Here is a 144,179-nt window from a genome sequence, read left to right as displayed (position 1 = left end):
CATAAACTATGGAGATAATGGCCTGAGGCTGACAGCTATTCTTTCCTATCATGTGGAAAAGCTTAAATAAGAATAAATTTGTCTTGTAGAGGGAGGCAGAGCCCAGAGACAGAGAAACTGAGTCAGATAGCTTTGTTAGAGACCCTGGATTGAAGTGCACTCAAAGTCTACCTCATGCTTTCACTTCCCAGGTGTATGAATCAATGTTTATTTACTTATTTGCTTATTTAAGGGATCTTGAATTTTCTTTTGGTTGCTATTAGAAAGAGGCTTTTACTAATGGATAGACATTTTTACAAGAAGGAGGCAGGAAATGGATGAGGTCACTGGCAGAAGTTTTCACCAGGATCTTGGGGAGCATGGCTTTAGGGATTCAGGAAGAGATATTTGATGTTTAGGTGAGCCACAGACTTGAAGAATTGCTTAGGACTTCCAGCAAAGTTAGCAGTGATGTTTTATGTCCAGCTTCACCATTAGGAAGGACAGCCTTCAGTCACTGGTGATGTCACATGGGCCATGCTCAACTAATGAAAGAAAGGGGTTTGGAAATGAAGTTTGACCTCTAGGAACCTGACCTGAAGTAATGCTTCCTTGGAGTCTGAAGGGTAAGTCCAGAGACAAATACTTGATAATTCGTCACAAACAAATGTTAGAAATTCCTAAAAAAATGGAAGTCCTTACAAATACTGGAATTTCTGTAATCAAGATTGGTGGAGGCTTGTAGCAATTATGATTTAAGATACAGTTTTAAGTATAATTTCAGACTACTTATATAGAGAAAGAAATTAGGAGAGGTCATTCTAAAGAGAAGGAAATACTGACAGTGAAATCTTGACATATTCATAAGACTATGAGAACATCAGACTGACAAGACAAGGTGAAAAAATTTGGAGGAGGTTGTGAGAAATAAGGCTGGCTAATTATAAGAAGGATGTGTTATGGTGCAGCTTGTCAGAGAAGTTTAAGTCACATTTAGTATAAAATAGGGGATAAGAGAAGGGTTCTTATATCACCAAGTGGTATAAATTCAGCAACACCAGTTTAACTTGCTTGCAATATAAATACAATCACACTTTTTCTGTACTAGTTAATTGTTTGAGTTTTCAAGCTTCATTCTAGAAGTTCCTTTATTTCCTTTTTTAAGATGTCCTGCTGCACTCCCACCCCAACCCCACACTGAATTGTCGAAGAATTAAAGGGCTTACTCAGTGCAAAGGAGATTAGTTCTGCTTCAAACACCACACAGGGAGAGATGACTGTAAGGTCAGACTGGCCCACATCCACCATCGGTTGGGTCACAGGGATCTCACACAGTTGGATGATGCTCCTGTCCTTCAGAAATGCCCTTGCTGGTCCAGATACCTGCACAGGATGGACTGGTGACCAGTTTTCAGCTTCGAAGGTATAGAACTTAGGTAAATATTTATCTTCCCAGATGTTATTTCCAAAAACAGGACACCATATACTGCAAGGGCTGGGTCTCAACTCACGCTGCCTCACAAGGATGCTAGAGCAGAGGAATGTTCTTTGAGGGTAAACTCAAAATTCCACAAGCTCTGCCTCCCAGCCCTGATCATGGAGTACATTTTTGCTGCCCTGCTGCAAATTGGCTACAACTTGAACAATACCAAGTGTTCTTGGGATTGTGAATAAACTGCAAGTTTTACACAATGCTGGTAGGAGTACAAATTGCTACACTCATCTTGAAAAACAATTTCACATTTAGCAAAGTTCAAGCTGTGACTATGCTTGTGCTCCATAATTCTGCTTCCTAAATATAAGCTCAAGGTGAGCATGTTCATGGCAGTATTGATGAAAGAAGGGGACATCAAAATGTTCAACAACGAAGAATGACTACATAAATTATGATATGGTTTTACAATGGATTAGAGTTCAGTGACAATAACAAGAATTACACATGTCAACATGGATAAATCTCACAATGTTGAGCAACAACAAAAGAAGCAATTTGTAACAGAGCACATGGAATTTGAGGCCGTATATCATATATCATTTCAAAAAATATGAAAAACTAAGCAATATTTGGTTAAAAACTATGTACATGTGTGATAAATCAATAAAGTAACACAAGGATTCATAAAGACAAACGTCAGGATCCAGATTAGTTCCGGAGAGGATGGAGAGAGCTATGCTCAGGGTTAGGCATGTGGGGGGCTCCAAAGATAATAACTTCATATAATACAACACAATGTCTGTTTTATTCTTTTTTTTTAATTTTTTTTTAATGTTTATTTATTTTTGAGACAGAGAGAGACAGAGCATGAACAGGGGAGGGTCTGAGAGAGAGGGAGACACAGAATCCGAAGCAGGCTCCAGGCTCTGAGCTGTCAACACAGAGCCTGATGTGGGGCTTGAACTCATGGACCATGAGATCATGACCTGAGCCGCAGTCAGACGCTCAACCAACTGAGCCACCCAGGTGCCCCAACACAGTGTCTGTTTTATTCTTTAAACCATGCAGCTACACTATATGTTTTGCACACACCTATCTACATAAAAACACATATAGGATTTCATAATTAAAATAAACAATTCTTGATCATTTAAGTGAGCTCTGTAGCTCTCTAAGTACAAGTCCAGTCCAAAAATCTTCTTGGCTCTGTCTTGACTCCCTGGTTTGCAAAACTCTATGGAGGTGAAGAATCATTAGCATGAGAGTCTCAGGGACTTTCTGAGAGTGGAAGGGCCAAAATAGCAACTCCTCCCTAGCACTTCTCTGCAAGCAACCACAGATACTTGTGACCAGACCATGAGACACTGGGAGAACCTCCTTATACAAAAGCCTTCCTGTGGACAATGACCACTCGCATCTTCTTCCAGAAGTTTTACCTCCAGGTCTCTCCCTTTCAGGTGCCCATGGCTCAAGAGTGTCCACCTGTGTACCCATCTACTCTACATTTGTTCAACATTTGTTCACTTCTTGCTTCTTTTCTCTCTTAAGGCACATGGTAATAGAGAAGAAATGGGGTGAGAAAAAGACAAAGAGAAAAGGAAATACTTCAAAAATACTGTTCTAAATATACTCATGGTGTCCCTGTAGGTGTTTGAGAGGGATAGAGCCTCCCTTACTCAATAAGTATAGCAAATGTAAAAAAATGTTTTGTTTTGCATCAGGGCTTACCAGAATCTTTAAAACTCTAAGAGGAGGATCCAGTACACTATTTATTTTCAAATTCAAAAAAGTCCTTTTCCACATATCTTTCTTTAATAATACTATGTTCTGTGGAGAAATTATGGGAAATCCTGAGTTTGAATTATGACCAATAATGTTTTCATAATAAAAGGAAAATAAGTTATCTATTACACTTTTTCTACACGAAATATTAGTACTAAAATATTTTAATTGAATTCTCCTACTTTCTACAATGGATTCTTTGTTGATATGTGTGCAGCCAATTCTCTATGGTAAATTCTGCAGTTTAGTGAATATTTTCTCGACATAATCACCTTAAAAAAAAATTACCTCATGCTTTCTCCTCCAATACTGAATGAGTGTCTGCCCTGTATTAGGTACTATGTTAGTGCTGGGGACACAGTAGTGAAAAGTATAGACATAATTACTGTTCTAATGGAGCTTATATGTAAGAAAAATAAATTATTAGAAATTAATCCCCTCTCTATCAAGTATACCTAATAGTAAAATAAGGAATAAAATTTTAAGGCCAATTTAAGGTGATTTTTAGCCCCAAATATTTTTTCAACTTACTATAACTCTATTCAAGTAATAGCCTGAATTAGTTACTGCATTTCATTATTTGAAAAAAATTAAAAGTAAAAAATATTGGGGCGCCTGGGTGGCTCAGTTGGTCAAGCATCTGACTTCCACTCAGGTTATGATCTAGTGGTTTGTGAGTTCAAGCCCTGCATACGGCTCTGTGCTGACAGCTCAGAGCCTGGAGCCTGCTTCAGATTCTGTGTCTCCCTTTCTCTCTCTGCCCCTCCCCTGCTCACAATCTGTCAATCTCTCTCAAAAATAAATAAACATTTAAAAAATTAAAAAAATATAAAAGTAAAAAATACTGCTCAGGGAAGAAAAAGTCATCATATGAAAAAAACATTTATTTAGAGTTTTGGATTTAGTTAGTTCCTGCTCAAACATCCCTCTTCTGTTAATAGCAGTACATTTCATCCCAGGACAGAAACACCTTTATCCCTCTAGGCTTTTAATTACTGTATTTGCCTTTTATTGCCTGAAGTTTTATGTAAATATAAGTCAAATCAATTGAGGAGTCAAATTATCAATGCCATTGAGAATATAAGATTTAACATAATTGATGAAAATAATGATGGAAAAATACTGTAATTAAATCTGAGATAGAAATAATGACCTGGCAGAATAAGTCATGATAAAAAAAATAAAGAAAAATACTTATAAGAATGATAACAACATGAATTACTCAGGGATGAATTATTAAGAGAGATGCTTGAGAAATTTGGTAAGCCCTGTAGTGTATCTTCAAAATACCTCTCTAAGATCATTCTGTAAAAACAAAATGTGAAGGCAGTCATACTCTATCACATTTATTTATTTATTTACTTATTTATTTATTTATTTTTTATTTATTTATTATTTGGAAAATACTATACCAAAAGTATATATTGCTTTACTCTGTGTTCACCAAATTAGAGCACAATTAAAATGTAATCTAAATGCTATTTAATATAAGTTATGTGTATTTTTCAGAATCTTACATTTCATCTGTCAGGAAAATACCCAGGCAACTTTATCATTATATATTATACACTTTTCTCTCTGTTTTAAAAGGATTCACTTTAAAAGGCTTTTCCATTGTCAGTTATTCTCATGTAAGGAAGATTTCCTACACTGGGTATTCTCCTAGTTTAAACATATACTTGAAAGTCACACTAAAGTATAGAGCCCTATTTTCTCAGTAAATGACTTCCTAATTCCACTTTTGGAAATTGCAGTTAGCTGACTTAGCCATGTGTCTGAGGTGGCTAAAATATTGAACCTTTCATTTTTAATAGGATGGTATTTAGCTCCAAGGACTATGTTCTTGACACCAAAGCAATGAATACAATAAGTCTCTGTGGTAGACAGAATAATGGCTCCCCAAAGATGTCTATGATCTAATCCCTGGAACCAGTGGATACATTATATAGCATAGAGAAATTGAGCATGGGAGAGAATAGCCTGGCTTATCCAGGTGGGCCCAATGTAATCACAAGAGTCCCTATCAGAGGGAAGCAGGAGGGTCGAAATATTTATGGAAAATATAAGGATGGAAGCTGAGGTCAGAGAAGAGAGGTTAGGCTGTAGGAAGAAAGGGGCCTGTGAGGCAAGAAATGCAGGCAACCTCCAGAGGCTTGAAAAAGCAAGGAAATAGATTCCCCCCTAGAGCGTCCAGGTGACATGCAGTCCCATGGACCCATTTTAGACTTCTGACTCCAAAATTGTAGAATGTTTTTATTGCTTTAAGCCACTAATTTGGTGGTAATTTGCTGCAGCAAGAGGAAACCAATACAGTCTTGTTTCAATTTTTTTCTGTTTTCTGCTCTGCTGAAAATGCAAAGAAAACTTAGCTTTCCCCTATTCAGGTCCCTTTTAGGAGGAGCTTGGCAAGGAACAAAGAAATGGTTTTTCTTTTCTAACTGTTCCTTTTATGGATCAGTTCAAATGTCTTTCCTCCATGAGGTCTTACATCCATCCCCTGGCCTCTTACATCCGTGTGCTTTTATTTGCAGAGGCCATAGGACAGTTATGAAGGTGCAGTAAGTGACATTAATAGCCCTGCTGGGAAAACAGGGGTAAACTAGAACTCTCCTGGGACAGATGGTCACCCTACTTATATTTCCACCACAGTGCTCATCAGTTTTCTTTGAATTACAACTAAACACTTACTTGTCTGTCCCTCCCATCTCCTTTCTCCTTCTGCCAAAGATAAGGGAAGACTTCCTCTTCATCTCTATTCTCCGTAATATATTTAGCATCATCATTGCCATTAGCATCATCACTACCATCAGTATCATGATCCTTATAATCACTAAAACTCCCATCATACTTACTATGTGTCGGGCAGATTGTCCACATCTCGTGTAATAAGTCAATCCTTACAACAACTGTAGAGGATGGCATTAATGTTATCCTCAGTTGATAGAGAGGTTATCGAGGCTAAGTTATATGCTCAAGATCACACAATGGAAGGTGGTAGAACCAGGATTCCATTTCAGAGAGTCTGGCTTCTTAATCACTATTGCCTTCCCAAGTAGAACTTTTCACTGACACGGTGTGTGTAGTCATTTGAAAAGTAAAGGCTGCACATGTACAGCCCTAATTGTACATGTTAATGGAAAAAGGCATTTAGGAAACAAAAAATTTCAATGTAATACTTTGTGTGGTGGGGCACCTGGGTGGTTCAGTTGGTTCAGTGCCTGTCTCTTGGTTTCAGCTCGGGTCATGATCTCACAGCTTATGGGACCAGGCACCATGTCGAGCTCTGTGCTGACAGTGCAGAGCCTGCTTAGGATTCTCTCTCTCCCTCCCCTGCTTGCGCTGTCTCTGTCTCTCTTAAAATCAATAAATAAACATTTAAAAAAAATTATTTGAAGCAAAACAGCTATCCACACAAAATGCTGTCCCTGATGTTTTAAGAAGTAAATTAAAATTATTAGAATTAACTTCGGGAAATAAGAGTTACTGGGAGGATCAAATGCATCTTTATTTTATTTTCCAGTTTCGTTAAGATCTACATATGACATACAGCACTGTGTAAGTGTACAGCATAATGATTCGACTTAAATATATTGTGAATTGATTAACACAGTAAGTTTAGTTAACATCCATCATTTCATGTTTCTTTAATTAAAAAGTTGTTTTCTTTGTGTGAGAAGTCTTGTGATGAGTAGAATCCACTCCCTTAACAACTGTCAAATATACCAGACAGCAGTGTTAACTATGTTCATTATGTTGCACATCATATCCCTGGTATTTATTTATAACCGGAAGTTTATACCTTTTGACCACTTACATCCAATTCCCCTTCCCCACACCACTCATGTCTAGTAACCACAAGTCTGATCTCTTTTTCAAACAGTTTGGTTGGTTGTTTTTATTTCTCTCTTCTTTTTTTTTTTTTTTTTTTTTTTTTTAGATTCTCCATCTAAGTGAGATCATGTAGTATTTGCCTTTCTCTAACCTGTTTCACTAATCATAACCTGAAGGTTCTATCACAAATGGCAGGATTTCTTTTTTATGGGTGAATAATAGGCCATCGTGTGTGTGTGTGTGTGTGTGTGTGTGTGTGTGTGTGTCTGCACACGTGCACCACATTGTCTTTGTCCATTCATCCACCAGTGGTTAAGCTTGCTTCCATGTCTTGATTATTGTAAATAATACTGCTAGTAACATGGGGCACAGACATTTCTTTCACAGTGTTTTACTTTCCTTTATATAAACTTCCAGAAATGGAATTGTGGGATCATATGGTAGTTCAATATTTAATTGTTGAGGAAATTCCATACTGTTTTCCATAGTGTTTGTAAAAATGTACAGTCCCACCAACAGTGCACAAAGGTTACCTTTCTGCAACATCCTTGCCAGCACTTATCTCTTCTTCTTGATGACAGATTTCTCATCGTGGTTTTAATTTGCCTTTCCCTTGTGATTAGTAATGTTGAACACTTTTCCATGTTCATGTGGGTCATTCATATCTTCTCTGGAAAAATGTCTCTTCAGGTCCTTTGCCCATTAATTGGGTTATTGGGGTTTTTTTATTGTTGTTATTGAGTTGTCTGAGTTCTTGATATATTTTGGATATCATGCCTTTATAAGTTACCTGGCTTGCAAATATGTTTCCCATTATGTAGTGTGTACTTTCATTTTGTTGATGCAACTTTTTGCTTTCCATCAACTTTTTAGTTTGTTTGTAGTCCCACTTGTTATTTTTTTTTATTTTGTTATTTGTGTTTTAGGTGTCCTATTAAAAAAAATCATTGCTAACGCTGATGTCAAGGAGCTTACTGCCTATGATTTTTTCTAAAAGTTTTATGGTTTCAGGTCTTATATTTAAATCTTCAATCCATTTTAGTTAATTTTTGTGAGTAGTGTAAGATGGGCTGTCTAGTTTCACTCTTTTACACATGAATACTAATATTCCTAGCACCATTTATTGACAGGACTGTCTTTTCTTTATGGAGTATTCTTGGCTCCTTTTCAAATATTAGTTGTCTTTATATGAATGTGTTTATTTCTAGGCTCCCCATTCTGTTCCTCAGATCCGTATGTCTGTTTTTATGCCAGTACATATAATTTTGATTACTGTAGCTTTACAATATAGCTTGAAATCAGGAAGTGTGATGCCTCCTCCTTCTTCTTACCAGGATTGCTTTGGCTATTTGGGGTCCTTGGGATTCCAGAAAAATTTTAGGGTTGCTTTTTCTACTTCTGTAACAAATGTCATTGGAATCTTAAGACAGATTGATTTAAATCTATAGATGGCTTTGGGCAATATGGACATTTTAACAATATTAATTCTTTTGATCCATGAACAAAGGATCCTTTCCATTTATTTGTGTCTTCTTTGATTTCTTTCATCAATGCCTTGTAGTTTTCAATATAGTGAACTTTTATCCCTGCAGTTAAATTTATTCCTAGGCATTTTATTGTTTCTCATGCTAACATAAATGGGATGATTATTTAATTTTCAAATAATTTGTTAGTATATAAAAATGCTTGTTTTGCTTGTCAATTTGTATCCTAAAACTTTATAGAACTTGTTGATTAAATCTAACAGCTTTTTGGTGCTGTCTTCTAGGATTTCCTATATATAAAATCATGTCATGTGCAAATAAAGACAATTTTACTTCTACCTTTCCATTTCTGATGCCTCTTATGTATTTGTCTTGCCTAGTTGCCCTGGCTAGGATTTTCAGTACTGTGTTACATGGGTTGTGGAGAGTGGGCATTCTTGCCTTATTCCTAATCTTAGAGAAAAGCTTTCAGCCTTTCACCATTATGTTAGCTGTGGGCTTGTCATGTCTGGTTTTTATTATATTGAGGCACATTTCTTTTACGCCTAATTTGTTAAAAGTTTTTATCATGAATGGATGTTGAATTTTATCAAAAGCCTTTTCTGCATCTGAAATGATCACATGATTCTTTTATTCTATTAATGGGATGTACCACACTGACTGATGTGTGTATTTTGAACAATCCTTACATCCCAAGGATAAATTTCACCGATCATGGTGAATAATTCTTTAAATGTACTACTGAATAAGATTTGCTAGTATTTCACTGATAATTTTTATATCTGTATTCATCAGGGATACTGGACTGTAGTGTATGTTTTTCTTCCTAGTGGTGTCATTTTCTGGCGTTAGTATCAGGATAGGGCTAGCATCATAAAATGCATTTGAGAATATTCCCTTCTCTTTGATTTTCTGGAAGAGTTTGAGAAGGATTATTGTTGATTCTTCCTTAAATGTTTGGTGAAATTCACTAAGGAAGCCATCTGCTCCTTGGTTCTTCTTAGTTGGCAGATTTTCTTATTGCTGATTCAATATCCTTACTAGTAATTGGTCTGTAGAGATTTTCTGTTTCTTTCTGGTTCAGTCTTGGTACATGGTATGCTTCTAGGAATTTTTCCATTTTTTTCTAGGTTGTCCAGTTTGTTGACATATCGTTGTTCATCAAAGCCTCTTATGACTCTTTGTATTCTTATGATATCATTAGAGTGTCCTCATCATCTTTTATATTTTGTTGATTTGAGCGTTTTCTTTTCTCTTTGGTTAGTTTAGCTAAAGTTTGCCAATTTTATCTTTTTAAAAGAAATAACTCCAAGTGTTGTTAATATTTTCTTTGGTTTTCTTCCTTTCTATTATATTTATTTTTCTTACAATCTTTATTTCCTTCATTCTGCTAACTTTTATGCTCCATTTGTTCTACTTTTACTAGTTCCTTGAGGCATAGATTTAGGGTGTCAATTTGAAATCTTTCTTATTTCTTAATGTAGCCATTTATTGCTATGAACTTCCCTCTTAGAATTATATTCACTGCATTCCATAAATTTTGGTATGATGTTTTTCTATTTTCATTGTTATCAATAAGGTTTCGTATTTTCCCTTTAATCTCTTCTTTTATCAATTGGTCATTTAGGAGAGTATTGTTTAATTACCGTGTGTTCTTGAGTTTTTCTGTTTTCCTCCTGTTATTGATTTCTAGTTTCATACCATTAGAGCAAGAGAAGATACTTGGTATAATTTTTGTCTTCTTGAATTTACTAAGACTTGTTGTGTGACCTAAAAAATGGTCTGTCATAGAAAACATTTCTTCTGCTCTTCAAAAGAATGTTTTCTCCTATTCCCATGTAGAATGTTCTGTATATGTCTGGAAGGTCCGTTTGGCCTACAGTGTTGTTAATGTTCACTGTTTTCTTGTTGATTCTCTGGATGATCTGCCCATTGTTAAGAATCGGGTTTTAATGTTTCCAACTGTCATATTGTTGTTTATTTTTCCTTTATACCTCTGTTAGTTTTTGCTTTATATCCATGGGTACTTCAATGTTGGGCACATAAATATAATTGTTATATCTTCTAGACGTTTTGACTCCTTTATCATTATATAATGACCTTTATTTATTTTTACCATTTTTAGTTTAAAGTCTATTTTGTGTGATATAAATATAGCCACTTGTCTTTTGGTTTACCATTTGCTTGAAATGTCTTTTTCTATCCTTCACTCTAAGTCCCTGTGTCTTTTAAAGCTAAAGTGGTTTCTTGTAGACAGCATATCATTGGATCTTTTGTCTTAGATCAGACATTCTGTGTCTTTTGATTAGAGAATTTTATCCATTCAGGTATTAAGTAAATGTTGATGGTTAAGGACTTGCTGTTGCCATTTTATTAATAGTTTTCCAGCTTTTCTAGATCTGTTGTAGAGTTTTTTTTTCTTATTTCTTGTCCTGCCTTTTTTTGTGTGTGTTTTCATGTCTCTTGGGTTTCAATATGCTTTAACTACTTTATCATATTCTTTTGTGTATTTATTATAGGTTTTTGCCTTGTGGTTTTCATGAGCCTTATATAAAATACCTTAAAATTATAATACTCTATTTTAAACGGATAATTTAATTTGGTAGAATTCTTAAAGTTTACACTTGACTTCTCCTCCCCCTTTTATTTTAATTTATTGATATTACTGCATTCATATTTGATATTGTGAATCTAATAACAGATTATTGTAGCTGTGATCATTTTTCCATTTTTTTTAAACTTTTAAAAAAGTTGTAAGTAAACTATGCACCACCATTTACCATATTGCAGAATCGAACTCTATATACTTATTAATGCCAATGAATTTACACTCCCTTCTTATATTTTTATGATGTTAATTAGTATGGTTTTACTTCAACTCAAAGAACTCCCTTTAGCATTTCTTGTAAGGCAAGAATGGTGATGAATTCCTTTAGCTTTTGTTTATTCTGGCAAGTCTTTCTCTCTCCATTTCTGAAGAACAGCTTTGCCAGGGATAGAATTCTTGGCTGACAGTTTCTTTCCCTTCAGTATTTTAAATATATCATCTCATTCTCTCCTGACCTAATAGTTTCTGTTGAGAAAGCTATCAGTACATTTATGGGAGTTCCCTTATATGTAACTTTTCTCTTCTTGCTTTTTTCAAAATTCTTTCTTTGTCTTTGACTTTTGACAATTGAGTTACACTGTGTCTTGGTGTAGCCATATTAAGGTTCAACCTATTAGGGGTTCTTAGGGCCTCATGAATCTGGATGTCCATTTCTTTCCCAGGTTCTTTCCCAGGTTACTTTAAATATACTTTCTGTCTCTTTGTCTTGATCTTTTTTCTGGAATTCCCATAATGCAGATATTGTTTCTTTTGACTGTGTATTGTAAGTCCTGTAGGCTCTCTTTGCTTTGTTTCACTCTGTTTCCTTTTTGCCCTTCTAACTGGAGATTTTCAAATGTTCTGCTTTTGAGGTCACTGATTCTTTCTTCTTCACAATCAAGTCTCTTTTTGAAGTTCTCTATTCTGTTCTTCAGTTAAGTCATTGTATTTTTTTAGCTCTAGGATTTCTGTTTGCCTTCTTTTATCTCTTTTGATAGTTTCTATTTTGTTGAACTTGTCATACACAATTTTCCTAATTTCATTTAGTTGTCTCTGTGTTCTTATAGTTCACTAAACTTCTTTAAGATTATTTTGTATTCCTTATCTAACAGTGCATAGATCTCTACTACTTTAGGGTTGGAGCAATTAAAGCTTTATTAGTTTCTTTTGTGTTTTCATGTTTAAGTGATTTTTCATGATCCTGATTCCTTCTTTTGGTATCAGTGCATTTGAGTAAGCCGTCTCCTCTTCCAGACTTTTTTTTTTTTAAATTTTTTTTAACGTTTATTTATTTTTGAGACAGAGACAGAGCATGAATGGGGGAGGGTCAGAGAGAAAGGGAGACACAGAATCGGAAGCAGGCTCCAGGCTCTGGGCCATCATCAGCCCAGAGCCCGACGCGGGGCTCGAACTCACGGACCGTGAGATCGTGACCTGAGCTGAAGTCGGACGCTTAACCGACTGAGCCACCCAGGGGCCCCTCCTCTTCCAGACTTTAAAGATTCACTATGGCAGAAACAGTTCTTTACCAGTCAGGTCAGTTTGGGCTTCTGGATGTGTCCACTTATAATGTGCTTAGTGAGATGGAGCTTGCTTTATCAGGGTCTATTTATAAGTGAGGCCACTGCCCAAGCTCTGAGGAGAAGTGGGGATGGTATTGGTGGCTGAGAATAGTTGGATAAAAGTCCTGGCTTTGTTTTCTGCCCAAGCAGAGGCTGTAGGGTGGGGTCTACAATTTCCTGGGTTCTGTAGTTGAGCCTACTAGATGGTCAGGATTAGGAACTATACTGCATAATAAGTAGGAATATGAATTAGCTTTCCTGCCCTGGTGGGGCAGCCGAAAAGACCCCAGGGTCTGAATGGTTCATTGTTTGGGAACCTGAATCAGGTAAGACTATCACTAAATTCCTTGGTATTGGGGCCATCAGTTTTGTTCTGCACATGGGGAAAAAGCCCCAGTCTATGCTTTTTGTTCCAGTACCAGTGTAAGCATGGATGTTGGATGAACTATGCAGCTTCTGTGTGCAATATTGACATTCAGTGGTTAAGTGGGATGAGGCTGTATTTGGCTATGGGTGGGGCTACAAGTTAATTTTCCTGCCTGGGCAGGGTGGGAAAACTGGCTCGAAGGCCAGAAGGGCACTTTGTGGTCTTGACTCAAGTTGACCCACACCCTAAATTCTCTGGTTGAACAGGGCCAATGCATCTGTTCTGTGGATAATTGGGTCCGCCTGCTGGACTCTGCTCAATGATTGCTGGGCTACACAACCTTCCAGATGTTTTTGGCCAGGCATTCTGGTAAAACAGGTTCAGGAGCTACACTTAGCATAGGGCTGGGCTATGACTCAGTGCTAGGGCCAGCAAGGTCTTTATTTGAAGACCCAAATCAGGCAGACCTCTCCCTGATCAGGTTGCACCACTGTCTTGGCTCTGCAGATTAGTACAGCTGATGGTTGGGACTGCAACTTGGTCTTGCAAGTATAAACTCAGTCATTCAAGATCTAAATGCTGGTTCTTGCAAGCTCCTCCCTCCCTTCTCCAGCCCAACCAGATTCCCAGTGGTCAAACCCCAAAGATCCCACCACAGTCTCTGTGGGATGAGACTGGAGTGGGAGTTCTCAATGACCCCCAAGGCTGGGGGAGCTGGATGTCTACCCTGGGTTCTCTTTCGCCACTGGAAGGATGATAGGCTCAAGGGTGACCTCTGTGCATGGTCTCTATTGGTCTCTGTTGGTCTCTGTTGTAGAGTGGGTGCTTTAGTCTCAGCTCTGTGTTCTAGGATTCTCTCAACATTGTCTTGTACATGAATAGATATTAGTTCTTCTTGTGAGGAGGAGCAAAGAGAGGAATGACCTATGTTGTCATTTTGGTGACATCACTTCTGTATTTTTAAGTTGGTTTTTGATTAGAGATTAACCACAGTATCTGTAAGTGGAACTGGCAGCTATATTTTCCTTAACAGGTAAAATGCTTTCCAATTGCCCTTAACAATAACTAAACAAAAGGCCTTTTTGCCAAAGCTTCAGGAAAAAGGATAGCATTTATTTAGAAAATATGGAACATTTATATGGCTTATTAGATAAACTCTTGCCACATTTGAAAAAATCATGTTGAGAAAGAGTCCTGGGCTGAGACTACCAGCCAAGCGTGTGAAGTCTTCTGCTTAGTAAACAGTATAACCATGATATTGATTATCCACATACTTATTCAAAAAAAAAAGGACCAGTAATAACAACAACAGAGGCCTAAAAGATGAAGTTCGATTCTGAGAAATTACATTGCAGAACTGATAGCTCTTCTCTATGGAAAAGTATTGTTTCCAATGTGAACTGTGGTGTGTTTAAGTAAAGGTGAGCTCATCTTATTGATTTAGCGATACAAAGGGTAGAAACACTTGGAATTACCAGAATGCAGAGGAGCATGGTGATTTGATTATTTAAAGACGTATTCTTTTTTTTTTAATTTTGTAAATGTTTATTTATTCTTTGAGAGAGAGAGAGAGAGAGAGAGAGAGTATGAGCAAGGGAGGGGCAGAGAGAGAGGGAGACACAGAATCTGAAGCCGGCTCCAGGCTCTAAGCTGTCAGCACAGAGCCCAACGTGGCACTCAAACTCACAGACCATGAGATCATGACCTGAGCCGAAGTCGGATGCTCAATCAACTGAGCCACCCAGGCGCCCCTTAAAAATGTATTCTTGGGGATCATGGGAAGATGGTGGCATAGGAGGACGCTGGGCTCACCACGCGTCCTGCTGATCACTTAGATTCCATCTACACCTGCCTAAATAACCCAGAAAACCGCCAGAAGAGTAGCAGAACAGAGTCTCCGGAGCCAAGCGCAGATGAGAGGTCCACGGAAGAGGGTAGGGAGGGTAGGAAGGGCAGAGAGGCGGTGCACACTCCACGGCAGGAGGGAACCGGGCAGAGGGGCGGCCCGACGGGCAAGCAAAGCCCCTGAGTCTGGCGGGCAAAAGCGGGAGGGGCCTTACGGAGTGTGTTCCGACAGCAAGCGGGACTTGACATCTGGAAGGTTATAAGCTAACAGCTCTGCTCGGAGAGCAGAAGTCTGGAGGACAACGGGAGGGAGGGGAGGGAGAGTTGTTGAGCCCCGGACGACAGAGCTCAGCTTGGCGGGAAACAAAGGTACTCACCAGTGCCATCTCCTTCGCCCATCCCCCAGCCAAAATCCCAAAGGGACTGGTTCCTGCCAGGGAACTTGCTTGCACCACACAAACACCCAAAGCTGTGCTTCTGTGGATCCATCCCTCCGGCGGGTCTGACTCCCTCCTGGTGTCGCAGGGCCCCTCCCGAAGCAGATCACCAAAGGAGAAGTGAGCTGAGACTGCCCCTCCCACCCCCGTGCACCTTGCCAATCCACCCAAGCTAATACGCCAGATCCCCAGCACCACAAGCCTGGCAGTGTGCAAATAGCCCAGATGGGCCACGCCACCCCACAGTGAATCCCTAGGAGATGGGGAAGAGAAGGAAGGAATCCCTAGGAGATGGGGAAGAGGGGAAGAGAAGGCACACACCAGTCTGACTGTGGCCCCAGCGGTGGGCTGGGGGCAGACATCAGTTCTGACTGTGGCCCTGCCCACCAAAGCAAGTTATTCAAGACAGCACAGGGGAAGGGCCCTGCAGTCCCGCACCACTCCAGGGACTATCCAAAATGAGGAAACGGAAGAATTCCCCTCAGAAAAAGCGTCCAGGAAATAACAACAGCTAACGAACTGATCAAAAATGATTTAAACAATATAACAGTGAATTTAGAATAATAGTCATAAAATTAATCGCTGGGCTTGAAAACAGTATAAAGGACAGCAGAGAATCTCTTGCTACAGAGATCAAGGGACTAAGGAACAGACAGGAGGAGCTAAAAAATGCTATCAACAAGTTGCAAAATAAAATGGAGACAACTACGGCTCGGATTGAAGAGGCAGAGGAGAGACTAGGTGAACTAGAAGATAAAGTTATGGAAAAAGAAGAAGCTGAGAAAAAGAGATAAAAAAATTCAGGAGTATGTGGGGAAAATTAGAGAACTAAGTGATGCACTAAAGAGAAATAATATATGCATAATTGGTATTCCAGAGGAGGAAGAGAGAGGGAAAGGTGCTGAAGGTGTACTTGAAGAAATTATAGCTGAGAACTTCCCAGATCTGGGGAAGGAAAAAGGCATTGAAATGCAAGAGGCACAGAGAACTCCCTTCAGACATAACTTGATTCGATCTTCTGCACGACATATCATAGTGAAACTGGCAAAATACAAGGATAAAGAGAAAATTCTGAAAGCAGCTAGAGATAAACGTGCTCTAACATATAAAGGGAGACCTGTAAGACTCGTGACCAATCTCTCTACTGAAACTTGGCAGGCCAGAAAGGAATGGTAGGAGATCTTCAATGTGATGAACAGAAAAAATATGCAGTCGAGAATCCTTTATCCAGCAAGTCTGTCATTTAGAATAGAAGGAGAGATAAAGGTCTTCCCAAACAAACAAAAACTGAAGGAATTTGTCACCACTAAACCAGCCCTACAAGAGATCCTAAGGGGGACCCTGTGAGACAAAGTACCAGAGACATCACTACAAGCATGAAACCTATGGACATCACAATGACTCTAAACCCATATCTTTCTATAATAACACTGAATGTAAATGGACTAAATGTGCCAACCAAAAGACACAGGGTATCAGAATGGATAAAAAAAAAAAAGACCCATCTATTTGGTGTCTACAAGAGACTCATTTTAGACCTGAGGACACCTTCAGATTGAGAGTGAGGGGATGAAGAACTATTTATCATGCTACTGGGAGTCAAAAGAAAGCTGGAGTAGCCATACTTATATCAGAGAAACTAGACTTTAAATTAAAGGCTGTAACAAGAGATGAAGAAGGACATTTATATAATCACAGGGTCTATCCATCAGGAAGAGCTAACAATTATAAATGTCTATGTGCCGAATATGGGAGCCCCCAAATATATAAAACAATTACTCACAAACATAAGCAACCTTATTGATAAGAATGTGGTGACTGCAGGGGACTTTAACACTCCACTTACAGAAATGGATAGGTCATCTAGACACACGGTCAAGAAAGAAACAAGGGCCCTGAATGATACAATGGATCAGATGGACTTGACAGATATATTTAGAACTCTGCATCCCAAAGCAACCGAATATACTTTCTTCTCGAGTGCACATGGAACATTCTCCAAGATAGATCACATACTGGGTAACAAAACAGCCCTTCATAAGTATACAAGAATTGAAATCATACCATGCATACTTTCAGACCACAATGCTATGAAGCTTGAAGTCAACCACAGGAAAAAGTCTGGAAAACCTCCAAAAGCATGGAGGTTAAAGAACACCCTACTAAAGAATGAATGGGTCAGCCAGGCAATTAGAGAAGAAATTAAAAAATATATGGAAACAAATGAAAATGAAATTACAACAATCCAAACGCTTTGGGATGCAGCGAAGGCAGTCCGGAGAGGAAAATACATTGCAATCCAGGCCTATCTCAAGAAACACGAAAAATCCCAAATACAAAATCTAACAGCACACCTAAAGGAAATAGAAGCAGAATAGCAAAGACAGCCTAAATCCAGCAGAAGAAGAGAAATAATAAAGATCAGAGCAGAAATAAACAATATAGAATCTAAAAAAACTGTAGAGCAGATCAATGAAACCAAGAGTTGGTTTCTTGAAAAAATAAACAAAATTGATAAACCTCTAGCCAGGCTTCTCAAAAAGAAAAGGGAGATGACCCAAATAATTAAAATCATGAATGAAAATGGAATTATTACAACCAATCCCTCAGAGATACAAGCAATTATCAGGGAATACTATGAAAAATTATATGCCAACAAACTGGACAACCTGGAAGAAATGGACAAATTCCTAAACACCCAACACGCTTCCCAAACTCAATCAGGAGGAAATAGAGAGCTTGAACAGACCCATAACCAGCGAAGAAATTGAATCAGTTATCAAAAATCTCCCAACAAATAAGAGTCCAGGACCAGATGGCTTCCCAGGGGAGTTCTACCAGAGGTTTAAAGCAGAGATAATACCTATCCTTCTCAAGCTATTCCAAGAAATAGAAAGGGAAGGAAAACTTCCAGACTCATTCTATGAAGCCAGCATTACTTTGATTCCTAAACCAGAGACCCAGTAAAAAAAGAGAACTACAGGCCAATATCCCTGATGAATATGGATGCAATAATTCTCAATAAGATACTAGCAAATTGAATTCAACAGCATATAAAAAGAATTATTCACCATGATCAAGTGGGATTCATTCCTGGGATGCAGGGCTGGTTCAACATTTGCAAATCAATCAATGTGATACATCACATTGATAAAAGAAAAGATAAGAACCATATGATCCTGTCAATCGATGCAGAAAAGGCCTTTGACAAAATTCAGCAATCTTAATAAAAACCCTCGAGAAAGTCGGGATAGAAGGAACATACTTAAAGATCATAAAAGCCATTTATGACAAGCCCACAGCTAACATCATCCTCAATGGGGAAAACCTGAGAGCTTTTTCCTGAGATCAGGAACACGACAGGGATGTCCGCTCTCACCGCTGTTGTTTAACATAGTGTTGGAAGTGCTAGCATCGGCAATCAGACAACAAAAGGAAATCAAGGCATCAAAATTGGCAAAGATGAAGTTAAGCTTTCACTTTTTGCAGATGACATGATATTATACATGGAAAATCCAGTAGACTCCACCAGAAGTCTGCTAGAACTGATACATGAATTTAGCAAAGTTGCAGTATACAAAATCAATGTACAGAAATCAGTTGCATTCTTATACACTAATAATGAAGCAACAGAAAGACCAATAAACTGATCCCATTCACAATTGCACCAAGAAGCATAAAATACCTAGGAATAAATCTAACCAAAGATGTAAAAGATCTGTATGCTGAAAACTATAGAAAGCTTATGAAGGAAATTGAAGAAGATATAAAGAAATGGAAAAACATTCCGTGCTCATGGATTGGAAGAATAAATATTGTCAAAATGTCAATACTACCCAAAGCTATCTACACATTCAATGCAATCCCAATCAAAATGGCACCAGCATTCTTCTCGAAACTAGAACAACCAATCCTAAAATTCATATGGAACCACAAAAGACCCCGAATAGCCAAAGTAATTTTGAAGAAGATGACCAAAGCAGGAGGCATCACAATCCCAGACTTTAGCCTCTACTACAAAGCTCTAATCATCAAGACAGCATGGTATTGGCACAAAAACAGACACATAGACCAATGGAATAGAATAGAAACCCCAGAACTAGACCCGCAAACGTATGGCCAACTAATCTTTCACAAAGCAGGAAAAAATATCCAATGGAAAAAAAGACAGTCTCTTTAACAAATGGTGCTGGGAGAACTGGACAGCAACATGCAGAAGATTGAAACTAGACCACTTTCTTACACCATTCACAAAAATAAATTCAAAATGGATAAGGGACCTGAATGTGAGACAGGAAACCATCAAAACCCTAGAGGAGAAAGCAGGAAAAGACCTCTCTGACCTCAGCCGTAGCAATCTCTTACTCGACACATCCCCAAAGGCAAGGGAATTAAAAGCAAAAGTGAATTACTGGGACCTTATGAAGATAAAAAGCTTCTGCACAGCAAAGGAAACAACCAACAAAACTAAAAGGCAACCAACGGAATGGGAAAAGATATTCGCAAATGACATATCGGACAAAGGGCTAGTATCCAAAATCTATAAAGAGCTCACCAAACTCCACACCCAAAAAACAAATAACCCAGTGAAGAAATGGGCAGAAAACATGAATAGACACTTCTCTAAAGAAGACATCCGGATGGCCAACAGGCACATGAAAAGATGTTCAGCGTCGCTCCTCATCAGGGAAATACAAACCAAAACCACACTCAGATATCACCTCACGCCAGAGTGGCCAAAATGAATAAATCAGGAGACTATAGATGCTGGAGAGGATGTGGAGAAACGGAAACCCTCTTGCACTGTTGGTGGGAATGCAAATTGGTGCAGCCGCTCTGGAAAGCAGTGTGGAGGTTCCTCAGAAAATTAAAAATAGACCTACCCTATGACCCAGCAATAGCACTGCTAGGAATTTACCCAAGGGATACAGGAGTACTGATGCATAGGGGCACTTGTACCCCAATGTTTATAGCAGCACTTTCAACAATAGCCAAATTATGGAAAGAGCCTAAATGTCCATCAACTGATGAATGGATAAAGAAATTGTGGTTTATATACACAATGAAGTACTACATGGCAATGAGAAAGAATGAAATATGGCCTTTTGTAGCAACATGGATGGAACTGGAGAGTGTTGTGCTAAGTGAAATAAGCCATACAGAGAAAGACAGATACCATATGTTTTCACTCTTAGGTGGATCCTGAGAAACTTAACAGAAACCCATGGGGGAGGGGAAGGAAAAAAAAAAGAGGTTAGAGTGGGAGAGAGCCAAAGCATAAGAGACTTAAAAACTGAGAACAAACTGAAGGTTGATGGGGGGTGGGAGGGAGGGGAAGGTGGGTGATGGGTATTGAGGAGGGCACCTTTTGGGATGAGCACTGGGTGTTGTATGGAAACCAATTTGACAATAAACTTCATATATTGAGAAAAAAGTATTCTTAAGTAAATAAATAAATTTATTCTTTCAAACATTATATTGCTTGATATAAAAATGCGGATATAAATTGACTTTAATCTTAATGCCTTTATTGGATTACATATTCATTTAATCAAATTATAATTAAGTTGATATAAAACTTTTTTTTCTTCTTCATAACTACCAGAGCAACTTAAATAAGCTTTAATCATGTAAGCTCTTACAAACTTAAAAAAAAAAATACACACACACACACATTCCTAAAATGTCTAGTGTCTTGATAATTTCAACTAATTGCAAATGAAATTCTTCACATATTCCAATATAATTAACTTTCTTGTGCATATTTTGCCAAATAGAACATTGTGATATTTCTCATGGAGTGATTTATATATGTGTATTTTTAAAAGGAGTATAACTAAACAATGAACATATATATAACAATCTTTCTCAGATTAATACTATTAAATGAATGAGCTCAAATCCCGAGGGAAGTTTGAGAATCTACAAAACTTCAATTATACAGATAAACAGATGTGATCTTATTGAAACTTTAAGAACAGATGTGATTTTATTGCTGTCTTCTGTCTTTATCAGAGAGCAAAATCTACATCTAAGGCCTTGGAATATTTGATATGCTATCATGATTTAAGTCCTGCAGAATATGAAATTCCTGTCCTCCTCCACAGCTCCAGGGAGCTACTCTTTCCGAAAAAAGTTCACAAGCTTTTTTAATGCATGACTATGCTAAGCCCAGTCCTGTGGGAGGTGTGGAGGAAGAAAGGAATTTGGCTAAGGGAATTGAAACATATTAAAAAACAAAACACAATACAATAACAACATTAAAAAAAAACAACAACAGCTAATCTTGTGATTTGGCTAAAGAACACTGAAGAGATGGGTTTGTAAACCAGGGCTTAGTAATTTTCTGGTACCCTGATGGGTCTATATCCACTCCATGTATTGGAACTAAAAATAAAGACAGAAGCTAATTTAAAAATTCAGTTTTGAGAGTATGGATTTTAAAATGTGTATTACTCTTTTTTATTACAGCTGACATATTTGAAGTGAGAATGAGATAGTCCCCCTTACGCCCACAGTAAAAGGCTATATTACATCAAACTGTAGCATTTCAGAACTGGAATAGTCTTCACATCTTAGCTTTTCATCTATGGTATCTGCTTCTCTAGAAATTTGGGAACTGTTCCATGGAATGCAAGTTGAGTTGTGGAAGAAAAAAAGTGTTTTACTTTTCAAGTAGAAATATAATCCTAGATGCTTGAATATTTTATATATTCCAGTAGTCACATTAACAATGTAAGAAGAAAGAAGGTGGCATTTTAATGATACATTTAGGGGCGCCTGGGTGGCGCAGTCAGTTAAGCGTCCGACTTCAGCCAGGTCACGATCTCGCGGTCTGTGAGTTCGAGCCCCGCGTCAGGCTCTGGGCTGATGGCTCAGAGCCTGGAGCCTGTTTCCGATTCTGTGTCTCCCTCTCTCTCTGCCCCTCCCCCGTTCATGCTCTGTCTTTCTCTGTCCCAAAAAATAAATAAACGTTGAAAAAAAAAATTAAAAAAAAATGATACATTTAATTTAACCCACTATATCCACAATATCAGTGTAACATGTACATTCTTTTTTCTTCACATCTTTGAATTCCTGTGTGCATGTTGCCCTGGCTGCCCATCTCAGTTTGGACTAGCTGTATTTCAAATGCTCTATAGTCACATATGGGTTGTAGTTGCTGTGTTAGCACCGCTCTGTTTGTGAAACAGCGGATAACACACCAGGCTTCTTTCCGGCAGGACTTCTCATAGCCATCAGCATGCTGGTGTGCAGCACCATGCACCCTTATTAACATTTGCTTAGGCAACAGCTTTTGGGATATGCTACTCTATACCTTGTGGCAGTCTTAGGAAAAACATCCTTATGCTCCTGGATATTGAAAACATGTCTAACAAATGACCTATAGCCCTGGATTTTAGCCTGCTTCTGCCACTTTACTAGGTAGTCAGCATTACACCAGATACTTAACCTTTCTTAGTTTGTCCCCTTATCTGAAAAATGGAAATTTCATCAGTAACTTTGCGGGACTATTCTAATGACTAAATGAGAACATTCGTGGTGCACCTGAAGGGTCTGGTACTACAGGCACTGAGGAGATACCTCATGTATGCATTTTTAAATATATTTATGATGTTAGGGGAGGCAGATTATCTGTAATATATTTGAAACTATGTACAGGTTTATTATTTTCAGTGAGTCTTATCACACTAGTAAAATTTTTCAAGGGACTCCATTTGGAACTATGTTGTTTTGAGTCTGCACCAAGAAGCCTTAGGAGATTATAAGTGGTCATTTTAGAGAGTAGAAAGGGTACTTTATACTGGCTCCAAGTTTTCCCTTCCACCTTCAGTCATTAATTACTAGACTTAGATGAGCTTCCTTTTGAAGAAAAGATAAACAGCTAACATTAATCGGTACTCTACTGTAATAGAGAGTTTAAGAATGGAGTAAAATGTATGTCCAAGCCTGCAAAAATGTTCTGTTCAATTAGAGGTTAACTGGTTTGTAAAATAATTGCTTGAGAAACGATCACTTATACTGACAGGTACTTAATTTTGTTAAAACAACAACAGAAGGAAACATATGTGATTCTCTAGTAGAGTGCTGCAAAAAGATTCCAGCACAAATCAGATGAATGAGTTTGCGGCCAGGATGGTTCACATTCCACAGGCTTAAGAACTGACCATTCTGATTTCTTTTATCCATTCATCCATGGTAGAAGCTTAGGTTGCTTCTGCCAACACTTGTTATTTCTTATCTTTTTGAAAATAGCCATTGTGGTTTTGATTTGCATTTCCCTGGTGATTAATGACTTTGAACACCTTTTCATGGACCTGTTGTCCATTTGTATGTCTTCTTTGGAAAAGTGTCTATTCAGATCCTCTGCCCATTGTTTAATTGAATTGTGTGGCTTTTTTTTTTTTGCTCTTGAGTTCTAGGAGTTCTTTATATATTTTGGGTACTAACTCATCAAATATATGGCTTGCAATTTTTTTTTCCATTCTATAGATTGCCTTTTCATTTTATTGATGGTTTCCTTTGCTGTGCAGAGCTTTTTAGTTTAATGTAGTCCTTGTCCACATTTGCTTTTATTGCCTTTACTTTTGATGCCAAATCTGAAAAGTCATCAAGGCCAAAGTCAAGTTACTTACTGGCTATGTTTTCTTCTAGGAGTTGTATAATTTCAATCTTACATTCAAGTCTTTAATTCATCTTGAGGGTTTTTTTTTGTTTGTTTTGTATGTGTGTGTGTGTGTGTGTGTGTGTGTGTGTGTGTGTGTATAGGGTAAGATGGTTGTTCAGTTTTATTCTTTTTGCATGTAGCTATCCAGTTTTCCCAACATCATCTATTAAAAAGATTGTCGTTTCTCCATTGTATATTATTGCCTCTTTTGTTGTTGATTAATTGGCCATATATGCCTGGGTTTATTTCTGGGCTCCCTATTCTGTTCCTCAGATCTTTGTGTCTATTTTCATGTCAACACCATACTGTTTTGTATATAGCTTTATAATATAGTTAGAAATTAGGGTGCATGATGCCTCCATCTTTGTTCTTTCTTAAGATTGCTTTGGCTATTTGGAGTCTTTTTTGGTTCCACACAAATTTTAGGATTGTTCATTATATTTCTCTGAAAAATGCTTTTGGCATTTTGTTAGAGATTGCATTGGGTAGTCTTTCCATTTATTTGTGTCTTCTTCAATTTCTACTTTCTACTTTGGGTAGTATTGTCTTTTGTTTGTGTCTTCTTCAATATCTCTCATCAGTATCCTGGTGTTCAGAGTACAGTCTTTTCCCTCTTTGGTTATTCCTTTGGTATTCCTTTGGTATTATTTGGTTTATTCCTTAGGTATTTTATCCTTTTTGATGCAATTGTAAATGGGGTTGTTTGCTTAATTTCTTTCTCATAGTTTATTGTTAGTGTATAGAAATAGATTTCTGTAAACATGGGGTTTATATCCTGCTACCTAACAGAATTTGTTAGTTCTAACAGGGAGCAGATTTTAAAATATGAAGATATATACTTCAAGCCTAAATCTCATTGGCCACCACATCCAGGTATCCCGGAGGTGTCCTCTGGGTGGCAGTGGCAAAAATTAGGGTGCCAGATGAGTGTTGTAGCTCCTTTCCAGGAGATACTGATGACCTGCAGTGAAGCAGTAGAAGGCAAAGATGGTCCACTGGCCTCTCTCCCTACAGAACGGTTCAGTAGACCCTTAGATGCGTGCCACATGGGAAGCCTGTCCCTTAGGTTGAAGCTCCACAACAAGCAAAGAGGCCACTTTCAAAGAAAGACTTGGGGTAGGTCTCAGTCTGTTGTAAGTGCTGTGCCCTGAGGGTGGAAACAAGCCAAGAACTGTTTCCTCATTTGTTCCAGTCCCATGGAACCCATGAAAGCAACCTCTGCTGAGCTACCAGAGACAAGTAATCAAGGGGCATCCCTGGGTGACAGTCACAGAAACTGGGCCACCAGACACATGTGCAAGCTCCCATCTGGAAGACTGCCTCTCAAGAGCACAGCAGGATAGCACAAAGACCGGGCCAACCTTCTTAGGTCTCTGGAGAAGATTACATTTCACCCTTAGATGGGTGTTTAATTAGCCTGATGCTCAAGCTGCAGGTACGAAGATATGTAGGGATGAAAAACTTCTTTCCCTGAACTACTGGGAGCCTCAGTCTGTTGCCTCGTGCTGTGCCCTGGGGGCAGTAGCAGTTAAGAACACTGTCTCTGGTACAGTCCTGTGACTGTGTGAGCATAAGCCCTGCTGGCCACCACAGCCAAGAGTTCTGGAGGTGTTTCCTGGGCACAGCCATAAAAGTCAGGGCGCCAGATGAGGGCACGGACTCCTTGGGAGGAGATAACAGCAAGCTGGAGTGAGCCAGAGGGAGAGTGCCAAGATGGTGCCCGCTGACCTCCATCCCACAGAGTATTTCAGTAGGCCAGGTGTGTGTTGAATTAAATACCTGCCTTTAGGCTGAACCTTGAAGATAAGCAAATAAGCTTCTTTTATAAAAGTCTGGGCACTTTTTCAGTCAGCTGCCTCTGCACTGGGCACTGGGGTGAAGGAGTTTGTCCACTTGAGCCCTTTAAGAAGTGTTTTCTCAGTTCACTGTAGTCTTGTGGGTTTCATGGATGCAAGGCCCTTTGGCTTTCAGAGCTGGATGTTTAGGGGGCTCATCTCTCAGGTGCAGGGGTTAAAAGTTGTGGTGCCCAATGCCAGGTTCAAACAGAGGTTTTGAGGGGTTTGATATTTTTCCCAATTGTGGGGAACCATGCTGGGAGTGGGTTGTATGGTGAGATTGTGACTTCATCTCTCCTAGGTACTGCAGTTTGGGTTTTTAACCCTCAGTCACCCAATGTTTAGGAGTTGCTCAGCTGGTTTGGGGCTTTTTGTTTAGTTTGATTTGTTTTTGTATTTTTTTCAGAAGAAATTATTTCTTTTGTAGCTCTGTGAAAGGAGAGGAGTTCGGGATCTTCCTAATTTGCCATCTTGAACCAGAACCCACTACTATTTAATAAAAATGAAGGACACAGTTGTCTGGGAATAGCTTTGACTTCATTCCTTTTTGATTTCCAAGGGAAGGATTGAAGCTGTACTGTGAAGTTGCACAGAAAATAATTAAAATTAAAGAACACCTAATATAAAAGGACTTATTTCACAATGACTTATTTTCAAGACTGGCTTTACACTGAATTTGTATAAACGTCTCTCAATTTAGTATAAATGGTCTCCAAAATTTCAGATCTAAATTAATAATAATAATAATAAAAGAAAATCCTGGTAAGATAGGAAATACATGCGTATTTTGGGCAGGAATAAAATTAATTTTAAGAATCTTTTCATAGATACTGCACTTGGAGAAGTAACTTCTTTGGATTTGATTCTTAGCTTATCATCATTCCTACTCTCTATCCTACTCTCTTTCAGGTGAGGCCCTGTGCAATCCAGGAGAAAACAACACCTCCTTTGTGATTATTATTACTATTGTTATTATTAAGTTTCATTTAAATCCAAGTTAGTTAACATATGTTGTAATACTGGTTTCAGGAGTAGAATTTAGTGATTTATCACTTAGATATAACACTCAGTGCTCATCCTTTTATTAAAAGCGACACTCTATCACCTGCTAAAGTAGTAGTTAAAATCTACCTTGATCTTTTTTTTTTAAATTTTTTAACGTTTTTTTATTTATTTTTGAGACAGGGAGAGACAGAGCGTGAACAGGGGAGGGTCAGGGAGAGGGAGACACAGAATCTGAAGCAGGCTCCAGGCTCTGAGCTATCAGCACAGAGCCCGACGCGGGGCTCGAACTCACGGACCGCGAGATCTTGACCTGAGCCGAAGTCGGCTGCTTAACTGACTGAGTCACCCAGGCGCCCCTACCTTGATCTTCTATACATGCTTTCCTCAACACTGTTGCCTTAATTTTAATCAGTAGAATAACACATTCTTAATTTGAACAACAACTGTCTCTTGGCAATGGCAGTGTTTCCACCCACTTTGTTGGTATGGGAGCTCAGGAGGATGGCCGGTAAGTCAAGGAAGCTGGAAATATTTGCCTTTCTATATGGTGCTTGAGAAGCTTAATCACCCAGTAGGACTGTCCCAGGGCCCTGGTCTGCATGACTGCAGCAGATTCCTGCCAATGCACATTTGGGTGTTCCTGGACTTGATGAAATGTGTCTCACAACTTTTAAAGTAGCTAAAAAATCCAAGTAAATAATAGAAATCACAACAGATGCCAAAGCAATAGTTATTGGTTAAAGGAAAAATGCTTGGGAAACAGGTCAATGGAGTTTGTGACATAGAAAACTCACAATAGTTGGGGCGCCTGGGTGGCTCACTTGGTCAAGTGACTGACTCTTGATCTCAGCTCAGGTCATGATCTCAAGGCTCATGAGTTCAAGCCCTGCATCAGGCTCTGTGCTGACAGGATGGACCCTGCTTGGGATTCTGACCTCTTTGCCCCTCCCCTGCTGTACTCTCTCTCGCTCTCAAAAAAAGTAAACTAAAAAAAAAAAGAAAAAGAAAACTTTGATAGAAAGGCATTTTAACTATCATGGTACAGTTTCAAAAAGCAAGTACAAAAAAAAAAACTTTCCAAGTTAACTTTAAAATAACAGAAATATCCCATATCTTTGGTTACATGAAAACAAGAGAAGTATCCTGAAGTTGAATAACATAAAGAATATAAAATAAAAAAGATGAATTTTTCTCCTCCTTCACATTTTCCATTATATCAATAGCGACGTGAGATACTCAGAAGTTTTAACTATAAAGATGAAGCATGACGTTTATTTTGTTTTTGAGGCATTTCATCAAAGGCTCATAGGAACAACCATTGGTCAAGCACTGATTAGGATTTTAAAGTTGCCCCCAAATTAATTTTTTTTTAACGTTTATTTATTTTTGAGACAGAGACAGAGCATGAATGGGGGAGGGTCAGAGAGAGGGAGACGCAGAATCTGAAACAGGATCCAGGCTCTGAGCTGTCAGCACAGAGCCCGACGCAGGGCTCCAACTCAGGGACCGTGAGATCATGACCTGAGCCAAAGTCAGCTGCTTAACCGACTGAGCCACCCAGGCACCCCAAAGTTTCCCCCAAATTAAATAGTCTTTGTAATCAACAGTAAATTTATTTACCACGTGCTAGGCTCACTTCTAAGTGCTTAACATGCATGATGAACTTATTAAATCATGACAACCAAATTAGTGGTTTGGTTAGTTAATCCTTATGTTTTCAGGTTGATAAAAAGGAAGCAAAGAAAGGTTAACATAAATGGCCCAGGGTTACCCAATGAATAAGAAATAGAGCCCAGAGTTGAATCCACACTGGATGCGAGGGTGCAGGCCACCACCACCACCACTCTCTACTTGTCTCTACAATAGAAGACTAGGCAGTGAAAATAGTAACATCTGTAACATTCATTACATTATTAATGAAATTCATTTACACAAGGTACCACGGTTGGTTCTACAGACAGGGTTAGGGGTTAGGGGTTAGAGTTAGGGTTAGGGTTAGGATTAAAACATCTAAAACTGTTCATACTCTTAAATAGCTTTGGGGTGCCTGGGTGGCTTAGTTGGCTAAGCATCTTAACTTTGGCTCAGGCCATGATCTCATGGTTTGTGTGTTCAAGCCCCTGGTCAGTCTCTGTGATGACAGCTAAGAGCCTGGAGCCTGCTTCAGTTCTGTGTATGTGTGTGTCTCTCTCTCTGCCCCTCCTCCACTCATGATCTGTCTCTCTCTCTCAAAAGTAAATAATCATTAAAAAAAATTGTTTTAAGTAGCTTCAAATCAAATGGATGTTAAGATAGCATAAATAGCTTTGGTATAAGATATAATAGGTATCATACTTTTTAAGTTTTTAGTTCATTTTTATTGAGATATGTAACAAAACATATTAGTTTTGGGTGTACAACATAATTAGATATTTGTATATATTGCAAAATGATCTCCACACTAAGTTTAGTTGACATCTACCACCTTACATAATTGCAATTTTTTTTCTTGTGATGAGAACTTTTAGGATTTACTCAGACTTTCAAGTATGCAATACAGTATTAACTATTATCACCATGCTGTACATTATATTCCCATGACTTTATTTTTGTTCTATTTTTTCATGTGTTTTTTTTTATTATTTTGAGAGAGAGAGAATGAGCAGGGAGGGGCAGAGAGAGACACAGGATCCAAAGGAGGCTCTGGGCTCTAAGCTCTCAGCACAGAGTCCAATGCGGGGCTCGAACTCATGAACTGTGAGATCATGACCTGAGTCGAAGTTGCACGCTTAACAGACTGAGCCACCCAGCTGTCCCTCCCATGACTTATTTTATAACTGGAAGTTTGTACCTGTTAACAACTTCTTTCACCCATTTAGCCTACCACCTTGCTACTGGCAATCACCAATCTGTTCTCTGTATATATGAGCTGCTTTCTTCCTTTAAAAAAAAAAATCCACATATAAGTGAGAGCATGAAGTATTTATCTTTCTGTCTTATTTTACTTAGCACAGTGGCTTCAAGGTCCATCCATGTTGCTGCAAATGGCAAGATTTTTTATGGCTGAAAAATATTCAATTGTATGTATATACAGCATATTTTCTTTATCCATTCATCTGTTCAGACACAGATTGTTTCCATATCTTAGCTACCGTAAATAATGCTGCATTGAACATGGGATGCATATTATCTTTTTGAATTACTGCTGTTTTCTTCAGATAAATACCCAGAGGTGAAATTGCTGGATCATATTATAGCTCTGTAATTTTTTGAAGAACTTTGATACTGTTTTCAATAGTGGCTTGTACCAATTTACATTCTTACCATCTGCACACAATCATTTTTTCTCCACATTCTCACTAACTCATTATTTCTTGCCTTTATGATAGCTATTCTAACAGGTGTGAGGCAATAGCTCATTGTGGTTTCGATTTGCATTTTTTTCTGATTAGCGATTTTGAACACATTCAAGGACTTGGCCATCTGTAGGTCTTCTTTGGAAAAATGTCTGTTTAGATACTCTGCCCTTTTTAAAAATCAGATTGTGTGATTTATGCTATGGAGTTTTAGGACTTCTTTATGTATTTTCAATATAAACCCCTCATCAGATGATTTGTGAATGTATTCTCTCATTCCATAGGCTGCCTTTTCATTTTGTTGATGGTTTCCTTTGTAGTAAGTAGCTTTTTAAAAGTTTGTAGTTCTAGTTGTATGTTTTTATTGCCTTTAATTTTGGTATCACATCCAAAATCTATTGCCAAGCCCCATGTTAAGGAGCTATGGTTTCTTCTAGGACTTTTAGGGTTTCATGTCTTGTATTCAAGTCTTTAATCCACCTATTTTTTGTGGATGTTTTATAATAGTGGTCATTTCATTCTAGACCACATATGGCAGTCTAGTTCTCCCAACACCATTTATCATGGAATGTCCTTTCCTCGTTGTATATTCTTGGTACCTTTGTTGTAAACCAGTGGACCATAAATGTGTATGTTTCTGAGCTCTCTAGTCTGTTCCTCAGATGCATGTATCTATTTTTATGTCAATACCATACTATTTTAATTACTCTTTGTCATATAGTTTGGAATCAGGCATCATGATGCCTCCAGCTTTGCTCTGTCTTACGTATTTATAATCTAAAAGTGTTTAGATAAACTCAGATGGTTAAGAGTGGGGATAAACAACTTACACATTTTCTAGAAATAAGGTAGCATTCTCAAGAGTTCTACAACAGACATGAAGTGATAGGTTTGACACCTTGATTTGGTCTTGGTCAAGTTAATTAACCTCTCTGAGCCTTTTCTGATCTTACAGATCCTTTGACATTCAGTAAGAACATACGCATTTTGAGACTTTTTCAATAAGTGATTGAATCTGAATGAATTTAATGAAGCATATAGAGTCCTTTAAACGGATACTGAAATGAAGGGAATTTTAGAAACCAGAACAGCTTTCATAAATTTAGGGGTGATAACTGGGACTATGACTGGTTCATTTTGGGTCACATGCCTAGTGATGAGAGACCAGGACTGGTCAGGTTTGATCCTATGCCAGGGAGGATTGGCAGCCCTACTGGAACCATGTAGTTCCCCAAAAAGCAGACTAAAGAGATGTGACAGGTGAATCTAAAAAAGGTAACACAAACAAAAGTCCTAATAAAAGTAACATTAGTAGATATGAATGAACACTTCCCATGTTCCATGGATTGTTTTAAGCATATCTCACACAGTATGTAGACAAATACTTGGAGGAAGGCCCAGGCTATGCACAAAGTACTTTTAGGATGTAGTGTAGAAGAGGAGTGGAGACATAATGAAGTGGGATCAGATAGTGGATGAGCTCTGAATAGGAGGCAAAGTTAAACTTGGTTTTATTGAAAAGTCAGAGCCAATGCCCTGATAACACAAGATAACACAATCAGGATAACTAGCCTGTATGAGAGAAAGGAAAAATGGGAAGTGGAGAATTTAATTAACAAGCCATTTCACGCAGAAGTGAAGCAAAAACCTGCATTTGGTAGGTGGTAGTAGGAATGGAAAGGAAAAATAAAAACTGGCAAGGCATTGGAAAACTAGAGTTGTGAGCAAAATGGTGGCTTATCAGAGATGGAGATGAGGGCTAAAGAGAGTTATAAGTGGCTAAAATGTTGTCTGTTGAGGCACTGAAGAAGATGGTACTGAGTGGCTACACTGGCAAAATTAGGGGGTAAGAACTGGTTTAAGGAACTGGTAAGAACTGGGAGAATGATGATGAACGTGGTTTGGGACATATTGACTTAAGAGCAGGCAGTAAATTCTCAGAAGGGGATATCAACCAGGCAGTTCTAAATGTGGCACCATATCTCCTGAAGAAACTTGAGGCAGGAAAAACTCAAGTTTGTGGCGATGAAATTGCAAAAAGATAAAGAATAAATGGGCATTCCATAGACTGATACTTAGTAAATCCTAATGTCAAACGTGTTTAGTCAACAGGTTTGTAAAATTTTAAAAATTTAAATTTATTAGGATTTATTAGTAACACAATTACACAGAATAAAGTTCAGGAATTCACCAATTATGGTCACCAAGATGTGCTTCTTTGTGGCTTTTTAAACAGTATTTCTCAGGATTCATATTTATTCATAGTATAGGTGAATTTCATACATAGCTTCACAATAAGGATGTTACAGGTCTTCCATCAGTAAAATTAATGAAAACATCTTTCATGAAAGGCACGTAAAGAATCTAAACTAACACATTTAAGAAACTGTGATAACTTTGAATTTCTTTACATCACAAAGAAGAAAAACAAATCCCCAAAATATAACAGATGAAAATGTAGTCTGTGGTTACCCACACCCACACACACTTCAAGAAATATACTTCAACAAAATGACAGCACATAACTAAGAAACTACTTATCCACAAAGCTTACTGAAGGACCTTTTTCAAGATGAGTAAAACAACAGAAGTAGGGTAGGGAATGCTGTTCATTTTGTTGAAATGAAGTCACGGAGACACATCATGAATCATGAAAAGAAATGACTATCAAAGTCCAATATCTAGCTGATATGTAACACTTATTTGAGCATACATAAAATCACTGACTTTATTAAATACTATTACTCATTTTCTAAGTGTAATTGCCCGTTTAATTGTCAGAAATAATAGCACAATTTAAAAAGAAATACTAACTCAAGCAAGTGGTGGAAATTGGAGTAAGAGAAAAAAGTAATTTTAATATATAGTGTGATAATTAAATTTGAAAGTAGTTACATATAGGAATCTAAAGCTTGCATTAGATCAGCAGCTGAATATTCAAAGATCTTTCTTGTTATCTTCCAAATAAGGAACTATCATGTATGCTAGGTACAAGGGATTTCCCAAAGGAAATACACAAATGAATGTCTCAAAATTCATTATGCTGACATATTTTTACCCACAAAATGCTCTCAATCCACCTAAACTTAGTTATAAATAAGAATGTAGTTATTTAAAGTGTATAAAAATTAATCTGGCATCACCTTTAAGGAAATGCATGAATACCATCCAAATATTAAAATTCAAAGTGAAAACAAACCAACTGAATAAAAATTAAGTGTTTATAGTAAGTCTGAGAGTATAGCCTCAAAAATCTGAAATTTCAGTTTTTCAAACCAAATCTAATGTAGAATTAGATCAGCATGCACTTTTAGAGGAAAAATTAAAATGCATACAATGTTTATATAACTGATCCAAAGGCAGGTAATATTCATCCTCTTAAGAACATTTCAATAAAACACATTAAATTTAAAGAACAAATCATGTTATTAAAATAGTCTGTGCAATGTTTGTACAAATAACTTTGTTAAGATTACAAGTATACATATAATCAAGATAAGGGCTGCAATGTTTCCTAATATTAATTACTGTACTTAAAAATTTACAAGACATGAACATAAATAAAGCTGTTTAAAACTGGCAAACACGGTAATAGTCTGTCATTCAGTACAAAGTACTTAGTATTTCTGTTTATTACCAAAGCCATCACGCTAGAATAAGTTGCCACTCTTAAAGCCTAAAAGTAACGTGGAAAACAAAAGTTATAAATACATGTATACATACATTTGCATATTTACACATAGGCAGAAATCATCAATACACTAGAGTCGAGCATTAACACTGCCCTTAGTTTCCCACCGCAGGACCACCTCTCACATTTAAGAAAGGTCCTTCTATTACTTTCAGTTAAAAAAACACAACACAACAACTTTGGTCAGGTCCCAGATACATCTGCTGTATACTACATTGTGTTGCTGCAAGACTCTAATTTAGAGAGATCCACATAGAAGTACTCATTTGGTTTGAAAATGCATTTTACCATTAACTGCAAAATTTAGAAGAGACCACAATCTTTTAGATTATTTTTTATGATGACATCTGTTACAGCATCAAAAACAAACTGCACATTCTTCGTATCTGTGGCACATGTGAAGTGGGTGTATATTTCCTTTGTGTCCTTTCTTTTATTGAGGTCTTCAAACTGACACTGAATATACGCAGCTGCCTCTTCATATGTGTTTGAGCCTGAGATGGGAGAAGGCAAGAAACATAAGGCGAAAAGTTAAAATGAGTACACATCTAAGCAAAAAGGACCTGAAAATATTGAAATCAGTTCCATACATATAAAATATGTGGATTATGTCACTGTATTTTTCCTTTTAGAACAAGAGGAAGGCATTCCTCTAAATGAAAAATACCCAATGTTAATTACCTTTCAATGACTAAGTTACCCTTAAAAAAAAAACAAAAAACACAACACACCAAAAGCATGGTATTCTTGGCTCCCCGGGGTCTTTGTTCCTGCCCAATCCAAATGCCAGATCTTCCTTTTTCTTCCCTTTTATACTCGACATCCCAACACCAAACCAACTCCCTTCCCTGACGGTGGTATGCTATTTCATTTCCAGCCTAGTGGATGATCGAGAAATTACCTGGTTGAATGGTAATTGGTATTTTTTATTCCCTTTCCTCTATACACATTAATTAGCATTTGTCACTTTTCTTTATTCAAAAATTGTAGACGGGTCTACAATGTGGTTTACGGCCATGAGGTTAAAAACTTCTGAGTAAACACTCCAGAAATGGTCCGTAGCTAATGATAATCACATGCACATGCAGCAATAGTTTCTAGGCAAGCCCTTGACAGACCTACCTACCTATGTTCATCATTAGACATATAAAGACTGTTAATAACAGAACTAACTTGTTAGGAAACAACCCAAAAGTTTTGGTATATCTATACAATGAGCTGCCATACAGGAATAAGAAAGGAGAATAAAAGGACTATTGCCACATACAACATGAATGTGTTCCATAAATATACTGTTGAACAAATGAAGCCAGACACAAGAAGAGTATATACTGTAGGACTCAACTGATGTTGGGAAAAAGAAGTTGGAAAACAGTACAAATTAATCAACGAAGACAAAGTCATAATAACTCGGTGTGTCGAGGGTGGGGGCATTTGTTTAGACTGGGGGGCATGATGGAGTTTCTGGGAACCTGGAAATAATGCTGTCTCTTGATCTGAGTGCACATATCTTTGTCTTCCCTTTTTAAAATTTCAGTGAGCTTCACATTTATCCTACATTTGCACGTATGTATATATTTCATATGTGTACATACATGGTACTTCAAAAACTGTTCCATTAAAAAAAAATTATTAGCTCTCGCAGTAGTAACACAAAATTATTTGCTGGGCTTTCAAGGTCCTCTGTTACCCAGCCTGCTTCGTAAAGCTATTCTGAGATCCTGTGGTCCACACCTGTAGCTTACTCTGTGTCAGCAGAACTCTATGTTATATAACCAACTCCCACCTGGGTCCCTGCTCACAGAACTCTACCAGCTGCTTCACCAGCTACTGCAAATGATGCTGCAATAAACACGCAGGTAGCACCTATCTTTTGTAAGTCAGTGTTTTCATTTTCTTTGGAGAAATTTCCTGAAGTAGAATTGCTGAATATTTCTAATTTTTTTGGAATCTCCTTACAGTTCCCACAGGGGCTGCACACCAAATTACATTTTCACCAACAGGGCAAGAGGGTTCCCTTTTCTCTATAACCTCACCACACTTGTTTCTTTGCCAATACCTATTCTAATCGGTGAGGTGGTAGTTCACTGTGGTTTTGGTGTGCATATCCCTGATGATTATAGAGATTCTGAGCACCTCTTCATGGATCTGCTGGCCATTGTAGGTCTTCTTTCGGAAAAAAGGTTCTTCAGATCCTCAGTCCATTTTTTAGTGGATTGGATTTTTTGCTATTGAATAGTAGGACTTCTTTATATATTTTCAATACTAACCCCTTATCAGATACATAATTTGCAAGTATCACCTTCCATTCCATAGGCTGCATTTTCATGTTGTTGGTTTTCTTGGCTGTGCAAAAAACTTTATAGTTGGATGTGGTACTACTTGTTTATTTTTGCTTTTGTTGTCTTCACTTTTGATGTCCGATCCAAAAAATCATCACCAAGAATAACATGAAGGAGCTACTGCTTATATTCTTTCAGCAGTTTTATGGTTTGAGGTCTTCGATCCATTTTAAGTTAATTGTTTGTATGGTTTAATATAGTGGTCCAGTTTTCCCAGAACAATTTATTGAAGATACTATCTTTTCTTCATTGCATGTTCTTTGCTCATATGTTGTAATTTTTTGATCACATACGTGTAGGTTTATTTTCTGGGCTATTTCTCACATCTGTGTGTCTATTTTTGTGTCAATGCCATAATGTTTGGATTACTATAGCTTTGCAACACAGCTGAAAATCAGGGACCCTGCTGCCCCCAGCTCTGTTCTTTCTCAAGATTGCTTTGGCTATTCAGGTTCTTTTGTGGTTCCAAACAAATTTTAGGATTGTTTATGCTATTTCTGTGAAAAAGAATGCCACTAGTATTTTGAGAGGGATTGCACTGTATCTGTAGGTTGCTCTGGGGTAGTATGGTCATTTTAACAATATTTTTCTAATCCGTGAACATGAAATATCTTACCCTTACTTTTTCTTCTTCTATTTCACCAATGTCTTGGAATTTTCAGTGTAGAGATATTTTTTCACCCCTTCTTACATTTATTCCTAGTTTTTTTTTTTTCTTTTTGATGCAGTTGTAAATGGTATTGTTTTCTTAATTTCTTTCTGGTTGTTCATCACTAGTGTATGGAAATGCAAAATATTTTTGCATATATACCGTGTATCCTGCAAATCTAAATGCATTGATTAACAGTAGTGTAGTCTTTATATATGTATACATATATATAGATGTTGAATAATATGTATATATAATACTATAATCAAATAATACTATGTTGAATAAAAGTGGCAAGAAAGGGATTCCTTGTTTTATTTCTGATGGGTTTCCTTGTTTTGTTGAAGTATGATGTTAACTGTGACCTAATAAATGGCCTGTTTTGAGGTACATTATTTTGAGTTTTTAGCATAAATGAATGTTGAGTTTTGTCAAGTGGTTTTTCTGTATCATTTGAGAGGATCAAGATTTTTATCTTTAACATTTGCAAATCAATATGATATATACCACTTTAACAAAATTGAACTACCCTTGTATCCCTGGAATAAATCCCACTATATCACTGTGTATAATTCTTTTAAAATATTGTTGAATTTGGTTTGGTAACATTTTGTTGAGGATTTCTGCATTTAAGTTCACCAGGGGTACTGGCTTGTAATTTTCTTATGCCATCCTTGTCTAGTTTTGGTATTAGGGTAAAATGCTGTCCTCATAAAATGATTGTGGAAGTGTTCCTTTCTCTATTTTTCTTTTCCAAGAGCTTTAGAAGGACTGGTATTAATTATTCTGTAAATGCGGGTAGAATTCATCAGTAAAGCCATCTGGTCATGGACATATTTATTGAGAGGTTTTGATCATGAAGTAATTGGTCTGTTTAGATTTTCTGTTTCTTCATGATTCAGTCTTAGTAGGTTCTAAGTTTCTAGGAATTTTTCTACTTTTTCTAGGCTGTCAAAATAAGTTTATATTTTAACTCTTTCAGGTGGCTAGCAGACAACCATATACTTTACAAATCAAAATTGAGTTTATTGGTACTCTGAAATTCTAAAGCAATAAACTGTGTCTTATTGACAGATGTTAATGCAACCTGTCAGTTAAAAATATGTTTTGAGAAAAAAGCTTCTTGAACAGAGTGCAGAGCTTAACTTGCTATATATATTATGGGTAGCTAGACTGCAAAATGCCGAGAACTAAGATACATGAATAAACTCATGAGTGTATTTCTCAATCTGATTTTAATTCTTAAGAATGGCAAGGATGTGGTGAGAAGGTAATAGGTATTTTCTAGATGTGATAGAACCGTCATGCATAAAGGCAAGTATGATCTGGTTCAAGAATGAAGAACTGGGAAGGATTGGTAATATAATTGAAAGGGAGATGGAGGAGATTTGAGAAAACAGTAACAGGAGTTTCGGGTGTTAAAAAACACGTATATGTTCAATAAGCAGCTGGAAACGCAAGCCTGAGGCTCTAGGGAGAAATTAGAGTTGACAGTGAAATTCAACATGGTGAGGAAAAACATGACCATGAAAGCAGGAAGCGCTAAAAGACTACAGGTTGCAGATGGAATGTGGTGAAATGCCAACATATTGATATTTTAACAGAAGAGGTGCAACAGAAGCAGGCAGAGGTGGAGATAAACCCACCTCTGCCTGCTCCTAGTTTAGAGGCTACACAGGCAGGAATTAAAAGTGGAGGCTGCAGCAAGAAGCAATGGAATCATGACTTAGAGCATGTAGTGAGGACTTTACATTCTAATCCTGATATTGGCATTGTGAAAAAATTATGCAATACTCTCTGTGTTCAAAGATTGTGAGATCACGGATTCTTCGTATCTTGACAACATAAGAAATATCCTTTCTTGGCTGATCTGAAATCCCTGTAGGAATGTGATATTTATGGATTCATTTGGGCAACTCTGGTAATATTAGAAAAAATGGCTACTTCATAATAGAAAATGATAAAAATAAACTGAAAGACAGATGAAAGTAAAGGCAAAACTGAGCCACCTTGACTCTGGATAACTTCAAACTCAGACAGGACTACACATAGTTTTATTCCTAATGAGCACTAAAATGTTTCTGAACAAGGTGACAGGATACAAGGACTTTCAAAAAGAACACGGAAGTTTAAAAATAAGCAACTGTGTGAAATTTTTTTGAATCAACGTATGGGAGTACACAAAATGACCTGTAATAATGAGTAGTGTGATTATATTTATCCAAGAATCTTCCCCTTTGGTTCTAATGAGAATTTAACTCTGGCAGTCTGGTTGTTAACGGGCTGGGTGCAGGCGCGCCCATAGACTTGGGTTTGGATTTAGACTGTCCTTGAGCCCCAGTGTTCTCACCTGCATGAGTGGGATGTAAGAGCACTGAAATCATAGCGCTGTTTTATCTTAGGCCTGTGAAAAGGCAGTAAATACTCAGTGTACTATTAATATACTCAATACAAGACTACCTTTGTGTTTATAATGAAACAAATTCTTGAGACTTCAAAAATAAAGGATGTGGTCAGGGCAACTTGTTTTCAATTAGCTAAATTAACCAGACTCTTCAGAATATTTGGGTTTAGAGACCATATAAACCAGTGGTAGTCAAACTCTCTTTGAGGCACAGAATCTTTCTTCCTCATTAAAGTAAAATCTTATTCAGAAACCTAATATGTAAAACAGAGAAACAAAGTCACCCTGCTTTAATAAGAGAGATGCTGTGTGCATGGATAGGGGAGGGAGGGAAGTATCTTTAGTCCCTGTACCTACTTTTCAATAGCAGCCCAGGAGGTGCTCTAAGGAGCTAAACTAAAACCAAGTTTTAGCTCAACTTCTGATTTTACAAATGGGGTACTGAGACCCAGATAAATTAACTGCCTTGTTCAAGATCAAAGAGCTAGTTATGGAAATGCCAGGACCGCATCTCAGGTCTCCTTTTCTAAGTTCAGGCCATTTTCCACAGCAGGCGAATTACAAGACCATTAACAGTCTCCTTACCAGTGTTGGGATTACTTGTGAAACTGTGTGACTCCCCTGAAAAATAAGTGGTTCGCGGATTCCTTCTTCATTTATAACCCTTATAACTACGGTTCATGTTCTTTTATAGTAACATGCAGCTTTTTTTGTGTGTAAGAGTACATCCGTCTTTGAGATTAGACCGTGAACACAGACTGGTCTTATTTACTGTGTATCACACATACCTGACAGAAGATCATCATAAAAAATTACCTAACAGCTTTTCCATTTGAATATGTTATTTCCAATAATCTTAGCTACACCTCAAGGAACTACCTGTACGTGAATGCAGTTTAATAATTTTAATTAAAGGCGATCTACAACTGAAATCTTGCCTTAGGGGAACTTTAGTTAGAAATATATGACTTGACAAGTTATCCACAGAAAGTAAAATACCTGCGTATTCTGGATAGCATATAGTGAGAGGGCTCTTTTTGATTTTTTCTTCAAAGAGATCCTTCTTGTTTAGAAAAAGTATAATAGACGTATCTGTAAACCATTTGTTGTTACATATGCTGTCAAACAACTTCATGCTTTCATGCATTCGATTCTGTAACAGGAAAGAATACAGTTTGTCACAACATGAAGGGTTTTGAAAGTATTACTTTTAAAAAATAGTGTTATCAGAAGAGAGAGCTCGGTCAGCTGAAAAATAATGTAGCACAGAAATACATTCCCGCCATTTAAGAACAAGTATTGATTGCAGGGGAGATGAATGTGTACACTACTCATCACTTTTTGCATTCAACACGTACTCGCACAGTGCCCACTATGTGTCACTGTACCTGGGAACACCCTGCTGCAGGACCCTGCAATCTAGAGACACCAAGTGTGAACATTCAAAAAGAGATCTCACTGTTACAAAGTTAATGGAAGCTTCTCCATTAAAAAAGATAAGTAAAGGTTTTTAAAAATTAATAAATTGAGCAATTAGCCCAACCCTCTAAATATAATGGTGTGTTAGGGCCGGAATCGTCCACTCCAGTTTCCTGTTCTTCTAGTATATGTGGTATCAAAAGGACACTGACAGAAAGGAATATGTGATGGTGAACTGCACTATAATTGCACGTGCCTGATTTTAAAAATACAAAAGTGACATTTTGATCTCTTTTTCCCCAGTCTGTACTAAAGTTAACTTAGAATGACAGTGCTCTGAGGCACCTGGGTGACTCAGCTGGTCAAGTGTCTGACTTCAGCTCAGGTCATGATCTCGCAGTTTGTGGGTTCAAGCCCCGTGTCGGGCTCTGGGATAATAGTTCAGGGCCTGGAGTCTGCTTCGGATTCTGTGTCTCCCTCCCTCTCTCTCAAAAATAAAGACTTAAAAAAATTTTTTTTAAATGACAGCACTTTAGGAGCGCCTGAGTGGCTCCGTCAGTTGAGCATGTGAATCTTGATTTTGGCTCAGGTCTTGATCTTGCGGGTCATGAGTTTGAGTTCAGGCCCCGCAGAGCTTGCTTGGGATTCTCTCTTGCCCCCTCTCCCTCAAAAATAATAAACAAACATGTTAAGGATAAAAAATAAAATGACAGAACTTTAAATTTCTATATAAAAGTATTTTCCCTAGATTAATGGTACATTGCAACACCTCTGAAAATTACACGGCAATAGCAAAGTATAACATGGATTAAAGATTACAGAGCTGGCAGAAGTAACAAGTGAAGAAAAATGAGCCTTGGACTATTACAGGAGTTAACTTTACTTTTAGTCACTTCCTAGATAGCAGATACAGGAAATGCATAATTAAGCATATCGGATTGAAGGGAGATTAACTCTCAGTCTTTTCTTATTCTTGGGGTCCCTCTGTGCTTCTTTAGCGTACTTCCCTTTCAGTATATACAAAGAAGAGCCAGAGGAAAGAGCCTGAACTTTCAAATAACTCACGCCATTAGCGAGAATTACTCAAGAATTATTCTCAGAAAAATCCTTGGCAGTATCTCCAGCCCTTCATCTTTCACAGTGGTTCTACTTGCCATTTCCTCATCTTCGGCTAGAACCAGGTCATAGTCACTCAGAGCCACACAGAAGATGATGGCGGTCACTCCTTCGAAGCAATGAATCCACTTCTTCCGCTCAGATCTCTGTCCTCCCACATCAAACATTCTGTAAGAGAAAAAAGGAGTTGGACATCACCTTAAATGTTATAAAGGGGTTCTAGAATATCATCAAAAAAGCTCCAAATTGCAGGGGGAATGTGGGATGGGAGGAAAGAAAAGGACATTACACGGGAGGAAAATGATGTCACAAATTGGTTTTCGCAAAGGGAAAAAAAAGTCTGGTTTTTAAAATTTTTGATTGAAAACAAAGCTCAAAATACCCTCAAAAAACAACACATTCATTAACATACGAGAACACTTAGATCAGAACATGAAAGCAGATACAAATGAGTGGACTGCACTATGAGTAAACACTGAGAAGTCACAGGAAGCAACTAGGGAACGCAGAGATTAGAGTAAATTCAATTTGCCAGAGTCACAGAACATTAGAGGCAGAGGACATGGTCCCTTCTTCCCACCACAAAATGTTTTGTTTCTTTCAGAGGCTAAAAGTAGGACTCTGACATAAAGGGGAAACCTCATTTCCAGGTAAGAAAATGCTGAGTGAGCAAGTGACACTTAGCTGGGGCCAACAGGTGGCCTAAATTAAAAAGCAAAGCCAAGGTATAGGAACAAAAATAAGAAATAGGAGACAAATGGGTTTCCTTACTGAATAGTCTTAAAAGTTAGAGGAAAAAACCCAATTTTTATACAATGTTTAACTGCAGACTATTGTAGCCTGGTGTACAAGGTAGTAACACAAGCAGCATACAGAAAATGATCTGTTCATTTTTTTCTTATAAGAATTTATGAAGTTAAGCAAAAGTTGAAATGCACATAGATTGTTATGCAACCTAGAAATAACCACTTATATAATGGAAACACTATGCAAACTGGTGCATTTTAAAAGGCTCCATTCATCTAGATGGTGCACTAATTAAAATAGTCCCTATTTAATTCTCAGGCAAAAAGAATTTCCCTGCAGAATAGTATTGGCCTATAAAGCAAATCGGAGTACATCAACTAATATTGTTACTTTTTTCATTATTTCAATGCCGTTCATTCTATTGGGTTAGCTAGTGATTTGTTCCTTAAGTATGATATATAACAAAATGATTCTACCACACAGTAAGTTAAAATGGGTTTAACACACAAAAAGGAGAGCTGGTAATAAAGATTAAATAAGAACAAAATAAAAGAAATTAAAATGATTACCCATTTGTTAAAGAATTTGAAAATAACCTTACCAAAAAGGCTTTATTGACTTTAGGTAACTTCTCTGATCCAATGTTACATGTATCTTGACCACTCAATATAAAATAACAAGCAAACCCTTTCCATCCCATCAGACATTTTCCTTCTGTGATGGATGGTTTTGTGTGTCAATTTGGCTAGGCCATCATACGCAGTTATTTAGTCAAACACTAACCTAGGTGCTTCTGTGAAGGTATTTTACTGCTGTGCTTAACATCTAAAATCAGTCGTCTCTCAGCAAAGAGTATCCCTGGTAAGGGGAGAGACCTTATCCTATCAGTTGGAGGGCCTTAAGAACAAATACTGAGGTTTCCCCCAAGGAAAAGAAATTCTACCTCAAGACTGAAACATCAGTTCCTGTCCGAGCCTGCTGTCCTGCCCTACAAACTTGACACTTGCCAGGCCCCGTGGTCACGTAAGTCAATTCCTTGAAATGGACAACCCTGACGTTAGTGCTCAGAGTGGGGTGCTGCTGTAACCAACACCTAAAATGGGGGAAGTGGTTATGGAATTGGATACTATGTAGAGACTGGAACAACCTTGAGTTACTACACAACAAAAGCCCAGATTGTTTTGAAAAGATGGCTGGTTCGAAACAGACATCTAAGGTAATAATTCTGGAGATGCTCGGGAGTGAAAGGATGGCAGAAAAGCTTCGATCTTAGAGGATATACATATATCATTCATGAACATGATGTTAGATTTTTTGATGAGGTTCCAGAAGGAAATGAGAAATGTGTTACTGGACACTGGAGCAAAGGCAATTCTTGTTGTAAAGTCGCAAAAACTAGGGCTGGCTGTTAAGAAATTAACTTGAATGTTGGCTGAGGAAATTTCCAAGCAAAATGTGCAGGGTATGGCTTTGGTTCACCTTGTGGCTATAGTAAAATATAAAAGGAAAGAGAGGGGCGCCTGGGTGGCGCAGTCGGTTAAGCGTCCGACTTCAGCCAGGTCACGATCTCGCGGTCCGTGAGTTCGAGCCCCGCGTTGGGCTCTGGGCTGATGGCTCAGAGCCTGGAGCCTGTTTCTGATTCTGTGTCTCCCTCTCTCTCTGCCCCTCCCCCGTTCATGCTCTGTCTCTCTCTGTCCCAAAAATAAATAAATGTCAAAAAAAAAATTTAAAAAAAAAAAAATAAAAAATAAAAGGAAAGAGAAACTGAGGCAGGAACCAGGGAAGAAGCCCATGTGTCAAAGGCCAAGGAACACCAAGGATTTCCAACCACTACAAGAAGCAGGAGGAGGCAAGAGAGGATTCTTCCCAAGAGCCTTCAGAAGCACAGTTGTGCAGACATGTTGATTTTAAACTTCTAGCCCCCAGAATTATGAAAGAATATATTTCTGTTGTTTTATGCCACCGAGCTTGTGGTAATTTGTTATAGCAGCCCTAGGAAAGTAATATATCCCCCCTACCTTGTTTTGTTCTTCGTTATAGTGATTATCACCTCCTGAACATCTGAACGTTTATTTATCTCCCTTCCCCCAACAATGTAAAGACAAAGACTTTGTCATACTTCACAAATATTTGTTGAATGAATGCATGAACTATGTCTACAGAATATTTTAAAACACCTTCAAGCAATAATAGACTAGCTTTACTACGTTAAAGATCCACGTCTTGCGAGGCACCTGGGTGGCTCAGTCAGCTACGCTTCTGACTTCGGCTCAAGTCATGATTGCATGGTTCATGGATTCAAACTCCATGTCGGGCTCTGTGCTGACAGCTCAGAGCCTGGAGCCTGCTTTGGATTCTGTGTCTCCCTCTCTCTGCCCCTCCCCAACTCATGATCTGTCTCTATCTTTGTTTCTCTCAAAAATAAACAAACATTAAAAAAAAAAAAAGAAAGATCTAGGTCTTCCAGTAATGCTGTGGGAATGTTACATATAAAAAGGCTTTTTAACTTATAATCAAGTAATTTACAGAAGAAATCTCCTAAATTTATTCAGTTTAGAAATGAATAAACTGATACTTCTCAAACTTCAGTATAAATCAGACTCACCAGGTGCATAAAGTTGATTCTGCTGGTCCGGAGACCATACTTTGAGAATCACTAGTCTAATTCATTAGCCAAGGAACAAAAATGACTAAAATCTAATGTAACAAATGACTGTGCATAAGGCATTATTCCTTTTTCACACATACTTTAGAATTATCCTCAAATTTTGAAGTTTTTAAAAAGTCATCAAAAACAAAAATATGTTCTCCTTCATATGAACAGATGAAACTTTTTTCTAGCATCAAATAGGAAGTGGATTTGATTTTTCTCAGGTTTCTTTTAGGAAGAGAGGGGAAAGTACAAGGGGATATTGAAGATCATGAGATGTTTTTTTTTAATTTTTTTTTAATGTTTATTTTTGAAGGAGAGACAGATAGAATGTGAGTGGGGAAGGGCAGAAAGAGAGGGAGACACAGAATCCTAAGCAGCATTCAGGCTCTGAGCTGTCAGCACAGAGCCTGATGTGGGGCTCAAACTCACAAACCATGAGATCATGATCTGATCTGAAGTCAGATGCTTAACCGACTGAGCCACCCACGCATCCCCCCCACTTTTTTTTTTTTTAAGAAAGAGTGCAAGCCAGGGAGAGGGGCAGAGGGAAAGGGAAAATCTTAAGCAAGTTCCACTCCCAGCACAGAGCCCAAAGCAGGGCTCAATCCCATAATCCTGAGATCATGACCTGAGCTGAAATGAAGAGTTGGACACTTCATCAACTGAGCTACCCAGGTACCCCCAAGAAGATCCTGAGATGTTCTGACATTCTCAGACTGTCATCTGATAGCACAGTGATCAAGACTCACTGGTACAAAGTGCTGACCATATGTGCACGTCAACCCTGTAAATACACTCCAAAACCCACTTTACATTTATAGTACTATATGAAAGTAACATAAATTTGTCTTATAATTTTATAATAGAAGGGATGCTTTAATTCTGTATTTGGCAAAAATATTATAGTAAAATTGCTGATTCCTTAAAAGCAATATAGTAGTCCACAGAGACACTTTCCACAAACGCTCACAGAGGTGATAAATATATTCTAAAATTATTGTGCTTTATTGCCTCATTTTGAATTTAATTCCAATCATACCAAAATTAAATGAAACTGAAATTTTACATCAGCCATTCATTAAAATGAGACAATGAATTATAATACAAAGCACACAAAATTCAAGAGTTCCCTGTAGAATTATTCTAAGTATATTTCTGCCCTCATTCTTCTGAGACTCAACATATAAAAAGCAAAGTTGGAATCATATGTTTACAATGATAGTAATTTAACAGAACCCAAATCCAAAATAAGACAAAGTTTATCTGAAGTTCCTGACAAACCTATGTTTAAGGCAGCAAGTGAAAACAGTAATGAAACACATCCTGTGAAATTCTACCTCACCCAAGGAGACTAAAGATAAAGGGACTTCCTGGGGGTATCATGGTGAGAGAGAATTTACAGAATCTCAGCACTTGCTTGAGGATGAAATGACAACTTCGAGAAATTGAGGGTAGAATGAAGAGCATGGTCAGGAAAGCGAATGTTTACGATTAATCTAACCAACACTGAAAGTGAATTTTGTACAGATTCCATCAAGTGCCACATGACAGACTGCACATTTAGCACTGTGCCTTCCCACTGACAGAGCTCTTCCCTCTACAACGTTCCCCTGAGAGGCAATCACCCCATTTATGTTTATACCTCCAACAGTGGGCCAGAGTGTAATACCTTCTGGTAAGACTCTTAACCAATCGTCCTCTTTACCTAGTAGGGAAACTTAATTCAAGTATTCTTACTTGCTAACCCCCAACTCCATGCATTTTCTCCTCAAACTACATTTGTTAGAACAAAGCCATTATCTGAACATCATGATGTAAGTTTGCTTTTAAAATATGGTCTTTAAAACAAAGTAAACAAAAAAAAATCTGAATCTAAGGTAAAAAAAAAAAAAACAAAAAACAACAACAAACCTTTGGAGCCTCATTCTGACAGTGAGCTTCCTTATTTTATAACTTTAAGGTAAATATGACAATAGTTCTCAGATCAGACATATCAGACTATTTAAATATTCATGTTTTACTATTCCTGACTTTGGTCATTTAATATCCTAAAAGTAGTAAACAGATGAAAAGAAAGTAAATGATTTTGATAAGAGCCATTGCCAGCAAGGAAAAAAGTCCAGTGACCGCTTCAAGAAAACTTTACCAAGTATTAAAGTACAAAGTTACATGGTCAGATAGACTAATTATGATCTGTAATTCTCTTTAAAAAAGGCAGGGCGATGTTTGGATTTGGGTTTTTTCTTTTTGGAGGGAAGCTGCCATGGGAAATTAAAATTCAATTTTAGTTTGCTGGAAAACTCAATTACATGAACCACTGAATGTAGAATAGATCAGTGACAAGCGGTAATAAAAAAAAATGTATTTAAGATATTCAGGGAAGGAGTCAGAAGTACAGTTGCATATAGGTAACTACTTTCCACAACTTATTTATAAAGAAGCTCACCAATATATTTGTTTTTTTATCTTTGACTACAAATCTTTTTTGATGCTCTCAGAAATCCTGCTTTATTATATTTCAGATCACTAGAGTTAACTGAAGCAAAGTCCAAGTGGTTTTTTCATGCTTTAAAAAAGAGGAACACAGGTCTGTAAATCTGAATGTAATGTTTCACTGAGAGTCCCTGGGTCTGGTCTGTCACGACCCGAATGGACTAGACAAAGTGAGCATTTCCAATGGCTCCAAGTCTGTGCTTCTCTACTCAATATTCATTACATTCTACATTAAACGAACATTTTTCAACCTAAAAAAGTACACACGTTTGCATGAATAAGAATTTTCATGAAAACTTTTAAAAAGGTACCCTTCACTTTTAGTATTGCATAAATAAGCATTTATTCAATCAGTATTTTTTTGTGAAGAATGTAGGACAACACTTTATAATATCAGAGTAATATTTTCTATTCAGAAATAAAAGTCAAAAACCATTTAAATCACTTTGAAAAATCTAGGCAAAAGAGATTGCATGGCCATTTTTTCTCAAATAAAAATACAAATATTCCTTCTAAGAATGTTTGTTACCCTCTTTTACCCAAAAATGCTTTGTCCAATAACCTAAGAAAAGTTTTCTTTTGTAATTTTTAGCTCAGTTTTTAAATAATTTTACCACTTTTTTACGAAACAACGTGTTTTATATCTAAATTTGTAAATTATATGCTTTGCAGCTACTCACTTAAAATGAAGATCTTTGAAAGTAAAATGGGTTTCAACAATTCCTGTAGTTTTCACTCTAGTTCTGAGAACATCTTGTTGAGTTGGAATGTAGTTTGGTTGTGCTATTCTGTCCAAGTCATTCAAATAGCTGAAAAAATAAACAAGACAATAAGCTAATCATTAATACAGCCATTAAAGATCTCCTCAATCAAGGAGTAAAACATTTTGATGCATGCAATATTCAAATTACTGGAAATCGTTACATTTCTCGGTAATAAAACAATTGAAGTTTATATGTTCTATTAACTCCCACTGAAATGAAAACGTTTATATAAGTCTCCAGCCACAAAGCTCTTTTAACACTTTTCAAGTGTTGTGTTCTTTGTTTCCTAAGGACACTAGTCATTCTCCTTGTTGGAAACAAAACAGAGTAACAACTTCTTAAAAACCACACAAAACCAACTGTACACTACAAGTTTGTTTCTTAAAATTCTTTACTACACATTTTTTATATAGCACTGTGTTTATTTTCCAGACATTACTCTTGAGGATTCTGAGAATCTTACACTTTTAAAAAACTAATGAGTAACCTCTAGTCGAAGGCTGAATTCAATACTGTTCCTTTTCAACCAGCCTTAAGTTACACATAGGAAAACAGCACATGCTCTTTTACTCTGCATTTTACTGGCTCTCTAAATCAATATTCGTATTTTACTTCTCACTGATTTTAGTCACCCACCTATTCAAAACTGTCTGCCAATGATGCCAAATATGTTGTGCTATTCAAATGTAGCGGTGTCATACCACGAAATTATTCTGTGTAAATTATCTCATGCCATTTTACATAGTAAATAATGTTGTAGAATGTCCAAATAGAGATTAATGTGAACCTCGGTGGTTAAAGAAGCATTCATGGGTGGTGAGGGGTTTAAACAGAAATCTGAATGATGGGACAGAAAAAAAAGAGAATGCCATCCACATGAGGAGAATTAGTAAAACAGTATGGAGACAGGAACAGTCACATCTCGTTTCTCAGAAAGCAAGGCCCCTAGGAAGGGTGATGCAGAAATTCAAAAGAGAAGTCTGGACTTAATCCTAAGGTCAGCTGATCGTGGGGACCATCCCTACAGTGTCTTCTAATAGCTGAGAGTAATCAGTCAATGACGATTTAGAAGATACATCTATGTTTATTACAGAGAGGCACTAACTACTGCAATGTTAATTGAGGTTATCCTCTGAAACTGTTCCTTAGCCATTTACAACAGGTCTTGCGAACAAAAGGAGCTTAATAAATATTTGATTTGTAGACATGGAGGTCAAAAGCTATCCAAACACTGAGTAATCAAAAATGTTTTAAAGACAGTTAAGTATATGTATGTGATGCTAGAATACAACGAGAGAGGACACCTTGAGTTATCTGTATTATTTGCTTAACTTAAAAGAATCTTATTATCTTACTGCACTGGTAATAATCCCCCAGTACTTATCTGTGTTTTTAATTCCACATATATAACGTTATGTATTATGGTAAGAAAATCTAACTTAATAAACAGGCCATGGCAAGATTTTACTCATTGTCCCTTTTAAGTAATGTTACTCTCACTTAAAATGGGCTTTGATTACTCAGATCCATTTCTTTGCTTAAAACTGCTTCAGAATTGCCTCTAAAGATAACGCACATTTATATTTCAACGTGACAAATAAGAAAAACCGGCACAATTAAAAACTCCAATTATTTTAAATGATCACAAATTTAAAGTAAACTGGTGCTTGGACAGTCGTAATGGGCAACTTGGCAGCCCCCCCCCCACCCCAGTCAAAAACTCGGAAATCAAGATGCACTGTAACCACTGCAGAGGAGAAAATTTCTGTGACTTCCTTCATTCTTGGAAAATGGCTCCATTATTGCCATCTTAAGATCAGAACCACTAGTAATGAACTACTGGGGAGACAAAATGGCTTATTCTTCTCAGTGCACTGTACACAGGAGACAAGCCGTGGCCATTAGACTGCAGGGGTCCAGGAAGTACCACCATATGGGGAAACACACTTCAGTCGATTGTCCCCGAGAAGCACCCCTTTTCTACTGAAAAATCTCCCCTTGGTGGGCTCGGCTCAGAGCACTCTTCTCAACATGGCAGGGATTCCCATTTAGATCTTTCTGCAGGTGCTCGTGGTGCTAAAGCAAATATGGTGTAAGAGTTATGTTCTGTAAATAATTTTTTTTTCTAATTTCTCTTCTACCTTCTGTAAAGTATGGTTTGTTAGTTCATTCATTACTAAACAAAGGCACAGTGAATGACAATTATGTGTCAGGCAATGAAGAAAGAACATACGGTAAAAGCAGACCTTACTGAATTTACAGTGTAGTGGCAGAGGCAGGAAGTAAATAATTTCAACAAAAATACAAATCAAATTACTTCAAAGTAAATGTAAATCTGTGAGCGTTCTGAAAAAAAAAAAAAAGTGGTACTGTAAGTATATAAAACAGGGAGGCAAAGACCTAATCAGTGAGTCAAACTCACTGAGGACAAAGATGACACCAGTGGAACTACATATTCAGTAACATGTGACTTATACGTGTATAAAATACGTACATATTAACATGTATGGTGTATAGAGTGGCAAAGCATTAAAAACACAGACCAGAAAATAGAGCATGACAAAAATGGGCATGGGTTCCACAAAAATGTCGATTATTTACTCATCTGCACTAAACTACTCATGTGACACATACTGAGTACTCTGATGTGTAACCAATGACATGCGACGTGGTAATCAGGAAGAGCCATACCCAGTTTGTTTTTCACTGTGAAGTATGTGTATTTACCTAGATCTTACTAATACCCATCATATGCTTATTCTCACTTGTGTCCCTAAAAGCCAGCAGCTCTTTCAAGAAAATGGAACAACTTTGGGAAGCAAAATGAGTGCAGAGCACATGTCTGAAGACCAATCAAGGCCATTCATACCTTACGTTTCTGCTGAGTATGTGTGTCAAATAATGGAAACAAATACTTGACTTTTTTGTTATCTAGATCAACAAGCAGAAAGCTCCCTGACCAGGTTTTATCACAACTTGCTTTATGAACTGTCTGTGGCCACCATCCAAAAAAATCAGGGAAGATTTTTGTTACAAAATACTGATGTCTAGTGCAACAGGGAACATACAGTTGATAATTTTCAAGTGTAGAGCTACAGAAGATATCTTGGGATCACCATATACTCCTTCACCATACACACAAAGTGCCTGTCACTGGATGAGTAACTCTTCTCAGGCACTATTAGTATAATGAAAAGAAGACAATCAGGGTTGCCTGGGTGACTCAGTCATTTAACTTTCTGACTCTTGGTTTCAGCTCAGGTCATCATCTCACAATTTCGTTGAGTTTGAGCCCCGTGTCTGGCTCCACACTGACAATGAGGAGCCTACGTGGGGTTCTCTGTCTCCCTCTCTCTCTGCCCCTCCCCCACTCATGCCGTCTTTGTCTCTCTAAAAATAAATAAATAAAATTTAAAAATAATAAAAAGAACACAGTAAGTTACCCTCCCCTTGGGCTAGTCCCAGGAAAACTAGAGATACACCCAAATTCAGAGTGAACTTTGTGAAGTTCCAATTACTTTCTTGGAAATTCACTGGAAAAAGTCCATTCTGCATGCTTCAATTAGAGTTACATAAGCATGAGTCTCTTGAGACACTTCTGAAGGCAGAGAAAATAACTGCAATGCTATCTACACACAAAAAATAAAGTTTTCAAATACTGTCATCCTGAATATCCTGAGTTTTACAAGAATGTGTCAGCCAATTCTGCAATAGCACTGACTTGGAGGTATATTTGACTTCCAAGTAATTATTCATGATAGTTTAGTTCTGAAGTTACGATTACTTACTATGCTGCGGAATCATTAAGCTGGTACTCTCGGGATCTGTTGAAACAGGCCTGTACACCACTATCTTTCCACAATCTCTTTATAACTCCGGCAAGTTCTGCAGTCATAAAGCCTTCTTCAGCGGCTCCAGCAAGCACAAACAGTTGGCGGGCATCATCCTGAACATTCAAAGGCCATTTTTTTTTTTTAAGTAAAGAGAGACACATTACAGGTTAAAAGTACAAAGGGAGGCATTGCAGATTATAAGTAAAGTGCAACAGTGAACTTCCTTTGTTTTTCATTGGGGTCAGAACTTAATTCTCTATAGCACCACTTAAAAAACTGGCTTAACTAAAAGAGTGTAATCTTCAATCATGAGTCTATGTTTTATAATATCAGTAACAGCTATCAAGGCACTAGGAAAACTGGAAGAATGACAGACTACACTTACAACTCAAGAGGGGATCCATTAAGTGACTATTCACGATCTCTCTCAGTTTTTTGTGCACTGATAATGATCAGTTTTGAAAACAGAGAAATAATGTATGTGTCACCCCTCCCTCCCAAAATGTTTCTAAGAAACACACTAACACCATTAAAGATTATTTTAAGATAGAATCTAATTAAATATTAGCTTTCTGATCTTCTTTATACAAGGAACAGATTTAATTCAGAGAAGGGAGAAATCAATGTGGAATAGGCAGTTTCACATAGAACTATTTTCTCAGATTTTCAGGAGACCTTATATATATATATTAAATCAATGGGCGAGGGGTGGGGGGCAGGTATTTGCTCACGCAGGCATAGAAAAACAAAATAAACACAGCTATGAAGTAGAAATACAATGCATACTGAAGACAGCATGCAAAATATTTTAAGTGAAGGAATGCTGTGTATAAAGTTAATTAAATTTTCCTTATGTTTTGAGGCTACAAATATTTAGTATTATGATCCACAGGTAATCAACCACACTAGTTTAGTGCTGTCCAAAGGAAATACAACATGAGACACTGATGTACTTCTAAGTTTTCTAATAGCCATATTTGTAAAAGCAAAAGAAAGGTGAAATTAACATAATAAGATGTTTTGTTTAACCTCTACCTAAGATAACATTTCTACATGAAATCAAAATAAAATTATTGGGATATTTCACATTTTTATACATATTTAGTGTTCAGAATCTGACATTTATTTTTACAGACAGCATATCTCAATTCAGATGAGACATTTCTAATAATAACCGTATGTGGGTGGGGGCTACACTGCTGGATAACAGCAAAAGAGTATAAAATGGATTAACTATAGTTTTCAGGTAAGAACATAGTTAATCTAAAAATAGGGGAGATAAGAAATTGCTATCTTCATAGAGATTCTCTGTAGCCTAAGACTTACAGCTTTACATTAAGTCAGTGGACAATCCCTAGTTTTTCTAAACAAGGGGCATTTTCCCAAAGTACTGCAGTAAATGTTTATGAAGTGATGACACACATTATAAGGTATACAGTAGAGAAGCCATTTGGTGACACAGGACAGCAAACGTATTAGCTGACAGTAAAATTCATTCTGCTGCCAATTTGTGAACCTTTTTCTTTTTTTTTTTTTTCCAGATAGAACCCATACTGAAAAATAATTAAGTATCTCAGCATGGGAACATATTATTCAAGCATATGTTTCCCTTTTTAGTAAATCACAAGAGAAATGCATGCAAGCAAGTAACACATGTACAATAACCTTAATAAAACCCAATATAACATGGTTTCAAGTTCATTCTTAGCACCATTTACCTAATTACAGTAAACATTCAGTTTTCCAAATAACTGTCTATATATGAGAAATTTCTAAATTTGGTCATTGTTATTAAACAACATCACACAGAATTTTCTCCATCCATTTCAGAAAAGCACTTTTCACTTAAGTAGTTTTTAATGAGCTTTCATTATGATATATTTATTCAATTTCATTAAAACTTCTTGACAGAAAACACTAATGCCTTCTGGTATGGGTCTTAAGATCACATTCTCTTCAAACTGTCTAGGAAGAAGCCTGAAGAAAAAGACATGAGAAACTTTGGAAGTGTACTTATAAACTGTACTGTTACATTCAAAAATGTCTCTTCTTCACAAAATGTAAAATAGCTTCTTTTCCTTGAAAAACTAATTAGAATATTCACTACCATGTCATTAGGAGGATATTCAGAGGTCTATCAATTAGACCTTCTGGTAATAAATTTAAACTTATTTAAATTTATTCTTGGGGCGCCTGGGTGGCGCAGTCGGTTAAGCGTCCGACTTCAGCCAGGTCACGATCTCGCAGTCCGTGAGTTCGAGCCCCGCGTCGGGCTCTGGGCTGATGGCTCAGAGCCTGGAGCCTGTTTCCGATTCTGTGTCTCCCTCTCCCTCTGCCCCTCCCCCGTTCATGCTCTGTCTCTCTCTGTCCCAAAAATAAATAAACGTTGAAAAAAAAATTTAAAAAAAATTTATTCTTATTCTTAAACTTATCTTATTCTTAAACTTATTCTAAAAGTACTTTAGAAATCATTCTACCTAAATTTTTGTTTGTATAAAAAGACTCTGAACACAGAGTGGTTAAGCAACTCTTTTGATGTTTCACAGCTAACTGGTCACCCAATCACACATATCAGTCAACAGCCATTGTCCAAGACAAGATAAATGTTAAAACTACAGAATAACAACAATCCTACCTGGCCATGGAATGAAGTCTTTTCAAAATGTATGTAACATAATGTTACCTAAGAACATTTAGAACGCTAAACATGGGTGTACCAAAACCGTGTGACATAGGGTCGAAAAAAGATTGGGATTGCTAAAGAGTGAAGTTTAGTCAGAAAGGATACAGGTGAATAAAGCAGCACAGGCACTCTTCTGTGTGTGTTGAAAGAAATGTTATTTGCCAGGCAATTATTTGTGAGTAGCAAGAAAAAATCCTTGGATGTAGCCACGTTTAATGTTTTCAAGCTACTAAGACTTAAATGAAAATAAGATGGCGGAGAGAATGTAAGTGCCTCTTTATACAACTGTGTGCTCTGGGAACTCAGGAAGAAGTTACACAAGGCTTTCGTGTGAAGGGACATGGAATAGGGTCGCTTTTCCAGCTGAGGGTCAGGGAACTTGGCATGCTGTATTTATTTAATGACAGCACATTTCATCTGAGGCTGTCACCTACTTTATGGGAATTCAGAAGAGTCCTTTTGGGATGGGGAAGAGAAGACTCTGAGGCACCAGGACAGCTGTCTTCTGACATTTGAAGTAAGGATTATTATAGGTAAGAGTAGACTTCATATTTAGATATAAAGCATAAAAAAGAGAATTCTTAGGGCAAAAGATACCAGATTTCAATTCCATACAAAGAACACTTTTTAACAATCAAAGCCATGCCAAAAAAAAAAAAAAAAAAAAAAAAAGGAGGGGAAATGAGAGACTAAGTTTTTAAGCAAAGGCTAGATGATTATTTTAATATAGCAGACAGAATCATAAATGAGATTAAGAGTTTAAACAGAAAAAATCAGAAAGCCCTTCTATAATAGAGATTAAATAATATGATAAAGTAGTCTTAAATATAGTGACAACTCTAAATTTTTGGCCACAATGATAATATGTTGATGTCATGATTGATACAAGTATGGAAATCTTTTGTTCCAATGGCTTAAGTCAGTTATTTCATTAATAACATTAGTGAATACCACATATGAGAACTACTCATATATTTAATCTGCCAAATTTCTACAGGATATAATCACTCCTATAAATTTAAGTCCACTATACTGCTTTTATCAAAGTTAGTATACCTTTAAAGAAATCCTGAGAATAGGGAAGTCACCACTCCATGGCCCATGGTGCCAATCCCAGACATTTCAAGAATTGCTTTAAGAATACATAGACATTAATTTTTTTTCTCTCAAAACACACATATAATCAAAGTAAAAATGACTGAGGCAAGGAAATAGGAAGTCATTTTTCTTTTTTCCGATAGTACTGCTTAACACGATGGGGGAATGCTAAAAATAAAATCATCTAAGTTAATTTTAAATAAGTTGCAGAGAGCAAAATTTCTCACTAAATTTCAGTGAACATGAGCTTCTCTACATCAAGATAAGAGATTACAATAAATATGCTATACATAAAATTAGCCTTTATACGTATACTTATGAAGCTTATAAATACGTGTATTTTTTATTTTCAAGTTCATAAAATAAAAAAAATACTTCAATGTTTTCTGGATGGACAATAAAACTTGTTGTCAAGAGCTATAAAAATATGTGCTGATATGTGAATTGAGGAAAAAAGAAAAACAGTGCTCGAGGCACATATTACATTTCAAAGGAAGATTAATACCACTTAGCCACATACAAAAATCAATTTTCCTCAGAATCAAAAATAATTATAATCCTATAACAATCTCTTAGTTCTCAAACATAAGCCAGAATATAAAACCAATTCAAACATTCACCTGGAGAAATAACAAGTAGAAATGACTAGGAACATTTTGACCAAGAATACTGGGGAAGGAGGGCTAAAATTATCAGATATTAAAAGCTTACAATATGTAGAACACTCTTGTATTAACGCAGATCAATAAAAAAAGATCAAATCTGAACTTATTACATGATAAAGGTGGCTAGGTAAATTAGTAGGATAGGATATGATTAAGGAAAAAAACACAACTCTACTTGATAATTAGACAGCTGCCTGAAGAGGAAAAAAAAAATGTAGATCTCAACTTCACGCATACCACAGAGTAAATTTTAGAGTAATTAAAGAACACATGAAATAATGTTAAAATTCACTTCCCTAAAAAAAACATTTAAAATAGTATGAATACTTAGTAAATCTTGGAGAGATTTTCTAAATTTAAACATAATGGAAGAAATAACAGAGGAAGATGTAAGAAAACAAAAACCCTAAGATTTAAAGGCAATAAGCAACATGTGAAAGAACATTAGTGGACAAAGGTTTCATACATAATCAACACACCAAGAATCCAAGTGGTAAATGACTAAGGCATAAAACAGGTCACTGACAAAGAGAAAGAAAAATATAGTTAGTAGAGATATGGAAAACTGCAATTACACTAAAAATTAAAAATGCACATTAAAATGAGATAACAGGTACTAATAAATTAGCCAGTATTTTAAAAATGTTAAGATTTCTAAATTTTGGCTACCCAGAGTGCTAAGAAAAGGCACTCTAGGAAACAGGACAGGAAGGTAAATTGTTACAACCTTTCTCAGACACAATCTGGCAATTTAGGCAGACAGACAGAAACTAATGAAATACACTACAAAATCAGAAAAACTGAAAAGTAGCCATTATGCAGGTGCATGCTGAAGCTGGAGGGAGAAAGGGAGGTCTTTTCAGTCAATTCAAATCAGTTTCCTAAATTATTCCAAGTAAGTGCTTCTTAAACTATCCATGACAAAGGACCAGTCCTATGTTTTGTTCTCTTTTATTTCCAATCTGTTTCAAAATAAAATTTAAATCACACAAAATATAAACCTATTTTCTTAAACTATCAAAGTTACCATATAAATTACTCTGCCAATTGCATTAAATGTAAATTCTTTTCCTTAATTCCTGTACTCACATGCATGCTTGTGGACAGACACAGATTCATGAACCACACTTTGAAGAGAGCACTATTTTAAATGATGCAATGCCTGAGACATGTTAATAGGCTCCTACATAATGCTTCCCTAACTCCCCATTATTAAAAACAATAATTTATCATCCACAGATTGAGTAACTCATTCTGAGAGAGTTTTGAAAGGATAGTCAGCACAAAATCTGATTGCTCTATGCAATCCTTGAAAACAATTTTGTTTCCTCTGATTTTAAATAACTAATGTGTAATCTGCTTTGCAAATCTGGTAACTGCCAAATATGAAGCATACCACAGCAAATTAGTACCATTTCTGTGAGTTTTACATCTTTTTAGTCAATTCTCATCAAATTAACCTACATATTATGATGTAATTCCAATCAAGATACCAACAGACTGTTTTTGTTTTGTTTCAACAGGGATGTGGGGCATTAAGTTGATTCTCAAGTTCACCTGGAGAGAAACGCAAAACCAACTTCATATTTTGGTAACAACAACAACAAAAAAAACAATGGAATGAGTGCTCTTACCCTACCAAATACCAATTAACCCTATGAGGCAAGAGGAACTAAAATACATTGATTCTGAGAAGGATGACAGTAATATAATAATTATAAACGGCAACAATAGGAGCAATAAACATTTAGTAAGCATCTATTATGAAAAAGACATGGTAAAAGCTTGATGTTCATTATGTCATTATCTCTCACAACCCTCCCAGGTAGATGTTATTATTTCCATCTTATTGTAATAAAAGACACTTATAAGGGCTAAGTAATTTAACAAGTGACTGATCTGGAAAAAAAAAAGAAAGAATACATCAATGGAAAAAAATGGGGTTCAGAAAAACATCCATTTTGCTGCTACAGGAGGAATTTTCAAGTCACTAAGGAATGGCTGTAGGGGCAAAGGATGATCAGATTATAAAATATATTTAGATCCCACCCACCAAGAGATACAAATAACTTTTCCAGGTGGGTGAAGTGATAAGTCTGAAAAATAAAACTATAAACATCCTAGAAAAATAAGAGTATTTAAGTAATTGTAAGTTTGAGAAAGATCTCTCTAATAAGATACAGCAAAGTCAGAATTAATGGAAAAAAATTTAAGAGTTCTAAAACAAAGTTACTTCTATTTAAAAAAATTGAAAGAAACATATTGAGCAAAATTATCTGGAAAACTTAAAGAAAGGTTAATATACCTTATATTTAAAGAGAATCAATGTGAAAAGAACAAGTAACTTAACAGAACTGAATGACGAATACTGAGAGGAATTCACGGAAGAAATACTAAAAGACAAAGACTTCCCACCTCACTAACAGGAAAATAAAAACTAAAAAATAAAAAAAAAGGAAGACAATATTTTTCAGGCATGAGACATTAAAAATCAAAATGTTGATAATATCTAAGTTTGCAAGACTCTGGTAAACACTGATACACAGTTGTTAGAAAACATTATTCACATCACTTTCTTTCTGAGAGCTCATCTGTTGTTCCTATCAAAACTAAATATCTGGTTATCCTTCGACTCAGGGATATGTCCAAGAACTGGTATTTGAGAAATAGAAATATATTCAGCCTTTGAATATATTCTTATTCACAGAATGCTTTTTCCTGGCTTTTGTCTAGAAAACTCTTACACGTTTCAATTTCAAGTTCCAATGTCCCTTATGTACATGTTTAGTTCACCTTTGTATTTCTTAGCACAATTCCAAAAGCCTCCAAATATTTTAAAGCTTAAGTAGAACACAAAACCAATCAAAACCAGCCTGAGAACATGAAGACATATGTGTGAAGGAGTTAGTAATAATGGCTAAAGCAAACAGAAGGAATAGTCTGAAGGTAGGAGGGAAACAGTTACTAGGCTACAGCTAGACAGTCTAAGAAGAGTGACTCAAACTAGCACTAAGTGAAACAAAGAGGAGAAAAAAAGTCCCACATGTAGATTTTCAAAGCATCAGAACTCGAAGGAAGGAAGGAAGGAAGGAAGGAAGGAAGGAAGGAAGGAAGGAAGGAAGGGTCGGAGTGAGGGGGGAGAGGCAGGCAGGGCAACTTAAAAAAAAAAAAAAGTTTGTAGTGACAGAGCAGTTACTTCAAGTCAGACCTGTCACTAAGTCCTTGAGAGAAAAATATGAAATAAAAAGACTTCATAAAAAACTGCTTGCACTGACTCTTAAATCACCTCCTAAAATGGAGGCTACAAAATCTTTCTAAATTATCACATATAGCATCTAAATGCAGAATACCCTATATGTGATACGATAAACGATTTAAAAATTTTTTTTAACGTTTATTTATTTTTGGGACAGAGAGAGACAGAGCATGAACGGGGAAGGGGCAGAGAGAGAGGGAGACACAGAATCGGAAACAGGCTCCAGGCTCCGAGCCATCAGCCCAGAACCTGACGCGGGGCTCGAACTCACGGACCAGGAGATCGTGACCTGGCTGAAGTCGGACGCTTAACCGACTGCGCCACCCAGGCGCCCCAACGATTTAAATCACTATCAGTGGAACTGATGTAAAAACTACAATCTACATCAATTCTTTCTCCTTTAAGGAAGGTTCCCCACTGTTAAAGACAAACAAAAGCATTTGTTGAATGAATCAATGACAAATGAATAAAGATAAAAATGATTAAATGAATAGTAGATAAGGCATAAATGTCTGGATATGATCAAATCTTGTTCCATAAAAAAAGGATTCAGGAAAATGTAATGAATTACTATTAAAAATAATCTTGAAATCTACTTGAACATTTTAGTTCATTAACACTAAGTTTTTAAATTCTTGTTTAAAAGGAAATGGTTAGTAAATTAATAAGGACCAAAAACTTACAAAGATATGTTAGTATAATTTATAAATAATAAACCAGGTTTATTTTAGATTTCCCCAATATATATTTTCTAATATTGTTTTCTTTCATTTTTTTCTATAAGCATGAACAAAGCCTCAATGTTAAAAAAAAAATTGACCAGACACTAAGAAGACGAAAAGAAAAAGTCTCAATATAAAAAATCCTCATGGTATTAGTATAGGTAGATGGCATGTGCACGCGCGCGCGCACACACACACACACACACACACACACACAAATACAAAGCACTATAAAAAGCAGCCGTAATAGTAATAGTACACCTACTCTGCACAAAAAAAAAAATGTTAAAATTTAAGCTAGAGTTTCAGTTAAAGTTTTATGGGAAGGTCAAGTTTTATTATCAGTTATTAAAAACAAATCAGTTTTAAATAAACACACAAATAATAAAACTCTAAATAAACAGATTAAGCAAGCAAACGGGTGCAGTGAAATGAAAACTAAAGTGTCACATGGATTAGGCCAGGGTTGCTGCCATCAAATGCAAAATGTGTTATCAGGCCAAAGAAGTCAGTGTGGGCCCAGTGCCTTGGTTACCATCTTCACCTTGGTTACCAGTCTTCCTATCTTGTCAAGTCTTGGCTTCCAGTTTCTTTACCGATAAAATAAAGGGGAGGAACTTGCAGGTCTCCTAAGGTCCTCAATCCCTTTAGCTCTGAAATTCTGATGCATGTTTTCTAACAGCCAATATTTTCCTATTCAAAGACAGGCAAGATTTTATACCATTTCCACTATATGAGGTTAGACTGCTTTTTAGGCTGGGCATAAATAAAATAATTAAATTATATCAGCATTCCAAATTATGAAAAAAAAATTCTGAAGAGAATCAGCACAGGAAGTTTACTAAACTCCATAGTAATTACTAAAAATCATCATGGAAATACATGAGTACCCAGTATCACATGTTATACAGAAAATATTGCATGGTTATGGAGTTGTCAAAATCACCTGATGGATAAGGAAAAAATTCTAGTTATAAAAAGAAGATTACACAATCTTGTGTATTCTTAGGTCCTCACTTCTAAAGCTTCTGACTCACTTCATTCACTACTGTCCTTTTATAAAAGGGTCCCGAGACCGTGGATAAATCTACGTTATGTAGTATGGTATTATCATGTAAGCTATTCTTTGTACTCCAACAGGCCTGTTCTAATGAATTTAACAACTCACCGCCCGAGCTGAGTCACCGAAGTCTATCTTCAACCTCCCCATGGCCCTAATGATAGCAATAATTGATTGGATGGTGTTGCTGTAGACCACCGCTTTGTACTGTTTACATTCCTCCTCCGAATAACCAGCTTCATGGATAATTCTAATGAGACAAAAGAAAAACACAAAACAACTTACTTCCTTTGATGGAAGGGTACGCTTAAACATAAAAAAAACAAATTTAATATTTTAAGTCTACTTACTTCATTTGCTTCACAATTGTGCTTTTCCCAGATTCACCAGCACCTAAAAAAGGTAAAATAAAGGATTTCTAACTTCATCCTTGTGCTATATCCCATCCAACACAGGCACACATACACACCTTCTCTCTCTGTCTCTTAACAGCTGAATTTTATTCGATATCAAAACAATCTTTAATGGTTTCCAAACATATAGAAAAATTATCAAGAATAAGTCCCTTTTGTTTATTACTTCATAATACTTAAATTTAATAAACTCAACTAAAAAATATTTCTATTGCTGTCTGTGTGTATTCACTAAAGCAATAAAAAAATTCAATCTTCTATAACTTAAACTTAAGCACTATAAATTAGTTTTATTTAAAATTTTGCTCCTTCTTGGAAGATGTTCTGTTTGGTCAGTTATTCTAATTTTAACCTTTGCTTCATCACAGATATGAAGTAGATGGCAGTGGTGCCCAAACCATACAACAAATAATTTAAAAATATTATTAAAAGTTATGTCTATGCAATGCGTGTTCAACCACCATTATTAAACATCTGACACAAGGCCAACATAATGTGCTAGCATGGTGATCCAATGGTATGGAGGACAGAAATGTCTCTCCCCCATGTTCTTCCAGCTTTCCTGTCACCCAAGTCATAAATCCATTTTCAAAATGCTCCTTCACTTTCTACATATATGCAAGGTCTCTTCACAATCAGGGTTCCTAGCATTATGCCATCATAACATAAAAATATTACTAAGGAAACAGCCCTTCATAAAAGTAGAGCCCTTTTATCCTTCACACTTAACAGTAGCTGATACCTTTACATCACATCATATCAACTATTTGTCAGGATCCTTCTGATTGCTAGATACAGAGAACATCTGAGCAAAGGACACCAAAGAAGATAAGACAAGTCTATCATTTCCCTTCATGTTGTCTTTGGCCAGGGCTACATATCATAGAGCTATTTATTGAAAGGGCGGGCCTACGCCAGCCAACTCCGTCTTGTTCTGTGTCCTTCACCTTGACCACACCTCCTCCCCTTGAGTAAACCCTCCCTCACCTGCCTAACAGGACTCTGACCCTTCCCCAGCCAATCGGCTGAGGCCACGCCCCTTCCCCAGCCAATCGGCTGCCCCTAGACCCTATAAAACCTTTGTCCTTTTGAAACTCGCTCTCTTTCCCTGGTATCTCACAGCTGCGTCGGTGCAGGTAGGGGATTGAGCTCGAGCTAGCTCGAATAAAGGCTCTTTGCTTTTGCATCGGACTCGGCTCCCTAGTGGTCTTTGGGGATCACGAATTCTGGGCATAACATTTATCACGGTTTGAGAGACACAGCTAGGGTTTTTATTATCTGAGCCCCATTTTCCTACAGCCATTCCTATAGTGTTTTCTGATCCAGCATTACTGAACAACTTACAGTTCTGAGAACACCTACTGTGACCACACCACAAGTCTTCAAACATACTGTTTCCCCTGCCGAAATTTAATTTACTCTGCTTCTTATTACCACCCTGGTTATCCTCCACCAACCATAAATTCACCTCCTTTATCAACCTTTGCTGACCCACTACCCCTGTGATCCCTGCTGCCCCTCACTCTGAACGTTTCCGTGAATATTTCTTGAAGTCTCAGCCCCTACCTTGTGCTAGACACACAATCAACCCCAAAATGTATTTGCATTTATTTAAGCTATTTGTGCCTATTATAATTAGATGTCAAACTTCTGGGCGCTGTTCCTTTTGCTCCCATCCCTCTCCAGCTACACACACACACACACACACACACACACACACACACACACAATCAGAGACATCTGAGAACAGATCATAGTTAAACGGCGTATTTGAAAATCTGGGGGGAAAAAGCTGCTTAAACTTTACTTGTGATTTAATATTTAAGAAATTTTCTCAAGACACCAGCACATTAAGTAGAAAAGCGGGAGCTGAATAAACAATGAGGGCATTCTTCATTTATAGACAGCCTTTGATTCTTTCAGGGCATCTGCCAATAAAAACAATTCCAAGATAAACAATCCATTATTTATTAATCAACAACAGTGTACTTGGCTCTGTGAAAAGGACCATTGTAGGCATTATGGCTCACACATTTCTCTCATTCAAGAGAGATCCACCCACCTAACATACCCTAGGCAGTTCCCAGCAGGGCTATCTTCAAGCCGGCCCTCTGGGTTTCTAGAGCACTGCCAAACTAGTCAGTAGCAGCCATGCTGTGAAGATGAGACCTTCCAGATCCCCATAACCACCTATGGAAGTGGTGATTCCACTGACATAGTGAGCTTTGATGAACCACAGACCATTTTTAGTCAAACTCAACAACTGAAAGGCCCAGAGAAAGGCTCACATTATGTAAGCCAGTGAGGTCTGAGAGCCAAGTGGGGTAAAATCAGAAATAGAAAAAAAAAATTATGAGTTAACATGAGAATTTTATAATCTTAACAAGAAAAAAAATTTTCCTAATATTAAGTTCTGATCCATTTCATATCTTTTAAAAATAATAACATGGGACACTTAGATTACTTTGCAAGGAGCATCTTGGTCAATGGCTTGTGGTTCAAAATATCCTGAAATCTGTTTAACATTAAAGATAGAGGATGGGAGTGTTATTAATTGGATATCTACCTAATTTCTTCGTTAGTCACAAGGTGCTCTTTGAGGAATAGATATCCTAGAGGCAAAGATGCTGAAAAGAGTCCTTCAAAGTTTAGCAATTTATGTAATTAGTTTTCAGTTCTCATTTTCATGCAGACATTCTCCTAATAGGAAAATTACAAATGCTGCCTGCTTAGGGTTCCAACATTCTGAATACTGGTATTCTTCCCACACAGCACACAGGAAAGAGTTAAAGGCTGTTCTTTACAACTCTTAGCACAATAGTGTTTGAGAGACTGACAAGAAGCGATACTGAAAAAAAAAATCTCCAAAGTAGTGGAAGGGCAGGGGAAAGGAGGAAAGGATCAATTTTCCTAGCAATACTTAACTAGGCAGCTATTGCTCTTCCCTTTAAATCCAGATGCAGATTAAAAAGAGTTGGGAACACCCTTCTTTCAAGGAGAAACAAGGAATATACACTATGTATGTATGGAAAGATCAAAGTGTGTGACCACTGTGGTCACAAGGTCAGGCCGGTCAAGGTGACTAAAAGACTTTATGAAGTAACTGTGAACAAGCTGGTGACTGTGAAATGAGAGACTTCAGAGTTCTAGGAAGGGAGATTTTAACTCGCAAAGGGCCACGGAGGTGTGCAATATGATCATGGTAGGCCAGTAAGCCAATAGTTATATCAAAGTTGGGATCACTGAGAGGGTCCCTTGGGCCTCTCTTTAAGGAGGAAATGGCTAATAGAAAATTGCATCTCTGGGGCACCTGGGTGGCTCAGTTGGTTAAGCATCCAACTCTTGGTTTCGGCTCAGGTCATGATCTCACAGTTCATGAGTTCAAGCCCCATATCAGGTTCTGCACTGATGGTATGGAGCCTGCTTGGGGTTTTCTCTCTGCCTCTTTCTCTACCCCTCCCTTGCTTTTGCTCTATCTCAAAATAAATAAACTCAAAAAAATAAGAAAGAAAATTGCATCTCTGAGAGCAAACAGTAATAAGCTCAGCAGGTGTATGAAGTGGAGCTCAGCATCTGATGATAACGCACCATTCAGATGGTAGCAAAGAGCACCACCACAGTAACACTGAGAGGAAGGAAATTCATCGCAGTCTGGGGTCATATGTGCATAGCCACCTATTAACAATGAGATTTGGGAAAGGGAAACACATTCACTTAGGACAAGCAGGAGGATGGAACCAAAAACCAAATCAAGATCTAAGTAAAGTAACCCTTGCCTAGATTCTAATTCTTTCACTAGGATTATATAATTTACCATTATAAATAAAGTAACAATCAAATAGTATCTGCCCCTGATTTTGTTAAAGGGCAGTATAGTAAATCTGAAGTTTTAACTGCAAGTAATTTAAAGACAAAGAACCTCTAACCTCTTCCAAACACTCATTATTCCCCCCTGCCCCCAAGAATATTCTTTGTCCAATTCTCTGCTTAGGGTCACATTTATAACATTTATTTCTTGGTTCAGGATTCAAGCTGCCCAGTATCACATGTGATTCAGCTATTAAAATGGTGATTTAGTTATTTTATTCTGAATTCCTGACATTCCACTTTTAAGAAATGCAAATTTTATGTAGAATTTAACAATTTCAAAATTTTACACTGAATAAAACTACATTACAGTTTAGTTTAAATGAGAATAAAACCAAATTACAAGTTGCATTTAAAGTCACTTCTGTTTATCATGGTGCTACACAAGGGTGACCCAGTCGGTTGAGCATCTCTCCCTCTGCCCCTCTCTTCCACTCACGTGTTCTAAAATAAAAAATGATAATAAATCAAATAAAAACAAAAATAAAATAAAGATATGAGGCTTGATTAAACCCTCTGAAAGTACGGGGAGAGATAATGGTCCCCTCCTTATCCTTAGAACATTTACTTCAGAAAAATTAGAATTGTACGTACTTTTTTTCCTCTTTCAAATTTGTATCTGTGATATACACACACATACACACATACACACACACTTCAGAAAAACAACAGGCCAGGGAGCCTGGGTGGCTCAGTCGGTTAAGTGTCCGACTTTGGCTCAGGGTTCGAGCCTCGCATCAGGCTCTGTGCTGACAGCTTGGAGCCTGGAGCCTGCTTCGGATTCTGTGTCTCCATCTTTCTTTGACTCTCCCCCATTCATGCTCTGTGTGTGTGTGTCTCTCTCTCTCTCTCAAAAACAAATAAACATTAAAAATTAAAAAAAAAAAGGAAAGAAAAACAAATAGGCCTTGTTTTGGTCAGCTTTATGACCCAGAATGTCTTTCTCAAGAGACCAGCAGCCATTTCTTTGAAATGTAAACATCAAGAGAGATAGCAACCCTACCTTCCATTTTCTGTGGAAGGGTAGGAGCCTAACTTGGGTGGTTACCTTGCTCCAAGATGCAAAGCTACCTCCTGTCATAAAGATATGCCATGTGTTTCTCCTTTGGGTAAGGCCAATTAGCTAACACAAATGGTCTACCCAACTAACAAAGTTAAGATGAAGTATGTGTATAAGGCTGTCAAGCCTCTTACTTAAGAACTAGTTAAATCTAACTTGAAAACATGTATGTAGTTAAATTGTATTCATTTGGCTATATATGGAATGAGATTCCTTTCCATCTTTGCAATCTCTTAGTTGACTGCCTCTAACATACACCAAACTCTGGTTCAATGCTTATTCAAAAATTGATAAAAATGTTTTCTTTCTCTGCTACCTTTGTAAGGAGGATGTCTGGGTTGGGAGAAGATTTTGTTTCTAATTATCATTCCTCAACAGGAATCATAACCTAAAAATCTTTCTAAGTTGGCTATAAGAAGCTATGAACTATTTAAATAAATATATACATATTTATGGAATATATCTGGCATTCTAAGATATAACAATAATTTGATAATGACTATAAACACCAGAATCTAGATTGCCCAAATGACCAACTTTCTCAATATTTTTTTTATTTTATTTTTTATTTTTTTTTTCAACGTGTATTTATTTTTGGGACAGAGAGAGACAGAGCATGAACGGGCAAGGGGCAGAGAGAGAGGGAGACACAGAATCGGAAACAGGCTCCAGGCTCTGAGCCATCAGCCCAGAGCCCGACGCGGGGCTCGAACTCACGGACCGCGAGATCGTGACCTGGCTGAAGTTGGACGCTTAACCGACTGCGCCACCCAGGCGCCCCTCTCAATTTTTTTTAAGAGAGACAGACAGAGAGACAGTGACAGCACCAGCAGGTGAGGGGCAGAGAAAGAGGGAGACACAGAATCTGAAGCAGGCTCCAGGCTCTGAGCTGTCAGCAGAGAGCCCGACACAGGGCTCAAACTTGTGAACCAGGAAATCATGACCTGAGCTGAAGTCAGATGTTTAACCAAATGAGCCAGGTGTCCCTGGACTTTCTCAATGTTAACTCTCCATAAAACTAATCCCTAAGCCATTCATGCCTGAAATAGGTCCCATACTACTACACTGAGCAAGAATGACTGCACATTCAAGACTACTCTAGAAAGGTAGGACAAAAGGAGACAAGTGTGGGCAGCACAGGAAGCTTTTTCCTGGCAGACCATGTCAGTTCAGGTTTCCTCTACCCCAACATATCCCAATGCTTGCGCAGTCATCAGGTGGCTCTCTTCATGTTGCTCTTAAGGTACTGGGGTTTGGTAAATGGCCATAAATACAGATCTTCTGGCAACTACAATTGTTGTAATAAAGTCCTTTTTATCTCTGAACCAGGAAACTCCTGTCTTCTAAAGACAGAAGTTAGCATAAAACTGCAGTAAGCTAATGTGTTAGCTTGTAAGTAAGGTAAAGCCTCAAATATTGAATAGTTCTTGACATGCTATTGTTTAATTTTTAATTAACTCCCGACGTCTGGCAACTACAAACACTTCCAGTCATTGTTTCTATATCTGTACTACTTACCTTTTAAAAGCTCTGATCTTTTGGGTTACCCAGGTGGCTCAGTTGGTTGAGTATCTGACTCTTGATTTTGGCTTAGGTCATGATCTCAAGGTCATGAGACTGAGCCCTGCATCAGGCTCCATGCTGAGTGTGGAGCCTGCTTGGGATTCTCTCTCTCCCTCTATCTCTGCTCCTCCCCCACTTGCACACACACTCTTAAAATAAACTTAATTTTTTTTTCTTCCCACAGATGGTAGCTCATACACATTTGTTCAGTAAATCCAAAGGAACAGAACAATGGTTCTCAAAGTATGATTTCAAGACTAACACTATCACCAACACTTAAGAAATATACATTCCTAGAACCCACCCAGAACTTACTGAATCAGACACTCTGGGAGGGGGTCCAACAATCTGTATTTTCACAAACCCGCCGAGTGATTCTGATGGAAGCTAAAGACAAAGAACCAGGTAGACGAAAGAGGTAGAAGAAAGGTCACCTCCTTTTTTTTCTGGATTAGTGATCAGAGTAACTGTAATCATTTAGTTGTTGACTAGGTCTCCCCTATTCCAAAAAGTGAGATAAGTAATATTGCTTTACATTTCTGCAAATAGGTTATTAAAAGGCAGCTGGGTTCTCAATTCTCTGCATTTAATATAGTGCAATTACTTTTTACTTTGGTTGAGGTACATAAAAAAAACTATTTTCACATAATTATGTGATTATTAGAAAAGGGAACAGCAATTTAACAGCACTTACAGATAACTGTAGATAGCCTTCTTTGATTCTATACCAAAATTTTAAAAAGGGTAGCTTTGGGGTACCTCGGTGGCTCAGTCGGTTAACGGTCTTTGACTCAGGTCATGATCTCACACACAGTTCATGGGTTCAAGCCCTGCATCAGGCTCTGAACTGAAAGCTTGGAGCCTGAAGCCTGCTTCAGATTCTGTGTCTCCCTCTCTCTCTGCCCCTCCCCTGTTTGTGTTCTTTCTCTTTCAAAAATAAATAAATAAAACATTTTTTAAAAAGATTTAAAAAATAAATAAAAAAGGGTAGTTTAAAGACTGGTCATAACGCATTTGTATAAACTTTTCGTACTTTGATACATTACAGCTTATTGGTCTATCTTGTACTTGGATGGATATTTTACCCATGTTTGATTTGAAAATTAGTTCACTGAGCTGTGCAGCACTGAATGTTGATGTATTTTTAATACCAAATAATAACAATATATATTATCTATATTATATGTATATAATCATCTTTTTAATATTACCCATAATCATCAGAAAAGACTTTAAGTCTTGGGAAGATATCAAGCTCTCAGTGCTATGGATAAGTTTTTTAAATTTTCAAAAAAAAATTTTTTTTGCTTAAAACCTTTAATTTTATTATTGGCAACAAACACTGTTAGCTATTTTTCTTGCAATGACAGACTAACTCTGCCAAATCCCCAAGTAGGACTATACCACAATTTCTTTCAAGTATAAATGGTATTCCAGGAAAAAAAGCAACTAGTTCAATTCACAACTTAATCATACAACTATCTTTCCTCAAGATAACAAACATGGTTTGGAATATGGCAGCATACTTTGGTATATTTCATATTTGGTTACACAGCATATTGAAGATGCATGTACCTAATGGTCAAGATTTAACAATGATTTTTACAACTTGAGCATTTTTTATCATAAGTGCACAGTAGTGAAGAATACAATGACTATTAGTACAATTTAGTGCTATTAACATGATTCAGTATTTTGACCTATTATTATTTTGGTTCTATCACAACAAATAACAACACAATTAAAAAGGCAAATACCATCTTAGTACAATTATGAAAATGGTCCAGAGACCCCTAGGCCCATGGGTCACTCCTAGAATTGCTGGTTTAATGTCTTTCTCATGCCCTGGACTATAAGCTATGAAGGAAGGGAGCCCTAATGTTTTTCACCATGATATCCTCCAAGTTTTCTCCTACACTTAGCACACGGCAGGAGTGAAGTAAACATATTAGCTGGCTGGCAGGCAGGCAGGAAATACACCATGAAGAAAGTATTAGAAAATGTAACAATATTTCCATGAACTGTGGAAAGGGAGAATTCTGTTAAAAACCGGAAAAAATAAAGGAAAAGTGTGGTGGAAGCTTGTGATTGCCCATTGAAACGGGTTCTCACCTATTGTAACAGGAGTAGTGGCTGGGAACATGGCAACTAAAGACTATATTTTCCGTCCTCACTTGCTGCTAGGTGTAAACCACATCAACACATTTCTCATCAAAGCAAATGATTTGTGTAAAAGAAAAATGTAAACTTGGATTCTCTCTCCTCATCCTTTGTATGAGCCAGAAATTAGGTGTGCCTATGGTCTTCTTCTAAGCATGTATATTAAGACAATGCTCAGGGGATGCTGGGGCAATGAGAAGGCAGAAACTTGGGTCCCCCCTTTAGGCTGATGAGTTTACTTATTCATTTAGTTAATTTTAGAGAGAGAGCACATGAGCTGGGGAGAGGGCAGAGGGGGAGAGAGAATCTCAACCAGACTCCACGCTCAGCACAGTATATGGCACAGGGTTCAATCCCATGACCCTGGGATCATTATCTGAGCTAAAATCAAGAGTTGGATACTCAACCAACTGAGCTACCTAGGTACCACTATGCTGACAATTTTTTTTAAGAGCTGTCTAGTTTAAATATATAAGCAAATATATAACCATATAGATAAAGAAGTCCCCAAACCTAAGAACATTTTTTTAAAAACATCACCATAAATAAAGTGAAAGGCAAAGAAATCAGTAATTAATGAGTATAGACTTAGTGCATAATGAATTAACATTAACTGACCAAGAAAAAGAATAATTTGTAGATAAAAAGAAACAGATACAGTATTAAGCTGTAAATATATATTCATGCAAAAAATTACATTAAAAGAAATACATCAAAAAATGCTTATATCGGGCGCCTGGGTGGCGCAGTCGGTTAAGCGTCCGACTTCAGCCAGGTCACGATCTCGTGGTCCGTGAGTTCGAGCCCGCGTCAGGCTCTGGACTGATGGCTCAGAGCCTGGAGCCTGTTTCCGATTCTGTGTCTCCCTCTCTCTCTGCCCCTCCCCCGTTCATGCTCTGTCTCTCTCTGTCCCAAAAATAAATAAAAAACGTTGGAAAAAAAAATTCAAAAAAAAATGCTTATATCTGAGTAAGACAATTTTATTCTGCAAATATTTCTGTAATTTCTAAATTTTTACATTGTACATAATAATACTGACTCAAAATTATGCACTTTATTTAGAAAAACTTGGGTCATATCTCTCAATTTAATATGAATAAAATTATCTTTTAAAATCTCATTTGCTTCAACCCATATCCCCATATCATCACTCATGTATATAAATCTCACATTCTAATCACAGCAAATTACTTTTACTACCCAAACTTTCATGATCATCCCTACCGCCCCCTACTTTATCCTAAATGGAGCCCTTTATCAACATGGACACTAAAAAGGACCACACTATGTTTAGGTGGGGGAGCATCTGGGGTTGTTCCTTACCAACCAAGGCACATCCTATTTTCAGGAAATGTGGAAACTAAGTTGACAGACACTGGGTTTACTACATGGCCCATTATAGCAGGTGGGATGACCACAGCCCTACACAGACTTAGGTGAGAGATTATGAGGCCCGCAGTTAGAGGCAGCTCAAGCAGGAAGGCTCTATGCAACCATCATTGATTGTACCAGACACTTTGATTGTGATACCAGAGCCACCTAGGTAAGAGCTATCATGTTCATGACTAGAAGAGACAGAGCACAATACATCTAAGGGACTACTTTGTCCCCGCCGTTACAATGAGTTGTAGTAAGTCACTCTGCCCTTTCTTCCCACTCACACGCTGACCCTCACACCAATTATGGATAACAGCCAGGAAGGGAGGATGGCAAGTGATAAAACACTTTCATCTGAAAACCATACAGACTGTTTACTCAGCCACTAAAAAGAATGAAATCTTGCCATATGCATCATGGATGGACCTAGAGAGTATTATGCTAATCAAATACCATATGATTTCAGTTATATGTGAAACTTAAAAAACAAAAAACAAAACAAACAACAATAAAAACAAATAGACTCATAAATACAGAGGACAAAGTGATGGTTTCCAGAGGAGAGGTGTGTGTATTTGTATGGAGGGCGGGGAATGATGCACAAAACAGGTGAAGGAGATTAAGCAGTATAATCTTCCAGTTACTAAATTAGTAAGTCACGGAAATAAAAAGTACAGCATAAGGGATATAGTCAATAATATTGTAATCGCACTGTATGATGACAGATGGTGACCACACTTTTGTGATGAGCACTGAGTAATGTACAGAATTGTGAAATCAATGTTGTACATCTCAAGCTAATACAACACTGCATGTTAATAATACTTCAATAAAAAAATAAATGGGCTGTTTAATCATATTGGACTAAGGCTTAAGCAGCATTGAACATTTTGTAACTTTCTCTACTAATTATAATTAGCAGGTAGGGGTTTAGCAGGAGGTAGGTTGATTTTAGGCTAAACTAAAATAAAAATGGCATCCCAAACATCACCACAGGCTGCTCTGAGAAATTATCAAAAGGGACACAGACGAGCATGTGTTGTTATACACGTGATGTGAGCTAACATCATTCTCTCACCACTTTAAAAGTTTTCCTCTAGAAAGTAATCCGATGCATATACTACCATTCTACTTTTGTATTTTCACCAACTCAAATCAAATCATTTCTGTGACACCATGCTTTTGGTAGTATGGAATAGAACAGAAAAACCCAGAAATACACCCACAATTATATGGTCATTTAATCTCCGACAAAGGAGAAATGAATGAATACACAATGGGAAAAAGACGATCTCTTCATCAAATGGTACTGGGGAAATTGGACAACCATACGCCAAAGAATGAAACTAGACCACTTTCTTTCACCACACACAAAAATAAACCCAAAATGGACTGAAGACCTAAGTGTGAGACCTGGAAACATAAAAATCCTCGAAGACAACACAGGCATTAATCTCTGACATAGGCCATAGCAACATCTTTCTACATAGGTCTCATAAGGCAAAGGAAATAAAAGCGAAAATAAACTACTGGGACTACACCAAAATAAAATTTCTACACAGCAAAGAAAAACAGCAACTAAACTAAAAGGCAATCTACTGAATAAGAGAAGATATTTGCAAATGACATATTTGAAAAAAGGTTAGTATGCAAAATATATAAAGAACTTATACAGCTCAATACCCCAAAAACAAATAATCCAATTTAAAAAAGGGGCAGAAGACATGAATAGATATTTCTCCAAAGCTGACATCCAGATGGCCAAACATGTGAAAAGATGCTCAACATCAATCACCATCACGGAAATGCAAATTGAAACTACAATGAGATACCACCTCACATCTGTCAGAATGGCCAAAATAAAAAACACAAAAAACAACAAGTGTTGGCATGGATATGGATAACAAGGAACCTGAGTACACTGTTGGTAGGAATGTAAACTGGTACAGCCATTGTAGAAAACAGTATGGAGGTTCCCTCAAAAAATAAGAACAGAACTACCCTATTATCCATGAAACACACTACTAAGTATTTACACAAAAAACACAAAAACACTAATTCAAAGGGATACATGCACCCCTATGTTTATGCAGCATTGTGTAAAATAGCCAAACTATGGCAGCAGCCCAAGTGTCCAAGAATAGATGAATGGATAAAGAAGTGGTACACTGGAATGGAATAGCAAAGAATGGAGTATTATTCAGCCATAGAAAATAATGAAATCTTGCTATTTGCAACATCACTGATGGAGCTAGAGAGTATAATACTAAGTGAAATAAATAAATCTGTGAGAGAAAGACAAATACCATAGGATTATTTCATTCATATGCAGAATTTAAAAAACAAAAGAAATGAGCAAAGAAAAAGACACACACACACACACACACACACACACACACACACACACACACACACTCTTAATTATAGAGAACAAAATGATAGTTACCAGAGGAAGGTGGGTGGGGAGATGGGGATATAGGAGATGGGAACTGAAGACTACACTTACCATTACGAAAAAATAAAGTAAATAAGTAAATCATTTCGATGTGACACCATACTTTTGGCATATAAACATTTAAAGTTTTCAAAAAATTTTGGTTTAGGCAAAAGAAATGATTTAAACAAGAAAGAATACCACCTCTCCTTCACACAGCAGTCCAAGTGTAAGCAGTTCGGAGCTCAGGATCAGCGTGATAATGTTAGGGATCCAAGTGCCTTTTACTTTATTGTTCTACCATAACAGTGTGAGACACAAATAGAGAGAGGAAAACATTTTTTAAATCTAGTAGAATTTTTCATTTAGATTCCTTTGCAGTTATCTTTAAATTCTCACATGAAAGAAAAAGAAATTGAAAATAAGGGGTCCATTTTGGATATGCAAAAGAGACAACTCTGAACTGTAATCACACTCAAAAAGGCCATAATCCCTCAATTTTTCACCACGATGATGTTAGCTGTGGGTTTTTCATACAATCCCACATCAAAAGATTGTGGTATAAAAGTATACTTACATATTTTTAACTAAAAGTAAATGCTCAAGGTATGTTTGCAGTTTTTTTAAGGATCTCCTCTTAAAACAGGTAGTTTTTGACAGATAAATTCTAATCCCATCAGTGCAGAGGAAATTTCCCCCTGCATATCAACATATTCAAAACTTAATTACCTCAATCTCCCAATGCAAATTTTTCAGGGCGGCATTCTTGGCAAAGGATTTGAACCCAAATGCCTTTTAGTCTTACCTCTGTACATGCCTGCAACCATTTTCTAGCCTTGTAAATCTTCAAAATAATCTATCTAATCCACACCACCAGAATTCTTGCATCTTGATGTCAACAACACTGTCAGGCAATCAAGTCAGTTAAGTAAGACAAAGGTTCTGATTCTAGGAAGTTGTATCCAGAATGTAAGTAGACAGTCAAGGAAATGAATAATCACAGTATTTTTTTTCTTTCATATATGAAGTACCCTCTATACAGAAGGCTTGATGCTAGACACTCAGGACAGAGTGAGTGGAAATAAGAGTTGTGGTCCCTGGTTTCATGAGGGGGAGAAACAGGTGGCAGAAACACTGCAGATTGTGTGATAAGGAAAGGCTACTCAGTAGGAAATGATTAATACACACAGTCCACTTAAAACCTTATAAGGTGTTCACTTATCAACACCTGCTACAAAGGTATCTTAACAAATGAATATATCTAGTAATTCACTAGAAGAACTAAATTAATAAAAAGACAGTAGAAAGTTACAGAAAAGTTAATACAAACAAGATATATACAAGTACATATAATTCCAAAATATAAGAACTATATAACCTATTCTACTTTCCCATTGCTCCATTAACATCTGAAATACTCTTTTTAACCACTCTTCTAGAAAGGACACTGATAAATGCGACGATGTCCAGAGAGGTGGCATACAGGTCTATGAACTGCTTAATTCCAAGAAAGGCAAAAGTTAAAAGAAGAAAAACATCAGGGAAAAGAAGATGTCTGATAAACAGCTGAGGAGCCCTCACACAGAAAGAGAAGGCTGAAGAGAAGGCTGAATTAAGATCAATAACAGAAATCACACAGAAGCAAATCTGGCTCAGTAAAAGTAATAATCTATTAATGTGATGTCAGAATCTATAAAACAGTATCATCTGTCAATAGGATTGTTATTCTCCCAGTTCTCTATCACAGAAGGCATATACACAGCTTTGCTAGATGTCATTTTACAGCAGATATAAATTAAGAAGAAATGGGCCAACCTCACATTTCCCACATACTTAACAATACTGTATTGTACATTAAATATTTTGTTAAGAGGGTCAATCTCATGTTAGGTGTTCTTATCACAATTAAAGGAGGGGGTGGAGGGAGGAAGGAAGGAAATGGGGCACAACAGAACCCTGTATTACATTGCTGGAAATCATTAAAATTATTTGTACCATCCTGACTCATGCAGTTGTGTTAAAATGTAGGCTTCATATAAACAACATTAATAAAAGACTTGGTTGAGTTCATACATTCTGGCCATTCCCAGTTTCTGTACAGGGTCAAAGTTCCATGGAGATCAATACAAGACAAGGCTCTACTGTTTTTTCTTTTTTTTTTTTAATTTTTTTTTTAACATTTATTTATTTTTGAGACAGAGAGAGACAGAGCATGAACGAGGGAGGGTCAGAAAGAGAGGGAGACACAGAATCCGAAACAGGCTCCAGGCTCTGAGCAGTCAGCACAGAGCCCAACGCGGGGCTCGAACTCACATACCGTGAGATCGTGACCTGAGCCGAAGTCGGACGCTTAACCGACTGAGCCACCCAGGCGCCCCACTACTGTTTTTTCTCATCAGCTGTCTATACCAAACAAGAGCAAGTCTAACCATGATAAATGATGGGGCAGCTCTAACTAAATCCCTGCACTTCTTCATGCACGTTGACACACAGAGACCTCAATCTTATAAAGAAGAAAAAGGCAAAAATTCTCGCATAAATATCCCCTTCCCAAGATTAATTTTTTACCAGGAAACAGGGAACTATTTTTTATTCAAAAAATGAAGATAAATAATGCACCCAATCACTGCCTTTGACATGACAAAATAGGTTCGCAAGCAGTGGCACACTAATCAGAAAGGTTTATAAAAACACAAAGGCTTCACATCATGAGTTATTTAAGTGTTGTCTGATGAAGTGTAGGAGAAAAATTTATATGATCCCAACTTGAGACTACTTTAGTGTCCAGTTGAACTAGTTGCTCAAGGGCTACGGAATCATGATTAGTAAACTTCTTAAATGAAAACTGGACTTTTTTTTCAAGCTGTTTTCACTAAAACCATATTAACACTTGGCATAAGATGCACTGATACCATGGTGTTAGATGTGAAAAATGTGTATCTTCGAGTGAAGGAGAGATATGATTGTCCCCTGTTTCATCCTCACTAGTGGATCTAAATACCAGGTTAGGGCTTCCGCTAGGGACTTAGTATACTTAAACATGAAGAGTTAATAAACATGAAAAACTACTCAACATCAACAGTCATCTGGGAAATGCAAATCAAAATCACACTAAGATGCTATCTCACTTGCTAGAATGGCTAGAATCAAAGAGTAAGATCATAACAAGTATTGGGGAGGATGTGGAGAAATTGGAACCCTCGTCATACACTAGTGGGAATGTAAAAATGGGACAGCCACTTTGGAAAATATTCTGACAGTTCTTCAAAATGTTAAACAAAGAGTTGTCATTGGATCCAATATTTCTATTACTAAATATATACCCAAGAGAAATGAAACATAAAACCAGGAAAAATCATACTTGAATGTTCATAGCAGCTTTTTTTTTTTTTTTTTTTTTGAGAGAGAGAGAGGCCAGGATAGAGCTAGAGAGAGAGAATTTTAAGCAGGCTCTACACCCAGAGCAGAGCCCAACATGGGGCCCAATCTCCTAACAGTGAGTAAGCCTGAAGCCTGAATCTAACCTGAGCCTAAATCAAGAGTTAGACCCTTAAATGACTAAGCCACCCAGGTGCCCCCTAGCACCATTATTCTTAGCATTACCATCAATTGATGAATAAACAAAATGTGGCAAATCCATATATGCAAACAATGGATATCACTCCACCATAAAAAGAAATAAAGTACCGATAGATGTTATAACATGGATGAACTTTATAAACATTATTCTGAGTGAAAGAGGTGAAAGAGGTCAAACACAGAGACCACATATTATAGGATTCCATTTACATGAAATGTTCAAAGATGTCAAATCTGGAGACAAAAAGATTAGTGGTTGCTTAAAACCTGGGGGTAAGGCGGGGTTCAGGGGAAATGGAAGGTTATTAACAAAGGATATGAGGTTTCTTTTGAGGTAATAAAAAATGTTTATTTTTTACTTTTTTTAAACGTTTGTTTATTTTTGAGAGAGACTGAGCACAAGCAGGAGAGGACAGAGAGGGAGACACAGAATCTGAAATAGGCTCCAGGCTCTTGAGCTGTCCACACAGAGCCTGACACTGGGCTCAGACCCATGAACGACAAGAACATGATCTTGAGCCACAGCTGGATGCTCAACCGACTGAGCCACCCAGACACCCCAATAAAAATGTTCTAAAACTGACTACGGTAATGGCTGCACTACATTGTGAATATACTAAAAATTGCTGACTCATATACTTTAAATTGGCAAATTTTGTGTTTGGTGAATTTTACCTCAATGAAGATGTTTTAAAAGTTAATAAGGGGTGTCTCGGTGTTCAGCTGGTTAAGTGCCCTACTGTTGACTTCAAGCTCAGGTCATAATCTCATGAACTGTGACATCAAGCACAGAGCCTCCTGGGATTCTTTCTCTCCCTCTCTCTCTGTACCTCCCCTACTTGGGCTGGCTCCTTCTCTCTCTCTCTCTCTCTCTCTCTCTCTCTCAAAATAAATAACTAAACTTAAAAAAAATTAATAAAAAACTTTGTAAAATAATCAACAAATAATTTAAGAATAATACTTTAAAAACCTGATTATACATATATCCTTTACCTCCTTTTCCACAAAATCTTCCCCAAACCTTCAAGAACACTTGGTTCCTTGCTCAGTATGATTAAAACTTTTCTAAAGGGAACCTTCATTCTACACCCCTTCCTCTGCTATAGTGTAGCATTTCTGACAGCACAGTTTGCTGGAAGACTAGTGATTTTATCTAAAGCATTAAGTACAAAGATTTTATACCGAAGCAGATAGGTGGTGTTTGATATGAGAGAATGATGTAGTTCTATACTTTAGTATTATTCTAGTACTAGCAAAACATTCATGTAGGAGGAAATTTGAGCCTGTGGACTTGAAAAAGTTAAAAGCTTTTAAGACAATCATTTTACACATAGTAATTTTAAAGCTTAATAAAGCTTTTAATAAAAAGAACCAGAAGGGCTCACAAAGAAGGAAGTGACTAGAAAAAGTCACCCAACTGCCAAACGTAGGACACAGAATCTTCCTAAAATTGTCATTTCTCAATTCACAATTCTTGCTCCCTAGTTTAAATCCAAGAAAAAAGAATATACTTTTTAAAATTCTGACAAATAAGTAATGAAAATAAAAATAATCAGGGAAAGCAGCACAGAAAAAGGATAATGAGAAAATTATTATTTAAAACAGATAAGATGAAACCAGTAAGCATAGAATAAGGATAGAACAAGTAACAGTGAAGAAACAAAAAACAAAGAAGAACTGGCAAAAGGAAATATACAAACTCTGTAAACATAAAAAAATAATATCAATGATCATCCAAAACAGTGATAAAATATTTTTAGCCAAACCAGTATAGTAAATTTTAGGAAATGGTGTGGGAGTTTGAGTAAGTTCACATACTATTACTGAGACCAGAACTGTTACAAGCTTTCAGAAGGCAATAAACAATGTATTTTTTAAAACTTTTAAACATAGCCTAAATCTAAACATTATGCTCCTTTCTAGATATTTGTCCTAAACACAACTATGCATTTTAACAATACAAAGAAGAATACTGTCAACCTAAATGTCCAGGAATAGGGATTTTACTAAATAAGATGATAGAGCCATATGAATATATTTTTATATAAGCATTAGAAATGTGATGTTTTTGGGGCACCTGGGTGGCTCAGTTGTTAAGCATCTGACTTCGGCTCAAGTCATGACCTCACAGTTGGTGAGTTTTAGTCCCACATCAGGTGAGGATAAGCCCCACTTTGGGTAAAAACACAAGCCCGGGTGAACCCCGCTTCTCTCTCTTTCCCTCCCTCCCTCATGGGATTATCTCTCACTCTGCCCCTCACTCACTTGACCACTCTTTCAAAAAAATAAAAAATTAAAAAATTAAATTTTAATGTGATGGATCAACACAGAAAAATGTACAGAATACATTATGCAGGGGAAAAAGCAGGCTACAAATTTATATGAATAGATCAAATATATATGGATATGTACATATACAATCCATATCTGAAAAGATATACATTAACTTGTTACCTTCTAAGGCTAAGATTATAAGTGCTTTTAATTTTCTGATTAACATTTTATTGTAAATTATTTTGATAATAATCAAATATCATCTTGTAATAAAAATAATAATCTTCGGAGCGCCTGGATGGCTCAGTTGGTTAAGTGTCTGACTTTGGCTCAGGTCATGATCTCACAGTTCGTGAGTTCAAGCCCTGCATCGAGCTCTGTGCTGACAGCTCAGAGCCCGGAGACTGCTTCAGATTCTGTGTCTCCTCCTCTCTCTGCCCCTCCCTCCCCTGCTCATGCTCTGTCTCTGTCTCTGAATAATAAATAAACGTTAAAATAATGTTAATAATAGTAATAATCTTACAATGGAACATACTGAAATGAAGTAAATAAGAATCTAGTGGCAAGACAAAAAGGTAAGAGAGAAGAAATATGATGGTTAAGAGTGCCTGGGTGGCTCTATTGTTTAAGTGTTGGACTCTTGACTTTGGCTCATCCATGATCTCACAGTTAGACTTCGAGCCCATGTCAGGCTCCACGCTGACAACGCAAAGCATGCTTGGGATTCTGTCTCTCAAAATAAATAAAAAAAAAATAAATAAATATGATGGCTGAAGAGAAAGGTAGAAAAAGAGACAAAGCTAAAATAATTTCATAAACACACAAAAATGTGCACATCTTTATGAATAAAAATAACCTCATAATAAATAAGAAAAATTAGTAGAATATTTTAAAAATTAAGTAGAAAAAAGTTACATGTGAAAAGATATTAATAGATTAAAATGGTAAGAGTATAAACAAAAATTTTGAAAATTAAAAGTTAAAAACCTAGTAAGTTGGATAACCACATGCAAAACAATGAAGCTGGACCATTACCTTACACCACATACTAAAATTAATTCAAAATGAATCAAAGGTCTAAATGTAGGGGATAAAAAACCTTAGAAGAAAACAGATGGGGAAGCTTCTTGACTTTGTATTTGGCAATGATTTCTTGGATATGTCACCAAAAGGATAAGCAACAAAAGATAAAATGAATTAAATAGGATTTCATAAAATTAAAAACTTGTGCATCAAAAAATACGAAAAGGCAAATGAGAAGGCTGCCCACCAAATGGAGAAAATGTTTTCAAATTATATACCTGGTAAGGGATTAATATTCAGACTATATATATATATATAAAATAGGCACACACACATATATTAACCTACATCTCAACACAAAAAGACAAACAACCCAACTAAAAAATGGACAAAGAACTTGATTAAGGATCTTCTGCAAAGAAGATATACAAATGGCCCATCAGCACATGAAAAGATGCTCTACATCGCTAATTACTAGAAAATACAAGTCAAAACTATCCTGAGATACACTTCACACTCATTAGGATAGCTGCTATCATAAAAATGGAAAAAATAACAAATGTTGGGAAGGATGTGGGGAAAGGAGGACGCTTGTGTTCTGTTGGTGGGAATGTGAAATAGTACAGCCACTACAGAAAACAATCTGGCAGTTTAAAATTTTAAAAAATAGAATTTTTTATTCTAAACACTAAAAATAAAAAATAAAACTACTGTGTGATCTAGCAACTCCATTTCTGGATACATACCCACAAGAATTGAAAACAGAGTCTTAAAGAGATATCTGTATACCTACGTTTACTGCAGCATTAATCACAAAAGCCAAAAGGTGGAAAGAATTAAAATGTGTATCAATGGCCAAATGTATAATATATTAGTGGATAATATTCCATTGTATGTGTTTATACTGATATATATTTTTCATGTATAAATAATATTTATATACTTACATATCATATAAATATCATATAAAAATATGGTAAACACATACAATGGAATATTAGCCTTAAAAAGGAAGGAAATTCTGGGATGCCTGGGTAGCTCAGTCAGTTAAGTGTCTGACTCTTAATTTCGGCTCAGGTCACGATCTCATGCTTCCTTAGACCGAGCTTCGCACTGAGCTCAGTGCTGGAAGTGTGCAGCCTGCTTGGGATTCTCTCTCTTCCTCTCTCTCTGCTCCTCCCTCGCTCATGCCTGTGCATGCATGCTCTCTCTCTCTCTCTCTCTCTCTCTCTCTCTCTCTCAAAATAAATAAAATGTTTTAAAAAAGGAAGGAAATTCTGACACATCCATGCCACATGGACGAACTCTGAAAACATTATGCTAAGCAAAATAAGTCAGACACAAAAGGTCAATTACTGTTTGATTCCACTTCTATGAGATATACAGAACAAATTCATACAAATAGAAAGTAGAATGGTAGTTGCCAAGGACTGGGAGGAGGAGGAAATGGGGAGAGTTAATTTTAATAGGTACAGAGTTTCAGTCTGGGATGATGTAAAAGTTCTAAAGATGGACAGTGGTTATAGTTGAACAACAGTGTGACTATTCTTAATGCCACTGAACTGTACATTTAAAAATGGTTAAAATGGTGAATTTTATGTTTGTACATTTTATCTTAATAGAAAAAAATTTTCGAGTGTATCTAGTGCTGTAGGTATGCATGGCCTTTGTATGCATGAGGGCTTATTTCTAATAAATTTCACAGTAATCTTAAAATCTAGTAAATTGGTGGAAAGGAGTTAAATAGATAATTAGAAATTTCTAGAGCACCTTTCACATGTATAGATTCATGTTACGTTTTCTGACTGAATGTAGCTCCTAGGGCTTCAAGTTGCTATGTGATGTCCTACTGGAGTCAGCGTAGGGCAGTGATTCTCAAAAAGGACAGTACCTCCGTGGGCAGTGTAATGCAATTTATGAGAACATTTTTGTTGTTAGAGTGGCTGTATGCAACATACAAACAAAACCTATCAATGAAACATTGTCCTCTCCTCTGCACAATTTCCAAATGACCCTAGGGACCTCCCTGTTGGTTTAAAAAAAAAAAAAAAAAAGGTTCATAATCTGAGTCTAAATACCCACTTTCCATACAAACACAAAGACTTTTTTTTTTTTGGCATGGCTTAAATATATACTGAAGACTGTATCCTTATCACTCAGAAATTTCACAGAAGTGGAGCCCCATTTCTGACAATGACATTCTCAGAAGCACAGCTACTGCAGCTTCCATGTGTAGCAAACTACAAATGATTCTACATATTAAAAAAATGTACTTGAGTTTTATAATGTGGTACTGAGCAACCACATATGGCATACCCTATAACAAATTATTTCTCTATACATTATAGTAGGTATTATATTGATTGTTTTTAATAAGTATATAAAGATAGGTTACTAGTATCTATACATTTATTTCAGGATATTATGGGTGACATTAAAACTATTTGCTACAAAATGGATGTATGTTACAGATACTGTAAATGTCTGTTGTCCACAGAATGTGAAGCAATGCAAGGAAGAACTTTCTTCTCTTCCTTTCATCTAACCTGTAGGCAGTGCCCAGAGTCAAGATAAGATGTAGAATGACAAAGGTCATTTGAAAAAAATTTTAATGTTTATTTTTGAGAAAGACAGAGAATGTGAGCAGAGGGAGGGAGCGAGGGAGAGGGAGAGGGAGAGGGAGAGGGAGAGGGAGAGGGAGAGGGAGAGGGAGAGGGAGAGGGAGAGGGAGAGGGAGAGGGAGAGGGAGAGGGAGAGGGAGAGGGAGAGGGAGAAGGAGAGAATCCAAAGCAGGCTTCAGGCTCTGAGTTGTCAGCACAGAGCCTGATGTGGGGCTGAAACCCACGAACAAGGAGACCATGACCTGAGCCGAATCAAGTACTTAGCTGACTGAGCCATTCAGGCGGTTCGTGGGTTCGAGCCCTGCATCAGTCTCTATGCTGACAGCTCAAAGCCTGGAGCCTGCTTCGGATTCTGTGTCTCCCTCTCTCTCTCTGCCCCTCCCTCACTCACATTTTCTCTCTCTCTCTCTGTCTCTCTCTCTCTGTCTCTCTCTCTCTCTCTCTCTCTCTCTCAAAAAAACATTTTTTTTTTTGTTTTTTTAGAAGTCATTCTTACATTCAATGTAAGGCTGGACAAGGATCAACTCAAAAGGTCTATGAAACTATCAATGGTTCTCAGGTGATTTTAGATTAAAGAACACTACCAGAAAAAAAGCAATCCATTAACCCACTCATTCCCACTGATTACTGTTTACAATGATGCCATCTACCTCATCAGTTCTCACATGCAACACGATGCCCCAGATGATAAACACCAATGATGACAGACTTGTCATGAAACCTCTATAGAGCATGTCAACTAAAAGGAACATTTGAAGCCTGTTTGGGCAACGGTAGCAAATCACTTAAGAATCACAGGTATACATTTTCATAGAGCATTACATGTAAAAGAGGATCCATATCCATCACCAACCAATGACATTAGTAACAATGGGGGAAAATGAAATTGAAATAACTTTATAAATATATATTATTGCCAAACTCCCATATAGTTTGAAAGCACTGAAGTTAAATTATAATATGTAGAGTCAGAGAAACAAAATTAGAATGAAAACTGAATAGAAGTAATCATAAAGTCAACCTAGAATACTAAAATTATCAATATGCAAATATTCACAATGTTATTACCTGTGAGACGCCTCATTTCCAATAGTGTTCTGCACATAATCATGTACAGTCAAGCAAATGCAAAATGTATCTTTCTTACTAACCTTATGATTATTTACATTTACAAGAACAATTTATCAATCTACTTAGCACAAAGGAAAACAATTTAAATAGCAGCCCCCCCCCTTTTTTTTTTTAACAATTTGGAACCTCTGCTATTCCCAATAAGCCAGTTAACACATTTATCCAACTACACTTTCTGAAAGACTCCATTTCTGTGATCACTCTCCTATCACAATTACAAGTTTCTTCCTATGTTTCCCATCTAAGAATGAGAGCTCCCCCAGAGGAAGAATGGATTTTCTCATTCTTACATACTCAGTGTCCAGTATAATGCCTAGTGGTAAGCAAACCATATCGGTTTATGCCAATGCATAAAAATGGCTATCTTTATAGTTCTTACTGTGTGACAGGCACTATGCTAAGCATTTTGCATTCATTTTTATCACCAATCTTAAAAAGTACTGTGACATTACCATGTCTATCATAAATGGTAAAATTGAGGCTTAATAAAAATCAAATTGCCCAAGGTTATATCACTTGTAAGCAGAAATCAGAAGCCAGAGATTTCTTATTAATTTACCTTCTCTGTCTTTAATTCTCAATGAGATAAAATATAATAAAGGTTAAGTCAGGTGACACTGTCTTAATGGTACAGTAACTGTTATGAGAATATTTTCCACATTTACTTTAATATTTTGATTATATCCATGCCTTGTGTTATTTCTAAATCAAAAACAAACAAACAAACAAAAAACCTGGGAGGCTATTCCCAAATAGCATCTGTTCTTTTGGGATACATAATATGACATGCCTAAGACTAATCCAGCTTACAAAAAGTACTGTAGTAAGAAATACCTCCAGTTATAGAACAATTTAGCTAAAAAAGCAAACTAGTAATGAAATATTTGAAGGAGAAAATAAATGCACGGCATATTCAATTTCATAACAAACACACACAAACACAAAATACTGTGCCAAGTCTCTAAAGATAAACTGAAAATAAAAACTGTCACTAAAAATAAGTATCTTGTACCATTTAAACTAGTGAATTACATGAGGTATTTCTTTTATATAAACATAGTTTGCTTTTTATACTGAGAATAGCATGCTGAACTGCACAGTCACTTCTCCATTAGCAGATGCATGATGGAATGTTAACAGCACTTTAAATGACAGAAAGAAAAGAATAAAAGTGCCTCTAACACAACAGATCTCTAGATGTGAAGTGAGATTATGAAAAGACAAAAATCACTGAGCAAGAAAAGACTGGGAAAGGTCATCCAGCATCTCTGTGAGCCTTTGGGAGCACAATAAGACTACACCATTACTGAGAAATGAAAAAGCTGCCATTTTTGGAGACTACAGAGACAGAAATCCAACTTCCCCCTAAAAAGTCACCCCAGAGATCAACAATATTTAGAATCATAAAATTCCTACTTATACTCAATATAAATCCCTGAAGAGTCCAGCTTAAACCCATCACCTTTTGTACAGTCTTTGTGGAAAGTGCACAGCAGTTGGCTGTTAGAATACATCTTCACGTATAAAGTCTTCGGCTTTCTCTTTTTGGGGGACAAATATGCCATCTTTAGCTTTTTCTCATAGGCTTTATTTTCTAACCTCTTACAAATCCTTTTCTCTGATGCTTTTCCATTACTCTTAAGAGGCCAAATGAACAAGCAGGTGGTACTCTCATGCTCTGAAACGTCAATCAGCTATTACTACTCCATCATTCTTGCTTCTCTAATTGCTGGTATCTTTGTAAGATCATAAGATAAAAGCTGAGACACTATGGAGAATGTTAAGAGAAGAGATGGGCAAGGAGGGGTGGGAAAACAAGTCTGGAATCAATTTCAGACAACAACTCTGAAGGCAACTCATTAAAAGGTAAACACTGAGGGCACCTGGGTGGCTCAGTTAAGCGTCTGACTTTGGGTCAGGTCATGACCTCAAGGTTCATGGTTCGAGCCCTGTGTCCAGCTCTCTGCTGTCAGCACACAGCCTGCTTCAGATCCTCTGTCCCCCTCTCTCTGCCCTTCCCCCGCTCAACCTCTCTCCCTCTCTCAAAATAAATAAAAAATAAAAATAAATTATTAAAAGGTAAATTGTGAGCACTCAGAAAAGTCACTGGCATGAGGAAGTGGCATAGGTTCACTAAAAAAAAGCCAGTCTTGTTTTGTTAAGATTACTAGAGAAAAAGGCATGACCAAACCTGAGAGCTAAAATAACTTAATTTCAGCAAAGCTTTAACAATATATCTCATAATATACTTGTGCTCAATACAAGCAAGAATACAGAGTTAGACTCTAGTTCATTTAGGTGGGTTTGAATCTAGAATCTGTTTAAAAAATGTTAATTAATTACTATCAGTGTGTTAATCATGTGCTAAAAAACCCATACTTTAATCATGAGGTGGGCAAAAAAACAGAAGGAAAACTTCTATCTCTAAATATCTTACAATTCAGAAATATTTTCACATGTTAAAATGGATATAAGATATAGAAGTTAGATGCAAAATGTCTCGTTTCTCAAATGTGTTACTGGTTTGAGAAAAAGTTACATTATGAATTTCAGTGGTATTAAAGTGCCAGTGGTGAAGAGTTTACTAAACACAAAGCAGAATGATGAAGAATCTACTAGAGGACGTCTGGAGATCAAGCAAGGTCTAAGTACCTACTATCATTCAAGTATACCTGGGTTTACAAACGGTATGGGCCCACCCACAGAAGGGCTACTAGGACATTAAGGTATCTGGGGGTAATGTATAAAGATAATTACTGAGCTAAAATGTCTTATGTTAAATAAAAAATTGATGGGTTCTAGGTTAGAGACCATTTTGTACTTCATCTAAAACCCTTTCAGATGCCAGAGGGAAGTGAATACAAGGACCACAGAGACAAGGACACTTAGATGTGTAAGCCTCCCCTGGGTAGTCTCAAGTCAGCCCTGAGCCTGCCTTGAAGCTGCAGCCAGTACTTGGCCACATTCTCGAAAAGAAGTACAGCTTGGGGCGCCTGGGTAGCTCAGTCGGTTAAACATCCGACTTTGGCTAAGGTCATGATCTCACAGTTTGTGAGTTCAAGCCCCACGTAGGGCTCTGTGCTGACAGCTCACAGTCTGGAGCCTCCATCGGATTCTGTGTCTCCCTCTCTCACTGCCCCTCTCCTGTTCTCTCTCTCTCTCTTTCTCTCTCTCTCTCTCTCTCAAAAATAGAATATTTTTAAAAAATTAAAAGAAGCCCAGCTTCACAATTTTTTTAAGCTTAACAAAGATTTTTGTGGAAAGATAAGGAATAAGATTTGTATCACACCATGCATACCAGAAACCTAACAATATTACCCACAGATATCCGTTCTTCCTTCCCCTGCTTTTATTCACCGAAAGTCACTCCAGCTCTCTTCCATTTCTTCTCACACAGTGTCTCAAAAACCATCCACAACGCTCAGCCACACCAAATCCTAGTCAGTGGCTGAATAATGACCACTTACTATTTCTTTTTAAAACCCCTCTCCACCTGGGGCGCCTGGGTGGCGCAGTCGGTTAAGCGTCCGACTTCAGCCAGGTCACGATCTCGCGGTCCGTGAGTTCGAGCCCCGCGTCAGGCTCTGGGCTGATGGCTCAGAGCCTGGAGCCTGTTTCCAATTCTGTGTCTCCCTCTCTCTCTGCCCCTCCCCCGTTCATGCTCTGTCTCTCTCTGTCCCAAAAATAAATAAACGTTGAAAAAAAAAATTAAGAAAAAAATAAATAAAACCCCTCTCCACCTACCTTAGGGAGCTTTTCAAAGTATTCATTCAATCCAAGAAGTTTCCTCCTAGGTGGACAGGTTTCCCATTGCTACTGAAATGGTAGTTCCAAGAGCAAAATCTCTTTGAAAACATGAAACTGAAGAGAATTCTGATTTTGCTTGTGCATCAACAAAGCCAATTCTGGAAGATGTAGCATAGTTCTCTTCCTGCTGTTTAGATTAATCTTAGCATGCAGGTGTGTACCCTCAGTTTGAGAAGAATGTATTTCCTGACCTATCTCACCATGAGAACAGTATCAGTTTCCTGATCTATAAAATGAGTATACTACTACACGTTTCCTCAGCAAGTTGCTGTAGAATTTAATAAAATATCTTAAAGATCCAGGCAAACTACCTGGCACATCAGCAGACATTCAATGACTGTTAATGAAATACACTGATATTTTTACAGATCCCATAGGAGACGGTAAAATGGGAAGCACTGTGTAAGTACCTGTTAATAAATAAAACAACTGAGCACCTTTCCAGTGCTCATGCTATACAATCCCACAATCCACAAGGAATGTTGCAGGGACAATTTCAGTTCTCTGGAAAAGAGGACAGACTAAGAGACAACAAAAATCTCTCTGGACTAAAATTCCTATCAGGCTATGATTCAGTGTATTTGGGATAGTGCAGCTCACATTTTATAAACAAACACAGCCTGCCTTAACAAACATTACAGACTAAGTTACATTTTTAAATCTAATTTACTAAGAACCCAGAGAGGTTATACTGTAGAGTCATTTAATGAATTTCTAAAAACATGTGACATTTAAAGAAATTTTCTTATTTTTGTTTTTTTTACATTTACTTATTTTTCAGAGAGAGAGAGAGAGAGAGAGAGAGAGAGAGAGAGAGAGAGCGAGAGAGCGAGCGAGCAGGAGAGGGGCAAAGAGAGAGAGAGAGGGAGACACAGAATCAAAAGCAGGCTCCAGGCTCCTAGTTGTCAGCACAGAGCCTGACATGGGGCTTGAACTAATGAACCGTGAGATCATGACCTGAGTCGAAATCAAGACACTTAACCGACTGAGCCACCCAGGCGCCCCTAAAAATTCTTTCTTATTGACACAAACATGATTAAGGAGTGGAAAATTTCACTAGCATGCCAATGATAAACAGTTGCCATTCTCAAGCTCTCATTCTCTAAATCAACGTCTTCTAACAGATTTCTCTTTAATCACCAAAGCTATACTCAATTAACTTCTCAAATACTTCTTAAATCAGCAATAGCATGTTATTTTGAGATCTAGTTTCCTTCTCAGCATAAAACAATCTCCAAATACATAAATATGTGCCTTCACGATGTAGCCAGTTTCTCCAACGCTCATTTACCTGCACCAGTAAAAACAATACCTAACAGGTTTGAGAGAATCAAATGAGGTAATAATGTAACAGTACTTTACAAACTGCCAAATACTATATATGAATGAGCTTCTCACAAACTGCATCCTTGGAGTACTAATTCTATGAAGAATAGCCAGAGGTGTTCTGTGAATACCAGGCTACATATTACAATAAAGTGTGCACTATACTTTCTTTTTGAGAATTCACAATGCACATTAGCATAGTGAACATTCAAAAATGTCCTACATTTAAAAATCTGTTAACCTTTTTAAAAATATATTATTTTTTAAATTTATTTTATTTTGAGAGAGACACACAGACACACACACACACACACACACACACACACACACACACACTCAGAGAGAGAAGAACAGAGAGAATCCCTAGCAGGTTCTGCACTGTCAGCGTAGAGCCCAATGCAGGGCTCGAACTCACAAACTGAGATTATGACCTGAGCTGAAACCAAGAGCTGGACACTTAACACACTGAGCCACCCAGGTGCTCCAAAAGTCTGTTAACTTTAACTCAGTACTGTTTAAACATGATAAGCCAGTTTACTTGATTTATGGAAATTCAGTGTTCTGGAGAAAACTGGAAGATACCACACAATACAACATCGACTATTAGCTATCAAAATATTTTTTCTGAAAAAAATATTACTAAATGTAAAGAGTATTAAAAATGTACTCCTTGCCTTTCTTAGGAAACATGAAGTTGTTTTACAAATATCCTCTTTAATAGATTTTCACAATGCTCTCAAGAATATAATGTGTTATAACAATTCAAGGTAATAGTCTTCATCTTAAAAGTATTAACTGGTAAAATCACTCCATATAACACATTGACAAATAACTTGAAATGAAGCCTTTGATTTGCAAATGAATATCACAAGTATACATTTTAAAATAAAAAACTTTGAAGGCAACAACCAAAAGAGGTTTGAAGCTGTCTGATCAATTTCCAAACTCTGACTTCTACTGGAGTTGCTCCTGGACACTTAATTATCCCATGATGAGAATACCGGAATACATCCTCCTTAAATGCAAACCACCTTCTTAAAATACGAAGTTGAGCACAGGAGATCTTATAAAACAACATATTTTTTTCAACAAATAAAAGTTCTTAAAAAAATCACCTGGTTCTTTCCTCCCATTTTTCGTATAACTAAATTGAGGTCCAGAGAGCTACAGAGAAACTGGGCTCTCTGAATTCGTGTTTTAATCTACACTCCGCTATCACAAGCTCTCACATCACGTGCAAACAGTTCTAATATCATTCCCCACATTTTCAAGGAAAATTGTTTCCAGTGAGCTAACCTAAGAGAGGCTACCTATAATATACAAAAGTCACTTGTAGAATAATGGTAGGATCATTTGAGAAACTGCCATCTTCCAGAGAGGCTTGCAGGGAACAGAGATGCAACAGGGATGTCTCTAAGCACAGATCTATGAGGCAAAGTAACAGGAGGGATTTACTTCTTTACTGATGGTTAATGAGTGAGCCAACCAACTCAGGGAGGTCAACATTAACTAGCAGGTAATGAGCATCTAGCGTGTGCCCAGCACTTGACACATATATAATCCTCATAACAATTCCTAAGAGACAGATGTTTTCTGCCAATTTCACAGATGAGGAGATTGAGTTCCTCAGAAATTTAGAAAGGTGCCATGGTCATCACCCCCCCCCCCAAAGTTAAAGTGTTTAAGTCAAGATTCAAACTGAATTCTGCCTGTTTGAAGACTGGGATATTTTAGTATAGAAAACTAAAATGGAGAAAACCTACCTGGATACAACCACAACTAAAGATTCTTGGCCATCCAAGAAGGAAACAAACACATTTCAAAATACCAACAGTTTGCCGGAAATGAAAACAACAAATAGAAATGTCTCAGGTGTCTGCAACAAACTACCCACTGAATGTATTAATTGAACTTAAGCTGCTGTCCTCTAAGATTTCAACTTTTCTAGACACTACAAGACACTATTTCAAAACCACAGAGAAGTGAGGAGAAATCAAGTCACACAGTCTGGCTTAAACACAAAGGAGACCAGACTCAGAGCTATGGTGTCACTAACCCAAGCCATCTGGATCTGAGCCAGAAAAGAGCACAAGGGCACTGCAATAAATGAGCAAGTAAAACCTAAAAGGGTTTTCATAAATGTGTCTATGGGACTGTGACAGCACAAGGCACCAGCAGCTGTGGCCCAGGACAGTACTCTCAACTTGACCCACAAGAGACATGGTGAGGTCACAAGATAGACAGGGCAAACTCAAGCCTGGGCACCAACAGTCCCAGCATGTCTGAGGTGGGTAGTATAGAGTGGAAGAAGCCAGGCCACCTCCGATCTCAATGGCTTGCTAAGACCTCCCTAAGGGGAGTCACAGCAAGAGGGGAAGAAAATGACAGAGTCAGTGAGGAAGCCAAAAGCAAAGGCAAGGCTAAAAGAGTCTCCAGGATGGATTGGGAAGAATCTGAAAGGGATGGATTTCTGAGGCTGGCAAGATCAGCTTGGTGCATATTGACAAAATAGATTTCACCACTGGCAATGTGACATGTTATTTAAAGGTCATTCTCTGGCAAAGAAAAATTTAGTATTTAGAAACACTGTTAAATATTAGCAGACTGATAAGCATGTAAACCCATCATTAAGAGTTTCAAATTAGACAGAAATTATTTAATATCAGTACTCAATGCTCTCCTTCAGAGTTAAGCAGTTTTGGGGTTTTTTTAGTGATTTTAGTCGGTGCATAAAAGTTACGCAAATAGTTTAACAGTCTAGGTTTACCCTACGACTTGAGTTTCTCTTCAGGGAACTCTATAGGTTTTCAACTGAAATAAATACCTCTTTCGGTTCTGAGTAAGGAGAAAGTTCCCCAGTGGGTGGTGGTTATTCAAATGTTTGATACCTTAAAAGAAATTTCAACTTGATTCTCAAGAAGTTCTCCAGAGTTATCTTTATTTTCTCTGTCCTTTATCTACTAGCCTTTATAATCTATGATAATTTCATAAAGGAATTTGAGGTGGACATACAGCACATACATACATACAGGGCTATGGAAATATGAAAACAATGTATATTTGATTTTCTAAAACAAACCACCATGGATTTAATGGACTTCCAGAAAGCCAAATTAATTCAATACTATACGTAGATTATCCAATCTATTTCCACCTAAAATAAGTAAGAGAGTTGAGTTTCTAAACATCTAATCCCTGAGTATTAATTAGCCAAGAAATTTTTTTAAAAATAAAAATATTTGGGTGGGGGAGAAATCAATAGCACTGAGCAAAGGTTTAGTGATTATGTAATATAAGGAAACTTAGAATTTTAATGCTTTTCAGGGCTTCACAGGTAATTCAGGTGAAGAGTTTTAATCTTTATTTAAAAAGAAACCTTTTTCTTCTAATGTAGGCTTTCACTTACATCCAATGCCCTATTTCCCCCTGGTTGGATCCATTCAAATCATAACAGTCTCCTCACTATTCCTAAACACACCTGGCATATTCCACATTAGGGCCTTGACACTCGTGGTTTCTAATCCTTGGAACTTTTATCCCAGTGACTTGTGTAATTTACTCCATCATCTCTTTTAAGGTATTTGTTCCAATGTTACCTTCTCACTCAACAATATATTTAATACTTCAACCCCTGGCCCCAATAACTTACCTGCCATTCCTGCTTCATTTTTCTCCACATAATCTAACAGCATATAACACAATGTTTAATTTATGTAACTTGATTATTGTCTTTTTACTCTTTCTCAGCTTTTTAAAAAAAATTTACCCATTCTCTTGTGTTTTTAATTCAATTTATTTAAATTTAAAAAAAACAAAAACGGTTTACCCATCTCTCCCCTCCCCACATTGACAACCACCAATCTGTCATCTGTATCTAAGAGTTTAGTTGGTTGGTAAGTTGATTGGTTGGCTGATTGATTTTTAGATTCTACAAATAAGAGAAATCATATGGCATTTGTCTTTCTCTGATTTACCTCTTAGCATAATACCCTCAAAGTCCATCCATGTTGCCCAAATGGCAAAATTTCATTCTTTTTTTATGCATTAATAATATTCAGTGTGTGTTTGTGTGTATATCATAGTTTCTTTCTTCGTCCACTGATGGACATTTAAATTGTTTCCATATTTTGGCTATTGTAAATAATGCTGCAATGAATATGGGGGTGTGCATATATCTGAGTATTTTCATTTTACTGGGAAAAATACTCAAAAGTAGAATTGCTGGATCATACGGTAGTTCTATTTTTATTTTTTGAGGAACCCCCATACTATTTTCTGTAGAGGCTGCATTAATTTACATTCCTACCAAAAATACACAAAGGGACCTTTGCCTCCACATACTTGCCAACAGTTGTTATTTCTAATCTTTTTGATACTAGCCATTCTGACTCGTGTGAGGTGACATGTTGTGGTTGTAATTTGTATTCTCCTAATGACTAGGGATGCACAGTGTCTTTTCAACTACCTGTTAAAGATCTGTATGTCTTCTTTGGAAAAACATTCAGATCCTTTGCCCATTTTTTTTTAATTTTTTTTTAACGTTTATTTATTTTTGAGACAGAGAGAGACACAGTATGAACGGGGGAGGGGCAGAGAGAGAGGGAGACACAGAATTGGAAGCAGGCTCCAGGCTCTGAGCCATCAGCCCAGAGCCCGATGCGGGGCTCAAACTCGCGGACCGCGAGATCATGACCTGAGCTGAAGTCGGACACTTAACCGACTGAGCCACCCAGGTGCCCCACCTTTGCCCATTTTTTAATCAGCTTGTTTGTTTTCTGTTACTGAGTTGTAGGAGTTCTTTATGGATTTTGCATATCAGCACCTTATTAGATATTTGGTTTGCATATATTTTCTCCCATTCATTAAGCTGCCTTTTCATTTCGTTGATGGTTTCCTTTGCTGTGCAGAGGCTTTTTAGTTTGATGTAGTCTTATTTGTTTACTTTTGCTTTTGGTGTCAGATTCAAAAAAATTATCACCAAGGCTCATGGGTGGCTCAGTCAGTTGAATGTCCGACTCTTGGTTTTGGCTCGGCTCAGGCTATGATCTCAAAATTTCATGAATTCAAGCCTGATGCGCAGAGCCTGCCTGGGATTCTCTCTCTCCCTCTCTGCCACTCCCCTGCTCATGCTGTCTGTGTCTCTCTCAAAAATAAATTTATAATTATCACCAAGACCTTTCACCTAAATTTTCTTCTGGGGGTTTTATGGTTTTATGTGTTAGGTTCAAGTCATTAATCCATTTTGAATTAATTTTTATATATAAGACAGTGCTCCAGTTTGTTTTGTATGTGACTGCCCAATATTCCCAGCACCATTTATTGAAGAGACTGGCCTTTTTTCTTGTATGTTTTCAGTTCCTTTTATCATAAATCATTATGTGTGGGTTTATTTCTGGGCTCTCTATCCTGTTCCAACTGATTTACGTGTCTGTTTTTATGCCGATACCATATTGTTTTGATGACTATGGCTTTGCAAATAGTTGGAAATCAGGCAACATGGTATCTCTAGCTTTGTCCTCCTTTCTCAGCATCACTGGCTATTTGGGGTCTTTTGTGCTTCCATACAAATTTTAAGATTATTTGTTCTAGTTCTGTGAAAAATGCCATTGGAAATTTGATAGGAATTGAACTGAATTTGTAGATTGCCTTGGGTCATATGGATACTTTATCAATATCAAGTCTTACAATTCCATGAGGACAGAATACCTATTTATTTGTATCCTTTCAATTTCTTTCATTAACGTCCAATACTTTTCAATATATAGGTCTTTCATTTCCTTGGTTAAAGTTATTCCTAGGTATTTAATCCTTTTTGATGCAATTGTAAAAGGGATTGTTCTATTAAATTATCTCTCTTGATAGTTCATCATTAGTATAGAGAAATGTAAAAGATTATTTTTAAGTTGATTTTTTATCCTGCAACTTTACTGAATTTGCTTATTAGTTGTAATACTTATTTAATGGAGTTTTCTATATACAATATCAGGTCATCTACAATAGTGAGTTTTATTTCCTCCTTTCTAATCTGATGCCTTTTATTTCTTTTTCCTGCCTCATTGCTCTGGCTAGGACTTCAATACAATGTTGAATAAAAGTGGTAAGAGTGAGCACCCTTGTCTTATTTATGATCTTAGGAAAAAAAGCTTTCATTTCAGCTTTTCACCACTAAGTACGGTGTTAGCTGTGTAAACGGCCTTTATTATGTTGATATGGAATAAGTGTACTTATAATATATGCTTGGGTATTTATTTCACCTTACAGAGGATATCTTAAATCCCTCACTCACCACTAGATCCAGGGTACAAGAACTTTCTCTTTCCTTGCTTTCACTTCTTCCAACAGGATACATGGCATGTGATAAGCATGCAATATGTGCTTACAGAATATAACATATGTATTTAAGACAGGGGAAAAGTGTTTGGGAGAATTATGCAAATCAACATGGCATTCTCAACAACTAAGGCCTGCTCCAACAGTATTTGTTAAAAGATGGCTAAGGATAAGCTCCAACAGAATTGCCTGCTCATACATACATTAGCTTTCTAATAGTCTACTCAGTGACACGGTGAAATTTTTTGTCTTAAACATCTAACTACATAGCTCTGTTATCATTCCTTCTGGAATGCCATTGCTACTTAAAATTTCAAAACCTCAATTATAATCACTGATCTTTAGTAATAAAGACACCAGCCTACTCACTGACTTTGACACCTTAATGACTAAGAGTGCAAAGTCTTGAAAACTAGACTACATAAAATATATTCAAAGAAGATAAGCATGTAGTTTTTGTCTAACCTTGATGAAATCATGTGATTTCAAAACAAAAACAGTACTTCCAACAACCAAATTCTGAAATCAATGAAAACCTTTATCATAGACTTGGCACACACACACCCCGCCCAAAATTCATTTTTACACTTTATACATGTATTGTCTGGTAGAAATACAGAATTCGAAACTTAAATTGGCAACACTATCAAAGGAAATTTTGTTTCCATTTCTATGTAAGAAAAAACAATTCAGTTACGACTTAAATATCCAAAAAATCAAAACAATTTATTTGTTTGATTAATAGCAACCCTGAATGGTTTGTTCTTATTCACGCAAGGAGACTCAAAGCATTAAATTTTCTTTTTACCAAAGAAATCTTAACTGAAAAGTTTCATAATCCTACTTATTGAGTCAATAATTTTGAAAAATCTCTGCACTTTGGGTAGAAATACATTTATAGATAATCCATATAAAAATAAATTTTCAAAAGCATGTTACAATGTTATAAAGAATAACTGATCTATGACTTCATTTTTTATATGTGACACATATTTTTGCTGCAGTAATATTTCTCACTAAAGATAAAACTATATTTTATAAAGATAACTTATTTTTAAAAATACTGTATCTGTGGCCTAATAAACTATAAATCCAAGTCTTTCATAATTAGACCCCACATATAATTCTGAAGCACAGCCCAGAAAGCTAATGCTGAGGTCAAAGCTCTAGTTTCAATAACTGAAATTTTTCTAAGTTCTTCCAACTCAGAGAAAATACCATTTTCAAGAGGTTTTAATAGTCTTCTCTCAACTGTAAAACATACCCATCATTTGCTTTACCGTAAAGAAAACAATCCTGAACAATTATGTAGCAATTGAACTATAAACCTAAATAAAGCTACTCTAGTAAAGAATATAACCTATGGTAGAAGCGTATTTATCCAAATAAAAAATTAATGCCCTAGGGGCACCTGGGTGGCTCATTTGGTTAAGCATCAGACTTCAGCTCAGGTCATGATCTCATGGCTCATAAGTTCGAGCTCTGTATGCTAACAGCTCAGAGCCTAGAGCCTGCTTCGATTCTGTGTCTCCCACTCTGCCTCTCCCCTGCTCGCTCTCTCGCACGCGCGCGCGTGCGCGCGCTCTCTCTCTCTCTCTCTCTCTCTCTCTCACACACACACACACACACACACACACACACACACACACACACAGACGTTAAAAAAAAAAAAAACCTAAATAAATGAAAATGAATGCCCCAGATAATATCAGTCCGGAAAATAACATACATTAGAGTTAACAGAATCAAGCTCTATTACCCCAACTCTGCCATTCTTTCCAGGACAAACTCCTGAGAGTTTGGGAAAGATTAAAGCTTTATTTCTGAAGTCCCTATGCACTGAGTTCAATCCTAGTTTACCATAACTGTACCAAATATAAAATTTGCTTAAAAACACACCCTTAACAAAACATTTACAATCCTGAACTCAAATAAACACAAGACATTATAATAATAAAAATATCAAATAAAGGTATACCTCTTTATTGCTTTCCTAAAAAAAATCAGTTTAATGAGTATATAAACCAGATTTCCATAAAAAATTATGTAGTTTGGCTGCATGAAATCTTCCTAGGAATTATAGTACAGGAAACAGAACAGATATCACAAAAGATTAATAAAACTAAATAATTTTCTAAATGCAAGGAAAGTATTATTTTCATTTCACTAATTTTTCTTTCTTCTCCTTTTTGCCCATGGCACAAAAACTCTTTTTCTTTTGTTTTTTGTTTTTGTTTTTGTAGTTTCTAAGTAAAGTACCCAGGGTTCTGTTTCAGGATAAGACCATTAACTAATATGAACCCTCAAAATAAGCTGACCAGAAGCACTCCTTTGTACGTTTATTATATTTTAGCAGTTTGGGTGGAACAATCTATCCCAGGCATCTCTGAGTTATTAACCATCTCACTCTTTTTCTTCAATTATATCAGAGCAAAACTACCAACATATTCCTGGTTAACCTGTAGAAAGGGAAATCGTCTTAACTTCAATTTGATAATTAGATATATCAGTATTCAAATATACTTCCAAAGTTATTAGAAAAATACTATACAAGCATTAACTACAGCTTCCCAATTTTTAAGATACAGATATTACAATCAAAACCTTAAACCAGCAGGACACCTGGGTGGCTCAGTTGGTTAGACGGCCAACTCTTGATTTCGGCTCAGGCCATCATCTCAAGGTTTGTGGGTTTAAGCCCCTCATCAGGCTCCACACTGACAGTGTGGATTTTCTTTCTGCTCCTCCCCTGCTCGTGTGTGCACATGCGCTCTCTATCAAAATAAATAAACTGTAAAAATAAAATTAAAAAATAAAAAACTTAAACCAGGGATGTAAAACTGTATATTATGCCTATATCAAAGAAAAAAGGATGCAAAATTAAAATGAACAGATAAATTAATCAAGCTTGTCATGTCTAATGTAATCTTCCCACGTAGAGTCTCTGTCATCATCATGCTGGGTGGGGCCAGCTTGTCAATGACAGGGTTATTTTCACATTGTAGCATATAATATTTTAGCTACTTTGGTTAATGGGCAAGTAATTGACACAAAAAAGGTCTTTATAAAATATAATGATCCACATTTATTCTTTGGTGAATATAGTTGGTAAGTACAATTAACTCTTTCTTCAAAGATTCAGGATATTTCATTGTACATGTATTTTTAAAATATACATATTTCATTTTTCACTTGAAATACTTCCACACTACATAAAGAAGATGTAAGAGAGAAGATCAAATCTATACTAAGCCCAGATTGTACCCTGAAATTGGTTTCTCTCATTTTTAAAAAATGAAACACTGACACTATTTTAATGTATAGGTAGGAGTTATTCTTCCCTTAAAAAAATCCATTTACTTTCACAAATGCAAAAGCCCACTTAATAACATAAGGATGGGAGCTTACTTTAGATGTAAGCCTAAGAAAGTACTTGACAAATACCAAGAGAGTTAAGAACTTGGAATTTGATGAGGAGATGAGACAGGCAAGACCTAGCCTGGCCACTTACCAGTCACATAACCTTGGCCAAATTACTATAGATAGTACTATACTAGTACTATAGTACTATAGTACTATAGATAGTACTAAGCCACAATTTCCTACCTTGCAATATGACATTAATATTCCCTACCTCCTTCTAAAAAACCGAAGAAACAGGGTCCATGAAAAAAGAAATGAGAGCAATGAAAGGAGAATGAAGAACATAAATATAAAACTAATCAACTCAATACAAACACTTCAACTTAATATTCTTATTTGTGCCCTTGAATAGCTGAAGGGCTGAATAGTTAACAGCTCTGACCTTGAAACTGTGCCTCCCCTTATAAGTTCAAAGCCCACCCCCAGAATTTATTCCTCCCACGAATAATGCTTCCTTTTGTTTTATTTTGCCACTAAACTCCTTGAGGACAGGACCCACGTTTGAGTCATGTTTGGATCCACACACCTGACATAGCCCATAATAATATTTACTGAATGATATCTGCATTAAGGTCCAGAGATATTTTCCTCATGTATAAAATCAGGCTACATGGTAGGAACACTACTGAGCCTTATGATTCATGATACTCACAGATGATTTTTCAATGAGGCATTTATTCCAAGGAAGGTGGGAGCACCACAGGAATGAGGGTTTTGCAACAGCTCAATTACAGAAAGTGGAGGAGAGAATTGAGACATCGTGTGGGATTTGGTAGTATAGGCATGCCAAATGCAAAAGCAGTCAATACTTCATTCATATCACAATCAGCACAGAAAAAGTAAAGTTCGTAAGAACTGTATAGTTTGCACTTTTGTTTGTAATATTTTTGGCTTTGTGAGTGCTTAGAAGTTAGATATGTATGATTTTTATACATATTGCATAATTGCATTGCATAATTGTATCTATTTAAGTGATACTGCAATAAACGTAAATCAATATTAGGAATCTGTAAGAAGTGCTTCCTCTTTATTAAAGACCCAGATATTATTCAACTTTGATAAATGCTGTCCCAAACTCTGCTCATAAGTGGGCAGGACTGGAAACTGGTAAGGATGGAAAGGTATTCCTAGAAAGAACAGCAGGAGCAAGGGTATCAAGATGGGAAAGCATGAGACATACTCAGAAATTGCCAAGGGGCAGTCACAGGAAATATGGAAAGGCAGGGTGGAAGCCGAAACAAAGAAGCTCTTGAACACCATACTAATAAACAAGGTGATACTCTGTAAATAATCACAACTACTAAAGACTTCTGAGAAATTACTGATAAGATCAAAGCCTTCATTCAGGAGGACTAATTTAGAATGAAGGGCGGAAAGTGTGGAGGTAGGATGACCAGGTAGGAGGGTATTATAGCAGATTAATTTATGTGAAAATGGAAGGCAGGGGATGATGAACAAGGCAATAGAAATGAGAGTAAACAGGGTTGGGAAATAACCAGATGTGGGAGCACAGAAAAAGAAGATGCCAAAATTGACATGATTTAGCCTACAATAACAAAACTTCTGTTTACTTATGAAATACTTCAGTCATACAAAAGTATCCAGAAAATAAGAGAACAAACGTGTGCATTCAGCACCCTGCTTAAGAATTAAAACATTACAGGGGGCTCCTGGGTGGCTTAGTTGGTTAAGTGTCCAACTTCGGCTCAGGCCATGATATCACAGTTCGTGGGTTCAAGCCCCACATGGGCTCTGCGCTATCAGTCCAGAGCCTGGAGCCTACTCTTAATTCTGTCTCTCCCTCTCTTTCTGCCCCTCCCCACTGGCACTCTTTTTCTGTCGGTCTCAAAAATAAACAAACATTAAAAAAAATTAAGAATTAAAACATTACAACACCCTGGATACCTCTCCCTCTTCTACCTCCCTTTTTCCCTTCTTCAAAATAACCAACACTCTCACTCAATTTGATGTGTAGCCTCGCCAGGCATTTCCTTCATACTTTTGCTATATTTGCTCTACCTACAAACATAACCATGAAACAGTTTTGAAGATTTTTTAACTTTATGTGAATGTGTCACAGAACATACTATTCTTGCAAACTGCGTATTTAACAATGTCAATGAGTTTTATCACACATTCATTTTCTCTAATATTTAATTTGCGTAATTGTATATATTATTTAATGTTCAACATGTATTTATTCATTCTCATTTAATCACACCTGATGGTAAATAATTTAGGTATTTCAAAATTTTGCTACTACTAGCAATATTGCAGGAAACATTTTTCTTGGTAAAATACAACACATTCTCTGGAGTCTATACCTGTGAGTGCGATTATTACATCCAAGGGATATGTATCTTTACCCAAAATGGTTCTAGCAACCGCTGTTCCCACCCAATAGTATATTAAAGTTATCCCAGTTGGCATTTGGTGTTGTCTGATTCTGACAGGTGTAAAATGCGTGCCATTTTAATTTGCATTTCCATCATAATAGGTGGTACATAGTATGCTTTTGCTCCATTTTGTTTATGGTACCTATTTCATCAAAGTTACCATGGATGAATCAATTTTGTCTACTACAGTTTGCATTTTTCCCTTCTTGTTTAAGAAGGTCTTCTCTACTACTGATGAGAAAAGTTCGCAGGTTTTATATTCAAAAGGCATATATAACGAACACAAAAATGTCGTTTGTCAAAATCACTAAAGGCACAGATACAGAGCCAACAATTCAAGCAATTCTAAATCTTCTTACTGAACTTGAAGTAAAACAAGGAATGTATGTCCAAAAGTTACAAAATCAAGAAGCACACAACTGGGGAAATAATATGCAACAAATATGCAAAGTATCACAGGACAGGTTCTGATGAATCTTAAAATGGACCAGACTCACTTCTTTAGAACAGACAGTCCTTCCACCACCCCTCAGCAAATTCCAGATTGCAGATTAAAGTAACAATGTGAAGCATTTTTACTCACCAGTTTAGTACAGATAATTACAAGAACCCTCAATGCTAATGAGGGTAAGACGAAACAGCAGCCTCACATGCCACCTGCAGGGGTGGAAAATGGAACATGTGGGGAAAGCAATCTAGCTGTACATATCGTAAATCTAAAAACAGTTCAAACATTCTAAGCCACTAATCTTAGGAAATCATCAGGAATATAGGCAAAGATATATGCACAAAATACGGTCATCACAGCATATCTGATTATAAAGCTGGAAGACCTCAATTTTCAACATTAATGTGACTCAATAAATTATGGCACATCTATAAGACGGATTACTATGTAGACACTAAACATGAGAATACACAGGCGCTATTTAATGATAGGTAACTATACGAGCCAAAAAAATATACAGCTATATACATATACACTATCATGTCAAAATGCATACAGAAAAGAAGCTTACTCAAATGTTTATTTTCCCAAATGTTCAAAAAACACATGCAATACTTAGCCTTCAAAAATAATTAGAAACGAGAACACAAGAGAACAATGCCTGTATTTTCTTCCTATAATAAAATAATGCTGTATATAACTGCAGATTTTCAACTTAGAGATATTAGTAACATCTCATGTAAGTCTCAAGACTAAACAACACAAAACATGTGAGACAGTGAACATATGTGCCATTGGTGATGAACAGTCTGGTGAAAAAGCCACTTCTTTGTTGTTTAGAAGGTAATAAATAAACTATTCTTTGATACTAGATGTACAAAGGAAGGAACACCAAACTTGTTTGTTTGTTTGTTTGTTTGTTTAAACAGAACCTAACAGTCCTTTCCTTGGCTTTCTGAGGAGCAGGCTCCATGATTCTGAACTGTTCCCCTACCACAGGTCCCTGGACCAGAGAGGATTGAGTATTTGACCAAAAGGTAGTCCAAGGGCTCCATAGCTGGGGATAAAAGGTGAGATGGGCAGATCAAAGCTGTCTGATTTTGGAAAACTAAATGAGAGTTTGAGGCAGTGAGTGGTATAAACTGAGCATAAAGCTTACAGAGTGTGGAAACCAGAAGGCTGGAAGGACACCACTGCAATGCCACGCAGCTCCAAAGCCAAAGGCACAGTCTTGCTTCCCAACCCACCAGCTTTAAAGTTTCAGCCTTGGGTATCCTCTGAGCTGTCTGTGTCATAACATGTTCTTTGCTGGAGCTAGCCTGAGGAGTACCTCTTCCTAGCACATAAAAAGCCTTGCCTATAAACAGAAGTACTCTTCACACACTCACCATGCCAATGTTTACTTTATCTACCAGCACAGATGCCATTTTTATAAGAGAATAATATATGAATATTAAATATAAAATAAGAGAAACAAAGATAATTAGGAAGAAAAACACTTTATGAATATTTTATGCCCAAGAAAGTTGCAGAATGCATCTTTCATGAAGGCTCTATACTGAGGTTATCACACTACTATTGCATTAAAATATGAAACAATCTTGGATCTATACCACATAATCCATTATTAGTAGAAGAAACACATTCAGAATATTACTATAACAACAGAAATGCTCTGGTTGAATGCTTCAATTTAAGGCACTCACATATCAAGCTTTAGAATCTTAATAACAGTAAATTAAACTTGGAAAATGCCCCAAATGGAAATGATACATTATTAAAAACCAACCTTTCTTAAATCACAGACTACATACATAGGAAATATATGACAAGTAAGTGACATCTCTATATTCTTACTCAAAATGTTCTATCAAATGCACTGAATACCCTGTTGCAAACTTATCCACCTAATATTTAATGGTTAAAACTATCATAAATCTAAATAACTAATCTTAACTTTCAAAAATCCACACAAACCATTATGCCAAATGATTTCTAGAGTATCATGCAATTCTGAAAGTATTAAAGTTGAGATCTCAACTGAGTCCCCCATGTATATGGATTCATTCTACAAAAACTATAAAGCATTTTCTACTTTTATTCAGAAAAATATAAAACTGAGTCTTTTATCTGAAAGACTCAGTCTGATGCTTATAGTTTCTACCTTTTTTTTAAAAAATAACATTTTCTTACTGATGAACAAAAACATCCACGTGCACCCAAATATAATTCAAAAATGTACACAGTCTATGAATTATAAAGCAAAGGTTCTGTTGACTGGTTCTCCAAAGATAGCCACTGTTAAGAGTCTGTTAAGAGTGTTCTATTTTTCAGAACTTTTTATACTGCTTACATTTGATACTAGAGTTTATCTCAGATGTGTACCATGGGCCACACTGTTGGTTGATAACTTTTTAAGAAGTTAGTTCTAAAATTCTAAGCATCATCACCAGGTTTACAATGTAAATTACTTTGGAGTTTCTTACTTATTCTTTGCTCTGTAAGTTTTTGAATAGCTTTTGGCAAAAAGCAGTAAAATTCAACCTGTGTATAAATGCAATCATCCAAAACAAAGTTAAAACGATCTACTACAAAGGCACAGTATGACAAATGAGAGAGAAAAGAAACCCAGAACCCATGTTTTAAATACTTAAAATTGTAAGTAAACAAGTCAAAGTAAGCGTATTGCTTTCATCTTATGGTTAAAACACTTAAAGAATGTTTTCTCTACTTGAGTTAATATCGGCTTCCCAAACATTGTTCCATTTCCAGATACTTAGACAATGCAGGCCACAGAGTTGGCATTCTATAAACATCTGTTGAATGAATTTACATGTTTCATAAGAACCAGGTGTCATAACTTACCTAACAGGGGAGCCTAACCAGCAAATGAAAAAAGTGTAAATCATTTATGCTATATTTAATCACAAAATGTTACATATTTTGTAATACGTGCCAGTAAATATTAATGTAAAGAACAGTGTCTAAGATCAGAACTGCCTTTTAAAGGGAATGGACATCATGTTGTATATGCGGCTAGATTAGGTTTAGATTAGATTAGTTGAGGTTATGTAAAAATAGTATGATTATTTCAAGACCAATGACTATAAACTTTCCCAGAGTTTGTAATCACCCTTTATTTACTTCTGAGAAAGGAATTTCATCATGGACATTACCAGATGAGAGTGTTCATAAAAACATATTTGTAAGGTCACATTCAACCTGACCTGAAAAATCCTATCATTAAAAGAAGAAATTCACTTTAAAAAATATGGCTAAATACACAGAAGATTCATTATGACCAATTATACTTTATGATCACTCTCCAGGAAGTGCATGTTTCCATGCAAGATAATATCAAATAGTTTTTCTCAAAATGCTCTATTAAAAAACCATTCCAGAGTAACATAAAAGCGTAACTACTAAGTGTGATAGGCTTCACATATGCACATGTACAGACATGCAAGTGTATAAATTACAGTGAGCACTTACTTTGTGCAAAACACTGTTTTAGAAACTTTACAGATGAGGTTAAGGGAGATTTCATGAAGGTGGCAAAGATGGCATAAATCGTGAAAAATGCTTATGCAATGGATAAACGGAATCATCCAGGAGAATCACCCACTCTAGGACTCTGCTTCCCAAGGCATGGACTGGACTGGGGATTGGCAAAGGCAGCCCCCAAGGGCCTGTGAGAAATGTAGAATCTCAGGCCCCATCCCACACCTAGAATGAAAATCCACATTTTAAAAGATTCCAACTTATTTTTTGATGCATATTAAAGTTTAAATCTAAGAAGAGTTGCTTTATGAAAATAAGGTGAACATATGTGGTCCAGCAAGAGCATACAATAAAGACAAGTGTGATAAAAACCTAACTTCAGAGCATGAATGTAAAGAACAATGGAGAAAGTAATGTGAGAAATATTTTGAAAATTACTGATGTGTTTCCTTTTTTCTCCTCTGCATTTACGTGAATAATGGGAGAGGAGGCAGACAGGTTGTATTAAAGCCATCAGATGAAAACGGAGGAGTACAAGTGGCTTACTTTGCAGGCATCACATGGCAGAGACTGTAAGCCTGGCAGCCACAGGGCAATCAGTGGTACAGTGGCAATTGCTGAAGGCAACTACAGATAAGAAAGGCAGAGAGTCACTTGTATCTTGATATCCCTCTTTGAGCCATAGTTTCAGAGGTGAACAGTATGTCAGAGAAGATGAAGAGACTGCTAACGGCAGAGGGGCCTATTTGGGATCCTAAGAGAAGAAAGTCACCTAGGCAGGAACACATCCAAGCAGCCTAGTGGAGAAGTGCGGTGAGTAGAGGGAACACCTGAGCTCATCTCTCTGCAGCATATTGGCAACACTGATAGGACATGATTTTCCACGTGCTGGGTGTGACCAGAGAAGGCAGAGCACTCAAGGTAGCCAAGAGTCTGGCTACCAGTATTGGCTCTGCAGCAAAGGGTTGCCCAGGAAAAACCATACCCATGAGACACAAAGCAGGGCCAAGACAGAAGGGGAGATGACCCTGGCTGTGAACAAAATGAGACATAATAAACCAATAAGCAGTGGATGCTAGCAGGCAAGAAAAAAATCTGACTGCCAGGGACAGGGACACAATGGGAGTTAATGAGGATCTCCACAACAGTACTGGGAGACGCAACCCACCATACATGCACACGCACACATGCACACACAATCACATAATCACATACCTCTCATCCTAAGCAGAGACCACACGAGTAAAGGGTAGAGGGAGGGAAAAACAAACACACAAACAAAACTGCACAGGAATGAAGTGAAACCATAACTTCACTGTTGCTGGATGATAACAACCAAGACAGGAAAATAAGTGGAATATTTAGAAAACAAACTCAATGGAGCTTTGGACTACCTGGGTATGAAAGCAAATAAGGAATCAAGGATCTCTTGATTTCTTGCCACCAACTAAAATAAAGGAAACAGGGAGAAGAAGAAAGTGATTAAGTGGGTGAGAGATGACACCTTCAGCTTTGGAATATTGTGTTAATAAGGTATATTTGAAGTAAACCTGCCCTCTACTCTCAAGCCACGATACCAGGGTGCACAGGATTCATGCAGACAATGTGCTCATTAATATACGCTCACAATAAAAAATTACTAGAGGATACAATCTACCTACTGTAAAATAGTCAAGACACTACAAGTATCTGAACCTTAAGAATTTTAAATAATAAATTTTTCACAAAGAGACTATAAAAGTACAGAATGATGAAAGTGGCTTCTTAAAAAAGGTGGAAAATATAAGAATAGAATAAACTATTTCCAAAAGATTAAAAATGGTTTCTAGAAATACAAATATTGCTAATAAAATTAAAAATTCAATATGTTAAAAGTCAGATGAGGTTATGGCTAAATGGATAAAAGTGAAGTAAAATGATATATAAGTAACATAAAAAGATAAGGAGATAAAGAAAAGAAAAAAATGGAGACAAAGAAATAGGAAGTTACAATGAGAAGCCTGACCTAATTGTAGAAGAAAATCCAGAAGACAGAGATCAACCATAAGCTCTCTGTAAAAAATATATATTTGTGTGAGTTATGTGAGTGCCGGTTTTATTTCTCAATACTTCTATATAATTGAAAGAGTCCACAATTTTAAAATAAAAAGCAATTTAAATAGCAAAAGGAAAGTGAAAAAGTAAAAATGGGAATGCAGCCTAACATTTTAAAATGTTTAGGTGAAAAATAAGGAATTAAAAATGATTTAAGGAGAGTGTGGATACTTCTGCTTAGATTTCATTACTTTTAATGCTGGGCATGATCTGACAGTGTTTATGGATGAGGACGCAGGAGTCGTTGGAGAAATGTGAAGATAGCAGAGAGAACCAGGGTAGACGGAAGGAGGTTCTGGGAAGCAAGAGAGGACGAACGAGTGGAAGCAGGTGCACAGCACTGGTTCCAAGGAGAATCATCTCATCGGTTCCAGCAACTTAACTGACCAGACTGATGACTTATTACAGTCCCAGAACATCTCTTGCATATAATTCTTCATCTTGTTGCTGATAACACTGACTGCTCAGTTTGTGAAAACTCAGTAGATAAATTTTTAATTGCACTAGAAATAAATGTAACTCATGAAATTAGGTTAACTTCAGAACTACCAATAAGAAGACAGTTATCTTCTAATTCCTATTACACTGATCTTAAATGCAGTTTACTCACAGGTCCCATGCTTCTTAAGTATCATGAAAGGCTGTCAAATAAAAGACATGTGCCCAAGCAAACAAAAATACAATAAAGATTAGGTAAATAAATTACTAGAAAAGATTTTAGACTGTGCCTTCGAAAGGCAAAGTAAACAGAAAGGCAAATGTCACCAAGTTAATTCAATGCTAAGTCTTAAGAAGACTCCTTTGAAATATTATTAAAAGAGATAAATACTACCACAGATTCAATGCTTCATTGTTTATCAGGGTTACTACCACTTTTCAAGAGATGCTTTTCTTAAAAGTAAATTCATGATAATTTTGGAGTTTTATTAGGAATTTGAGTCATCAGTGCAGAAAGTTTCTTAAGGTTTTTAAATTTGTGGGAAGTAATCGTAAATTCCCCTGAGAAATGGCACATTCATTTGAGTCAACTCAAATAATGTTTCATAACTTATACTAACAGCCTTGTTTTATTTTCAAGAAAGATAAAAGGAAAGTTTGCAGTAAATTACTCCATTTGTTCTAAAAATGGGTAATAAAAAGGAGAACAAAATTACTTTTAAATCATTTATAAAGTTTTCCCATTACTTAAAATCCACTCTCTAGAATTCCTAACATAACACATGTATTTACCTGGCCTATTCCCAATGGGGAAACTATTAACATAAAGTCAAGCCCCACAAGGGAGCCATAGTAGGATCAAAAACTAGATACCAAAATTGATTTTAGGGGCAGCTGGGTGGCTTTGCGGATTGGGTGTCCAACTCTTCATTCTGGCTCAGGTCATGATCACGTTTGTGGGGTGGAGCCCCTGGGCTCTGGGCTGATAGCGTGAAGCCTGCTTGGGATTCTCTCTCTCTGCTCCCCCTGTGAGTGTGTGCTGTCTCAAAATAAATAAACTTTTTAAAAAAGATTCATTTTATACTTCCTTGTGTCTTCCCTATATACATACCCCTTGCTAAGAGGAGCCAACAAAAGGATTTAATGTCTATGACCATAAGTGGATCAAACTGCAAGGAGGCAGAGAGGGAGGGCTGACCCCAAAGAGGCTCTAAAGTATTTATCATAACAGCTTATATTTATTGAGAACTTCTGCACCATGTACAAGTCTGAGAACTCTGGATGCTTTAGTTTATTGTGCCCTCAACCCCTATGAGGTAGGTACATTTATCATCTGGAATTTATGGAAAAGAAAACTAAACCTTAAAGAATTGGGATAACATGTCCAAGATCTCAAGGAGAACATTTTACTGCCAGAGTCCTAGGTCAACTGCCTTTCCCCGTGTAGAGAGTCTCTGGACAGAGCTAAATAAACCTCAGAAGACCAGAAGTCCTTTTATGTGGGGGAATGTAAGAAAACTTATAGATAGCAAAGGCTCTTCCAGAATGCAGGTTTCTATACAATAAACCACTTACAGCCAATCATGATTTTAAAAAATAACCTCAGAAATGCATAGAAATGAACAGATTTGTAACCACAGTAATTTCTGACAGATATGTGACCTCCACCCCGCATCCCACAACGTCAACTATGAAGACCCCATTAAAGCTCACCTCCCCCAGTATCTATTATTATACCATTTCTTTCTTCCCTATTTGACATTCTGAAGAATTAGACTGTAAATTTTCTTAAGGATTTGGTAAACCCAAGGCATAACTCAACACCAAAAATATAGAACGCACTTTGCAAAATGTCACCAATGATGATTCTTGCCACATGAGGACAGGCAAGACATGAAGAACAGACTGTGGTCCATTTCTGAGCACCCTGCTGGCTCCAGAAAGCCAAAGTTACAATCACAATGTCCTGCAGTGGTAGATAGGACTCAGAGAACACATTTGATGCCTTGTTGAATGACTGCATGCATTTTAAGAAAGTATTCGAATCACATGTGAAACAGCAATGCAACAATCCTGCTGAAAATACTGTCCCGAATACACAAATATAAAAATCACACTTCACTCTACACCTAATTTACCAAGAGTTATAATATTTTCCTGATCGTGCAACAAGAATTAGGTACCTCAAATTAATTCCAGGTTTTAGTAGTGAGTAATAATGCAGTAGGTTTTAGTTACTCTAACCAGCAAGATATTAAAAAAATAAAAGAGCATACATTGGGCCCAAACTCACGAAAACTGCCCAATGCAGGGGCACCTGGGTGGTTCAGTTGGTTAAGCGTCTGACTTCAGCTCAGGTCATAATCTCGCAGTCTGTGAGTTCCAGCCCCGCATCAGGCTCTGTGCTGACAGCTAGGAGCCTAGAGCCTGCTTCAGATTCTTTCTCTCCCTCACTCTCTGCCCTTCCCCCACTTGCACTCTCTCTCTCAAAAATAAAGTATAAAAAAAATTTTTTTTAATTGCCCAATGCACAAGAAAATATATCAACTTTTTCACTTTAAAAGATTACTAGTCAAAATTAATGTTCAATAATGTAACCAGTCATTCATTTAATCAACATTTATGGAAGGACTACCCTGCACTATTAGGTGATAAACAAGTCTGACGGGATTCATGCTCAGAGGAAACCAATCCCACAGAGAGGCGCAACAGACAATAAAAAAAAGTAAATGCACAAGATGATTTCAAAATGGTGTAATTAGGCAGGGAGGAGAAGGAAGATAAATTTAGACTAGATGGTCAAGAAAAACTTCACTGATGAGGAGGCATACCAAAAAAAAAAAAAAAAAAAAAAAAGTCTTATTCTTTAACTTACTGCAGTGAAATACTAACCATGGGTTCATATGGAGCACTAGAAACTGGTGATTTTCCTGTTATAATAATAGTCACATAAATTGCAAAGGACTGAGAAAATAAAATTACAATCATTCTGTATGCCCTAAAGTTATACATGAGATGTTAAGGATATCTAGAAGTGGGATGCTGCTACAAAAAAATACTAAAACTGTAGAAATGGCTTTGGAATCAGGCAATGGGCAGAGGCTAAAATTCTGAGGAATAAGACAGAAAAAGCCTAAATTGCCTGACACAGTAGAAATACAAATTTTAACACCTACATAAGTATATGTTGGAGGAAACATACGTGATCTCAGAAAATATTTTCACTGTCATGAACAGTCTGCTAATAGACATATGGACATTAAATGTGCTGCTGGCGAGGACTTGGATGGAAAGGAGGAACATGTTATTATAAACGAGCAGAAAGGGGATCCCTGTCACCTCACAGCAGAAAGCTTAAGTGAATTATGTCCTGTGGTTATGTGGAAAACAGAACTTACAAGCTATAAACTTGAATATTTAGATAAGGAGATTTCTAAGTAAACTGGTTTTGTTCAAGGTGCAAGCTGTTTTCTTTCTTGTGGTTACAGTAAAATGGGAAAGAAGAAAGACAAATTAAGGGAGTCTGAAATGGAAGAATGCTGTCAGGTCACAATAATTCCACAGGCAAGAAACGGGCCGATAAAATGACTCAGCGGCAGACCTGTGTTACCTTTCATTAAAAAGGAAGGGCGGAGTCCAGCTCCCAGAAGGTGGAACAGGATCACAGAGGATTATTCCCAGGCTCTGAAACCTAATGTAGTTTGAGAAGCTCAAGGGACCGATGACTCCTTTTTTCATTCCACTTTCTTTTCGAACAGGTTTGTCTATAACTGATACCCTGTGCTTGCTCCACTGCTGTATTATAGGAGCACATGACACGTTTCCAAGCTGTACAGGATCACAGGTAGAGAGGAATTTTGTCCCAGGATGAATTACACCGAGAATCTCACCCATACCTGAGTTAGATTATGAGATTTGGATGAGATTTTGGACATTGTGTTGATAGGGCAATGGGTTGAGACTTTGGCAGATGGTGGAATTTGGTAAATGCATTTTGCAGGCAAGATGCACGTGCATCTTCAGTAGCCAAAGGGAAGACTATGGGAGGCGGAGTAATAACTCCCAAAGATGCCCACATCCCAATCCCTGGCACCTGTGAACACGCCATCCTACATGGCAAAAGAAACTGTGTAGATGTGGTTAAGACAAGGATCTTGAGATGAGGCTGTTCCCTGAATTATCCAGGTGGGGCCAATGTAATCACAGGGTCCTTTAAGTGAAAGGAGGCTTCCAAGAGCAATGCTACATGGAAAGACTACCAGCCACTGGGGTTGTGAAGATGAAAAAAGGTCCCATGAGCCAATGAAAGCAGGTAGCCTCTAGACGGAAGCTGGAAAAGACAAATAAATGGATTCTCCACTGGGACCTCTAAAGGAAAATTAGCCTTGCTGACCTCCTGATTCTAGCCTGGTGAAACCCATTCTGAATTTCTGACCCCCAGGAATGTAAAGTTAATAATTTTACATTGTTTTAAACCACTAAGTTTATGGCAATGAACGTTCACTTTAAAATTATTTTGCGCTATTTCTGCTAACGCTTTTAATTAGTATTTAACAAGTCATGACAGAGGCAGCCTCAGCACTACAAGATTAGGTGCTGTTGACCTTAGTTCATACAGCTCAAATGCCATCTGGGATCTGAGCTTCACCAATGTCACACTACGGGAAGTCACACATTGGGTAACTGCATGCCAAAACATGTGACCAAGAAATATGTGACCTAGAAGTGAAACAAATACATTCAGGTCCTCCCATGGGAATTTGTGGTAGCTTGAACTTTCCAAGGCCAACACATGCATAACAAAAACATTAAGATTATGGTTGGATGTTCACTTTTTGTTTAAAAAATTATAGGAATCTTTCTCAGGTTTCAATAACATCTCCCACTAACTCTCTAAGATAGGCATTATATTTCCTAATATCTTCTATTAAATTCTCTAACACAGGCATTGTATTTCTTATCACTGACAAATTTAACAAGACTCATGGTCTTTATTTATGGTTAAAATAGGCCAGTAATAAAGATTAGAAAATGAGATCTTGAAAAAAGAAAAAAAAAATTAAGAAAGAACACTACAACTGCAACATAGCAGACCTTCCTCCAATGAATATTTGCTGTCATTTTCTCTATTTTACCAAATAATAGAAGGACTGTGAAAAGTTCTCACAAAAGTGGAAAAGTATTCTTAAACCAAACAATCTGCTTTTAGATACCATGTGCTTATTTTGGTCATCATATACTGTTATTATTCCTTTTTTGTCTACTCTGTTTGGCTAGGTAGTCATTTATTCCCATTAACACTGAGAATGGCAAAGTATGTGGCTTGTATTCTAGGGAAGTCCTAATTCTACACAAGATATTAACATAATTAGGAACTAATTAAGCACATGAAAAAGTTAACGGTTGTTAGGGATGGATACAAGTACAACTTACAATGATTCTGCCCCTAAAGTGCTCACACTAGTAGCAAAACAGGGCACAAGCCTAAACAACACTAGAAACCAGAGTGCAATATGCTTCGCCATATGCCCACTGTTCCCGTCTGGAGGAGGAGGAAGAGCACAAGGATAGAGGGAAGCAAGGTCCAGAAGAAAGTTTTTATTGCGAAGGCAATGGAGAAATCAACAAAGTTTCAGAGCCAGGAATTTGCATGATAGAAGAGCAGCCTAGAAGCAAGAGACCAGAAGCCTTCTGGAATTAAGCTGCCAGAGGCATCAGAGAACTTGAACTATAAATTTTAAGAATGAAAAACGTTAAGATACAGAAAAATCAGCCTTTTCAAAACACTCGTTAATGTCACCTGCAGTGTCTATCAAAGTAACTGTTCTTAAGGCAGGTGAGGAGAGAGAAGCACATAACCCATGTTGAAATATCAGGTCCATTTATTCAAGGAAATGGGTCTTCTGACACTTAGGATCCTGAGCCAATGCTAAAGAAATAGCGAAAGCAATGCAAAATCCAAAATCCTGCAACGCCAGAATTTCTCAACTAAGGAAGTCACACAGCAAGTTCACAGGGAACAAAAAAGATTAATGATGTAGCTTCTCAAATAGCTGCTTGCTGGTAGCAATGGAAAAAATTCACTAAGTAGTAGAGATCTTATTCCCTCGCCTCATTTTCACTCAACCTATAATATTTAAAACAAGCAAAAGAAAGAGGGTGTGGATTTTTGTCTGTGAGGATGAGTGGAGAGAATAATGAGGCAGAGTAAAGAATTAAAACTCACCTTTAGACTAAAATAACTTATGTAAATGAAAATTTTACTTTCATATAATATAACCCTTTACATCTTTGAAAATTATAAAATAAATTCAGTAAGTGCTCATATGTACAATATAGTCTCACTGAAAAAACAGCAAAGCCTAATCATGCTGCCATTTAAAAAATGATAAATTGCAACCTCCTCAAAGGTATGACAACAAAAAAATGTTTCCCCTGAGACAATGAGCCATCTATGATGGAAAGAAAACTTTGATTATAAAAACAAGTTCCACTATTTAGTATTATTATTCTAATACCAATGCCTGAAAACTAACCTAAAGACCTGAATCACCCAAACCCTGTCCTAATTTTCTTTAGGTCAGTGATTAGATTAGGTCCTCTCTTTTTTAAAGCCTGATTCACTGCTCCTAATAAGGACAGTGAAATATGTCTGATTAAAAAAAAAATCGTTTTAATTGTAACAGTACCAATTTTTTTTTTACTAATGATGTTCATCTCATACCTGAATCTCTCAACCCAGATGTCTAAAACACAATGCATAAATGCCTTAAGAAAAAATGCAATATAATGAACTATTTATCTTTGGAGGCTTTTTGTCTTAAATGGAAAAAATTCATTTGATGAAAAAAAAGAAAACAAAATAATTGAAGAAGATGACCTTTTATAAATGGAGTGACAGGGGTTATAGATTACCTAGAAATCATTTTATATTTCTAGTTGATTCAGTTGTTTTATATGGAATTATTTCATGGAGCTGCTTACACATATGACTTTAAACATTCAAAAACGAACCAAAGGTCAGAACTTCACTGCTAAAGACAAATTGGGAAAGAAAAATGTTTTGAAACATTCCAAGAATAACATTTATGAAATAAGCCAGCATTTTGTTTATAGGAACTAGAGTGCCGGGACCCTGCGGCAAAAGGGTAGAGTAGGAGTAAGACCTAAGGAGGAAGGGGAGGGACAGCTGGGCCAATAAGGCAGGGGTGCTAGAGGATGTCTACAGAGAGAGATGTAGGGAAAAGCAAAACACCAAAGCTAGAAAAGACAGCTGAAGGAACTCAGTTACCTAAAGATTTTTAAAAAATCATTTTGAAATCGTTCTAATGTTACTGGTATAGAAAAACAAAAATCTCAGTTTCTTCCGAAAATCATGACTCTGCTACACTTTTCTCGTAATTCTCACTATAGCTGGTTGTAGAGATACAACTTTGACTTCTATATTATACATTCAACCCTGTTAATCTAGGCTCTCATTGGAGGTTGGGGACTTTGGGGACTATCTGGAGACATTTTTCAAGGATCAAAGGCTGAGGGGGCTGTTAATGGCATCTAATGGGTAAAGGCCAAAGAACACCCTACAATGCTAAACATCCTACGATGAACAAGACAGCCTGCACAACAAAGAATTATCCTGCCTCAAATGCCAATGGTGCTAAAGTTAAGAAACACTGATCTCTTCTCAAAATAAGCAAAAACCAACTCCTCTGACCTTTTATCCTAGTCCATCGCTCTCTAATAGACATCTAATTAAAGCCTAAAACACCACCAGAGGACTCATTTTTTTCAGTTGCTTTAAACATGGTGGATGGCTGGCTCAAACTAGAGTCACACCGAAATACACTAAAAGAATACATCAGAGCAGGAGTGCAGAAACTCCAAGAACTTTGTAATCTTCCTTTTGTTTCATGTTTGTCTCAAACACATCCACTTCCTAAAAGGAATATCTACATGTTTCCACATCAAGGTGCGTCTCTTCTATGCTCAATACGCTAAAAATACACTGACCTAGGCAAAATACATTATTTCTTATTAACGTAAAAACTTAGGGAGAGTATTAACTGAGAAAGATTTGTGTTGGTGGCAAGGGTGAAGAAAGCCACCCAGGTCTTTAAAATGCAAAGTTATTTCACAGTTTGTTAGCAAAATGACTCAGATCATTATTACTTTTAGTCATGCCAAGTTTGCTGCTTCTAAGCCTACTAGTAATGGAGAAAAAAACCCCACCATTTTTCCTGCAGTCATTAAACCAATGAAACAGAAGCTTACTGAAAACAGGTCTGTGCAATATTTCTCTTTTATTATAACTGTTATAAAACAAAAGCAATCGTTGGAATTGCAGATGAAGATTCTAAGAAATCTTTAATAAATAGCTATAGTGTGTGTATGTGTGGTGGACGCGGCGGGGGGGGGGGGGCAGCAAACAAAAGAAAATCTTAACTCATAGATGTACAAGTCTTATGCTGTTAATATTTTCCTAAGGTATCCTTCAGTCAAAACCCTGGCTTACTCCTTTTTTGGTCTCTCCTTTCAAAAACCTGGAAAAGACCTCCACATAGCGTTTCACCATGAGAACAATACTAAGAACAAATAAAAGCCTGGCGTGTACCTGGCGAAGCTCATTCATCAGAAACCGTGGCAGCTGTGAGAGAACTGTTTTCCGCGTGACCCTCTCGCACCTTTCACATAGGTTTTCTCCGCTCGAGTATCTGTCTTACCTACTACCAGAGCAAACGTTACCCAACTTTGATGGTTTCCATGTCTCCACAGTAATAAAAAAAATCAAGCATCCAGCATAGCCTACTTCCTTAGGCAAGGTAAATATAATCTGTGCTCCTTTAACACTTACTGTGTCGCCACAGGAAGTTAACAGGAAAGACACATTTCAATCCCACGGAACCCCACAAAAGATGCACTAATATCACAAAACGTGGCACGCTTGACACGGGAAAACCACAACCGCGATACGACATCCCACAGGAAGGGTTTTCGGGGGGGGGGGGGAGGGGTGGAGGTGGAGGTGACGGGGTGTGTGTGTGTGTGTGTGTGTGTGTGTGTGTGTGTGTGCCGCGAATGCCCCTTCATCTTCAGAAGGCTGAGCTAACTTAAAAGAAACAGCATTTACTCGCGACCCGCTCCTCGGCTCCTTGCGGGGTCCACACCAACGCCTGTGAGTGAGGTAAAGCGCCAGCCCAGGGCCGGCGGGTTCTCACTGGACAGGGAGGAGGGAGGAGGGCAGCAGGAGACCAGGGAAAGGAGCACCCGCCTCGGCTCTGCACCGCACCAGCCCCGCTCTCGCCCGGAAACCATCCCCACCGCTCCAAGTCGCGCTCTTGGCCGCTCAGACATGTCCCCTCTGGGTTTCCAAACGCAAGGGGCCCGCAGCGGCCACCGCGGGGCGCCGCGCCCAGCAACCCGCCCGACCCTAGGGCCCCCCGGGACGCGCCCGGCCGCCCTCACCGAGCAGCAGCAGCTTGACCTCGCGCGCCGCCTTCTCGCCATCCTCGCGGAGGTTCCGGTCGATCATCTTACTCCGCTCCACCGCCGCCTTGTCCTCGGCGCTCAGCGTACAGCCCATTGTGCCAGAAGCGAGAGCTCGCCGCCGCTCCCTCCACGTCCGGCGCGCTGCCTTCAAACACAGGTGAATTCTTTCTTTCCGGACGCGGGCGTTCGAATACCTCCCGACGCTGGCCACGAACCACCCCCACCCGCTTCCTAAATGGAGCGAGGAAAGAGCCGTCTGCTAAGCAGCGAGCTGCACCGCGCGGATCTTCCTCGCGGCCAGGTTCCACTCCTGCGTCCCTCAGCGCCCCCCAAGTCCCAGGTTTTCCGGCTCTGGATACAACGTCCGCCGCCCTCCAGCTGGTGGCCGCGCCGCAGCCTCAAGAAGCCCGGCGGAGCTCGGCGTCCGCGCGCCGCCGCGGCCCCGCCCCTACCCGCCCCGCCCGCCAGCCAGCCAGCCAGCCAGCCACTCCGCGACCACTCCCCGGGCGCGTTCCCGCGCACGTGCCCTCGGACAGCGCCCCCTCGGACGGGCGCGCGCGCTCGCGCATCCGCGGACCCCAAGCTCTGCGCAGCCCCCAGGGCCCGGCGCCCTCGCGCGCGGCCCTTGGAAGCGCCCCCGGAACGTTGAACTGCCCAGCTGGCTCCCCTACCTTGCTTCCTCCGCGAGAGTGGGATAATTTCTTCCCGCTTACTCACACCAAGGGATCTGTGCGGACCTGCCCCTTCGGGGTGCGGGTGGGAGAGCTGCCAAAGTTGGAAGCTGAAAAAAGCCAGTCCTGGGCGTTTGAGCATGCCCAGCTCCGGCAGCCACGCACGGGTGTTCAAAATGTAAACCCCTGTCGGCTGGCCTTCAGGGTTGTGGGAAATAGAGGGAGCTGGGAAGGGAACGGAGCCACAGCGAAAGCAGAGATGGAGACAGTGGGGGAACAAGACTGGGAGGGGGTGAAGAGATTAACTTTCTTCCTTCCGGTTTTTCTTTCCTTCCTTCTCTTCCCTCCCATCCATTCTTTCGTTTCTTTTCACAGAACATTTTAATGGATTGAGGAAATGTGAGACAATATTCAGAGTATATTTTAAACTGACAAGAGCAATAAAACACACCTACACAGATACATCTGCTCTGCACCATAACTTACCTCCTCTGGGGCAGCATGTAAGCTTCCACGCCAAATTTTGACCAATTTAGTATTAAGCCACTAAGCATATCATTCCTTTTTTAAAGGCCTTACTTGCCCCCAAAATGAGTTTAAATTGATCCATATTATGACTCCATCCTTCTAGTGCTAACTACTCTCGGGTTCTCCGGGGGATTTATTTCATCCACGAGTGAGTGAGCACAGGTTTAAGGTCTGGGCTTATGTCAGTTACACTACACTTTTCCCTTACAGACATCGCCGGAAATGTTGATTGATTAGAAGATGGGCTGGTAGCAAAAAGTAAAATATCTTCTTTGATGTAGTAAAAATTAGAAAATTGCTCTTTGTTTTCCATCTGGAAGTCTTCCTTTCTAAAAAGTATTTGTAAAAAATAAATTAAACAAACAAACAAACAAACAAACTGGCTTTAGTTTTCCATGAAGGTAAGGCTGAGCGGATGCTGTAGGCAGAACAGCTGTAGAGTGGGTCACTGAAGCCAGGCTTGTTGGCTGGCAGAGATCATCAGTCTCCTTCTTATTGGACATATCCTCTCCTGTTCTACAACTGTCAAACTTGCTCTGCTCAAGAGATGCAATTTCAAGAACTGCCTCAACTTTTCCTATGATGTTTCGCAACATAACAAAAGGGAGCAAGCTTTAAATTGTACTTAATCACCTTGTATGCCCTTTGTTTTTCTCGGTAATTTATTTTTTTAAGTCTTATTTATTTTGAGAGAAAGGGAGGGAGACAGAATCCCAAGCAGTCTTTGCACTGTCCTCACAGAGCCAGAAGCGGGGCTTGAACCCACAAACTGTGAGATCATGCCTGAGCATGAAACCAACAGTTGGGCCCTTAACTAACTCAGCCACCCAGGTGCCCCTTTCTTGGCACTTTAAATGGTGATGTTCATCAGAAACTCTGGAACTAAACTTGACAGAATGAACTTTCAACATAGTATTTGTGTATTAGCCATCTTGGATTATTGGTTATTAGGTCTTTTCTATAAGCTTCAGGTCATATCAAGTGAAGGGCCAACAACTGCAGGGAAAGAGGAAGAAACCATGGTGGGGATAATGACTATAAATCTCATATTTTAGAGAATAGAGGGTGCAACAGAATTATATACATTCCTTCTCTCATTTGACAATTTTGTCAAGTAGATGATGAGTTAAAATACACAGGCGAATAAGAATTGAAAATTAGCTTTATATGAAGCTATACTTCCTAGAGGATTCAGAGTAGTGGAGTGATCAGTAAGGAGGGAAAGTCCAAGAAAACAAAGCTGCAAAAAAAAAAAAAAAAAAAAAATGGAGGCCATTTCTGGAATTAGTGAAGGGTTCAAGGGGTAAGTATTGGTCAGCTCAGGCTGCCATAACAGAATAGGACAAATGAGTGGCTTAAATAACAGGACTTTATTTCTCACCATTATGGAGGCTGAGAAGTCTAAGATCAAAGCACCAGCCAATTTAGGTCTCCCAAGAGGACTCTCTTCCTGGCTTGCAGGTGGTCACCTTCTTCCACATGGGTGCCCTCCATGTAGAGCTGTAGTCTCTCCTTTCTCTTCTTATAAGGACACTAATCCCATAAGGTCTTACCCTTATTACCTCTTCCAAATCTAATCACCTCCCAAAGGCCCACCTCCAAATACCAGCATATTGGAGTCAGGGCTTCAACAAATGAATTTGGAGGAAAGGGGGAAGGGAAGACAATCTATAAAACAATGTATTTTGTTTGCCATGAATAACCAGCTAAAAGGGTTAATAGGTAAAATACGTGTTGGAGAAGGCCAATTGTTTTATAATTGAAATGTAGTTTGGCTGTGAAGAATGAGAGGAAGTGTGGGACAAAGTTGGAAGAAACCTTTAAATATTAAGGTGAAGTGTTAGACTTTATGCAATGGGTACTAAATGTTCCTTACATTCTCCTGAGTTGGGTAACACGTGTTTAAAAGAAAAATAATCTCTTACCCTACAAAACACACGAGTTTCCAGTAAGTGGATAGTGTTAGTAATCCAGATATGAAGTGGTGAGAGTCACTCAGACTAATAACTTACATAATTATGAGGTTGCAAAGTGTGATTCAATAACCTTGTCAAGGAGGTGGAGCAGATATTATTAACTCATCTATTTTATAGAATGAAATTGAAATACAAAGGTTAAAGCAATCTACTTCAGAATACTGTTTTCCCTTCTGGACATGATATTTTTAAACAACTATATTGAGATATAATTCATGTACATATAATTTATCCATTTAAAGTATACAATCGAAGGGCTTTTAGCATGTAAACAGAGTTGCACAACCATTATGGCAATCAATTATATTTTAATTACCCCCCAAATAAATCCCATAAACCATAGCCATTATCCCCAATTTTTCTATCCCTGACCCCAAGTCCTAGGCAGCCACTAATATACTTTATTTCTCTATAGATTTGCCCATTCTGGACATTTTATATGAAAGAAACTATATAGTATATGGTCTCTTGCAACTGGCTTCTTTTCATTTAGCATAAGGTTTTCAAGGTTCGTCCATGTTGTAGCATGTATCAGGACTACATTTCTGTTTACTGTTGAGTACTAATAAGCATCATATGTTAAGAGAGTTAATTATACACCTGAAACTAATATAACATTGTATGTTACCTATATTAGAATTAAATTTAGGGGCACCTGGGTGGCTCAGTCGGTTGAGCCTCTGACTTCGGCTCAGGTTACGATCTCGCGGTCCGTGAGTTCGAGCCCCGCATCAGGCTCTGGGCTGATGGCTCGGAGCCTGGAGCCTGTTTCCGATTCTGTGTCTCCCTCTCTCTCTGCCCCTCCCCCATTTATGCTCTGTCTCTCTCTGTCTCAAAAATAAATAAACGTTAAAAAAATTTTTTTAAAAATTAAATTTAAAAAGAGACATATTAAGACCAACTGGGACATTTTCAGCTGAGAGTATTTAGGTCTTAAAGTGTCTGAAAACTGTGTTATAACTCAAAACTGTCTGGCTATAAGGTGGTACATTTAGAAGTATTGGAAGAAAGTATTGGAAGAATTTGATGTGAGGAAAAATGGTGCACAATCCCCCACAAAGAGAATAGGCAACCTTAGAAATGTATTCATTCATTCACTTTTTTTGAGAGGGAGAGAGAGAGAGAGAGAGAGAGAGAGAGAGAGAGAATCCCAAGCAGGTTTGATGCTCAGCACAGAGCCCATCCCAGGGCTCAATGCTACCATCCTGGGGTCCTGACCTAAGCCAAATCAAAAGTTGGACTGAGAATGGACTGAGCCATCCAGGTTCCCTGAAACATATTCATTCTTGATGAAGATAGAAACATCTAGACTGGATGACTGCATATTGGGAAAGATCTAGAAATAGATAAACTCTTAGGATCCCTTCCAACTTTGAGATTTTATATTATTCAGAAGTCAGATGGGATTAGTGTCAGAAATGAGATTAAAATTCAGAAATTCCTTCTGGCCTCCAACCTTTTCCCTACTTATCCTGCTATGTGAGAAACGTGTAAAAGTAGGGAAAGGGAGTGTATCTGAGATGTGTTTGCTTGGTACACTGATGGATTAGTGTAGGGGTAAGGAGGAACCAAAGAAGAGTCAGGACAACCTGACACGTGTACACGCACACACACACACACACACACACACACACACACAAAGGGAGAGAGAAGGAGATCAGAAGGGCAGTGTGTATCTTTGGCTCACTGAGAACAGACATGACACATAGACACTTTTCCATTGCCTACATTGAGATTTTTGCCTTCTATGTGAGAAGGAAAGAGTTTGGTTTGGGGAGAGGCTAAAAAAACTTAGAAAAACAGAAGGGCTAGCATGGCATCTGTAGCCCTCTTTAGCCAGAGATATAAAGGCCCAAACCAAAACCATTTCTAAATTTTTTTAATGTTTATTTATTTTTGAGAGAGAGACAGAGCATGAGTGGGGGAGGACCAGGGCTAGAGGGAGACACAGAATCCAAAGCAGGCTCCAGACTCTGAGCTGTCAACACAGAGCCCAATGCGGGGCTTGAACCCATGAACTGAATCATGACCTGAACCGAAGTCAGACACCCAACCAACTGAGCCACCCAGGCGACCCCAATTTTTTTTAATGTTTATTTATTTTTGAGAAAGAGAGAGACAGTGTGAGTGGGGGAGGAGCAGAGCGAAATATTTGGGGAACATTTTTAGGAGGCTTAATTTCCTGCTAAAGCAGGTAAGTCTTGAAGTCATTTTTGATGAGGCCAAGGGACATTGAGGAATATAATAGGACATAAGTGAAGGAGGGAGAGGTTCAGGAAAAAAGGGTAAAATGTGATTTCAAATACATCAGAAAAAATCCCCAGGGACAAGTGTAAAGAAAAGAATTGGCAATAGTGGTATGGTAGAAGAAGCTCTAGGCAGGTGATCAGATAACTTTAGAGCAGTTCAGAGCTCTGTTTTTGCACATTTGACAGTCCCTTAAGCTTTGTAAACTGCAGTATCCCTATCTATAAAAGTGAGTTTGTTGAATTAGATCATCTGCAAGGTCCCAATAATCCTGAGGACCCATGAGTCTATCATTTCAACAGGAGCTGGTTGCCAAAGATACAAAACACTCTGACATACTGTTGTGACTGGAATCCATAGTGTGTAAAATTAAGGGTTAAATAAATGCTGACAATGCAGACCTTAGTGAGGAAACTTTTCAGAATCTTAATCATGAAGAATGGTAGACACATGAGATGGTGGATGGAGAAGTAGGTTTGAGATGTATTGTTTCATTTTGGCCATGACTCCTCTTCTCAAGCATTATGCAGGTGTGGGAAAGGAAATGGTTATGGTGCAAAGGAAAGAACATAGCTGGTCCACTTGTTGACCTCAGCCTCTGATTTTTCCATCTCATTACCTGTGATACCTTAGTGCCACCAATTCTTTAATGCCATAGAGGCCTCCCATCCACAGACCATTTACCTTTCCCCTGTCCCTCATGACTCGTCATGTGCTAAGTTCTCTCATTACGCGACTTATATTCCATCCTCCACCAGGATCATCAGTCTTTTGCCACATACCTTCAAAACGCCTTCAACATTGTATTCTATGAAGAAAACCTCAAATTTGGTTAAATCAGGTCTTTGCCTACATGTGTACAACTGGGCTTGACTGGAGGAAAAGACTGTAGTCAGCAACTCTAACCATCCATTTGTTCATGCCAAAAATCAGAAGTCAACATTGATTCCTCCCTCTCCTCCAACCACAACATACCCAGCCTATCAGGAAATCCTATATCACTCTGCTTCCAAGTGAATCCAGGACATGGCCAAATATCAACTTCAACTGATACTCCCTAGTTCAAATTATCTATGGAGTATTGCAATAGCCCTCTCCTACTTCCTCTGTGTCCACCACTATCTCCTGCTATTGTTTAGCTGGTAACCAGAACCATCCTTTAAAAATGTCAATCAGATATTGCCACTCCTGTACTGAGAACCATCCATTCACTTTCCATCTTACTTAGAGGAAAATCCCATCTAAAACTCTTATGATGACATAGGACTCACCTGATTTATCAAGTTCAGCTCTTTCACCCCTGATATTATTTCCTGCCACATTCCTTCTTGCTTTCTGTGGTTCAGCCTCATTACCTCCAGGCTATTCCTTGAACTTGCCAAACACACTCCATCATTAGGCCTTTGCACTTATGTTCTCCCTGAATGGAACACACTTCTGCCAGATTTCTGCTTGGCTCACTCCCTTCTTTCTCCAAATCTCTGTTTAAATGTCACCTTATCAGGGAAATAGACTCCATCACTGCCCACCTGTCACTCTCCTTTTCCCTTACTATGCACTACCACTTTGCACACGACACACCTATTTTCGTGAGTGTTGTTTCTTGCCTGTCTTCCCTCACTTGAATATAAATTCAAAAAAGCAGAGACCTTGTCCTCTTTTGTTTACTGTTTCATCTCCAATAGCTAGAACAGTAAATACCCATAGTAAGTGAATAAAGAGGAGAAGCTGGATTTAGCATAAATCTAGTCTTCTAAACTATTCAGTAATTCATTCAACAAAATTCATTGCAGGCCCATCATGAGCCAGACAGTGTTCTTAGCACTGGGAATAAGGTGGTGCATAAAATATATTATACTGGGTTGTGAATGGGGACAGTGCTCACAGAGAGATGTTAAATACATAGGTAAGCTAATCAATTAAACTGGATGCATTCAAAAGTAGTTGTGAGTGCTACAAAGATAACGGAACCAAGTGTTTTACAAGAGAGCACACTAGTTTGGGTCTTTTGAGAAAAAGGCACCAAGACTGAATTAGATATGCAAGAGATTTATGGGGCGGGGGGGAAGTGTAGGAGGAGAATAAAGGAGAGAGGGGGACAGGAAATCCTCCTTCAAGTGGGACGCAGCTCTGACACCTGGAGATGGAGCGAAGAAAAGAAGAAGGACTGGGTAGGAATAGCCTCAGACTATGGTGCAACTCTGAGAAAATCTTGAGCAGGCCAGTGGGGATACCTTCTCCCACCCCCTAGGAAATATTGCTCGCGGAAGCAGGCCTGCCTTGGGCAGAAATGGCCTGGGTCTCGTACCCTGACCTTGCTCAGTCATGGAGTGACTTTACCCTCAAAAGAGTAAAGCCTCAGACATACCTGTGAACACTCCGGTGGGTCTCAAGGTGGGGCACTTGGAGGCACTCCCCTAAAGGTTATCTGAGTGATACAATTCCATGGCCACAACAGGAAGTTACTCTGAGAGAAGAGGTAGGTACTTTCAATCAACTGTTTAGAGAGATCATTCTTAGGAGGTGACACCTTTGAGCTAAGAAGTGGATGATAAGAAGAAGCCAGATTGAAGAAAGGGGATTCTAAGCTCTCTCACTGGCAAAGTGCAAGTGCAAAGTCCCTGGGGTAGACTGAGGTTGGCCCACGCAAGGAACTCAAAAGGCAGTTTAACTGAAATGTAAAAGTGAAGATGAGGGGATAGGAGATGAGACAGATAGGGCTACAAGGTAGGCAGGGGCCAGATCCTATAGAGCTGAGGCAGGCAGGGGCCAGATCCTATAGAGCTGAGTAGACCATTCAAAGGAGGACAGAATTTATTTTAACTTTATTCTAAATTAGAATTTGTAAGCTTCAAAATTTTTCCTCAAAACTGAATATATAAGCAGAAGTGCTGTGATGATTAAATAACATAATGTATAACATAATTCCTGGCACATCATGCGCTCAGAGTTACAGTACTTTTCTTTCTGCTTTGTCAGATCCAAGAGTTTAACTATTTCACTCTTTAGCAGAATAGGAAAGAGAAGAGATTAAGGTAGAGAAGACAATCCAGGTCTTTGAGGGCCAAAACACCGGGATTTGCATAAAATCCAAAGAGGAGAGATTAGGTCATAGTCAAATTCATGACACAGTATCCATTTGTATCTTGATGGAAAATGCTATATTTTGGAATCTAGTTTTGTGATTCCTATCTGCCTTGTATTTTCATGGTTATCAAGCTTCCTACTCTTCCTTTTGAGAATAAGCCTAAGAGTGAGGACCTATCTTTTTCTTTCTCCCATGTTTATTTGACTTTACAAAATTCCTAAAATGCTGTTCTAATAAAGAATCAACCAGGCCTTGGGCCAAGCTTGAAGCGAAGGCTAGCGTCTCAAGGAGAGACCTACCTGGCTTTATTAAAGTCTAAGTGTTTATTTACTACATTGGATTAAAAAAGAGCTATATTGACACTTCCCCCTCAGTTTATGCTTCCTGCTGGCTCAGCTGTTTCCCTTTCACTCTAGCTCTGTTTAAGCTGTGAAACTGACATGTGTGTCTCTTGTTCAGCTCAGCAGGAAATGCAACAGAAGGGTTGATAGGGACTAGGAGTAGGAGCCAGGCCAATGGGATTCAGGGAAGCACTGAGTGCCTTTTTTGTCCTAATTACCGTTATCTGGCAATATTATTCCAAATAATGGTAGTAAAGAGTTGTGCACAAATTTGTTCAATATCAGCACCTTATGAGGTTATGTATGGATTAGGGACTAAATGGGACAAAACAAGTTTTATGTTATTAAGAAATGAGCTCTTTGTGAGAGTTCAGGGTCACTGAATGGGGGGGACAAATCACACATGAGGTACTTTAAGACATGAAACTCTCCAGATTTTTCCATGTATCCAATTATAGCAGCGTGCAAAATGGAGAGTTAAATAGTCAGACACTGAAGATCAAATTCTAAGTGTCCTGTGAAAAGACGGGGGTAAAATACACGTATTGGCTCAAGGCCTGCCCAGAGTACACTGTTTTTTCACAAGGAAGCCTGAGCATATCAGCCCAAGAATTTTTAATATGTGTTGCCTGAGAGGTACTGCTCAGCCCTCAAACTTCAGTCCCCTACCCTCTTACAAAGCTCTACTTGGGATATCCAGGGTTGCACAGCTACTGACAGTGTGGGATTTTGATTCGCAAAGTACTCTAATTCCTTTTGAAAACAGCTCTTTGGGAACTCCTAGATGAGGAAGAGAGTTTATACCAGCAAGGCACTTTCAAGAATTTCTTGCGCCTAGAAAGTACAATTTAAAATAATTTCAAAGCTTTACCCTAGTCTCCAGCAATTTCTCAAGGCAGAAATGGACAACTGACCTATACTATGTTGAGCCACTAAAAATTGCTTTTTCAACAACAAAAAGTTTATTCTGAGACAGAGCCGGAATATGGAGAAAGGTAAAGAAAGGCAATCAGCTCCTTTTAGAAGTCCACCTTCCATAAAATTGAGACTTTTCTTTAGCAGGAAGCAACTCACTGAAGGGCATTTTGGATAGCACAGGAAAACAGTGGAAAGAAAAATGTAGCAGAAGTACTTGTGATTGCAGTGTGGTTTAGTGTTCATTTTGATAGTAATTTTATTGTCTTGAGTTTGTACACATAAAGAAATGTGATGTGATTAGCTTTTTCTTAATTGAGATATAATCCATGTATGGAATTCAGCATGTTAAAGTAGAAAATTCAGTAGTTTTTAATATATTCACAGGATTATGCAATCATTACCCCTAATTCCAGGACATTTTCATCAATCCAGAAAAGAAACCCTGTACCCTTTAGCAGTTATTCCCAATCCCCTACTCACTCCAGCTCTTGGCAACCACTAATTTGCATTCTGTCTTTATGGATTTGCCTATTGTCGACATTTCATATAAATGGAATCATACAATGTGTATTTTGTATCTGGCCTCTTTCACTTAGCATAACAGTTCGAGTCTTATCCGTGATGTTGCATGTATCAGTACCCCATTTTTCTTTAAAATTTTTAAAGTGTATTTGTTTTTGAGAGATTGTGTGTGTGTGTGTGTGAGAGAGAGAGAGAGAGAGAGAGAGAGAGAGAGAGAGGGAGACACAGAATCCGAAGCAGTCTCCAGGCTCTGAGTGGTCAGCACAGAACCCGATGCAGGGCTCGAACGTGTGAACCACCAGATCATGACCTGAGCCGAAGTCAGATGCTTAACCGACTCAGCCACCCAGGTGCCCCACTCCATTTCTTTTTAATTGCTCAATAGTATTATTCTGTTGTCTAGATATGCCACCTTTTGTTTTACCATTCATCAGTTGGTGGATATTTGGGTTATTTCCACTTTGGGGCTATTGCAAAATGGGATGATAAGTACCTTCATGTGCAAGTATTTGTTTGAATACCTGAAACATGAATTGCGTGATCCTCTATTACTGTTTGGTCATTTTCTTTCACAATGGTCAAACGATTTTTTACTCATAAGAATTATCATGTATCATGGTGCTGGTCACAGAGCAGGAATTCAGCAAAGATCTATTAGATGAATGGATGACTGGGTAAGAGGTAATCTTAGTGGTTTCATTAAAAGCATTAAAGGCATCTTATCAAAAGAAATATCTTCTTTTCTTGCCAATAAAGTATGCTCCCACTGTTTTGTTGTCCTAACATTTGAAGGAAGCAAAATAAGTCCAGTGCAGTAACATGAGCCCAGGAGTGAGGAGACATGTAGGCTTTAGTTCTGCTCTGAAACTAATTTGCTCTAAGCAATTAGGTAAAATGTTTATCTTCAGTTTCCTCATCTGTCAAGAGGTAATGATATCTGTTGTAATTACTTGACAAGTTGTTGGGTGGATCATAGGAAATAATACATTTATAACCCTGAGTCAGCTGCTGCTTCTCTGCCCTTGAAATCCTGGGCGGTGTATGCTCTGTCTCTGCTCCTGCTTTTGTACATGTTTCCTCTGTTTCCTACTGTTTGGGTCCAGACATGCTTAACTTACACACACACGCACACACGCACACACCTCATTCCTATAATGTCCACAGAGCAGACATATAGCCCAGATTACTCAGGAACCACTAAAAATCACATATTGGTTATTTCTCTTCTTAAAAGTATTTTTTGGGGGGCGGGATGGGAGTGCTGGAGTATTCCACCATAAGGGAGATTTTTACAAGTTCTTTATTCCATGCAACTTTGTTTCCCAGTGTATCTTGGTTCCTCTGCCTCCTCCTCTCTTTTTCCTCTCCAATCCTCCTAGGAGAAAAATCTAACACCTTTCTTTTGTGAAGCAGAGGACCCTCAAGCACGCTTTTGTTCTTAGAACTCAGCTGGCACCCACACCCTCAGGATCTCATGTCTCTTTCAAATAGCTTGCCAAGCTATTTTCCCCCAACAAAAATAGTTCTATCCCATAGAGAAATTGTTTCTATCCATTAATACTTTTTTTTTTCATTTCATTCACATGAAAAAGTGCTCTGGAAGTTTAGGATAGTAATGGATACTTTAGGGATTTTATGTTTGACAATCCATTTTCTTGGGAGGAAATAAGGGTCTATATTTCCAATCTATTGGAGAATAGCAGTTCTCATCAGGCATTCTAACTTGCTCTCATCGTTCATCACAATTTAGGATTATGGGTCGGCACATAATCCAAACATAAGGAGATTTCCTGTCAATTTATAGTTGGAAATGGGAGATCAACATCTTTAGGTGGCTATATGTATAAAATATATGTTCTGGCTGTGTGGGTAGCCACATTCTCATTCAAGGAGAAGAAGAAATCTTTAGGTTTTTTTTTTTTTTTTTTTTTTTTTTTTTTAATGCTTCAAAGCAACAGTACAAGTAGAAGAGAGAAGGAGAGGTCACTGTTTCCAGTTCTTTCCTGAGACCTTGATATGCTCCTGGTTTCAGATACCAGGAGATGCTTTTGTATCCTTATAATACAACCCTTTCTTTATCTTTTGCTCCCCTTAAGCAACTTTGAGTTGATTTCTGTTGCCTACAATAGTACGATTCCTAATAAAAGAAATATTTACAAAATGAGAACTTGTAATTACTATTAAATTTTTTCTAAGCTTCCAGGAATAGTATCTTCTTGATTTCTAAATGTATTTATATGTTTTACCTCATTTGATTCTCATGACAACCCTGTGATGTAGGCAGCATAAGATTTAATGTCCCAGATTATAAATGAGGAAATTGACTTTCAGAGAGATCAAGTGGCATACCCTTAAGAAAATAGTAATTAGCCAAGCCAGAAAGAGAGGACAGAGCTTCTGAGCACTTCTATGACACCCCAGAGATGATGCAGGGAGGAGTGGCTTTTAACTGAATTTCTAATACATTGTAACTGTTAGAAATCTAACAATTCTTAAATCCCACTTATTACACATTGAATTGAAGGAAACTGTAGGAAAGTTCCACTGGAAGGAAAATTCCAGTGTAGGACATAGAAGGCAAAACCCTTATTGATGAGACAAATGAAAAAGACTACTGTACTGCTCCTATCCAAAAATATCACATGATTTCATTTATAGGCATGTAACATAACTCGTTCAAGTTTTAAAAGGTTTTTTCCTAGCAATGTTGACTGCAGTATTTATGTAATACCATATGTAATTTATGTAATACCATAAAATATTTCCTCTCCTGCATCTATAATTTTCTCTGTATTAAACTTGAATCTTTTGCTGTCTAGGAACCAAAGAATGGCCTTGGAACACTGGGGATATATAATTTGCACAATCAGAAACACTAAGCACAGAGTGCGCTAAAAACACTTGGAAAATCCGGATAGTCCTAGTCTGCTTATTTCGCCTAATGTGGAGTGCACTGTAAGTTCTCTGGAGGCACCACTATTATTCTGGCTATCTGGAGTTGATATAATAGAATGGAACACAGAGAGTAAAGGCCTCCCTGAAATGGCCTGAGAACAATTCCATTCCCCATTCCTCCACAAACCCCTAGGACTATCCTAGATAGAAGGCTAAACATCAGAATAGAGATAATACATACTTTCTCAGGAGGGCAGGACCAGGGTACCAGGCTCTTTATCTTCTGAGATTGTACCCAGGGCATCTTCTCAGAGACAGGCAACAATGATAGGTATAGGCCAGAGCCTTTAGCCCCTTAAATCCATGAACTCATATTCTGTTTTTCAAAATAGCAGTATTTATCTAAAATTATACTAAAAGTGCTCTCAGAGAGGTGAATTCATCATATAACGTATTTTCTCAACTGGAACTGTCTGAAATAGAATCTTTTGAAATTTATTAATTTATTTCGAGAGGGAAAGAGTGCAAGTGAGGGTCGGGGAGAGAGAGAGAGAGAGAGAGAGAGAGAGAGAGAGAGAGAGAGATTGAATGAATGAATCCCAAGCAGGCTCTACACTCAGCGTAGAGCCCCATGCTGGGCCTCAATCTCACAACTGTAAGATCATGGCCTGAGCCAAATCAAGAGTCAAATGCTTAGCTGACAGAGCCACCCAGGTGCCCCATTTGTTTTATTTTTATTTATCTCAGCTCTGCTGTTGTTCCATGCCTTCTTGGATTATTTTTCTTTTCTGAATTTTCTAGACAAGTGAGGGTATTGGGCCACTTAGTTTGAGTTAGACTGGGATGCCATTCAGTTTCACATTCCTTGGCCTTTTATCATATAGCAAACATGCTTTATAAATGATCTATTCATTTAGTCACACATTTATTCAATAATTATCTATCAAGTGCTGTACAGGGCAGACACTGGCCTGGGCCTAAAAGAGTAGAACACTGATCCAGAGAAGTAATGAAATCGTGTCCCTGTTCTGTTAGCTCCCATTTACATGGACATTCAAATAGATAGATAGTGACCAAGAAACCAAATAGAATGTTTTTAGGTAGTGATAAGTGTAGGACAAAAGAAACAGAGAAGATAAAGAGTGGTAGGCAGAGGCCGCTTTAAATGGTAGGGGGGAGGGCAGGATTCTTCAAAAATGAGAACTTTAAGCTGAAATATGATGGATGAGGGGGATCCAGGTGAAGGGTAAGGGTGGGAGGAAGACCATGTCAAGCAGAGAACAGGAACATGGGCAGTGCAAGAGCAATAGGGAGGCTAAGTGGCTGACAGGTTCTGTTTGCAGAAGGAAATAGGAGCTGGATCATGGAAAGACAAACGAGGGAACAATTAGAAGAAAACAGAGAGGTGATGTGACCTTATTTCTTTTCAAAGATCATGCTTGCCACATTTTGGAGAATGGGAGAATTGTCAAAAACAGCAAGGAGAAGAATTAGAAAGCTTTTGCATCATCTTAGGAAACACAGGAAGATAACTTAGAACAGGGCAGGTGCAGTTCAGAATTACAACTGACAACTTTCAGATAAATTCAAGACATATTTTAGAGTTAGATTAACAGGACCTGGTAAACAACGGCTGATGGTGTGGAACAGACAGAAATCAAGCATGATTTTTAGATTTTTTTTTTCCTTCGTTATGTGGCAGAGTCCTTGCATAAGGTGGGAAAATAGGGAGTGACATGGGTCAGTGACAAGAATTATTCATCTACCTTTTGAACCTGATTGAAGATGTCAGGTAGGCAGTTGAACACATGCATCTAGAATGCGTGATCTAGAATTCAGACCTGGGGGATAGGTCGGACCTGACAAATAAATTTGGGATGTGGAAGCCCAGAAATGCTATCTAGAGCTATGAGAAAGAAAAAAAAAACCTAGGAAGATGTGGATAATAAAGAGGAGGAGGAAAACTAAACCTTGGGTCAGAAGGAAAAGAAAGGACATAAATGAGAGACTGACTTTGAGGTAATAGTGAAGTAAGAGGAAAAGCCCAGAACTGTTAGGTCAGGGAATTCAGGAGGGAGGGTTTCCAGGACAACATTGCTAACAAATGTGTTGAATGCTGTCAAGAGTCAAGTGGGTTAAACACAGAGAAATTACTATTGGAATCAGCAACTCTGGAGGTAGTTGGTGACCTTGAAAAGAACAGAGTCAGTGGAAAGGGGAAACAAGTCAAATGTGTGTAGTCTGATGGATGAACTGGAGAAATAAAAAGTTGGAGAGGATAAGGCTAAACTAAAGAGAGAATGTTTGTGAGGAAGAGAAGCAGGGAAATAGACTGTAACTAAGGGAAATGAGGGGTTAGGGTAGAGATTTGAAAATAGAAATAGTATAGAATATCTATGGGCTGATGAAATTACTCCAGTAGAGAGGAAGAGATGGGTGATGAAAAGATGAAGAGATTGAGGAGGTAGAAAAGAGAAGGCATGACTGAGGCAGTGAAGTCCTTGAAAAGGCAAGAGTTGGAATCCAGCACATATAAGAATAGATTAGAAAGGACATTTCCTCTGTATCAATAGAAAAGTGCAGAGAGAATGAATAGATTTGCTGCTGGGAATGTGAGGGAGTTGCCCTGTAGCAACTTTTCTCAGTGAACCATGAGGTGAGAAGTGCATCAGCTGAGAATTAACGCCTGTGGGAGAGGGGAGGCAAGTATGAAATAAGTAATGACCTCGGGTGGAGGAGGGGATATTCTTACCAGGCCCTGGAAAGGAAAGTTCTGTTATATTTTAATGTCATTATGAATAAGTTACTTTTCCAGACACGAAACAGGAGTGCATCAAGTCATACGAATGACATATTTTTAAGGGTTCAGAAAAATAAATCCCCGTGTTAATTTTAGAATTAGCTTTCCAATAATTGTTAGAATCTGATTCTTTTTCCGCTTAGCTCACTTATTTTCTGTTCCATCTTTAGTACTCTGGGAAGCCCTTGATTATGTATACATACTGACACCTGGTTAGACTCAATGTCTAAATATCTTCAATGAAGAATGATATTTCAATAGGATTCCTCAGAAATGAGAAGTCTGAGAACTATCACTTACTGTCCTGTAAATTCAGGCATTATGTTACTGAAGGGTCTGCATCATATTTTCCACATAGGCATACGCATGAAAATGTCTTTTCAAAAAGTCCAAATAAATGTATAAAATAAACTGTAATTTAAGACCTTAAAGGATATAAATCACAAAAATATGGCTTTTAGAAAATCAAAATGAGATTACATAAAAAGCCTAATGTGTGCTAAAGCAATTTCTACCGTCTTACTAAATATACCAAATAAATAACGTTAACCAGGGTAAAATGTAAAAGCCTTTTAAAAATACATCTAAAATGCCAGATCAGACTCAGCTTTACAGGTTGTATCTGTGCATTTTCAACTGGGATATTATGCGGGCTGTGATTTCAGTATATGTATGTGCATGAATGTTTGTACATGACAAAGTTTTTTTTCATGAGTAAAAAAATAAATCAATAGGGAGTGCAAATATATTAATTTTTAATTTCCTTAGTGCACTGAATTCCAATGGATTTATTACTTAGTTGAATTATGCATTATGTTTACTGGGTAAATGGAATTATAAAATTATCTTTATATTATCTCACTGGATTCTTAATTGATTGGCCTAGGTCTCACAGAAGATTAGTATGTAGGAGAGTATGTGTTTTCTTTTTTATTACCTTGCAACTAATCTGTCATACCAACATAAACACAGAAAATGTTCTCTCTTTCCTAGTCTTATTTCAAAACACCTAAAATAAGTACATTCAGAGGTTTCAAATGAGCAAACCTCTGTGCATTTGACAGGAGAGATGCCTTTGAGATGGTCATTTAAGGAAGAAGTTGTTCCATCAGTCTGTATCAAAACCTCATCTCAGTGTGGACCCTGCTTGGGATTCTGTCCCTCCCTGTCTTTCTACCCCTTCCCTTCTCATGCACATGCACTCTCTCTCAAAAATAAACATTTAAAAAAATTAAAAAAAATAAAAAACTTCATCTCCGAGGCTTCAGACCATTCTCAAGAACCTCAATGTCTTTGATGCTCTCACTTGAAAACTGATCTCCTGCCAAATGGTATGCCTTTTTGCCTTTTCTGTTTTGTAAATCCCATGAAAGCCGACACCATCTATTAACTGAGGAGTTCCATGAATCAACTAGTTCCATTAATCAAAAATGAAAACTAGAAATATCTACTTCACCTCCTATTGACTGTTCTTAAATGTAATTAAGTTCCGTATTTCTCTCTGACAATTACCATCTATCTACCTAGTTCAGGTGACTATTGCGTCATGTCCCTATCTCTGAAATAGAGGTTTGACCATTTCTTTTAGATCTCAGTCTGGGATACTTTTGAGAATGAAAGAGGGTACCAAAATAATTACAGAGTTTCTTGAACTGCTTATCTCTCTGCCCCCCAAATTATTTGATTGTAATGCTGAAACCATACAATGGTTTCTGAAAATAAAAGTAGCCTGTATCTACATTCATTAAAGCAAAAATTTTAACATTTATTTATATTGATTATGCAAATATTACAAATATCAGAATCATTATTCTTGGAACATACTCATGTTCTTTAATCAGCTTGTTATATAATGCCATTGATGTTTTTCTTAAGAATGTATTTTTCAGCATTTTTTTCTTAAGAATACCTTAATTATTTTCAGTTTTCCTATAATTATCTGCAATGTTCTTCAATGCTGTGTTTTGTAGTTACTAAATTTGAAATTGTCGATAATTTAGATTACTATTTCTCTGTAGAACATATTTTTAATTAAACAAATGATCTCTTTATAGGTGTTAAGCTCCTTGGTAAGACTTGAGCATCTTTGGCTACATGGAGGATACTGTTAATTCTTTTTGTATTTTTACAATTGAAATGTGCAAATATTTAACCTAAATATTTGGACAGGTTTGACTTTTTGTCTCCAATTAGAAAAAACTTTCTTTGATGTGTATTTTATATGAAAAAAATTGTCAGATAAGTTATCTTTTTCTTCTCCTTTTTTTTTTGGTTATTTCACCATCTTTGAAAGTGTAGGACTTTCATTCAATTTTGATAGAAATTATAAATTTATCCATTAAAATGAAAGCTTTTATCAAACGATTCAGCCCACAAATTGAGGTAGTCCAAAGTGCAACTATAGAATTAAAAAAATAAATCATGACCCTGTCTGAGCTCTCATCTTTAACTTATTCAATCTCTCTCTTGCTTTTGTACAAATACATTTTCATGCCTTCCCGATTTTAACAGTTTTCAATTTTATTTTTATGTAACCTTGAAAAGCTGAAGCTCTTTATTGTTACGTTGGCATTAAATACCTTCAACTTTAATTTTGAACAAAAATACAAGCACATTTAAAAATGTACTTGTTTTTATGGAACTTTAATTCCACTGTAGGCCTTTCAGGCTGTTTTACAAATTCTGTCTTTCAAGTATCAAAAATTTCTTAAAATCGTACTGCTGATGAGCACCACGCGCGCGCACACACACACACACACACACACACATCCTTCAAGGCTGAAATATGTTTACATGTGTTTAACATCAGCTTTATCCCCCAAATTTTGTAGTTTACTCTGTGAACATACTTTAAAAGGCATGAAATTTGACATCTGCACCCTCTTTTTTGCCTATAGAGCATTGTACTTTTAGGGATTCACTTAATTACCCGTGACCACAACCAATTTCAAATATATCTCTCTTTGAGCTCATTGCTTCCAAACGGGTTTGCAGATTGATTTTTTCTATGCATAGCCTTGTCATTCTGATTAGAATCTACGTCCCCACCCCTTGGCTTAACTAGGCCAGTGGCCTGTGGATAGATTTAACAGTGTGCTAGTTCTGAGCTTCACGTTTAAGAGGCCTGCAGTTTAGGAGTGCCTGCGTGGCTCAAATGGTTAAGCGTCCAGCTATTGCTTCCTGAGTTAGAGCTCTGCCTTGGGCTCTGCACTGACAGCTCAGGGTCTGCTTGGGATTCTCTCTCCCTCTCTCTCTGCCCCTCCCCTGTTCATGCTCTCTCTCTCTCTCTCAAAATAAATGAACTGAAAAAAAAAGAGGACTGTGTTTTTCTGCTTGTGCTCCAGAGCCTTTCCTATCACCATGAGACATACAGGTCCTTGTGTGGCCCGCTGGACCCAGGAAAAAGATGAGAGACACGTGGAGTGTCAGCTGAGTGTCACCCAGATTAGCTGACCCTGAACTACTATAGTCTGAAGCGAAGCTGACCTATGTATTTAAATCCAGTTACCACCCAGTCCTCACTCCTCTCATCCCAGCCTGAGCCACCATCACTTCACTCTTGATTATTGCATTCATCTATTAGCTGGTTTCCCTGCTGTCAGCAAATCACACATCCATATGAATGAATGTTTGTTTCAAGCTGTTGAATTTTGGTATAATTCATTATGCAGCATTAATGTGGCAATGGCCAATGGACACAACAGGTTTCTTAAATTAGCTAGAACATTGTTTTTCTCACAATGCTTACTCTACCCCAAAATCGTATTTATATAATCATTATAAAAAATTGCATCTTAAATGTTGAACATTTTAACTGAATTTGCAACTTTCATGTCATTTGCAAATGTCAGATGTTTCACTTTCTCCAAAATTTTCACTTTGACTCCATAAATAGGGTGGAAAAAAATCTGAAGTATTATTGGAATTAAGCTACATGAATTCTATTTTTTTCTTTTTGAAAGAGAGAGAACACGCATGCCCACGTGCATGCACCAGTGGGGGAGGGGCAGAGGGAGACGGAAAGAGAGAGAGAGAGAGAGAGAGAGAGAGAGAGAGAGAGAGAATCTTAAGCAGGCTCCAAGCCCAGCATGGAGCCAGCTCCAGGTGGGGCTGGATCTCACAATTGTGAGATCATGACCTAAGCTGAAATCATGAGTCAGATGGTTAACTGACTGAGCCTCCCAGGTGCCCCAGAAGTAACCTACATGAATTCTTATTTGACGCATCACTATTGCTTCACTTTTCATATGTTGTCAAGAAAAATTGGGATTGAAGTAAACTAAATGAAACAAACAAACAAACAAACAAACAAAAAACAATTGATCTAAATGAAAACTCATGCTTCTCAGCATAAAATGTTCGAGTTAGATGTATTAAATCGTTGTCTTTGGAAACATTCTTCTTAAAATAAGTATTAATTTTTGACATACATGTTGTTTCTTCAGAGAGGTGTTTTCTGGCTCTGAAGTGACTACTAGCTTTACTAAGGCCCCTATAGTGAATGGTTTGCACTGATAAGTTTGTTTTTGGGTAAGTTCACATTAAGTATTCACTTATTTGAGAAGTAGATACGTAGTACTAGTTTTCATTAAATATATTTTTCATATTTTGATCTCATTGCTGCCAAACGAGTCTATTGCAAGATAAAAAAAAAGAGCTTTACCAAACAATAAAATAAACATTCGTAATTTACAGTATTCAATAAATTACCAAACCTCTATAGCAAGATATTTTAAAGTACTATCTCTAAAAACATAGGCAGTAATCTCTCAGACATTGTCCTTAGCAACATATTATGGATATGTCTCCTGAAGTGAGAGAAACAAAAGCAAAAATAAATTATTGTTACTACACCAAAATAAAAGACTTGCACAGCAAAAGAAACCATCAACAAAATGAAAGGGCAACCTAGTGAATGGGAGAAGATATTTGTAAGTGGTATCTCTGATAAGGGATTAATATCCAAAATATATAAAGAATGTATACAACTCAACAACAACAATGAAAAAACAAATAACTAATTTGTAAGTGGTATCTCTGATAAGGGATTAATATCCAAAATATATAAAGAATGTATACAGCTCAACAACAACAATGAAAAAACAAATAACTAATTTTAAAATGGGCAGAGTATGTGAAGAGACATTTTCCAAAGACCTAGAGATGCCAACAGACACATGTTTAGATGCTCAACATCACTAATCATCAGGGAAATGTAAATCAAAATCACAATGAGAAATCTGCTTACACCTGTCAGAATAGCTAGAGCAAAAAGAAAAAAAAAAGACAAGAAATAACAAGTGTTGGTAAAGATGTGGAGAAAAATGGAACCCTCATGCACTGTTAGTGGAAATGTAAATTGGTGCAGCCAGTGTGGAAAATAGTATGGAGGTTCCTCAAAACATTAAAAGTAGAAATACCATGTGATCCAATGATTCCACTACTGTTTTTTTACACATAGAAAACAAAAAACACTAACTTGAAATGATATATGTACCCCTGTGTTTATTATAGCATTATTTACAATAGGCAAGATATGGAAACAATCCAAGTGTCCATCAATAAAAGAAGGGATAAAGAAGATATGGTATAGATATACAACGGAATATTATTCAGCCATTAAAAAGAATGAGATCTTGCCATTTGCAACAGCATGGTTGGACCTAGAGGGCATTATGCTGAGTGAAATAAGTCAGACAGAGAAAGATAAACATTATATGATATCACTTATATGTGGAATCTAAAAAACAAAACAAACAAACACAAGCAGCAAAAAATCAGATTCTTAAATACAGAGAACAAACTGGTGGTTGCCAGAGGGGATGTGGGTGGGGGATGGGCAAAATAGATAAAGGGAATTAAGAGATACAAACTTCCAGTTATAAAATACATAAGTAATGGAGATGAGATGTATAGAGAATATAGCTGTTAATATTGTAATCATGTTGCAGGGTGACAAAGGGTGACCACACGTATCATGGTGAGCACTGAAAAATATGTAGAATTGTTGAATTCATATGTTGTACACTTGAAACTAATGTAATATTGTATGTTAATTATGCCTCAATTAAAAATGAAAAAAATTAAGCACTCTTTTTATATTACAGAAGGATTCTGTATACTGAACCTTTAATTTTCTGTTTCCTGTTGACCATATAGACTGTTAACTAGTACGTTCATGTCTTTCGACTGTCTGGCAGAGACTGAAAAATACAAATGCTTTTCCCATCACCACCTTAAATTGCAAAGAGGGAACTGTCCCTAGCCACCCAGGTCCAAGTGCACTTGGTTTTATCAGTGAGCATCCCCATACTGTCCTTGAAAGGGAAGTGTTATTTACATTGACTCTGAAAAGATGCAGGAAAAGGTAGGTGGTTATTAAAGGTCATTTTAAAAGTATCACCATGTTTCTGATAGACCATGACAGAAGTTGCAAATACAAAGAGTAGATCCAGCAAACTCATAACTGATTATTTTATATAAATGTTAATACTAATACTTTGATAGAAATGAAAAATCTGGATAAATGCTGAGTAGGTGTCAATGAGACCTGAGTCAGCAAAACTGGGACACCCACCCTGCCTCCCCCACAACACACACAGGAACAATGGGCTGTTAATTGAATTGGCCTCCTTCAACCCATTCTTCCACTCTAAGCCTTTCTCCAAAAGAAGGAAAAAAATAACAAAAAGAATCAAAAGGGCAAATTGTAATAAAATCTCTTGTACTGATGAGTTGAAGATTTGCCTTGAACCCATAAAAAGCACATATCTATTCTGTGGGTTTAGTATATTCTTATGATAAAAAGCTATGTATCAGTTTTTCAGGCTTGCTGGCACCAGCCATTATAATCATCCGTCTAATGTCTTTGGCTCACAATAACTATCTGATTATAATATTGCTTCCCACACATATTTGCCCCAGGAAAAGAATGTGCTGATCAGCAAACACAAGTATCCTTTCTTCTCAATAACATAATCTTATTCTGAAATAACAAGTTGCCTTTCTGGTTTTATAAACAGTCTAACAAAAACACTTTGAATGTATCTTCCTTTTGGATATCAGCCTATATCTTTTTCTATTACAGTCTATTCTTGGAAGAATAGTCTTTGTCTCTGATTCAACATCCACTCATTCAAACCAATGTTTGTAGAGGACTCCATACATGAAGAGAAGAAGCGTTCTAGCTCTACATTTAGTGAACTGTCAAAATAGGACCATGTTCTGTGGGCTTCTCACTCTCTTATGACTTCTTTAGATTTGGAAATCTTTTCAACTCATGCAAAGAGAGTGAATAGAGTGTTCAATTACTTGAATATTTAAGAGTTTTTACATTTAGCTCAATGACATACTGAATCTTACTGAAATTATAATTTTAAATGATAAAGAAAGTAACCAGAAAAGTCTATCACTGATAATCACTTCATATATTTTTCTGTTTTCTTTTCAATTTTCCAACCTAGAGTACTATGTAAATAAAATCTCATTTCCACCCAATTCTGCACTCTGCCTATTTGTTTAAACGGACTTCACTCAATTGCCCAATTGTAATACATTGATTCTCAAGAAAATCCAAGATACGAAAGAGTAAAGTTGAATATGATTTGAACTACTTTTCTCTGGAATTTATTTTCTTTCCACACGACCTGGGACCTTTCAACCTCCCAGCATTCGAGGTTTTTAATCCCTTCAGCATTTCTTCTCAAACTCAGTGTGTGTGTAAGTCATGTGAGGATCTTGTGAAATTAAAATTATGATTCAGCAAATCTGGCATGGAGTCCAAGATTCTACATTTCTGACAAGCTTCCAGGAACTTTGGATACTGCTGATCCAGGGACCACATTTGAGTAACAAGACCCTAGAAGACCAAGATATTAATAACTTGGCATGTTTTATAAAGACAATTCTTACAAAGAACAACATGCATACATTGTGATAAATATTCTTGGTAACACGCAATGATTTGCCCTTAGGGCCTAAGCCTTGTGCCCAGCATTGCCCAGGGATGCAGAATCATAGAAATAAGCCTTCTGTTTTAAAAACTAAGCATTAACCAAAATTACTACAAACCAGTAAGCTGGTCATTCTAGGCAACATCAGATCTTTAGGTATGGACAATTGTGTGTTAATTAGTATAAGTGATAAATGTTTAGCTCATTGAAGTTTCTTAGCTGCAAACACAGAACTCGGTATGCATACCTTGTGGAAATTATTTTAAACACAAGTACAAAATATAAAATATGAATGTAGTATGATCATCAATTAAATGTTGATTCAAGTGTTCAGGATATTTCAGACCACATACTGCTTCTACCTCTCAATAAACCTTAAAATGCTCTGATATCACCCTGCTGTATTCTATTAAGAAAGGGGGCATTCTAAAAACTCAGTTATCTTATTTTTATGGTAATTAGAACTATCAATTTCTGTTGTTTTTTTTTTTAGTCGAAACAGTCTCATTTACATGAGTACAATAAACGTTTTGAAGTGTGGCGAGGATCGTTTCCATAATTCTATATATCTTATCTTTCCTTAGTCTTCCTGAACCTGACATCTTGCTATAATTTGCAAAACTGAAATTCATTCAGAAATAAAAATTCTTGGTAGAAAAAGTGAAAATCAAGAAGACAGACACCACATTTAACATATCTTTTCTCTTTCATCATTAACCTAGTGGGCAGAAAGAAAAGCTTACAGAAGTAGTTCACTATAAAGGCAGGAATGATTAATTTGCTAGAAATAGACATCATTTTCATCCAGGTTTAGATTGGCTCATACCAAGTGCTGTATGATTTCACTTGGAAATGGAACCAGCGACAATTCGCTACATGCCTGAGCTAAATACAAAAATTGTACCTGTGCCATTACTCTTTCTGCCCAGAACACTCTTGTAAGCATAATAATAAAGGGAAAGTTACAAATATTAACAGCAATACTAAAATACTCTTAAAATATGTCTTTGAATGTGTGTGCTTCACAACCATCTGTATACTTTTTTTCCAAACAGGAGTCTTAATCTGTTTGTGTCTTGGCATTCCAGCAAGCATGTGTATCATGTTCAATCATGAGTGTGTTCATTTAATTGAGAGGATTGAATAAATTATATGCTCCGTTGATAAATGCACTTTCTTTTTTAAACAAATAAGTTTTCTCAATAAATGCATTTTCTTTTTTAAATAAATAAGGGTATTTTAAATAAGCAAACTGACAGAATACTTGAGTAAGTCACTTATCTATATTTTACTGATTTTGAAATTTGTGTCAGGAACTTCAGTTTATCTACAGAAGCTACATACTTATTTATCAGGGTTCCCCTCCCTCCGAGATAAGGCGGTGTTATCAGATGAAGTCAAATAACATTTCCATGAAGCTTTTTCTTATACCTTGAAAAGCTAGCACTTAGGCAAATAAAGTAGAAGTGTGCCTCGTAAAGCCACATCCTCAATGGATGTCTTTTAGAGGCTGCACTTTCTACCTTTCAAATCAAAGCAGGATACTTAGAGCCCTCAGAGATAAAACAGCAGCACCTACCTGTCTCTCAGCATCTGAAACCACAGTCTGTACCTGTCATTTATCGTTTTGTAAATGAACTAAAAATAAAAGATTGATGTGTTGTGTGAGAGCCACAGTTTCTGTTAATGGTCTACTGAGAAGCCATGTGTTTAGGACACTGGATGTTACTCAATGGCTCTCCC

General features: G+C 37.4%; 1 protein-coding gene across 1 annotated transcript; it reads right to left on the bottom strand.

Moving 5' to 3' along the window:
* Window positions 1-32,269: 32,269 nt before the first annotated feature.
* On the bottom strand, window positions 32,270-119,326 carry GNAI1 (G protein subunit alpha i1). The gene is made up of 9 exons (XM_023250305.2): window positions 119,170-119,326; window positions 118,475-118,643; window positions 62,098-62,140; window positions 61,856-61,997; window positions 52,219-52,376; window positions 48,347-48,475; window positions 41,812-41,941; window positions 40,238-40,391; window positions 32,270-34,337 (listed from the first exon to the last, which is right to left on the bottom strand). Exons 2-9 carry the CDS (start codon window positions 118,590-118,592, stop codon window positions 34,147-34,149), a joined length of 1,065 nt encoding a protein of 354 aa, XP_023106073.1. The 5' UTR covers window positions 118,593-118,643; window positions 119,170-119,326; the 3' UTR covers window positions 32,270-34,146.
* Window positions 119,327-144,179: the final 24,853 nt, after the last annotated feature.

The sequence above is a fragment of the Felis catus genome, chromosome A2 (assembly GCF_018350175.1).
Source record: "Felis catus isolate Fca126 chromosome A2, F.catus_Fca126_mat1.0, whole genome shotgun sequence".
Classification (NCBI taxonomy): Eukaryota; Metazoa; Chordata; class Mammalia; order Carnivora; family Felidae; genus Felis; species Felis catus.
The sequence above is the reverse complement of the archived record's forward strand: the minus strand, read 5'-3'. Positions and strand labels throughout refer to the sequence as shown.

Coding starts and splice junctions, on each gene's coding strand:
- GNAI1 (XM_023250305.2), bottom strand. CDS start 118,592: ATGGGCTGTACGCTGAGCGCCGAGGACAAGGCGGCGGTGGAGCGGAGT. Junction 62,141..118,474: donor GGTCAAGCTGCTGCTGCTCG/GTGAGGGCGGCC, acceptor TACCTTTTTTAG/GTGCTGGTGAATCTGGGAAA. Junction 41,942..48,346: donor TTCAAAGATCTTCATTTTAA/GTGAGTAGCTGC, acceptor TTTCTCTTACAG/AATGTTTGATGTGGGAGGAC.